Here is a 137,333-nt window from a genome sequence, read left to right as displayed (position 1 = left end):
TGGGTGGAGGGCACAGCCTCTGAGCCAGGCTGGGAAGAGGCTGGAGAGCCTCAGGCAGGACAGGGGTGACCTGGGAATGCTGGTGAAGGTGGGAGGATGGGAACCAGGGGGAAGGACAACAGCAACTGAGGACTGTAAGTGGGCAGCAGGGATAGTTTCCATCGTGCACTCCCTACTGGAATGCTGAAGGCACCAGCCATGGCTGGGAAGAGGCAGACAGTGGTCAGGCTCCATGATGCCAGGTGGGCTCCACCCTCACAAAGATGCTTTTTTTACCTGGCTGTGACTAAACCAAGGTCATGGGTTCAATCTCCCATGTAAGTCATTGACTTAAGAGTTGGACTCGATGGTCCTTGGGGGTCCCTTCCAGCTCAGGACAGTCTGTGACAGTCTGTGACAAAGCCCTCACACCTGCAGGAGCTGAAGCTGCACTGAGCTCTTCTGTGGTTATAACTCCTTGACAGGGACACCGACTCACTGCTGGGGTTTGTGTCATCAATACACATCCAGAACACCTTCCTGCAGAGCACAGACTGTCCTTGTGACTCACCAGCCCTGCTTTGGGATCACCCAGAACGGCACAGACCACCAGGCCCTGCAATCGCAGCAGAGCCAAACACGCAGCCAACGACCTGGGCTTCTTCTCCAGGAAATCTCTGGTGCTGTCTGAGGAGCTGCACACACTGCCCAAATGCAGGACTGCCATCTCCTGGGCATCAGGAGACTCGGTGTGCAACAGCCTTGGGAAAGCACCTCAGTAACTCAGAGGCAGTCAGGGCTTCTGTGGGCAACCGGGGCTATTGCAGAATAGCAATGAGATAATCACAGAATCACAGGCTGGGCTGGAAGGGACCCACAAGGATCAGCGAGTCCAGCTCTTAAGTCAATTCCCCATATAGGGGATTGAACCCATGACCTTGGCATTATTACAACCAAGTTTTAACCAACTCAGCTAATCTCAGGGTGTAATACAAGTGAATAGAATCATAGAATCATAGAATGGATTGGGTTGGAAAAGACCTCCAAGATCATCAAGTCCAACCCTTGATCCAACTCCAGTCCCTTTACCAGATCATGGCACTCGGTGCCACGGCCAAGCTCAGTTTAGAAACTCCAGGGATGGGGAATCCACCCCCTCTCTGGGCAGCCCATTCCAATGCCTGAGCACTCTCTCTGGAAAGAATTTTTTTCTCATCTCCAACTTCAATTTCCCCTGGCAGAGCTTGAGCCCATCGTGCCCCCTTGTCCTGTTGCTGAGTGCCTGGGAGAAGAGACCAACCCCCACCTGGCCAGAACTTCCCTTCAGGCAGTTCCAGACAGTGCTGAGGTCACCTCTGAGCCTCCTCTTCTCCAGGCTGAACACCCCCAGCTCCCTCAGCCTCTCCCCACAGCACTTGTGCTCCAGTCCCTTCTCCAGCCTCCTTGCTCTTCTCAGTTGGATTGGAAGAGACCTCTGAGACCATCAACCCTTGATCCAACCCCACTGTGATCACCAGCCCAGGGCACTGAGTGCCCTGGGCTGGTGATCGCAGCAGGGTTGGATCAAGACATGTTGGATTCTCTGTCCCTGGAGGTGTTTAAGAGGACACTCAGTGCCACATCCAGACCCTTCTCCAGCCTCGTTGCTCTTCTCTGGCCCCGCTCCAGCCCCTCAATCTCTTTCCTCAACTGAGGGGCCCAGAACTGAACACAACACTCAAGGTGTGGCCTCCCCAAGGCAGAGTCCAGGGGAAGGGTCAGTGCCCTGGGCCTGCTGGCCACGCTGGTTTTGATACACAACAGGATCCCATTGGCCACTCTCTCCTGCCTGTTAAACCCTTTACAAAGCTGTGGAAAACAGTGTGTTTGTCTTACCAGCAGCCACTGCTCTGTGCTCCTTTATGTATCTGGTGTGTTCCAGGGATCCTCACAGCACAAATCTCATCCCCAGATTACACACCAGCTCAGCAGAGTGTGTGCCGGGGAAGCTAAACGCTTTTATTACTCCACCAACAGAAACAATGGGATCCTCCCTCTCGTAAAGCAATTTGGTAAACACACGGTAACTATCTGGTAATTACACGATAAAAATCTGGTAATTACATCTACAATCTGGAGAATATTGTGCGAGACTCTCCTGTCTGCTAAGGAAACAGTGACACCGTTAGTTCTGTTACTCTCCTGTCTGTTAAGGAAACAGTGACACCGTTAGTTCTGTCGTGGCTCCAGAGCACAACTGGTCCCAGTTTGTCCGGCCCTTCCTGCCAAACCCCCCAGGACAAACAACCCCCGGTGCAAGGGGGGAACATGGTGAGCACGGTTAGATGGGATATTGGGAAAGAATTCCTGGCTGGGAGGGTGGGCAGGCCCTGGCACAGGTTGGGCAGAGAAGCTGTGGCTGCCCCATCCCTGGAAGTGTCCAAGGACAGGTTTTCCCAGGCCAGGTTGGAGAGGGCTTGGAGCACCCTGGGCTGGTGGGAGGTGTCCCTGCCCATGGCAGAGATGGATCGAGATGGTCTTATAGGGCCCTTCCAACCCAACCCATCCTGTGATTACAAGATCATGCAACTCTTGGAACCTGCACATCACTCCACCAAGTGCTCAGCCTGGAAAGACGTGGCTTTGGGGGGTCTTCCCTTCAAACCTGTCCTACAAGAGTCCTAAATACAAGTCCCCAGAGAAGCTGTGGCTGCCCCATCCCTGGGAGTGCCCCAGGCCAGGTTGGAGTGGGCTTGGAGCACCCTGGGCTGGTGGGAGGTGTCCCTGCCCATGGCAGGGGGTGGAAAGAGATTTTTTTTTTAAAGGTCCTTCCAACCCAAACAATTCTGGGGTTCTATGACTAAGATCTGCCAGGGCTGCTGCCTGTCACCCTGAAGCAGCCAGAGCAGGGCTGTGCCAAGCAGGTCCAGTCCTCAGTGCCTGCCCAGAGCCAGGATCACAGGGGGGCATTAAACACAAACCTGCTTTCCCAATGCCCGGGAAAGAGGTTTGGGCTCACAGATTCTGCTGGAGCTGCTGCCCCTCCAACCCCTGGTGAACTTCTCATGCCACCAAAACTCCACAGACACCGTTTCTTATGAAGAAAACAAAATAAAACAAAACAACCAAAAAGCACAAAAGCCGCTATTCTCGAATTTCTCTCTTCCCTCCTTTGGCAGAAGCAGCACCCACAGGGTGCCCGCACCTCCCGCCCCGCTGTCCTCAGAGCGCCCAGGCCGCCGCTCCCTCCTCTTCATCACCCGCCCCGCCGGAGCCGCCGCTCCGCCTGCCCCTCACAGCGGCGGGGCCCGGTACCCAGGGGGGACACGGAGGGGGCACGGAGAGGGGCATGGAGGGGACACGGAGGGGGGCACGGAGAGGGGCACGGAGAGGGGCACGGAGAGGACACGGAGAGGGGCACGGAGGGGACACGGAGAGGGGCACGGAGGGGACACGGAGAGGGGCATGGAGGGGGCACGGAGGGGGGCACGGAGGGGACACGGAGAGGGACATGGAGGGGACACGGAGAGGGGCACGGAGAGGGCACGGAGAGGGGCACGGAGGGGACACGGAGGGGACACGGAGAGGGGCACGGAGAGGGCGCGGAGGGGGCACGGAGAGGGCACGGAGAGGGACATGGAGGGGACACGGAGGGGACACGGAGAGGGCGCGGAGGGGGCACGGAGAGGGCGCGGAGGGGGCATGGAGAGGGGCACGGAGAGGGCGCGGAGGGGGGCACGGAGGGGACACGGAGGGGACACGGAAGGGACACGGAGAGGGGCACGGAGAGGGACACGGAGAGGGGCACGGAGAGGGACACGGAGAGGGGCACGGAGAGGGACACGGAGAGGGGCACGGAGAGGGGCACGGAGAGGGACACGGAGAGGGGCACGGAGGGGACACGGAGGGGGCACGGACGGGACACGGAGGGGGACACGGAGGGGGACACGGAGGGGGCACGGAGAGGGGCACGGAGAGGGGCACGGAGAGGGGCACGGAGAGGGGCACGGAGAGGGGCACGGAAGGGACACGGAAGGGACACGGAGAGGGGCACGGAGGGGGGCACGGAGGGGGCACGGAGGGGACACGGAGGGGGACACGGAGGGGGACACGGAGGGGACACGGAGGGGACACGGAGGGGGCACGGACGGGACACGGACGGGACACGGAGGGGACACGGACGGGACACGGACGGGACACGGAGGGGACACGGAGCGGACACGGAGCGGACACGGAGGGGGCACGGACGGGACACGGAGGGGGCACGGAGCGGACACGGAGGGGGCACGGACGGGACACGGAGGGGGCACGGAGGGGACACGGAGGGGCCGCCCCGGCCCGGGCCTCCCTGAGGGGGCGGGAACGGCCCCGCACAGGCCCCGCCGGTCCCACAATGCCCCGCGCCCACCGCGGAGGACAAAGCCCAGCGCGCGGCGCCGCCGCGGTACCCGGATGGGCGCGAGGGGGAGTGGGCGGGGCAGCCGGAGCGCGCTCCGATTGGTCACTGCGCGGCGGGGAAGTCCCAGAGCGCGCTTTGATTGGCCGCCACGCCGCGGAGGGAGTCCCGGAGCGCGCTCTGATTGGTCGCCGCGCGGCGGAGGGGGCGGGCGGATAACGGAGGGCGGGCCCAAAATGGAGGCGCGCGCGGCGCCGCCGCTTTACATAACGCGACCTCTCACCCGCGCCGCGCCGGCGGAGGCGGGGCCAGGCGGCCGGACTGACGGGCCGCTCGACCAATCCGCAGCCGGAGCGGGAGGCGGCCAGCCAATGGGCGCGCGGCGCAGCGGCTCGGGGGGCGGGCTTGGCGGGGCGGGGCGGCAGGGCCCGGGGCGCGCGCGCGCGGGGCCGGTCCCGCCGCCCGCCGTGAGGGGGAGCGGAATCTCCCGCCATTTTTCAACCGTCCCGCCCGGGGCCCCCGCCGGGCCCCCGCCATGGCGCCGCTGCTCGGCCGCAAGCCCTTCCCGCTGGCCAAGCCGCTGCCGCCGGGGGAGCCCGGCGAGCGGTTCGTCATCCCGCACACGCAGGAGGCCTTCCGCACCCGCGAGTATCCGCCCGCACCGGGGGCGCGCCGGGGAGGGCTGGGGGGGCCGGGGCGGGTCCCGGGGCCGAACAAAGAGGCGACGGGGCCGGGCGGGCTCGGGGAGGAGAGCGGCGGGGTCGCTGTTCCCGGAGGAGCCCCGGGCCGGTTCCCGGCGGGCGAAGCGGGCCGGCAGCTGGGCCGGGCTGGGGCACTTCGGGAGCGGAGCTAATGGGGCTGGGGCCCGTCGGAGCGGGCTGGGAGAGCGGCTCTCGCACTCCTGGAGGGGGCGTGGGTATCGGCGGGCCCGTGGGCGAGGGGGCCGCTGGCACCGGGGGCTTCCACGGGCTTCAGTTTGTAGAGAATTAAACAGCGGCGGGAGCTCTCTCTGTGCTCAGCCCAGGCGAGAGTTTTTCTCCCGGGCTGCCTTTGCATGAAAAGCGCGTGTTTATTTATTTGCTTATTTATTTATTATCTTGGTCCCTGCGTGTGACAGCCCCCGAGAAGCGGCCGCGGTCAGGCGGGGACTGTCACGGAGCTGTCCGCGCCCCGCACACCGCGCTCCAGGAACCTGCCTTGCTGTTTGCGCTAAAACAATCAGGATCCGAGGAGCTGAGCGCCAAAGCGAGAGGGGAATGCCTGAATATAGAAACGTAGTTTGGAGATCATGCAGTGTGGAAGACGAAAGGGCTCCAGAACTTCTCCTGTGTTGGAGAGTGTCTTGTTTCTGCAGTGAGCAGAACAGGCAGGGAAAGCCTCTAGGAAGGATTAGGTGGCTTTTGAAGAGGAAAGCGCAGCCCAGAGTGCAGATAGGCGTTGCTAAGTGCATTTAGCCCAATAAAATGAGGTTGAGTGGAGTGTTGGAGACTTGCTTTTCAACTTGTATTTCGAATTAAAGCAATCAGTCCGTGACAACAACCTGCTCTTGTGGTGTGTGCAAACTGAAAGTAGCTCAGTCATGCACCTGAGCAGGCAGTTCTTTCTCTTGCCCTTTGAGGAGTGAGAAGTGATCAGAAAGGCAAGAGTTTAAGCCTAATTGCCACTTAAGCAAAATATGTGGCTTTAAGGTTCATCTGCTTTGTAGGAACAGCACAGGGGAGTTCTGGGACACCCTCTGAGAACACCAATCTGTTGGGTGGCTCTTGTGGATCTGTGGGTAGGTGGAGGACAAGTTTCTGCAGACACTTGGGTGGTATTAAAATTAAGGAAAAAAGGGATGGTTTCTCATCCTGAGAGGGGAGGGTGTTAGCTGCAGGATCAGAGGGAAAGAGGAAACCCATGCAGGCTCTGAGGTCCTAGAGAGATGCTCTTCTCTTGGAGAAGGTACTTCGTGGGGTGCTGTGGGAGGCAGCATAGCACGTTCTAGAAAGTTCATCTTGTCAGGCAGACGTCATGAAGCTAAAAAGAGAAACCAAGCAATGTTGGGTTTCTGTCTTGCCTTGTTGACTGTGTATAATGTATGCTGGGCCAAAAGTGGAACAGAAAATTGCAAATGAGCCAGTAAGTTGGAGGGAGATGTTGCCTAAGGAAGGCTTGGAGGGTTTTTTTGGTCACTTCTGTTTATCCTGGATAGTGCAGAGGAGGAATGGCTCAGGAGGGTGGGAAGGGCCTACTGAGGCCATGCCAGGAGGTACCTGAGTCTTCACCTGGTGTCGTTTATGCCAAGGCCTGCCAGAATAGTCTCTCCTGGACTTTTTCCACCTGGAAGGCTATTGGTCAGCTCTTCCCCTAAAGGCTGTGCAGGTTCTTGTACTGCACAGCTACCAGTGAGGTGTTTGAAAGACATTTGAAGTTCGTTCTTAAGGCTTTTTTTGTGTGTTTAAGGATTTGCAGCTGTAGATTGGGTAACACAAAAAGCAGAGATTGGGGTGCAGGGCATGAGAAGAGGCATCTGCCCCGTGGGAAGATGTTCTGGAAGTGTCTGGCAGCAGTGGGAGGGGGATAAGCTGCTCAGCAGAGCTCAGGTGTTTATTTGGGTCTGGTTTTCCTTGGTAGCTTTATGTGGCTCCCTTTGACTGCCAAATCCCGTGCAAACCTTTTAAGAGAGGCCCTGCTGTGTCGAGCCCTTTGCATCCTGGCAAAGCCTCAGGCTTCTGGTGTGTGCCTGGGAGTGAACCCTGCTAATGGTGTGGGTGTGGGGATGGAGGGGGAGGATCTCTGGTCAGCCAGAGAGAGACTTGTCCTTGCAGGAGCTCAGTGGGATCTGCTCTGAGATACCTGAGGTGTCAGGAGAATGCTTTGCACGTGTCATGGTCCTGTCACCTTTGCAGCTGGTGCTGAGCATTTGCCATCTCCCCAATACCCAGTGTGTGCCCTGCTGAGCAGGTCAGCTCTGCTGTGGGCACGTGGGATCCTGGCCTGGATCAGGAATAGTGTGGCCAGCAGGCCCAGGGCAGTGACCCTTCCCCTGGACTCTGGTTGGTGAGGCCACACCTTGAGTGTTGTGTTCAGTTCTGGGCCCCTCAGTTGAGGAAAGAGATTGAGGGGCTGGAGAAGGGACTGGATGTGGCACTGAGTGTCCTCTTAAACACCTCCAGGGACAGAGAATCCAACATGTCTTGATCCAACCCTACTGTGATCACCAGCCCAGGGCACAGAGTGCCCTGGGCTGGTGATCACAGTGGGGTTGGATCAAGGGATGGACTTGATGATCTCAGAGGTCTCTTCCAACCCAACTGAGAAGAGCAACGAGGCTGGAGAAGTGACTGGAGCACAAGTGCTGTGGGGAGAGGCTGAGGGAGCTGGGGGTGTTTAGCCTGGAGAAGAGGAGGCTCAGAGGTGACCTCAGCACTGTCTGGAACTGCCTGAAGGGGTAAGATTTGGCCAGAGGGCTCAGATCTTGGTGGGGTGATGACTGCTCAGATTGCTGTTCATCTGCAGAAGAGCAGGAGACTCCACAAGCAGGGCAGGCTGGGGAAGCACTGAATTTCTCCTTGATTTTACAAGCTGCTCCAGGAGGAGGGAGCACTGTGACACTGGCTCTCTTCCTGGCTAATATTCTTGTGTATCACCAGTTTTGTTTCCTGTACATCAAAACCCACAGTGCAGCTGCTGTACCTTGTCCTTTACCTTGGGGCTGTGAGGAAACAGCCAAGAAAATTGGCTTTGTTGGAGTTCTAACTTGGCTGCCTAATCTTAAAAAAGAAAAAAAAATGGGTTGCTTGCACTAAAATGCTCTTGACAGACAACATGTCTGTGGGATACACCGAGTGCTTTGCTGTGGCTCTGCCTGAGCAGGAGTGTGGAGCAATCTGCCTGTTCCCACAAGACTTTGGGAATTGATGCTGGGGCAGCACTGGGAGAAGCTGTGGCTGTTCCCAGTGTGCCTTGTGCTCCCTGCTGGCTTTGCCCCTGGAGAGCATGTGCAGGGGGGGCAAGAGGAGCTTTTCTTGCCTCTCCTGGGATTTCTCCATCAACTTCCCATGGGTGAGCATATGGTAACTTGAGCATGGGGCTGATGATTATGCCTGGGCATCTTCTGTCCATGATAAGGATGAAGAAGGTTCTCTCTGTTTACCCTGAGTGTTAATTACTGCTCAGGTGGAGCAGGCAGAGCTCCCAGCAGAGTGGCTAATGCTGGGCATTCCTAATGCCAGTGACTCACCTGGGCACCCACTAATCCTGAGCCCAGAATAACCTTGAGCTGTGACACAGCAGGGTCAGTACCTGAGAGGAGCCAACACCAGAGATGGAGGCACTTTGTATGGAGTGACAGGACAAGGGGGGTTGGATTCAAACTAGAAAATAGTAGGTTTAAGTTGGGGATTAGGCAGAAATTCTTTACTGTGAGGGTGGTGAGGCCCTGGCACAGGTTGGGCAGAGAAGCTGTGGCTGCCCCATCCCTGGAGGTTTTGAAGGGCAGGTTGGACAGGGCTCTGAGCAACCTGGCCTACCAGCAGGTTCCAACCCATGGCAGGAGGGCTGGAATTAGATGATTTTAAAGGTCCCTTCCAGCCCAAACCATTCCATGATTCCATGAAGCAGATGGTGAGAGAGATCCTCATGTTGTGCAAACACAGGAAGTTGCTCTTTTTGGGAACTAAAGGAAAAATGGCCTTTCTGGGGATTTCAGCTTCAAAGCTTTTGGGCTGTTTTTTCCGCAAAAGATTGGGAGTGCTGGGTAGATTCCAATTTGCATCTGGTGTTGGTGATGCCACCCTAAGGCACTGGCAGTGCCACAGCAGTTACTGTCAGGCATTAGCAGTCCCTGCTGTGGCTCCTGTGTGTGCCTGTGATACTGTTTGTGCTGTTTTCCAAGGAATAAAGCTGAAAAGTAAGTTAGCAATACCCCAAAGTGTTGAGCCACGTGTGCTCCAGCTGAGCTCTCAGTGGCACCTCCAGCGTGCCAGGGCTGAGCAGGATTGCACAAAGCACCAGCACACCAGACATACCACAGCATCCTCATGGTAGGCACGGGGCCAGGCTGTGCCAAGGCTCTCCAGCAGCAGGGCTTTCACTGAGTTTGTCTGTTTGTGCTGCTGTGACTCTGCTCTCCACTGCATAAATCCTGTTTTCCTGAGCTGCCCCTCGTACAGAGAGTACGAGGCGCGTCTAGAGAGGTACAGCGAGCGGATCTGGACGTGCAAGAGCACGGGCAGCAGCCAACTGACACACAAGGAGGCCTGGGAGGAGGAGCAGGAGGTTGCTGAGCTGTAAGTACCAGTGGGGACGTGGGTTTGTGTCTGTGCTCAGGTTTTGGGGCAGAAGAGTGGGCTTGGGAATGCTCTGTGACTGCTGGTTCGTGAGAAGAATCCGGGGATTCCGGAACTGAAAGCAAATTTAAGTCCAAATTTGATGCCATCACTAATGCAGTTGAGTAATTTACTTACTTTGTGCTGTGTCTTGGTATTACTTGAACCAAAATAATTCAGCATATGGCACTTGGCATGTTTTAAAGGCCCTTGTGTGAGAACCCTGACCCTTGTGTGAGAACCCTGACCCTTGTGTGAGAACCCTGACCCTTGTGTGAGAACCCTGACCCTTGTGTGAGAACCCTGACCCTTGTGTGAGAACCCTGACCCTTGTGTGAGAACCCTGACCCTTGTGTGAGAACCCTGACCCTTGTGTGAGAACCCTGACCCTTGTGTGAGAACCCTGACCCTTGTGTGAGAACCCTGACCCTTGTGTGAGAACCCTGACCCTTGTGTGAGAACCCTGACCCTTGTGTGAGAACCCTGACCCTTGTGTGAGAACCCTGAGCCTTGTGTGAGAACCCTGAGCCTTGTGTGAGAACCCTGAGCCTTGTGTGAGAACCCTGAGCCTTGTGTGAGAACCCTGACCTTATATAATAGGAATATTTCAGGGGGAAGGAAACTAAATCTTGAAGGATGCAAAGTAAAAGTACAATAAAAAGAGTCTGTTTCACATCAATCAGGTCCACACCTGTAATTATTTTTTCTGGATCAGCCCTGGAGTTGTATAAATTAAAAAAAAAAAGTTGCAGTGAGATTTTTGGGAAATCTGGACTGCTTGAAACAGCAAAGAACAAAGGGCAAGCAGTAAGAGCCCTTGCTCTGTGCAGACCCCCAGTGTTCTCTGAGCTCCCCCTCCAGCCCACAGGGATCCTTGGATGAACCAACACAGACAACTTCCTATGTGATAACCAAACTGTAGGAATTCTGCCTAACCAGTGATGTGTTTCTCCATTCTGTGAACTGATGGCCTGGACTGCTGGGATTTTTTTAGACTGGGGAGAGTGTCACCATTACCACCTAAGGGGCAAAATTTTCTGCTGCTTCTCTTCACGATTGTGATTCATTGGCAAAGAGTTCACAGCCTTTGCCTGAGGAGAAATTCGCCATCATTTGTGGTTAATCACAGCTTTAAAGTCAACAAATAAGAAAACTATTTGCTAATAGTCCTAATTTCTGTGAAGGTTGACACATTCCTGCCTTCAGGCTTTGCTTCCTGATGCTTTTGTTTGAGAGGAGGGTGCAGAGCAGCTCCATAAATTTATAATCCTGAGTCAAACCCACTGGTCTAGTGCTGCTTCCTTTTGGTTATCCATGTTGAACTGATTGGTTGGCCACTTCTGAAAACATTAAGAAATGTCTGAAATATAACTGGAAGATTTCTTGGTAACAAAGTCAGCTCTAGTTTCTCTAATTTGGGGGGAAAAAAGGACTCTGAAATGAGGTTTTGGTCTTGTCTCTTTGAAATGGGATGAAAAGCTTCCCAGGCAGTGTGGCAGCTTTAATACCTGACATGAGACTGGATAAAAAAGACCATTTAGGCAGTTTGCTCAGGGGATAAATTTGTTCATGGCAGTTGTAGCACTGCAAATACAGCTGAGGGTTCTCAGCCATGGATCCCTGAGTCTGGGAAGCTGAAAGTGTTTTGGAAAAATGGAGTATTTTGTTCCTGCTTACAGTAACTTGAAACAGGCTTTACTTTTTAGCCACAAGGCTTTTATGCAACATATTTCTTAGTGCCCCTGCCAGCCAACTGACCTTGCCTTTCAGAAAGGAAATTGGTGAAGTAAATTTGTCACAGTCTTTGAATGAACAAGTTGAAAGATCATGACATGGTCAAACACACAAGATATTTTTCTCTGGAAAGATAATTTGATGATCTAAACCTTTTTAGTGTGTTGGCAGAGAAAAATTCTAAATCTTCATCAGCAGCATGGTATTGGAAGCAAACATTTTAAAGTAACAAGTCCCAGTATAATTACATGGTCTTGTTACATATTTAGTGTCTAATAGAGGGGCAGTAATAACCACCATGAAAGGGTTCCTGCTCCCTGCTGCTCTTCCTGAGTGTTTATGGCATTCCCTCAGGGAAGAACCTGGACAATTTGGGTTGTCATGCCAGCTAACACCTGGAGGGAGGGAAGGAGGGCAGCAAAAAGCCCTTGGGTGTTTGCATGCCAATGGAGCATCTGCCTCCAACATTGCCCTGGCTGTTGACATTCCTGGAATTGGGAAATGGGTGGCCACGGTTGCATTTGGGCTTTTATTACCTGAATAATGTAAACTTCCCGTGTGCTTGCTCAGCTTGAAGGAGGAGTTCCCCATCTGGTATGAGAAGCAGGTCCTGGAAATTGTCCACCACAACACAGTGTCTTTGGAAAAACTGGTGGATGCAGCTTGGCTGGAGATCATGACCAAATTCGCAGTGGGAGAGGAGTGTGACTTTGAGGTAAGGAGCTGTTGGCCCTTCTGTCCCATTCCTCTGACAGGGCTAATTGCAGGGAGCTGAAGGCAGGAGGTGGGAAGAGCATGTTGGCCACTCACACTATCAGAAGGATGGGGAGAGTGACTTTCCTATGGAATTCCAGTGACAGCACCTGCTTTTGGATGGAAAATGGTTCCTTAAACAGGAGCATGTGAATATCCCATATTTCTAGTGGAAACTGGATGATCTTTAAGGTGCCTCCAACCCAAACCATTCCAAGATCTTGGGATAGTGGCAGGAGTAAAATACTGTGTTTGTGCACAGATGTAACTGTGATACTGCTTAAATGTGTGATGGTCTGTGTATATACTGAGGTATAAATAAATAACTTAAAAGAAGTAAAAAATTATCATCTGCCATAATACTTTCACCTGATACATTCCCAGAAGGAACAGTAGTCTTTAAATGAATGTGGCTTGAAGTCAACAGCTTAAAAATCTCAAGAAAGGCTCTAATGATTAGAAAATTCCTTCCAAAACAGATTTATTTTTTTCCACTTAGTGCTGGAGCCCATCAGCTCACATGTCTCACTCAGGTCCAGTTCTCACCAGTATTTTTTCCATGCAGGTTGGAAAGGAGAAAATGTTGCCTGTGAAAGTTGTGAAGATACATCCCCTGGAGAAAGTTGATGAAGAGGCCTCAGAAAAGAAATCTGATGGAGCCTGTGATTCCCCATCCAGTGACAAGGAGAATTCCAGCCAGGCAGCCCAGGACAACCAGAAGGAAGCAATCCTGAAGGAGGATGACAGCAGGAGGGAAAGCATGAGTGAGTAGTGAGGCAGCATGGCAGTGGGTATTGGAGTGTCTGCACATCTCAGGCCTGTGCTGTGAGTGTTTAAATAGTGCTGAGTGATTAAATCCTGAAATTGGCCTTGTTAGGGGTGAATTTTGGGGGGTATTAGTTGGCTTTCAGCTGTTCTTGCCTATTTTAAAGCAGTAAAGGTGCTGTCCTTCTAAGGTTTAATTTGTTGCTGGTGCTTTTACATTCTGAGTTTTCATAGAACACAGGTTCATAGTAATTATTGAATTATCATATTATTAAAATTATTGAATGAAATTATTGAGTGTGTTAAAATAATTATGTTCTGGTTACACAGCAGACTGCAGAAGCAGGAAAGTGCTGTCAGTTGGTGGGTTCCAGTGCTGGACTACACCCAGTGAGGCAGGATATGGAGTCTGGGGTTTCCCAGCCACACTAACCTGGACTTTTTCCTCTCTAATCATGATCAAACTTGACCCCTGGTGATGTGAGTTGAGGTCACTACACCAGAGTGAGTGTTTGGGAGCAGTACCAGGCTCTGTAACTGTGATCTGAGAGCTGTGCCTGCCTGTTCACACGAGGGGGCAGAGTGAACCTTGGCTGTTCTTCCAATTCTTGTGTCAAACTGGCTGGTTTTCTTGGAGGAGAAAAGGGCCAAAGAGAGTTTCAGTCTTTTAGGGAGAGAACTCTGGAAAATCTGCAGAAGTGAGAGGGAAGGCCAGATTGTCCTGAAAATGGATGGTGAACTGCTGCTGAAGCTTCAGTGCTCTGTTTTGTGACACGGAAATATACTGACTGTGAACTGGTTGCCCAGAGAAGCTGTGGCTGCTCCATCCCTGGAAGTGTCCAAGGCCAGGCTGGATGGGGTTGGAGCAACCTGGGCTAGTGGAAGGTGTCTCCCCTTTGTGAATTTTATAGACATTTTCTCTCTTTGCATAGGTGGTTGCTAAGCTGTCTGCAGAGAGATGGGTTTAAACACAGATGATTCTTTAGGGCCTCCATTCTGAGAGTTCTTTAGGATATTCTAAAACCTCCTTTGGAATATCTTCCTGATGCTCTAGTTTAACCAAACACTGTACATACAGATAGTGAGGGGTAGGGTGCCTGGACCAGTGGTGGTCTGGATTCTTCAATCTTTTGGGGTTTAGCTCTGATGTTAACTCTGTCTCCCTTTGCTTTATCAGATGATCGAGCCCGTAGGTCCCCTCGGAAGCTTCCCACTTCTTTGAAGAAGGAGGAGAGGAAGTGGGTTCCACCTAAATTCCTGCCACACAAATACGATGTGAAACTGAAAAATGAAGATAAGGTGAGTTGTCTTCGTGAGTACTTTCTGTTATGTAACATGAATATGCAAATTATTTAATCCTTATCAGTGATTATACAGCACAATGCAGCACTTTCTACTGGAGCCATGGCACTGGAAGCAGGATAGTTGCCTGTAAGGCAGACCAGCTTGGCTGATTTTATCTATAACTGGGTTTTGTGCATGGAAACAACCTGGCACCACACACTGAGTCACAGGGCTGTAGAGTGTGGGTGCTGTTAAGTGGTTCCTCTCTGGTCAGGCAGTTGATGGAACCAGTTAAATCCTGAGTGGCAGTTGCTGCTCTTGTTCTGAGCTGCTCCAAGTCAGAGGTAGCAGTGCTTTGGGAAGCTCTGGGTAGCTGCAGCACCTCTCTGTGCTTTTTGTCAGCTCTCTGCTAATTTGACAAGAGAGGCAGTGCTGATGTCAGTTTAATGAGCACCATGTGGAGAGGTGTCCTTCTGGTCTCAGGAAAAAAATCAGAACAAAGTAAACAGAAATATGTAAAAGCTTTTAAGTCAGTAGCAGGCACAAGCTGAGGAAGGTCAGAGAGAAAGCAGGGCTTTGGTAAGAAATCTGCAGCATAAGCTCATGTTTCTTGCTGTTCTGGCTGACTGATTCTCCTGCCAATCTGTGCATCTGAGTTCTGCAGGTTCTGTTTGATTTGAGTCTTTCCAAGAGAGCTTTGAACGAGCAAAGAGTTCATGGACACGAAGCAGTGCAATGGTCCTGGCTCCATTGAGCTGTATGATCTGTGTTTATAATGTGATTAGAAGCTAATCATTAACAACCTGTGTTTATCTCCAAGATCATCAGCAACGTTCCAGCAGACAGCTTGGTCCGTACAGAGCGTCCTCCCAACAAGGAGATCCTGAGGTACTTCATCCGGCACAACGCGCTCCGCGCTGGCACCTGCGAGAACGCCCCGTGGGTCGTGGAGGATGAGCTGGTGAAGAAATACTCTCTGCCCAGTAAATTTAGTGACTTCTTGCTTGACCCACATAAGGTAAGGATTCCTAAAAGTGCCTCCATTTGTTTCATGCCCGTTCCACACCCTTTGTCTTGGCAGGAGGCTGTGCTGGATGGGTTTTACAATCCCAGAATCATTAGGATTGGAAAAGCCTCCTAAGATCATTGAGTCAAACCATTCCTCCTGCACTGCCAAAGTCACCATTAAACCATGTCCCCAAGTGCCACGTGTGCATGTCCTTTAAATGCTTCCAGAGAGAAACAGTGCAAGAAACCCCACTCTTTTGAAGGCTGACCCTGAGATGTGACACAGCTTGAATCCATCTTTGAGTGTAGAAAGCACTGTTTTGTTCATTTAGCAAACTCACTTCTTCGTGGACTCTGTCAAGTGTTGTTCTAAAACTAGAAGAGAAGTATTTGCTCAGGACAAGAGGGAATGGCTTCAAATTCACAAAGAGTAGGTTTCGATTGGATTTTGAGAAAAAAAATCTGTAGTGCAAGGATGGTGAGGCCCTGGCACAGGTTGGGCAGAGAAGCTGAGGCTGCCCCATCCCTGGAAGTGTCCGGCGCCAGGTTGGATGGCACTTGGAGCAACCTGGGCTGGGAAGGTGTCCCTGCCCGTGGCAGGGAGTGGAACAAGATGAGCATTAAGGTCCTTTCCAACTCAGGCCATTCTGTGGCTCTGTGATTCTGTAATTGCTGAAGCCTGTTACCCTTAATGCACTGAGCAATTACATTGGAAAATACATTAAAAATAGGGGCAAAAAACCAGACAGAAAGATCTAGATAATCTTTATTTACCTTTTGATATTAATATGAAATTATTCTGTTGTTTAATTTTAGTATATGACTCTCAACCCCTCAACTAAGAGGAAAAGCTCTCGATCACCTGACAGGAAGCTTTCTAAGAAATCCAAAACAGATGGATCATCCCTGGGGCAGCCACTGAGCCCAACCCTGTGGTGCCACGTGCATTTGGAGAAATCTATAATTGGCTCTCCACTGAAGGTGAAAAACTCCAAGAATTCAAAAAGTCCTAAAGAGGAGCTGGAAGAGGTGATGAAAATCGTATCCCCTGCTAAACTTGGCTCTAATTTTCACATTCCAAAGAGGAGTCGATTGGGAAAGGGCAACAACAAATCCTTGGACAAAAAGCAAAGAGGCAAAAGGGTTCTAAATGGGCAGAAGTCGTCAGGGAAAGCCAAGTCTCCCAGGAAAGGCTTGAAGACCCCCAAGATGAAAATGAAACAAATGACACTGCTTGACATGGCTAAAGGTACCACTAAGGTGTCCAGGACTCCCAGGAATTCTGGAGGTACCCCTGGATCTTCCAGGAAACCCCAGAAGCACCTGCCTCCTGCAGCTCTCCATCTCATTGCCTATTACAAAGAGAACAAAGACCGGGAAGACAAAAAAAGTGCTCTCTCCTGCATCATCTCCAAAACGGCTCGGCTGCTCTCCAGCGAGGACCGTGCCCGTCTCCCCGAGGACCTGCGGGGCTTGGTGCAGAAACGCTACGAGCTCCTGGAGCACAGGAAGAGATGGGCCACCATGACTGAGGAGCAGCGCAAGGAGTACATGAAGAAGAAGAGGGAGAAGCTGAAAGAGAAACTGAAGGAGAGGGCAAAGGAGCGAAAGGAGAAGGAGATGAAGGAAAAACTGGAAAAACAGAAGAGATTTGAGGACCAAGATCTGAAAGGCAAGGCATTGCCTACTTTCAAACTGGTTGATACTCCAGAAGGACTTCCTAACACGCTCTTTGGGGATGTAGCCATGGTGGTGGAGTTCCTGAGCTGTTACTCAGGGTTATTGATGCCGGATGCTCAGTACCCCATCACGGCTGTGTCCCTCATGGAAGCGCTTTGTGCAGAAAAGGGAGGCTTCCTGTACTTGAACCGAGTACTGGTCATTCTCTTGCAGACCCTGCTGCAGGATGAAATTGCAGAGGATTATGCTGAGCTGGGAATGAAGCTCTCTGAGATCCCACTCACTCTCCACTCTGCTTCCGAGCTGGTTCGCCTGTGCCTGCGCAAGTCAGATGTGCAAGAGGAGAGTGAGGTCTCGGATAACGTAGACGAGAGCAAGGATTCGGCAGCTTTTGATGATAATGAAGTACAGGATGAGTTTTTGGAGAAACTGGAGACGTCGGAGTTCTTTGAGTTGACTCCTGAGGAGAAGTTGCGGATCCTTGGAGCGCTGTGCCACCGGATCCTGATGACCTACTCGGTGCAGGACCACGTGGAGGCCAAGCAACAGGCGTCAGCCGAGCTGTGGAAGGAGCGCCTGGCTGTCCTCAAGGAGGAGAACGACAAGAAGAGAGCAGAGAAACAGAAGAGAAAAGAAATGGTAGCCAAGAACAAGGAGAATGGGAAGGATGAGCATATGATGGGAAGAAATGAGAAGAAAAAAGAGATGATGAAGATGGAGCACCGTGTGGAAATGGAAGCTGATATGGTCAGTGCTGTGAAGAGCAGGCGCCTTCTTGCCATCCAAGCCAAGAAAGAGAGGGAACAACAGGAAATACAGATGAGAGGTAAGAAAATTACCAAGAGAGTGTGTTGTGGAATAACTTGATGGCCTTTTTTCAGAAACATTGTCTGGTTTTACAGGATTTGCCCAGTTCAGCCCAGTTCTTCCTTGTGCCTTGACTTCTTAATTCTTGATTTTTTTTTTCTAGAATGATGGGTTGAAAGTAAGACAAAGAGTGGATGGTTGTGCTAAAAGGCTATTAACTGAAATCCTCAGTAAATTAATTTTTTTTTTTACCCCCATAGTGTAACAAAATGAAAGACAATATTGGTGTCTGGATACAATATAGGAAAGCTAACACTGTTGCTAATTCCAACAGTGAGGATGGAGAAGGAAGCAGAGGAAGAAAGAATCCGGAGACATAAAGCTGCAGCTGAGAAAACTTTCCAGGATGGAATTGCCAAGGCCAAGCTGGTGATGCGCAGGACCCCGGTGGGCACCGACCGGAACCATAACAGGTGGGAAAGGAAAGGACCCTGAGCTGGCAGTGCTGCCCTGGCTGAGGGGCTGTGTCAGAAGGGATGGATAGGGAGGGTGTGTGGAATTGTGGAGAAGAGAGAAGGGTTTGTGTGTATGGAGTGTAGTGGTTGGTTCCATGCCCAGCTTCCTGCGGCCTTCTCCTGGAGGTCAGGATCACTCTGCATCAGTGCTCCAGAACCTTGTTGCAGTCATCTTTTCTTTTTTTTCCCCTGTTTGTTGCACAGGAATGCTCTTACAATGGATTCTAATCCAAACTTTCCATGTTTCTCAGCTGTGCTATGATAGATGCATGTGCATTCTTGTTTTAGTGAGTGGAGCACACAGGGGCTCCTCCCCTCATTGTGAGTAAGTGTGTGTGTGAGCAGCCAGAAGAGGAGGCAGGTCCCTGTTAACACCCATGTTTCCTGCAGGTATTGGCTGTTTTCAGATGAGGTTCCTGGCTTGTTCATCGAGAAAGGCTGGGTACATGACAGTATAGACTACAGATTCAGCCTTCCCCACCAGAAAAAAGAAGATTCGAAGAAGGGCTACAGCCCTGGAGGTATGGTCACCATGCATCTCTGTAGGCAAAAACCCACGTGTGGGGAAGGAAACTTAACACTTGTGTGTGGAAATAGTTCTTGGGAGAGAAGAGCCTGCCATAATCTGACTCCAGCTGAGTTTCAGTCCTGGTTGTTTCTTGATTTTGGAACATCGCAGATGGGCATTGAGTCCATCTGCAGCAATTCTGCATGGGAGAGCTTAGGGAATTAGATCTGAGCCCTCACCTGATGGGATTGTCTTGGACAAGGGGAAGAGCAGGCATGAGTAGAGGAATGGAATAGGGCAAACCTACAGTGAGAACGTTCATCCAGGTGTAATGTAGCAGTGAGCAAATGCTTAAATGAGCAAAGGTTTAAATCCATGTCAGGCCATTGTCCGAGATGCTCAGAAATACAAACACATGCTCCTTATAACTCCTCCAGTTCTCAAAGTGCTTTGTCAGTGTACAGCTAAGAAGTGAAACTGGGGGGTTATATATTTGGAGTAGCAGGAATGCTCCTCAGAAATCCTCCTGAGCCTGTGCTGTTCTTTTGCAGAGAAGCGGAAGAGCTCAGGCAGCGACAGCCGAGGGAACAAACTGCCCCGCTCCGTGCCCACCACAGACCTGCCTGCTGAGACCACCACTCCCAAGCAGGGCCAGAACCTATGGTAACACACACTTTGGCAGCTTCAAAATACTCAGAAGTGCAGAGCTGAAGAAATCCAGGCAGATTTCTTTTGCTGGGCCCTGCCACAAAGCTGTTACTCTTTCAGTGCTGAGCAGTTGGGTTGGTTCAGCAGCTCCCCAGGCCTCTGTTGCTGATGTTATTACTGCCCTGCTAACAGGGCAGCCACTCTAAGAGCAAGTAAAACCTTTATTCAACCTAATCAATCAGCCTTGAGGCACTATAAATTAAGCTGGTAAGATGCTGCTTTGATATGTTGCTGTGTACTTACCAGTACTGGTAAGTGATACTTTAAAAAGAGCAGGGGAGCAGTGACCTGACTGTGTCAGGGGTTTTGTTTGTGGTTCATTTCAGCAGACCTGAGTTATGGCACATGGGGCACTTAAGCACAAGAAGTTTAAGTGTTCCTGGACATCTTTGGAGACAGGCCTATATCCTGCATGTACCTGTACTGTGTGAGACATGCAGAGCCATCCCCCAGCTCCTCATCACTATCTTCTTCACAGGCTTCCTAACACACTGGTGCTGTCCATTTGGTCTTCTATAGCACTATATCCTGGCCTTGATTTTTGTCCCTACTGATAGTAACAGCTTAGTAAAATTATTCTTCCATGTTGATAGCCTGTTATCCCTCTTGTGCTTCCCAATGCCAAGCAGTGTCTTCTAAGCAAATCCAGATCTCCTTTGAGCATGTTTGATTGTGACTTGATCCAGTAATTGGCCCTGCCAGTGGTCTTAAAGGAAATCTCCTGTGTTGAATGTCCTGTGTGGTAAGGAGTGCTCAGCAGTGTCCCCATGCCAGAAAACACTGGCTCAGCTTTACCTGTTAACTGCCTGTGGAGGACTCTGTGACAGTTACTTCTCAGGGTTATCTAAAAAATGCAAAGTACCTGTTCCTGCAGCTCCACTCTTAGCAGTGTCTGTTCCCCAGAGCTCTCCTCTGCTGACACACTGAGTGGGGTTACTTGATCTTTGATAAATAGAAGTTGAACTCAGCTCCAAAGAATAATTGCCAGTCAGAACCACTTTACCAAACATGTTCCTGCTCCCCCACTGGGAACTGTCAAAGAGGCTGAAATTTGTGTGTGTCTTAATTCATCTGAGCAATCAGCATTGGGTGCTGACTCTTGGTATTGTTCTAGCCCTGCTCTGTTATGGCAGCAGAGTTCTGTGCTTTCCTTCACTGCCACGTCCTGCCATCACCAATCCCCACCCTGCTCTCAGTCCAGGCCTTTGCACATCTTGTCACGTGGCCAGAATTCAGGCAGTTGGGCTTTCCTGCTGCACAGAGGGTTGTGGGGGACAGTGTGATCCACAGGGAAGTCCTCTGCTCTTCCTGACTGCCTCCAACATTGGATCTTCATTGAGCAGAGATGGCAAGGGGTGCTCTGGGAGAAGGACCAATTCTGTAAGGAAAACAGTACTTTACATTTAAAGTGCATATTGCTGACACTGAGGCAAATTGGATGGGTTAATTAACACAGAATTCCTCTAACTGGCAACTCCAGGCTGAACTTGAAAAAGCACAGTCAGGTTGGCAACTCCCAAGGATGTGCAGAGAGATATCAGAGTGGTAACAAAGGCAGGAATGGCACATGGAATAACCAGCCTCCCAGCCTGGAAGGAGCAGCTCTTGGAACCAGGTCCTGGACACACTCAGTGCTGAATTAGATTCTGTTACCACGAGCTGCTATCCACATAGTGGGTAGTGTTCTCCTTTTTATGAAAAAGAGAGCAACAGAAAGAATTAAGAAACTTCTTTAAAAGCTTAAAGGCAGCCAGAAGCCTAAAACACTCTGAAAGATCTGCCTTAGAGTTTCCATGCTGGATGATCAGAGCAAGTGCTGCCTCTTACCTTTGAGAAAAAGGTTTGAGGAACTTGGAAGCAAAACAGCAGCAAGAATAGTGAAACATTCTCAGTGTGGTTCACATCAGGGTAAGGAAGCTGTTAAAAGTAAGAAAGCCTTCTTAAAACCTGGATTGAGTCTAAGTGAAAGAAATGACAAGGATGCTGAACTGAAGTACAGACTAAGGGGTGAACAATTTTCATTTCCCTTGGGAAACAGCCTTGCTTCACCAGATCTGTTGTTACAGGGTTTGCCTTAGGAGAAGAGGGAAGATCTTCTCATCAGTGAATAATTGGCTAAGAAATATGAAATAAGTTGCAGAAATGCTCTAAATCTTTATGTTCAGCAGGGAGATGGAGAGTAATGCTAGAGGAGAATGTGGAGACCTCCTAAAGAAAGGATTTCTTTTGATACATTAAAAAGGGATCAGGAAATTAAACTAGCAAATGGCAGTTCTGAAATAGAGAGGAAATTGCTACAGCTGAGATGCACAACTCACTGCTTCCAGCTGCTGTGGACTGTGAATTGTACCTGTTCAAAGCACCAGCTGGACAAACTGCTGAGAGAGTTCACTCAGGAGTGGGAATCAGAAAGGTTCTTATCCAGGCACACAGGGAAGTCCTCAAACCAGCAGATGCTCCAGTCTGGAGGGGCAGGTACCTGCTCTGCCTTTTGGCCACTCAGATATCAGACACTGAGCTGGGTGGATTTTTTTTTTGGCCTTATTATTGTGCCACAGTGTCTTGAATTTCTGTCCTTTCTGGTCCCTGCTGGGAAGGACTCTGAGTGCTGACAGTCACCTGCTGGTGTTTTCTGAGAGTGCCTGTGTGCACTGTTGAGCCAGGCAGGGGCAGCTGAGAGGTGGAGGAGAGCACGTGAGCCAGGCCTGGGCCTTGAGCAGGGCCATGGGGGCAGCTTCTCAAAGGACACATAGCCCCTTCTAGTTCCCCCTCTGCTGTGCTGGCTGCCTTTCCCTGGCTGACAGGGCACCCAAAGGCCTGCCTGCAGCTAAACAATAACCTCCCTCAGCTGAAAGGCTTTTCCTTGAAGCTCTGGAACTGCAGAGAGCCTGTTTGCTAAGTACCTGTCTGACAGCTGCCACCACACAGGTAAGCTTTGACAAAGAGCCAAGTGACAGCCTGAGAGCTGTTGTTTCAGGGGGATAGCCAGGAACTAGGATTTCCCTCTGAGGAAATCCATACTCCTATTCCTGTATTTTTCTCTGGGGCTGTTGCTGTTGGTCTTTGCCATCTCAAGGACTCTCTTGAGCATAGATGGTTATGGAAGAGTCACCTCCTTGGCTGCCTTTTGCACTTTGTCCTTGAACACCCCACTGAAGTCCCTGGGTATTTACATGCCCTGTTTGGATACAAGGACTCTTCCAGCTCTAACTCATGATGTTGGCATGTGCATAGGAAGTTTCATTTCTTTGTGTTTTACTTGAAGTCCTTCTGTCTGTCTCTTCCTAGTGGTGTCTGATGTGGGATTGAGCAGCTCCACAGTGCACATAGAGCATCTTTAGCTTTACCCTTCTATGCTTTAGAGCAATGAGACTTTGGAATAAACACCAAATTTACTCTGAATATTGTATTTCACAGTCCTGCCCCTTTTCTCCTCGAGGATGGGAGTTGGTAGGACAGTGATAAAGGGAGAAATAGATTTCATACTTCTGCCAAGAGTTACTCAGTGTCTTGTGGAACTTTGTCCCCAAAAACAAGAGAGCCCAATATTCTGTCCTAAAAGTGCAGATGCCAAATCACTGTACAGAATCATAAACACCTGGTTACTTCTGTCTCCTCCAGACAGATGGACCAGTCCCATTCCTAACCTTGTGCATCACTGGCACATTTGCTGATGCCTATTAAAAAAATCTCCCTCTTTAAAGCCTCTGGGCACGTGGTCCCTGAAGAAATGTTTGTCCATACCCCCACAGAGCTCATGAGTTGTGTACATCCTGGTCTTCCCTGCAGGAGTCACAGGTCAGACTCAGCCTTTGCAGGCTGTTTTAGCATGCAGGAGACTTCTTGCTCATCCTGGTCAGAAAGCAGTTGAATTGTGGAACCAGTGGCATCTCTGCAGTGTAACTCCCCTTGTTCTTCATCTATTAGGAATTCAGCATGGTATGGCGGGTCCCCTCAGCAGACAATTTGAGTTAACCCTGAGTGGCTGCTGACAGACTCCATTCTCAAGCCTATACTCTGCAGATGGAGTTCCCCTGTTTCCACCAACCCTCCAGAGCAGGTACTGGTCCTGGACTCCTCTAGATGTTGTCCTCTCGATTTCTTCATTCCCTAGTCCAGGTTTTATACCTTTGTCCCTTGCAGCCTGAGAGCAGGGAGGAATATTCAGCCTGAGTGAATACTGGCAGCTCCTTTTGACTTGCTGCTTGTGCCATTTGTCCTGTCTGTTTTGTTTGCTGACCAGTCTGCTGGCTTTGCTGCCAGAAGGTCAGGACAGATCTAGGCTGTTCTTTAGGGATGTGGGAAGCCCTTAAACCAACTGGAGATCAGTTTGAAGACCTTCATCTGGTCTTGATTCACCCAAAGGCATCTCCCGTCCCTCTGGAATGTGTGATTAAACTCCATCAGGCCACATGAAGGGCACCAGCTGCCTTCCCTTCCCTCTTAGCAAGACTTCCTATTGCCTCTCTCATTTAAAATGCCTGCCCTGTCTTACCATGGCCGTGCTCCCAGCCTGGAGCTGGTTGAGCCCCAGCTGGAGGTGCAGGGAGTTCCTACAGGCAGTAAGGGAGTGCCTGGAGCTGGTTTGGGAACCAGGAGCTGTGGCTGCACAGAGCAGCAAAGTGCCACTAATCAGACTAACACAGATGCCTCTGATATGTTTATATTTGCACATTAGAGTTCAGGACATGGAGAGCAGTTCCTTCTCCCAGAAATACCACTTCTTATTCTCAGAGTGAATTGGGAAGACTCAAATACCTGTTGCAGATGTCCTTTCCCTGTCCATTTTCCTTTTCAGCAGGAAAAGGGCCAGGGCTTTCCTCTGGTATTCTTAAAAGGATGGGAGCTGCTTTCTGAGGCTGTCCAGCAGCCTGTGTTGTCTATTCCCAAAACACTGGAGAATCCAAGGGGCTTTTCCTTCCTACAGTGAGAAAACAGTGCAAGGAATCTCCTCCCTGATTTGCCACCATGAGGGAAAGCTGAGAAAACTCAGAAACGGTTGTCTTGGATATTTTTCCAGCTGGATCCTGTGGTGCATCACCAGCAATGTCTGATGTTGTTTCATCATGACCTTGGCAACATGCCTGGGAAATGCTGTGCTGGGTATCTTCAGGGCAGCTGGTTTGGGGCCTGGTTTGTGCCATTCCCAAGTGGTGACAGAGTCTAGTGAGTGGAGGAGATCTGGGGCTGCTCCATCCTGTTTCTCACAGGAGGGATGCAGGGGACAGTGGTGGTCAAAAGTTTTGATCTCAGGGTGCAGAGTGAGGATGCCCCACAGGGCTGGATGTCCTGAAGGAGGTGACTGGCAAGAAACCATTTTCCTTCCCTTTTTAAACAATCAATCCTGTGTTTTATTAGAGTAATTAATTACCTAACTGAATGCAAATTGTGAGGGCATTCCCCTAATATGAGCATACTAGGATTACAACATATTTTCTCTTCAATATGGTATTTAGTAAGTATTTCTGCCAGAAAAATAAGCATTATGGAGACTGATATTCCAAGAGGTGCCAGAATAGCATCTTTCTCTAGTTGTTGTTTAGCTCATCTGAGCTTGTGCCCAAGAAGAGAAATTAGGTCTGGAATCTTCTCTGTGGCTGGTAAGGATCACAGAGTGGTCCTTTGCAGTTGTTTCCATATGAGAGTGATTTTTCTGTTCCCTGACTTGCTTTTTCTAAGGAGCAGTCCTCTTCTAGAACATATGGAGTGAGTCTTATTTTCTGTTAAGGAGCTCTGAAGCTCAGGTTGAATCCCTGCCCCATCATGTGAGGAGACTCTATGGCATCCTAAAATAGAGCTGGGAAAAAAAAAACAGGGAAAGAGCAGAATTTTAGGCTGTCTTAAAACTGGTTTAAATCTACAACCCAGCAGGAAAACATGATTGTACTTTGGAACTGCAGAGGTTTAGGGAACTCTGCAGAAGGGTTCTCCTTTTAGATTGGGATAACTGCTGCTGGCTGTCCCTGTCCTGAAGGATTCCTGAGCAGCAGGAAGGTCTCAAGCTGATGAATATGGTTTTCACATTCTGCACTTGACCTTTGAAGTTCAGGTGAGATAAGAGAGGAGGATTTGTGCACTGGCAGAGTCTGCAGAGGGACACAGCTCCAGCAGCAGCAGTTGTGGGGTCAGCCAGGACATCTCCTTTTTAATCTGGGGACTTCTTGTTCGTCCTCTCTAGTGCATCTAATGTGACATTCAGATCACTTAAACCAACTGCAGTGTAGGGAATGGAGTCCCTGAGGTAGATGACTAAATTCAAATGCCAATGTTTTAATAAACTGAGTGGGGCAAATGCATCAATAAATCAGCTTTGTGTTTTATTTTGACTTTTTTTCCTTACCCTGGTATTGGCTACATTTGGGGACTGAAACAAGGCCAGTGTGAGTCAGAATTCTTCTGCCAGCATTCCTGGAAGTGTTTCACCTTGCTCTGTGGGGTTGGAATGTAGGCTACCTGTCATCCCTGCCTACTGGTCCTTGGGAACTATACAGAAGAAGAAATTCCCTTGCCACAGAGATACCTTAGCTGATGTTGGTGCATGTTCTGTCTTTCAGGTTTCTCTGTGACAATCAGAAGGATTTGGATGAGCTGCTGGAGTGCCTGCACCCCCAGGGAGTGAGGGAGAGCCAGCTCAAGGAGCGCCTGGAGAAAAAGTGAGCCTGCTCTTTGGTTTTTCCTGTGTGTGCTTTCCCAAGTCAGAGCATGTCCCAAGCACAGCAATCCCTGCCATTCCTGGGGCAGCATCCTGGGCTGGGCTTGGATCGTGCCTGGGCTGAAAAGAGGAGGACACTGAGGCTGAGAACTTGCTGGTTTTCCTGGGCAGTAACTGCAGGCTCTTGATAAGTGACGCTGTGATCAGTGAGGAGGTTCTCTCAGTCTTTAAATTGCTCTGTGAAACTGGGAACAAAGGCCATGCTGGTTCCCTCAGAGCCAGCACTGCCAAGTGCCTTCAGGTGTCTCTCAAAGAACATTCTGCACTGGTGGAGCTCGTGGCTCCCAGTGGAAATCACTGTCCTGGAGCCTGCCCAGCTCCCTGGGCTCTGCCTGTGCTCCAAGGCTGGGCTTGGTTTTGCAGGTATCAGGACATCACACATTCCATCCATTTGGCTCGGAAGCAGAACTTGGGCCTCAAGTCCTGTGATGGGAACCAGGAGCTGCTGAACTACCTGCGCAGTGACCTGGTCGAGGTGGCGACGCGGCTGCAGAAGGGGGGCCTGGGCTACGTTGATGTGACACCAGAGTACGAAGCCAAAGTGAGTGCACAAAGGACTGAGCAGGACAAGTGTGAGCTGATACTTCCTGTGGGGGTCTTGAGTTCTTTTTGTTTTCCTCAGACAAGAGGAGAGCAGGAAAACCAAGTTTTCTCATTTGTCCTTTCCTTCTAAACTATTATTTCAAGATTATACAGCTGCTGGCTTGAGGGTCCTGTTGGTGTAGGTGGGTCATAATGTTGGAGCTGGGTGTCCTGCACAGCTGTTAGTGTGTCCCACATCCTAATTCTGGTGGGAGACTTCTTTATGAAGCATTAGCAGAATTCTGTAGCTGATTTTTGTCTTCTTTATCAAACCAGTGTGTCTTGCTGAGACAGCAGCAACATGTTCATTCCACAACCAGCTTGTGGTGGATACCTAATGTAGTGTGGTTATCACATGTGTCCATTTGCACATCCAGCTGTTAGGGGATCATATGCTTTTCCTAACAGGTGTACTCACTGGAGAGCCTGAAGGATTTTGGAGAGTGTGTGATTGCACTCCAGGCTGGGGTTGTGAAGAAGTTTCTGCAAGGTTTCATGGCCCCCAAGCAGAAGAGAAGGAAACACCAAGGAGAGGACTACATAGCCAAGGCTGAGGAGGTAGATGAAGACAAGAAAATGGCAGAAGAAGCCAAGGTATTGTTCACCTCAGAGCTCTGTTTTGGTCTTACAGTAGAAATTTTTGAGCAGGGACAGTACATTTCATGAGGTGCTAAATCTTGATCAACTTTCCATCTCAGGTTTGGAGTGCAGTGTGTTTGGTGTTTATGGGGCCAGGTGTTCTCTGTTTATTTTGAGGAGTAAAGGTATAGGGAAAATTAAAATAATACTGAGGAGGGACTGTTAATTTTCTGTGAACAGGAAATAGGTCAAGTTCCTTCTGTACAGTTTCTCTTTAATAAAAGCACATTATGGAACATTTTCACTGAACTTTATAGTTGTATTCAGAGAAGACTGATGGTGCCTTTGATCCACAAAGGGGAGGAAAGACATGTTGAAGTTCCAGTGACTGCAAGGGAGTGAGGTTTAGGTAAATTCCAGTGTTAGACAAGAGGAGATAGAAGTTGTTGGAGTTGTGGAGGCACCTCATGGAGCTGTCTGGGCAAACAAGCTGTGTCCTTGCAAGAGAGAAAAGGGATTTTGTGGGTCTAAATGTATACCCCTCCAAATCAAAGGGGTGGAGGGGAACTGCAGAGGGCCCTGCAGGCAGTTGAGCTGTGCCAGTGTTTCACCCTACCAGGCGACTTGTGCTCAGGGGCAGTTTTTGTGCACTAAGTTGAATGGGACATTAATGCCCCATGACAGGGCTTTCCCCACTGCCCCCTTCAAAGTGCTCTACCCTGACTGAGCACTGACTTTTTTGTTGAGTTTTTGGACTTGTTTGTTGGTTTGGGTTTTTTTCTTTGCCTCAGTTTATCTGCAGTGAGCTTTGTTTTTGCCAAAGCAGAAAACCTTTATAGATGACCTTGAAAGAGCAGCCTGGTTTCTAGATAGTTATCTGATGAAAACCCTGACTGCCAGGCAGACTGTTCTAAAGGCAAATCTGCTGTGTAGGCCAAGAATTATGAAGCCTTTTGAGCCAGAACTGCACTGAGAGCACATAGCAGGTAAAATACAGCATAGCCACACTGGAAAAACACACTCAATGTACTTCCAGACTTCAGGAATGGAATTGCAGCCCTGTGGTATGGTTATGTCTCGTTTTCCCTGTGAGAAACAAGTTAAGGCTTAGCAGGCACCCGTTTGCTGACATAATTGTCTGCACTAAGGGTTCCTGCTGGCTCAGCTACATGGCTGGAGCTCACACTGCTGAGTGGCAAAGGCCTGCAGGGAGACCTGGCTTAGGGCTGCTCCTGAAAATGTCTGGTGCTTCTGTTGGTGCAAACATTCCCATTTCCAGTGGCAGGAGCACACTGGACTGTCCCAGAATAGGCTGGGGAATATGTGACCTCTTTGCCAGTGTGACAGTGCAGCACAACAGCCTGAGCAGAGAGAGGAGCATGTGTGGGTCAAGGGTGGGTTATCACCCCTGTGCCTGCTTTCAGCAGTGTTTGCAAGGGCAGGGTCACTCTTCACCTGCAGACAATCCCTTAGAGCAGCCTCACAGCCTGGCAGTTCCAGTTTCAGCTCTTCCAAGGGATGTCTGTCAGCTCAGGATGCCAGCTGAGAGCTTTTCTAGCTGGAGACTTGTCCATCTTTACCAAAGGAGTTTTTTTCCGTCACTCTGAGGTTGTTGACATGTAACCATGAGGGCTTCTCCTTTAGCATTTTGGGGTTTGTTTTTTGTTTTTTCTCTGCTAGATTGCTCCTCTCCAGTCAGGAGGGGATTTTAGTAACTTCTTCCAGTCTCCCATTTTGCCTAGTTGGCAGCCAGAACTCCCTTGATACCAGTACTGCTCAAATGCCACAGTCTCCTGATGCTTGGGAAGCAAGGCTAGAAATCTGTTAAATTCCACAGACTTGGGGAGAAATATCTGAGCAAAACTTGCCAACAGCTTTTGCAGATTTATCTTGGCCCAGCAGTTACCCAGTGTGTTAACAGCAAAGCCCATGGAACAGTTCCTTGGAAAATCAATTACACAGTATGTGAAGCACCTCAACAATGTTCTGCAAAGGAGTACCACAGGGGCTTTGTAACCTCCACAGTGGGCTGGGCAGTTTTTGTCTCTGATGACTTGGGCTTCAGGATCCACACCAGCAATGGCAGCAAGGATGCTGGCATTTCAGAACAGTTTGTGTGTTTTTCCAAGCATCTAATATATGCTGTGCTTCCTCAAATTCAGTCAGAGGAGAATGTGCAACTCTGCAAAACTCCCGGGTTTTGTTTGGCTCCCAAATTGCTGTCAGCTGCAGAGTTTGGATTTTCCCATCTGACACTTCACTCTTTGTTTTTTCATTCTCCTGGGGTAGAAGAACATTGACTTGAGTCCTATTATGTCCCTGTCATGTCTGGGCCATCACCTCATTGTTGCAGAGCACAGGATTACCACTGGAGTGGGACATGGCTCTGGATCACTTCTGTCCTGCTGCATTTCCGATGCACCACAAGGGTGTTTCCAAACCTCCCGAGCTGGTGAGAGGTTCCCATGGGCCTTGCTGTATGCAGACCCTACAGCTGCCCTGGTGCAAAGCTCAGCTTTGATGCTGTCATCCTCACTCCCAGCTCCTTCTGGGATTTTAAATGTACTGAAGTCATCCTGTCTCAGGGAAGTGGCTGGTTTCATATTTGGGGCTCCAAATGCCTGTCCAGTGTGATTGTAGCTGGTGGCACAGGGTCCCCTCAGCCACCTGAGCAGCTGAAGGAGCAGGAGGACCAAGCCTGTAGCTGATGGCACAGTGTCCCCTCTGCCACCTGAGCAGCTCAGGGACCAGGAGGACCAGGCGGTTGTTGCTGATGTCCAGGTGCCTCTCTGATACCCACTGGAGGGCAGCACAGGCCACTGCAACCCACCTCCCTCCAGTGGAGTTGCCAGCTGTTCCCTAACTTTGATCCCACATTTTACAGTGCTAGATTTCTGCCTTTTCTTTTCTTAGCTTGCTGATTGTTTGGGTTAGACCTTCAGAGCAGGAATTCAGTGGTGTTCTCGTAGCTTGTTTCAGCCTGGCTGTGAAATGCAAAAGGGTGCACTGTTAAGAACAAACTGTCTGATCCAGAGAGACTGGATATGGATAAACCACAACCAGGACTGCTGAAGTGTCAGAGAAGGAAAGAAATATCCCAACATCTTCAGTCTGTGTGTGAGCTGTTGGGTCTGTGTGCAGGTTGCCTCAGCCATGGAGAAGTGGAAGGCAGCGATCCGAGAGGCGCAGACCTTCTCCCGCATGCACGTCCTGCTGGGGATGCTCGACGCCTGCATCAAGTGGGACATGTCGGCAGAGAACGCCCGGTGCAAAGTGTGCCGCAAGAAAGGTAGTGCCTTCCTGCCCCTTGCAACTAATTCCTGCCTGCTGGCACCTCTCTGTGCCCTTGTAGCCTGTGGCTGTGTGTTGAGTTTTGAATGTCAGGGTTTGCAGTCAGCACTGATCTCCCAGAAGTATTTGACCCTGACTGCACTAAACCATTCTTATGAAACCAGCACAGACGGTCTTGCAGAACATTGCAGAGCTGCTGTCCCCTGGATATTTAGGATACTTGGACACAAGTCATCTGCAAATCCTTCTGGGAACACTTGTGCCACTGTCCATTCCCTGCTTTCATTTTTGGAATGGCCTTTGAGTCTCTGAGCCTTGTCAGTTAATCCCTTCTTTTAGAGAAAGACCAAGCAAGGAGAGGTTGGGAAGGTTCTTTTAGAGAAGGACCAAGCAAGGAGAGGTTGGAAAGGTTACTTTGGGAAAAGTGAGGTGGAATTGTGCTGCTCCAGGCCAGAATGGGAACAGAACTGCTTGATGAGCTGGGCTGGTCACCAAACAGGTGACAAGGGCCACTTTGTGTGTGTGCACTGTAAGATGAAGGGTTTTAGTCTTTTGGATGGAGAGGGAATTAGAAGAGGTATCAGCAGTGATGGGGTGCTGGTATTTGTTCTGCCATAACCTCTCCTTTTGGATGGGAGCCTGGAGGAAAAAGCCTGCTGGTACATTCTGCCTCACCATGTGCTTTTTGTCTCGCTTTCTATTTGCTAGAACTAATGAGAAATGAGGGCAGGCAGAGCTTGGGGGAGTGCTGGGCCACTTTTGTTTGCCAAAAGGTTTTGCCATCCACCTCTTCCAAGAAATAAGGGCTGAATTGGTGCGACATCCTCCCTCACTGTGTAATCTCAGGGATATTCCACAGCAGTGCCAAGACTGTCCTGCCTGCTGTCAAGAGGGGATTCTAGGCAGAAATAAGGGAGGGTCTCACCTGAGACTAATATGGTAGTTTCACAGAATTTAAGAACTGGGATGTTAGAGAAAGAGACATGCTGGCAAGCTCTCTGTACTTTCTATTTGTCCCTCTTCAGTAAATGAAAGCTGGTTTGGAACTGTGTCCCTGTTTTCCTGCATCAGTGGGGAGCACAGAGAGACTAGCCCTGCTGCATACTGATTTTGTGTGTAGGCTTGCTACTCTGAGTAGAAAGAAGATACTGTGGATGTTTACTAGACTGAGGTAGAACAAGAACAGCTGCATTTATGGCTTTGACAGCTCTGGGGCATCTTTGCAGAAAACTTCTCTTTCTCCGTGTTTGGCTGGGTGGAACCTCTTTGGCCTTTGCCCCCAATAAAGCCCTTGCAGGGCAAGGGACTTTGCACTGATTCTGTTTGTTTTTGAACACTGCTGCTTTCCACTGCAGTGGTGGGACAGAGAAGGAAGGGGCGTCCCCAAGAAAGGCCACCAGAGGAAGGCTCCCTGCCCTCATAGGAGACTCTGTACTTTCCCTTGCTTAGTTCAGCCCTTCAGCAGCTTCTGCCAGAGGCTGAGCAGACCTGTGGCCCTTGTTACAAGTGAGCTGCTCTCTCCTAGGTGAGGATGACAAGCTGATCCTGTGTGATGAGTGTAACAAGGCCTTCCACCTGTTCTGCCTGCGGCCGGCGCTCTACGAGATCCCGGACGGGGAGTGGCAGTGCCCGGCGTGCCAACCTTCGACCGCCCGGCGCAGCTCCCGGGGCAGGTGAGTGACCCTCCTGCCCTTTGCCACTGCATGGTCCCAGCCCTGCTTCCTCAAGGCCCTAAGCAGCCCAGAGCAGAGCCCCTTTGAAAGGGTTGAAATCACCCACTTAAAATGGCACTGGAATAATGGAAAAGCAATTTTTTCGGGCTGTGAGTTTAGCACACCTGTGTTGTACTGACTTATGACAGCTTCAGGAGTTTTAATAAATAACTTGTGTTTGGCAGTGAAAACATGCACAAAACTCCCACCAACCTCAGCTGCACTAAGGGCTGTTGTTTCCTTTGAGCAGCTGGTTGGGTTGGTTTTTCAAGGAGTTGGTAACACTGCAGCTCTGTGGGTCCCTGGGTTGAGTTACTGGGGTGTTCCTGTAAGTTCGAGCAGGCATTACTCCAGGCTGCAGCTCAGCCTGTTCTCTGCTGCTACAAATCAGGCTACAAAATGCCACTCTGATGGTTTTCTGGACCTGATAAACCTTAACAAGAGGGGAACACATTACAGGGCAACAGAGAACGTGATTTGAAGAGGAATCAAAGTTGTTCTGTGCAGCAGAAATTAACAGTTGCACACTGACAGCAAGGGATTGGATTGTTTTTTTGAATTGCAAGCTGAAAGTTAAGCATTTTACAGTGTCCTGTGCTGATGGTGACTGTGCTGCAGCTCCCTGTGTGTCAGGGAGGTGAGGCCATTGAGTGGTACCTGTTGTAGAAACAGCCAACAGATCCTCCCTGGCAGAGCAACAGCACAACAGAGGTGTGCCAGCCTGTACCCTGCAGGTGGTGTATGGCCTTAAAAGTACTACTTACTCCCTAGAGACCATTAAAGAGTTCTTCAGGCTTGTACAGAAATGGCAGGGCTTAAAGGCAGCTGTTCTGGCCTGAGATCATGTTTACTTTGATGTGGCAGAGTCACCTGCAAGCTGTTCAACTGCTGGACCAGAGCCATCAGGTGGAGGACACCTGTCCCCTTACCTGCTTTCTGCTCTTGTTCTCCAGACTGAGGCAGGAAAAGAATGTCAGCCTGGGAGATCTTTGACCCCCCCTGTGCTGTGGGAGTTTATTCCTTTTGTTGCTCAAGATCCACTTTCTCCAGGGGATTGAGACTCCCACAGCAGCTTTGCCTTGTTCTGGCTGAGCCTGGTGCTTTTTGTGCAGCACAAGCAGTACTGGGGGCCCAGGGCTGCTGATGTCCAGGTTCTAGTGCCACATTTACCTGCCTCATTCTAGGAACTATGCAGAGGATTCTGCTGAAGATGAAGGTGAAGAAGGTGAGGAAGCTTCTGATGAACCTGATGCTGAGGAGGAAGAGGAGGAGGAAGAAGATTATGAAGTTGCTGGACTGAAATGTAAGGCTTTGGCCAGGCAGGGAAATAACAGAAAATACTATGCTTCTGCCTTCAGTATCCAAAGATTCTGTTTGGGACTTGTACTTTTCCTCACACAGAGCAGGTGAAACAGTGGGGAATGTCCCAAGGGAAGGCTGTGGTTACCTGGGGAGCTGGAGTGAACCCTTGGCCCTCTGTGATGGGGTCAGCACTAGCAAAGATTGAAACTGCTGCAAGCTCTCACTTGCTGCCCAGTCACTCCCTGGGAACACTGATGACACTGTTCCAAGGGCTGGGAGGGGTCAGCAGAGGCTGCAGTGGGGGCAGCAGCACCAGCAGTTCCTGGGATTGGTAGTCTCTATGCTTACAGGGATTGTTGGTACACTGGAAGCTGTTACAAATGCTTACAGAGCTCTAACCACAGCCCCCTCTCCTTGCTTTTCTCCTGCCCACCAGCTCTTAGCCCCTTGAGTGCAAGACTTCTAGTGATGGGGCAGGGAGGCATTTTGAAACAGGACTGGCACTTCCTCTGCCCATTCCAGTGCTCCAGGTGTAGTGTGGCCTGGACCACCAGCACCCTTTGGCTGTGTCCAGAGGTCACTCAGGATGCATAACTGGAGCATTCCTGGGCAGCTGGGTGGAATAAAAGGGGGTTTTCTAGACTCGTCAATGGCTGCTTCTCCACTTAAATATCTTTAGTTTGTGTCTCCAGTTTGGTTTTAGGGGAAATAGATTCAGCCTCAATTGAGCAAGTTGCTGCAGTGAAAAGCTCGATCTGGGAAAGGCACACTGCCAGCATTTGCTTTCTGTCAAACTGCCCTTGACTGACATAACATTAACTGCAGGTTGTCTTAACCAGGAGCAGATGGAATCCAGAGACTGGGACCCAGAGGATTATCCCTTGTTCTTTTGAGGGTTTCCATCCAGGCCTAAGTCTTGATTCCCTTGCTTTATTCTGGTTTCAGGGAGGCTCACTGATACCCCGGCTATGCACACTGCTTGTTGTCCTGCGGCGTATCCATGTCCACACTTGGAGTGTGTTCAGCCTGTGTTGCATGGCCAAGGCAGGAGCTGAGCCAAGGTTTCCAAACAATAGCAAAAGAGGGCTACAGTCACTAAAAATAAAGTGCTAAATGCAACCCCTGGCTTTAAAGAGCATTAGCATGGAAAGGTCACCGTGGAAAACTTTTGTTTTAATAGAGAAGTCACATTAATCCTCGTGGCGTTTATCCTGGGAGCTCTAGCCCAGCATGTTGGACTGTCAGACATGTAGCACGTGCCGCACACTTGACACACAGCGCAGTGACAGCGGGCAGACGTCCCGCGGCCCCGGCACACGCCTCGCACGGGGGCCCGGCCCGTGATTTATGGGACGGGGCTGCAGCACAGCCTGCAGCTGAGGGATCCAGCATGCTGCTTACAGCTTGCTCAAGGACTTCAGGACCAGGTGGAAGGGGTTTGACTTGGGAAGACCAGCACATTCTCCTTGTACAGAGGGGTCATGGGAGAAACTTAAGACAAGGGAGTGCGTCAGCACCGCCGGTGTGGAGCTCTGACAGGCAGACTCGCACAGGCAAATGCCTTTCTGTGGGATATAATGCAGCAGCTCCGGTCTTGGGGAATAAAATCCCATTGTTTCCCACTTGCAGCACGTGGAGCAGCTCCCGGCTGTGGTAACTCGACACTCCCCCTGCACACAGTTCCCTTTTCAGGGGGGCTTAGCAGCTGGCTTATCCCACTGTGTGGGCTGCCTGGAAAAGCACCCCTCCCCAAAACCTGGGGAAACTACGGGTTTCTACTCCTGATGCTTTCAGAGGGGATGTTGTAGTTCTGTTTGAGACAACTGTCTGTGCTTGCATTGCTTCCCTGAGCCTCTCTCAAGCCTTGATGTATCAGGGTCTCAGCACTTGGCCCTGCAGGCGGAAGGTTTGCCGTGACCTGTGGTGGATGATCCAGGAAGGAGCTCCCAGGTCTCCCTTGGAGCTTGAGGACCTGCTGTGTGTGAGCACCCTTTAGCAGCAGGCTGTTAGCTAGCTGTGGCCTCTTTGGGCAGGAGGTGATTCCTCATAGATCCCCTTTGGAGAGGGTGTAAAAGCACAGCAGACACAAGTCGGGGTGGTCACAGCAGTTCTTGGGCTCACCGTGGTTGAGGCTTAGCCTGGTGGTGGGGGCAAAGGGCTGGTGGTCTCTGCCCCCAGATGCTCCCACTCCTCTAAGCCTGCTGCTTCTCTATTCCAGTGAGGCCCAGGAAGGCAGCCCGGGGCAAGCAGGGCTCCCTGTACTCCTCGAGGCAGGGGAGGCACCAGAGGAAGAAGCAGGCGCTGCACCCAGCGCGGGCACCGCGGCAGCGCACGGCACCTGTCAACGGCGCAGACATCGACGAGCTGGTAAGAGCCAAATTGCTCCCCGGGGGCTGCTCACTTCATGAGTTACAAACCAAACAGGTGGCACACTTCCTCCCTCCCCTTCCCAGAGAAATACCCCGAATCCTAGTGGAAGCCCGGGCTGGGCTGGGGCCGGTTAACAAAGGAGGCATATCCTTAAGGGCCCGGTGCAAAGGGAGTGCAGATATGTCAGGCATCCCTCCCCAGCCGCTTTCACACATTGTCCCCTTGAGTAGCAGGCAGCCTGCAGCTTGTTAAAGGGTTTTAAATAGTATCCATATGTCTCTGCAGAGAGGTGGGGGGACTGAGGGGGTCCTGGATGGCCAGGGAATGCCAGCAATGCTGGACCCTTGCTCCCCAGCCTTGGCCGTTTTCTGACAGTTGTTGTCCGTATGGTCACTCCCCAACCTCCAGGACATAATTTGGCTGGTTTAGGTTTCACTTGACATTTAAAGAATAAAACCATACGCTCCTGCACAGAGCAGTCTGTGTGTGCTGGGTGGAGGGAGCTGCAGTGTCTGTCCCTGGGGAGGGACACACCACAGGGGATACGTGAGGATACTCCAGCCCCACAGCCACGTCACAACTCCCCTGCAGATCTACCATCTGTCCCCTGGCCAGCACTAGTGCTGGTGTGTCCTGTCACTCTCCTTCCTTATGGTCTGTGGGTTCACTGCTGCTCATGCTGGGTGTAAGGGACTGGCTCATGGGCTGTGTCATAGAACGGAGGGCAACCAAGACAGCAAAGGCAGCATGGGCTGCCACAGCCAGTGCAGAGGGATGTTCCAGTGGGGAAAACCTTTCTGGAACAGCTCTGACAGAATACTGGCTTGGGGAAGAGCATGCTGCTAGAACTTATCATTTGTCCTGGGAGGGGTGCCCTGTGTTGTAGAGCCTTCCTGTCATCTGATGTCCCCTCAGTGGTGACGTTCCATGAGCTGTGCCCTTAGAGCTGAGGGGATGTCCCTGTGCGGGGGGTGATCTGTGGCAGGTCCCTGGGCTGACCTTGTGCTGAGCCTGTGTGGGGACAGCAGCGCTCAGGGCACCAGCTGCTCCCTGGGATTTGAAATGGCACAGTCAGCTCTGCCTTGGCAGAACAGCAGCACAAGTGCTTCTCCCTCTGCCTTAGGTGCTGCCTACCACAGCCTCAAAGAAAGCAGGGAAATGGAATTCACACTCTCCATTTGTTGGCATTTATTTTTTGGCTGCTTGTTGAGACCACGTTGTCTTTGAACTTACCTTGAAACAGCCTCCTGTCCCCGGAGCAAAGCCAGGCTGCTTGTGAGCTGTTTGTACTGAGCTCATGGATGGGACAGACTCCTGTCCTGGAACTCAAACTGCCACTGGATGCCATAACCAGAGAATGGCATGGGTTGGAAGGGACCTTAAAGATCATCTTGTTCCACCCCCTTGCCATGGGCAGGAACACCTTGCACTGTCCTAGGCTGCTCCAAGCCCCATTCAGCCTGGCCTTGGACCCTTCCAGTCATGGGGCAGCTTCTCTGGGCAACCTATGCCAGGACTTCTGCACCCTCACAGGGAAGAAATGTCCTGCCTGTGCTAAGAACCAGGTCCTTTGGCCTCAGAGCTGTTTGCTGAACCCCAAAGCCTGTAATGGTTCCCTCCTTTTACCAGCACCCTTTGTGTGGGCAGGTCCTTCAGACGAAGAGGACGGCGCGTCGCCAGAACCTCGAGCTGCAGAAGTGCGAGGAGATCCTGGGCAAGCTGATCAAGTACCGCTTCAGCTGGCCCTTCAGGTGAGGGCAGGTGGCCTCCTCTTCCTCCTCCACAGGCAGGACTGGCCACAGGTGGTGTGGTGGCGTGGGCTGGCCATGCCACAGTCCTGCCAGATCCACTTGGGAGGCTCGGGATTCCAAAAGCAAGTTACAGCTTGAAGAAGCTGCCCCAAAAGAAACCACGGTGTTCTCAGTCCTGTGCTTGACTGAAGATGTGGGGCCCTTCTGAGGTGGTGGGGTGGGCAGAGGGTGGTGGGTAGGGGGCTGAAGTTGGGAGTGGTGCTCTCTGCAGCCCCCAGGATTTTCGGAGCACTGAGGCACTGTGGCTGAGGGCAGCTCCCTGGGCTCCTGGCCTTCCATGGCTGTGCCATGGGGCTCATGTGTCTGTAGAGCTCATGAGGTGCTGCTTGGGTTTCTTGCAGCCCTGTGGGGGTGCAGGGGAAGGGGTGGGGAGGCCCCACTCCTGTGCAGCCCAGCACTGTGTAGCCAGGGCTGGCCTTTGCCTCCTATCCCCGTGGCCCTTCCTTTGGCAGGGAGCCAGTGACCACGGAGGAAGCTGAAGACTACTTTGAGGTCATCAGCAACCCCATGGACTTCCAGACTATGCAGAGCAAGTGCTCCTGTGGCAACTACCGCTCCGTGCAGGAGTTCCTCTCCGACATGAAGCAGGTGTTCTCCAACGCCGAGCGCTACAACCAGAACGGGAGTCATGTACTGTCCTGCCTGGAGAAGACAGAGCAGTGTTTGATTGACATGGTGCACAAACACCTGCCAGGCCACACGTATGCACGCAGGAAACACAAGAGGCTCTCTCCCAGGGGCCAGGGACTGGAGGAGCAGGAAGGGGACAGTGAGTCAGAGCCCCTTGAACATTCCCGGGGGCGGAAAAGGAAGAAATGAGGGATGGGGAGACTAAAGGGGAGAGCCAGAGCTGGAATAGGCCTTCTGGTGCTGCCAGGGCAGCAGGATGGGTTGTCTGGAGGGAGCTGGGAAGCAGCAGGCACTTCTCTATTAATCCAGCCTTCCCTTTGGCCCATCCTAGTTTAAATTTTTCTGCAATTTCCTCAAGTATTTGGTCATCCCTTGAGTGGGGATGACTTACTGCTTCCTGCAAAATCCACAAAGCTCTTCATGAGTCTGTCCTGCCAGGAGGGGAAGGTGGGAGGGCCTGGCCAAGCCTGGCTGGCAGGGGAGCACCAAGCCTACTCCAGCTCGGGTGCCGGCGGCTTCCTGGGAATGAGCCGCTTCCTCCCCTGCGTGAGCAGCCAGAGCGCGGTGGGACCGTCTGCTGCCGGTGATGTGAGCCCAGCAGGGAGGGATCATGTTGCTCCATGGAAGGACTGGGTGCCATCAGGCCAATGGGCTGCTCAGGCTTGTATGTATATATTTATATGGTGTTAATTCTGAGCCCCGGTGCCGGGGCTTCGTAGGGCGAGCGAGCACTTACGTGTACAGCCCTCTGGCTTTCACCAGCATCCCAACACCACTGCTCCGAGGTGCTCCTGCTTTCCCCTTTCCTTGGGGAGGGATCCCCGGAGGCCTCACTCTGAGGAGGCTCTGAGCTGAGCTCCTCACCTGTGTATACCAGCAGGAGCCTCCCTGCTCACCTGGAGCTGCCTGTGGTCACACAGCCCTTTGGATGCCCCGAGTGCCAGCAGCAAACTGGAGAGTGTGGGTGTCTGCACAGCCTGGAGGGAGCTCCAGGGCCAGGGGAGCAGCAGAAACATGTGCTGTGTAACTTTTTAAATTAATTTTTTAGTTGGAAGTGGCTTGTTTCTAGCTGTGATCTTGTACAAAGAACACCTGTAAGATACCCTTGTCTTGCTTTGGCACATGTACAGTTTATATAAAATTGTGTTTGCTTTATATTTTCCCCCTCTTTAAAACTTGTTTTCCTACCAGTAGCAGGAGTTACACCAGGGGACTTGTTGGGGAGGGGGAGTTCCCAGTCCCTCTCAGCCACGCTCTCACCATGTTTTGAAGCAACACCCTCCCTTGTGCTCCCCCAGTCAGCCCAATCCTGTGCCATGGCCCAGCACTGGCTCCTGCTGCCCCAGATACTGACTTTTCTCATCCCATCTCCATCCTGACAGGTTTGGATCATACAATCAGGGCTTGAACTTTTGATCCCAGAAGTGTTCAATTTGGAGCAAATGGGCCGTGGGGCTGCTCAACTCTGGTTTTGTCACAGAAAAGCAAAAGCAGCTGTTGCAGCTCCAGGGATTTCAGAAGAAAAAGAATCATCTATTACAAATTGCAGCCTAGTTTGGTGAATCTTTTAGGGTTGTTTTTGGTTCTTGGTTTTTTTACAGGTATTTGTTTCAGTTCTGGACTGTCAATGGCTGCAGACAAGGCAGGTTTCCAGCCCCTTCCCTCTCCCCAACCTCACTCCCTGCCCCACAGAATAGCACTGACGTTTGTATCTCGCACGTCCCTTCAGAGGCTGTTTTGTCCTGTTTCCTAGAGAACATTTCCTGCAGGTCCTACATGGTGGAACCTTTGGAACTGTACGTTTTTTAAAAATCAGTGTCATTTGGGGGGAGGGGGTTTCTGCCAAGGGCTGTACTTGTAATAAATTGGAAACTCAAGAATAAACATTATGTACTTGTGTTTGTAAACCTGGCTTGTGCAAGTCTTTTGCAGGTCCTGGTCTTGGTGTTGGGTTGTTCTGGCATGTGTTGCCTCTGCTTTCCCAGAGCCTCCTGGAGGGAAAATGGAGCTGTGGAGCAACAGAAGAGCAAGCTGGGATCAGATCAGCTTCTGACACCATGCTGGTGGGGCCCTATGTGTTGTGCCCCTCCCCAGGGGCAAGGGACAGGGCTGGGCTCTACCTGCCCCCGGATGGGGGAACAGTCCTTGTGGCGGCCACTCCTGTGCATCACTTGTCCCCTGCAGGCTGCCAGTGGGACACTTGTCCTCCTGCTCCATGCAGGGTGGCACCAGCTACACCTGCAGGGGAGTGATGAGGAACTGAGGTGTCTGCTCTTTCACCCCAGCACAGCCTGGCTGCCCCCAAGGCATCTTCCCTCATGTTGGGGTGTTCTGCAACCACAGCCATGCTGGCAGCAAGGACCATTCCTGCTGTGTCCCAGGCCCCATCCTGATCTCCTGCAGCCAAGCAGGGACATGCAGAGCTCCAAGGGAAGAATGACTGAGGTGCTGATGCCCCAGGGCTGGTGACAGCCCAAAGCTGTGACACAAAGGGTTTGGCCAAAACTTTCCCTGTCTGCCACTGCTAGGAGAGGGCTGGATTCATGGGTGACTTTAGGATCCAAGCTGGGAGTGCTGCTGGGCAGGGAAGTCCTGATGGGTTTGAGGTCTTGAAGGCTTGTGGCAATGGACAGGTGCTGTTTGCCCTAGAGAAGCCTCATCCCCTGTCCACAGGAGCTGATCTGGCCTGCTGGCTGTGCAACAGGACCTGGGTGAATGCGAGTGTGATTCCAGCTGGGACATTTCCAGGCCTCAGCCCAGTGATCTCTCACCAGCATCTGCTCTGAGACCTTTTCAGAGACTTGCTTTTTATAGCAGCCCCTCCGTGGCATCAGTGTCCTGTGTGAGGCTATAAATAGCTGTCCCCACACCTGGCAGGGCAGCACGGGGGCTGGGGACACTCCAGGGCTCCTGTCATTGCTGGAGTTCCCACATGGCCTCGGGAAGAGGCCTGAGCTTGGCCCACTGGGCTTCCTCATGGCTTAATTCTTACCATCTGATTAAGTCTGGGTAGTGGGGGGGTTTAGCATATTACCAGAGCACAGCAGTTTTCCTGCTGTTGCTCAGACCAGGGCGGGTCCATGAATGGATGGTGGGTAAACCTCAGGGTGGGCTGGAGGCACAAGGCTCCACTTCATGCTGAGCTGGGCGAGGACCTCGGGGTGTCCTAAGCCTGTTCCCACCTGGTGGCAGCCCCAGCTCAGCCTCTGTAGCCATCCCATCCCACCCTCCACAGCCATCCTGTCCCAGCCTTTGCAGCCATCCCACTGCAGCTTCTGCACCAATCCATCCCATCCCACCCCAGCAGCTGTGCCCAAGTCGGGGGCTGCCCTGCAGGGCCGGGGCAGTGCTGAGCCCCTCCTGCCCCGTGCAGAGGGGCTTCACTCAAGCCGGGGGTTTGGTGCCCCTGGGGTTGCCCTGAGGAGATACAGGGATGAGCTCAGGGTGGGGCAGAGCGAGGGAGGGTGAGCACTCCCCAGCATGGGATTGAAAGTGGCTGTGACAAGGAGCCAGCAGTGTCCCCGGGACAGAGCCCTTCCCTGGGGCAGCCCGGCTTTGGGGCAGGCTCCGTGAGCTGTGTTATCCCGGCCGTGCCCAGCTTTCGGGACTGGCAGCCTCCGGTGGAGCCGGCGGGACGGCCGGGGCCGATAGCGGGGGGCGCCAGCGGCCCCGCTCGTGCCCGATACCAGGGGCCCGTCGGGCAGGGTTATCTGGGCAAAGGCTGCAGAGCAGCCGCTCCTTGGCAAGCGCCGGGACCTCAAGGGCAGCCCGTCCCCAGGGGTGCCGCCAGCCGGGCACCAGCGCCGGGCCGTGTGCCTGGCGTGCGAGCCAAAGGTGCACCGAGTTGGCTCCGGCCTCGGCACCCTTTGGGGACACCCTTGGGGACACCAACCCAGGGGCTGTGCCCCCGACACGGGGCCGTGGCCCTGCGCCCCCTCCCCGGGCAGCCCCCGCCCAGCACCGTGCCCGGCTCCCGGCTGGACTTTGGAGCCTGTCCCGCGGCCAATATTGACTCTCCTGCCCCAGGTCATGGCCCTTTTTTCTGCCCAAACAAACCCTCCGGTGGCAGCTGGGGGAGCTCCAGAGGCTGCAGCCCCCACCAGTGCTGGGGCCAGGCGGGGTCCCTGCCCTGGCACCATCAGCACCACTAGCCCGGGGAAGGGGCTGGGTGCCCACCAGCACAGCCAGGGGTGCCCAAACTACATGTGAGCCCCTCGGTGTCGCTCCCACCGACAGAAGGGTACTGGGGACTCCTCCACACCTCAGCCTCTGGGGAGACAACAGCTTTGCCCAGCACAGCCCAACTTCTCCCGCCATCCTGGCACCCTGTGGGTGATGTGGGGCAGATTAAAGGCACTTTGGCACATCAATCCCGGCATCGTGGCAGCACAAGGCCCTGGGTGAGGGGCCCCAAATGCAGCCCATGCACCTACTCCGGCTCCAGGTTGGTTCATGCCCCTCTCCTCCAGCGCAGCCTGATGGTCTGAGCCCTGAGGGGTTCCCTGGGGCAGGGGACACCACTTTGAGCACTGAAAGGAGGGTCGCTCGTTGGGTTGTTGCTCACTGGGCAGGGAACGGGGGTCGCACAGACCCTCCTAGGGGCCCAGCGCTGCCCAGTCTCCAGGCTGGCTGATTAACAGCTAATTAGATGATGGACAAGTCTGAGCATCACCAGAGCCGCCTGTGTACCCGCTACAGCCCCTGCCTACCACAGGTGTCCCACTGCTCGTGCCCCTGCCCACCGCCCCCTGCCCACCACGGGGCAGAGCCCACCTCTTCCTGCCCCCCCAGCACTGGGAACCCCCAGTACTTCCCTGGGACACCCAGGCAAAACAGCCCCACCAAACCCAGGCAGAGACGAGCTGCCCCCACACTGGGGGGCACCCTGGGGTGTCTTGGGGCAAGGTGGGTAGTTCCCCACCCCGAAGCCCCCCCAGGGCCACCCTGCTGCCCGCCCCGTGCCCCGCCAGCCCCGGCTCCCCCCCGCCAGCCCCGGCAGCACCAGCTGAGGCTTGAATTTCCCTCCGGACAATGGGGAAGGCGAGCTGGGATTGTAACCAGAGCGGAGGATAAATAAAGCTGCCCAGAAGTTTCCATTACCCGCACCTCGGGCTTCTGTGGGGGACATCAAAGCCGAGCCCTCTCTGCCCCAAGGTCCCGTGCCCCCAGCCCATCACCCTGGCCCCCAGCCTGCCCCCTCGCAGCTCCTCAGCCTGGCAGAGAGGCCCCGGCAGCCGATGGCAACGACACAAATCACCTTCAGAGCGCAGAGTGGAAAAGATGATTCCTAAGTGTGACAGCACAGGAAAACCCTCCTCCTCCTCCTCACCGGGAGGCAGAACTGGCCCCAGGGAAGCCACCGGGGGAGCTGGATGGAGGGACCCCCAGGTACAACAATCCTGCCAGAGCCAGTGGCACCCCAGCATGGCCTGGCATGACTTGGCCTGGCACGAGAGCCCCACCGAGCTGGGGGTGTCCCGTGGGGCAGCTCTTGACCCTCTCAAATCCCTGCAAACAGCACCAGGCTCGGTTCAAATAACACATCCAGGGTTTATTGTTTTTTCCATTCCTCGCAGCTAATGATTAAAAAAAAATCTAAAATAAATTACAGAATTAAATAAACACGGATGGATTATTCCTCTCCCTGCCCCGTCCCCGCCGCCCCCCAAAGAAAGCGTTAGAAGAGTCACTGGATTTGGCAACAGCAACAACAACAAAACAACCTCTAGGAAAAAGCAGCTACTTGTCAGTGAGTGGTGCCAGAGGGTCCCGTGGTCTCGCCCCCCCCAACCCGGCGTGTGCCCCCCTGCCCTCGCCCCTTACCCGTGAGGCTGCTTCCCCCGGCGTGGGGAGGGGGGTAGGGCAGCCCCCCCTCTCTAGACGTGCGTCGGGTTGTCCAGGTACGGGTCCGTCTTGGTCATGTGCAGCATGACCGTGGGGGCTTTGTAGTGGCAGTGCCCCCCGCCGCAGCTGACCCCGCTGCAGGGCTTGCCCCGCGTCCTCACGCCCAGCCGCCTGTTGCACAGGCTCTGCCAGGTCTGCAGCGTTTTGGAGCTCCACACCCACACCCCGCTGGTGATGCCCACCACCAGCGACATGAAAATCTTTAGCATGAACACGGCCACGGTGGGCACCGAGGCCTCGAGGGAGCAGTTGGCGGCGCGGCGGCCGGGCAGGCGGAGGCAGCCGCGCTCCAGCGCCCGCAGCGTCCAGTAATCCATGTTCAGCCGCTCGTAGAAGTAGCAGACGATGACGCAGGTGGCAGGGACGGTGTAGAGGATGGAGAAGACCCCGATCTTCACCATCAGCTTCTCCAGTTTCTCCGTGTTGGTGCCGCCCGTCTTCATGATCTTCCGGATGTGGAAGAGGGCGACGAAGCCGGTGAGGATGAAGGAGGTGCCGATGACCAGGTAGCAGGAGAGAGGGATGAGGACGAAGCCGGTCAGGGCACTGACGTCCATGCTCCCCACGTAGCACAGCCCCGTGAGCTCGTCCCCCGCCACCTTCCGCATGGTGAGGATGACGATGGTCTTCATGGCCGGGATGCCCCAGGCAGCCATGTGGAAGTAGCTGCTGTGGGCCTCAATGGCCTCGTGTCCCCACTTCTTGCCAGCAGCCAGGAACCAGGTGAGGGTGAGGATGACCCACCAGAGCGAGCTGGCCATGCCAAAGTAGTAGAGGATGAGGAAGACGATGGTGCAGCCCGTGCTCTCCAGCCCCTCCTGGATGATGTAGAGCTCACCGTTCTCCCGGTCACAGGCGATGTTCTCAGCCCCTGCCAGGGAGCGGATGATGAAGGCCACGGAGTAGACATTGTAGCACATGGAGAGGAAGATGATGGGCCTCTCGGGGTACTGGAAGCGATGGGGGTCGAGCAGGAAGGTGAAGACGGTGAAGGCAGTGGAGACAAAGCAGAGCGTGGACCAGACAGCCATCCAGATGAAGGCAAAGTCCTTGTCCTCCCGAGACCAGTACACGTCCACCCCGGGGGAGCACCTGGGCGCGCACGAGAGGCTCTTCTCCACGTACTGGAACTTCTCGGGGTTGTCGCAGGCGCCCAGCCCGTTGGGTCCCCGTCCCTCAGCGGCGGTGCCCGGCGGCCACGGCCGGGGCGCCACGGGCAGCATGCCCTGCCCCTTGTGAGGCTCGGCGGCCGAGGCGTTCTCGGGGGCCTCCATGCAGAGCGCATTGGGGTCGTTCTTGGTGGGCAGCCTGCTGCAGTCGAGCGACTCGGGCCAGCCGAAATTGAACTGCTCCATGATGGGCACGCACTTGTGGCGGGCCTGCTCGCACATGGGGCGGCAGGCGGGGATGCTGGCGCTCACCTGGTCGGTGCACATGGGCGCGTACAGGGAGCAGAGGAAGAAGCGCAGGTGGACGTGGCAGCCGTACTCCACCAGCGGCGCGAACTCGTGCAGCTTCAGGGCGGCCTCGCGCTGGCTCTCGTGCCCCAGCAGGTTGGGCATGCGGGTCAGGTTGTACCCGATCCCGCGGCACATCGGGATGTCCACGGGCTGGCACCGCGCCGCGCGCCCCCGCGGGCCCTCCAGCCCCGCCAGCTCCAAGCCGCGACCCCCCACCCCGAAATGCCACAGCACCCACAGGGCCACCCGCAGCCGCGCCGCCGCCATCGCCCGCCCGCCCGCACCGGCCCCGCGGCTGCTACAGCTCCGCCATCGCCCGGCCACGCCGTCCCCGCCACCTCGGGGCCGATCGCTGCGGTGCTGGAGGCGCCGCGCCGGGGCAGCCCCCGGCCCCGGCCCCGGCCCCGGCCCCGGCCCGCGCCATGCGGCGGCGGCCCCGCCGAGCGCCCCGCGCCGCCCCGCGCCCGCCGACACCGGCAGCGCCCGCCGAGCGCTCCCGCCCCGCCCCGCCCCGCCGGGCGGGTCCGGGGGCCGGGCGGGACGGGGAGGGACCCGCGGGGGGCGGGACCGGCACCGCGGGCACCCCCGGCAGTGCGGGGCGAGCGGGGGCGCGCACACGCGTGTGCACATGTACACACACACACACACACACACACACACACACACACACACATATACATGAACTTATGTACACACACATACATGTGCTTATGTACACACACGTACACACATGTACACGTACTCCTGTACACACACATACGTGTATTCACGTACACACACATACATGTACTCTTGTACACACACGCGTACACATGTACACACATACACATACATGTACATGTACACATATATATGTACTCATGTACACACGTATATATGTACACATATATATCTACACACATGAATATACATGCACAAACACATACATGTAGGTGTGTACCCACATATACACATGTACACAAGTATATACATGTACACGTGTACACACATGGATGTAGTAACACACACATGCACAAACACATACCTAGATGCACTTCCATATTGCACACACGAACACACACATACCATACAGTGAATGTGCATATGCACACACAGGTACACACATGTGTACATACATGTACACACATGTACATACACATGTGCACACGTGTTTACATACATGTACACACATGCACATACACATGTGCACACATGTGTACATACATGTACACACATGTGCACATACATGTACACACATGTGCACACATGTGTACATACATGTACACACATGCACATACACATATGCGCACATGTGTACATACATGTACACACATGTACATACACATGTACACACATGTGTACATACATGTACACACATGTGCACACGCATGTGCACACATGTGTACATACATGTACACGCATGTACATACACATGTGTACACATGTGTACATACATGTACACGCATGTACATACACATGTGTACATACATGTACACACATGTACATTCACATGTGCACACACGTGTACATACACATGTGCACGCATGTGCACACATATGTACACACATGCACACTCACATGTACACACATGTACACTCACATGCACACATATGTATACACACGTGTATACACACGTGTATACTCACATGTACACACACGTACATACACACCAACACACGCATGCACACACTGATGTGCACATGCCCATGTGCACACAGACACTCACACACACACACACACACACACACACACGCATGCACAGGGCAGTGAACAGCAATGTCACTGCAAGGCCAGGGCAGTGCCACAGGTCAGCGTGGCCGAGCTGGGGCTGTCAGCTCAAAAAACCTGCTGTTCCACCCACACGGTGACACATCCCATGCCAAGGCACGGGGAGGTGGAGGTGTTAGAAACACTCTGGGGGTAGCAGCATCCCTGAGGACAGGCTGTGCTGCCCAGGCCACCAGCACAAGGAGCCACCAGCAGCTCCTCACTCCAGGGAGTTGCCAATCCCAGTCTGGCCCTGCTTGCTCTGTGCCATTCCCAGCACCAGTTTGGGAGCAGCTCGTCTGTCCCAGGGCCAATTCCAGCAGGGTCCCCAGGGTGTCCTGAGGAACACGCAGCACCCGGTGCCTGGCTGGCGCCTGGGGGGCCGGGCATCCCGCCATTCCCAGGCATTCCCACAGCCCTGAGATTTCTTTAGTAACAACATAACAACCTGTCAGCGCGGCCCCTAATCACTGACACCCGTACAGGATCCAAACATCCCGGTCTGCAGCCATAGGGAAATTCCTTGGGAGCTGCTTATCGGCAATGTAACAGGGAGGGAGATAAGGAGTCGCCCTGGAATTTCCCTCTAGCCTGGGGTGTCTGTACACCCAGCTCTGGGAACCTCGGAAAAGGGGCTGGGGGGATATTTGGGGTTATTTGGGGTGCTGGGAGGGCTTTGTCATCTTGGCCACCACCTCTGGGGGATCCCAAAAATCACTGTCCCCTGTGTCTGGTGACATAGAGCAGCTTCAGGGGCTTGGGTTAAGGCCATGTGCACTAAGAAATGGCTGGTTTGGGGTATTTTGGGTTGTGGTGCAGGCTTGGGATTGGCACCCATGGCTGAGCTGGCAGCAAAGCGATGAGGATGGAGATGGCACCTGCAGTGTGCTGAGATCTTTCCCTGGGACCCTCATCCCACCCACTTCCAGCCCCACAGCTGTTTGATAAGGAAAGCTGGGAAGCGTCCCTTGGAAAACCTAAAATGTCTCTGACCCAGTCCTGCCTGCCCAGCAAGGGTCCCAGTCAGGGCCAAGGTCCCAGCCCCACCTTCCCAGCTTACCCCCATGAGTGCCCTCCTACCTCCCAGTTTGGACTGTGAAGGGTTAATGAAGGGGGGGCGTGCACAAATAAATGCCTTTTAATTTAATTTTGCTTTAATATGTAAAACTGTTGCTCTTGGCTCCTGTTCCTGCAGCCTGGCCAAGAGCAACACAGGGATTTTCGGAGTCAAGGGGCTCCTTGTGGAGGAGCGGCCGCCCCTCACCTCCGCCCTGCACCTTGGGGTGCTCCTCCCTCACCCCACACCCTCCTCAGGTGCTCCATTGGGTGTCCAAGCCCGGCAGAGACCTGCAGTGGGGACAGCAAAGGATCCTTCACAGAGCTTTACCCCACCCCAGCAGTGGGACGGGGGATACCGGTGGGTACCACCTGCACCCCAAGCCTTGCCCTTCCATTGCCTGTGCCTGATGGGGGGTGCCCTGTCCCCCCTGCCCGCACCGCTGCGGTGTGCGGGGGTAGCAGGGAGGGCACAGAGCGGGGCTGGGGACATCCCAGCCACGCACAGAAGCCGAGATCTCCAGCAGGTCTGGGAGCCTCGCAGTGAAAACAAGAACCCCAGGTAGAGCAACAGAGAGATTTACGGCTTTGGAAGTGGCCCTGGGCTGTGGCTCCAAGATCAATAGCGGGAAGAAAGGGCTCTCAGAGCTGCACAGGAATCCTGCCCGGGAAGCGGCCAGCCCGGAGAGCGGGACGGATCACCGGAGCCCGGGAGCCTGTGGTTCCTGGCACAGCTTTGCCCCATTTCCTTTCTTCCCGTCAACAGCGCCTGAAACCTGTGCGAGAGCCTCGGCGAGGGGAGGGGAAGGGGGAGAAGAATCCCCCGCTGCCCCCCGGCGTATGGAGGGGCTGCAGCAGTGCCCCTCTGCCCAGCCATGGGGGGTCCTCCCGGGGAAAAGGGTCTGGGGGATCCCCTTAGGCATCAGTGATGGGGACAGCCCTGGTAGGAGCCAGGGAGGGGATAGTGGAGCTGGGGAGGGGTGATGGAGGTGGGGACAGGGTGATGGAGGTAGGGAGGGTGATGGAGTGGGAAGGGGTGATGGAGTGGGGAGGGTGATGGAGGTAGGGAGGGTGATGGAGTGGGGAGGGTGATGGAGCTGGGGAGGGGTGATGGAGTGGGGAGGGTGATGGAGTGGGGAAGGATGATGGAGGTGGGAAGAGGCTGATATGGGGGGGATGTTGCAGGGGAGGAGGTATTTGGAGGTGGGGAGCTGGTGATGAAGCAGAGGAGGGAATGATGGAGCAGGAGAGGGGGAAATAGGAATGGGGAGAGGGTGATGGAGCAGAGGGAGCAATGATGGAACAAAGAAGGGAGTGATGGAGGTAGGGAGGAGTAGCGGAGTAGAGGAGGAGGTTATGGAGGTGGGGAGGGAGTGATAAAGCTGGGCAAGGGGTGATGGACCCAGGGAGGAGGTGATGGAGGTGGGGAGAGGGCAGTGGAGGTGGGGAGAGGGCAACAGACCAGGGGAGGAGGCAACAGGGGAGGGGCTGAGGGAGCAATAGGGCAGAGAACACAGAGATGGAGTTGGGGAGGGAGATGTGGATTTGGGGAGTGGGTGATGGAGCTGTGGCAAGACTGTGGGTGCTGTTCTACCCAGCCTTGGCTGGGGCAGCAGGACTTACTGCAGGGTGGCGAGAGGCTCCATGCCAGCACTGCCCAAGTCCCTGCCCTGCCAAGCTCCCTGTCCCTCAGGGGTCCCAGTTCCTCCCAGGACCTGGCTCAGAGGCAAGGACTGGCACAGAGAGGGAAAAACCACCTCACAAGGACAGGCTCTTGGCTATGCCCTGGAAGAGCAAGGGATCTGGGCACCCCATGCCCTCCCTGCCAGCTCGGAGGCGGGTGATGGCACAGCCCTGCAGGGATCCGGGGGAGATAATTTTCCCTTCCTGAAGAATTTCACAGGAATAGCTGCACAAAAGGCCAGCAGCTTTGATTTCAAAGGGATGCCAGTGCTGGAGCCGGATGGGCTGGCAAGCAGGTGGAGGGGTCCACCCTGAAAGAACCCCACACTGGGCACCCCATGGGGCTGTGGGCTGGCACCCACCCGGCCAGAGGGGCAGCTGAGCCCTGCCCTGGCCACCCTCTCCTTGGGGGCACCGGGAGCACCACCAGGAGTCATCCTCAAGCCCGAACCCCTCCCACCCCTAGGCACAGTCCTGTGTGATGCCAATGCACAGACAGTGCCCACCATGATCTCTGTGCCCCCCAGCCAGGCTCCTTGCCAAGGGCACAGCGGGAGGGGAACGTGGGGATTTTGGGGGACAATCCCCAAACAAGCTGGTGGAGCACCAGCCATGTCCCCTGGCCATGCCATGTGCTGAGCCCACTGGTCACCTCCTGACCTTGGGTTCCTGCAGGTGTTCATAGTGACAACCCAGCCCATGATGCAAGGACAGTGTGGCCACGGCTCAGGGACAGGGGGTGACATCAGTGACACCCCCAGGGATGCTCACTGCAGCCTGGTCACCCCACCACCCCATCACCCCACCCTGCTGCTGGCCACGGGGTTCCTGGGCTGTGACAGCCCCATCCACGCAGAGGTGACACAGAACAGGAGCAGACACATGGCACAGGGCATGTCCCCACCCCCAGGAGCCCTGGGAGCCCGAGGGACCAGCCGTGGGACTCAGGGGGTGGGGCAGGAGGGCAGCGAGGTGCCCAGGTGGAGCCCCAGCTGGGAGAATGGGGAATGAGAGGGGGCAGTGCCCATCGCCCCACCTAACCCAGACTATTTCAGGCTGATGAGGGTGGTGGCAGCACAAGGAGCTGCTTTCAGCCTCTGACGGCACTGATACCCATGTCCCCAGCGGTGGGGAGCCCCTCCCACCAAAGGGGAACCTGGGCTGAGCCCTGTCCTGCCCTCGGCCACCTCGCCCACCCCTACAGACCCTTCCGGGGGACAGCAGGACCCAGGTGAGCTCAGAACAGACTTTCACTTTGAACCCTACTGATGGCAGCAGCTGCAGGTCGGAGCGGCTGCCCGATGGAGGCAGGAGAAGGGCTGGAACTCCCTCCCAGCTGGCTCAGCCCTGGGAAGAGCCGCTCACACAGCCCCACGCCGGGCCATGGGGCAGCAATCTGCCCATCTTCAGTGCCCACCGCCCTCCCTGGCACCCAAGGATGGGCAGAGGAGGCTCCTCGTGCTGGGAGCGGGCTCCGTGGTGCTCCCAGACAACATCCCAAGCAATCACTGGAGCCCTTTCACTGCCAGGTGAAGCTCCTTCCCGGGGCTGCCCCATCCCGGGGCGGGTCCCGGCTCCGCGTCCCGGGGCACCGACACACTCGGCCCTTTCTCCGGGCTCGGTGCTGGCAGGAGGCTCCAGAGCCGCACAAAGCGCCTCCTTGTTCGCCCGGCCCCGGGCTGGCTTGTGGGGAATGGCAGCGAATCGCCTCCGTTTCCTGCTGGAGTTTTATTACATTCACCGTATAAATAAATAAATACGATCCCGAGGAGAAGGGGAGAAGCACGGGGCAGGCTGGAGCCAGGCAGGACGTGGGCTGGGGCTGAGCCCCGGGGCTGGGGGCACCCCGGGAGGGGGCAGGGGATGCCCCACAGCCACTGTGTGCCTGGGCTGTGTGTGCTCTCTGTCCCTCATGCCTTTCCGAGGAGCGGCTGAAAGCCCAGCAAAATCCAGGAGGCAGCTCTGCAGCCCCGGGGGCTGCCCTAAGTGCCCAGCCAGGGACTTGTGGCCACCAGTCCTGCTACTTGGCTGGTGGAGGAACCTTCTTCTAGGCAATTTGGGAAGCATGGGAACCCCCTCAAGCCCTGCCATTCCCTTACATATTGCTCTGCCACCTCTGAAGGTTGCCATGGGCCAAGCACACCAGGCTGGTGTGGACTCACAGGATGGGCAGGGCCAAGGCACCCTCTGGGAAGCAGGAGCACCCCTGCAGAGCTGAGCCCCAGGAGCTGGGACAGCTCTTGGAATCTGCTGGAAATGGTTTTACCACCCCAGTGACTGGGCCAAGCTGCCCACCTGGCTGCCAAGTCCAACCACAGGTCTCTGGTCCATCCTCAAGGCACTGATGGAGCACACCAGGAGACCATTTGGCCGGAGAAGCAGCTCCAGGAAGAAGCTCTTCAGCTGGGTCTGTGGCTCACTCACCAGAGAGCTGCCACAGGGTAACAATTCCATCCCCACCTTCCCTGGCCCCTCTCTGGAGAGGACCTGCTGCAGGTGAGCTGTGGCAATAAGGACACGAGTTACCCAGAGCCTTATTTCTCCAGGACAGATCCTGACATCCCAGCAGGGCCAGCTCAGGGGACATGGAATTTGGACAGGGCAAAGGATTTTCTGCTCTGCTGGAGATGGACTCAGAGCCCTCCTGCTCCTCCCACTGCCCACAGTGTTTGGGTTCACATCCAAACAGGGGGTTTCTGATGGGTCACTCTGCTCCTCCCCCTGCCTGGCACCCACAAACATCCACTGGGAAGCCTGGACACAATCCTGACCTCCCTGGAGGAGATGGGATTTGGGCACAGGGAATCCAAACCAGCAAAGAATGACCCAGGTGTGTTCCAGGCAAATACAGGTGACCTCCCTGCAGCCCTGCCTGGCTCAGCAGGGACCACCCTGACCCCATGGGCACCATCCCTTGGGGCAGCACGGGTGGGTGCAGGCAGGAAGCTGGGGGGGTGTATCCCACCAGGGAAGGGCTTTGCACTGGAGTAGCACCAGCGTGACCTATTTCTTAGCCTAAAAACACCCTAATGTGCCAACATCTCTGAGAAGACTCAAGAAAACAAAGTTTAACAAACAAAAAAAAGAAAAAAATGAAAAAAAAGAAAAGCAGGACCATGGTGGGGAAGCCAACTGTTCCCTTTCTATTCCAAAATTATTTTCACTAGATGGGGCAGTGCCATGTCAGGTCCTTCATCATCATCATCATCATCACGGCACCAGGAGCCCAAGACGGCAGCTTGGAGTGGAAACCCTCAGGTATGTCAAACAAAAACATCATTCCCTGTTCACTGGCTAATCCTGTTCTCCTCAGGGGGAAAAAAACACAAAGCTCCCAGATTTATTCAGCCCAACTCAGCACTTTTGGGTTTTGCTGATGGTGCCTAAATATAGTTCATGAGAAACAAATAATCTTCCAGGGATTTCTGCTCCCTCTGTGTCTCCAACCACCTTGTTTAAAGGTCAGTGGCTGCGCTGAGGGATCTCACCCCGCTGGCATCACTGCCCTTGGGCAGGAGCCTGGAGGTGAGGAAAGGAGCTTTTTGATGTGCCATCTGGGTTGGGAGGTGGGTCACAGCAGTGCTGGGGTGGGCTCTGGGGTGGCTCTGCTCTGTCCTCGTCCCCAGCTCCAGCCTGTCCCTCTCCTGCTGCTGCAAACAGCACCAACCCCTCAGGCATGTGCCAGTCACTGGGGGAGATGGGAACAGCAAAGGCTGTTACTGGGGAGGTCACCAGCTGGAGGTGGCATTCCTGAAAGTGTTCAAGGCCAGGTTGGATGGGACTCTGAGTGATCTGGTCTCATGGAAGGGGTCCCTGCCCATGACAGAGGGGTTGGCTGGATCACCTTTAAGGTCCCTTCTGACCCAAACCATTCCATGATTTCGTGATCTCATCCCAGAGTGGCACCAGACCAGAGGTCCCAGCTCCCCTGGTAGCTGAGCCTCTTCCCCTGATGTTCAGCTGCATGTTCCTGCCTTTGTCTGTTCTTGGGGTACCCTCCATTTTCTTTTCCCCCCTCTCCATCCCTAATCCTGTCCTGTCCAATGGGCAGGGAGGTGGTGATGGCCAGCAGAGCCAGGAGGTCCCACCAGCCCTTCCAGACTCCCAGAAAGCAGGGCTGGAAAACAAATGTGCCTCCAGGTCCTCAGCAGAGCCTGGTCTGAGGGAATGCCACATCCCATGGCCCACCATGGCTGTCTGAGGGTCAAGCTGGCACCACTCAGGGCAGAGCCCAACTGCCCTCGTGGCTGGGTCAAATCCTCTCTGCACCCAACTCATGGCTCCCTCTCATCCAGGTTTGCTGCAAACGCCCCAGGAGCAGCAGTGAGGTGTCTGGGTGGGATCTGGAATGTCTGTGTGCCAGGACAGATGGCCTTGGGTGGCAAAAGGGCTGTTGTCCTGGCTGGCCTTCACTGAGATGCCCAGCAGGGAGCTGCAGCACAGCAGCAAACCCGAGCTCAGCCCTGTGCTCCATGTTCTGGTGGGTGCCCTGGCACTCCCCAAGCATTCCCAGCCCATCCCATGGGAGCTGAAGGCCAGGCAGCTGCCTGTGGTGCTGCCCTGATTCCCAGCAGTCCCCTGTCCCCAGCCCATCCTGGGAGGGGACAGTCCCCAGCTCTGTTGGGGTTTGGTGTGTGCCATGTCCATGTCCCCTCCTCGGGCTCTGCCCTGGCAGGCAGGTCACGTCCCAAACCCCCCTCTGGCCCCACTCCCCTCCCCTCCCACCACATTTTCCACCCTCATTGCAAACTTCCAGCACAGGAAAATGTGAGGCCATGGAAAACCAAGCTGGCCCCTGTCAGCTGGGCCACCTTCCTCCCCCTCCTCCTCCTCAGCCCCTTGATCTCTCAGCCCACAGGTTGCCCAGCTCCAGGATCTCCACTGTCCCACCCCACCCGGTTCTCTGCTCCCTCTGTGCAGGATTCAGAGCCCCCTGAGCTGTAGGGAGCCTGTTTTGGGTGCACTGAGTGTTCCATGGAGCAGCCAGAGCTCCAAGGGTGAGAGTGTTCATGGCTGCTGGTGAAGCCCCTGTGGTTCCCCATCCACCTTTCCCTGTGTTACTCCAAGCCCAGGCCCTACATCAGCTCCAGACTTTGTGACCCTGGTCAGGATGGCACATCCCTGGGGCACCCAGGGGCAGGGGCACACCACTGTCCCTCCCCTCCAGCCTCACCACAGGGAGCAGAGCTGGGAATTGCCCTGTCCCTGTCTCCACGATGCTGGAATGACCATGACCTTTCTCCCAGCCCTTGTCATTCCCCACCCGGGTCAGGATTCCACCCTCAGCTTTCAAACCTGTCTGTAAAATCGGGAGTCTCTCTTTGCCCGTGTCACTCCACAGCCTTCTCTACCTTTTCTGGAGCTCTCCCAGCCTGCCAGGCACGATTCCTGCCTGGCTTTACACAAGAGAAAGCTCCACACTGCAGCACACTCCACTCGGGAGCCACTGGGATACACTGGGAAGGGGGAAACAGACCAGCAAGACCCTGGAAAAACAGCTTAAATCTGATTTATTTTTTCCCCAAACCTGCAAAAAGAAGCCCAGAAACACCAGAGAGCTCCCACTTCCCTGAGCAGCTGAGGAATTGGGGATGCACATGCCGGATCCATTCCAAGAGCATCCTTAACTGAGAGCTGTGACCTCCCTCGGGAGCTCCCTGGGCTGCGGTCCCTGCTCCGATGGGGATGCTCGAGTCGACCCCGGGGCCCCAGCGAACAGATACACCCTGGAACAACCGCTAATTGTTCCCAGTTAGGGACAGACCTGGGATACTCATCAGCGCGTGGCACCAGCCCTGATGCGATTCGCAGGATGGCCGGGAATGGTGGCAGCGGGGCCGGGGGAGGGTCCCACCGCCGAGGGGGGGTTTGTATTTACGCTGCATTCAGGGAAAGGGAAAACGTGCTCCGAGCTCCCATGGGGATGGAACAGGGAGTGCCAGCCCAGGGGTCTGCCCCGGGCAGCGTCCCCAGCGCTGCGAGCGGCTGCCTTGGGGCATCCCCAAAGCTCCTGCAGCCAGGGCTGGCATGGCACGAGCCCACGAGCCAGCAGAGCCCGAGCCAGCCCCGGGATGTGCCAACATCCACCCAACACACAACGAGCTCCCAAAACCTGGCAGAGGCTGGAAACACCTCCGGCACTGAGCGGAGTTCCCTGCGGCCGGGCCCCGACTCCGCTGGAGGGATTTACATCTGGAAACGGGTGCTGGGAGCCCCTGGGAGCATCTGCTCTGCTCGGGGGGAATCCCTTGGGTGACCACAGTGCGGGGAAGGCGCGGTGCCCCCGAACAGCCCGTAAGCAGCAGCCGCCTCTCCCTCCCAGCCAGCTCCGGCTGGGGAAGAAAAGCATTTCTGTGTAAATCCCCTTTTACCGTCGGGTTTCTCACATCCCCTCCGGCAGACAATCCCGGCCCTCAGCGCAGCGCCGCATGAAGGGGCTGTTTAATGTATTTTTGGAAGTAGAGGGGGCAAAAAAAAAGCCTCTCTGAAAAGAGCCTCTTTCAGCTAATAATGAAGTGAATATTATATTAAGAGTGAAAACATATTCAGGGGAACTTACAGAGGGGAGACAGAAAACCTTTTCATAACACCCTGGCCACAAACACAACTGCCAATTAAACCGGCTTCGCTCGCCGGCGGTGCCAACACAAACGAGGGGCCGGGAGCGGAGCACGGGGCGTTCCGTGCCCGGCGGGCTCGGCCGGGGCCGGCGGCACTGGGGGCTGCTGCTCCCACCGCTGCCAGAGCCAGGGATAAAACGGTGTGAGTGCCCCTGTCCCGAGCAGGGGGAATGGACTGCCCGGGGACCCGAGGGGCTTGAGAACCACGGGGGTCCTTGTCCCGACCCAGGGGCTCCAGTGCCATGGGTGTCCTTTGTCCCTGTTCCAACCCAGGGGCTCCAGTGTCATCACTCCTCAGTCCTTGTCCCATTGTGGGGGCTCCAGTGCCATGGGGGTTCCCTGGTCCCTGTCCCAACCCAGGGGCTCCAGTGCCATCAGTCCTTGGTTCCTGTCCCAACCCAGGGGCTCCAGTGCCATGGGTGTCCTTTGTCCCTGTCCCAACCCAGGGGCTCCAGTGCCATCAGTCCTTGGTTCCTGTCCCAACCCAGGGGCTCCAGTGCCATGGGTGTCCTTTGTCCCTGTCCCAACCCAGGGGCTCCAGTGCCATGGGAGTCCTTGGTACCTGTTCTGACCAGGGGGAACAAGGTGACCAATGGCTCAAGGGGTGCCACAAGAGTCCTTGTTCCCTGTGCCTACCCAGAGGGATGGGGTGCCCTGTAACTTGAGGGGCTCCAGCACCACGGGGGTCCTTGTTTCCTGTGCCAGCCCAGGGTTATGTGGTGCCTGGTGACTTGAGGGGCTCCAGCACTGGGGGGATCCTCAGTCCCTGCTTGCAGCCCCCAGTTCTGCCTCCCCTCTGCCCTGGCAGCAGCACAGGGGTGGTGGAGGGTGCCCAAGCCTCCAGGTGCCCGGGATCAGCAGGATTGCTCCTGGCCTGGTGGAGGGTGCTGAGCACCCACCTGTGCACAGCTGATGGGACCAACATCCCCACACATGGCAGGAAGGTTTGGAGGGGTGGAAGCTGCATCTTCCACCACAGCACCCCCAGCCTGGGGGAGGAGACCTGGGACCAGACAGGAGGTACCACAACCTGGAGCACCTTCAGCATCCCCATTCCATGTACCCTGGATGTGTCAGCACAGCTTTAGCTCTGCCATCCCACGTATTTTGGCCACCAGTTGGTGGTCTCAACCCACCCTTGTCCTTCAGCAGGGCCCAGCCCACACTGGGAGGGATATGAGCACCCACCAGTGCTCTCCAGGGTTTCTGTGCCAGCTGCCAATGGAGGGGATGGACACAGAGTGGGGTCTCACTGCCCTCACCGTGTCCTTGGAGGCTCAAAGGTGTGGGGGTGACAAACAGGCTGGAGGACACAGAGGTGACACACAGGAACACCCCCAGGTGACTCACACCTCACAGCAGCCCCAGGAGCTGGTTGATGGGTTGAGGGTACCTGACACCTCAGGCCTGGGTAAACACCCACACCAGGAAAACATCACCTGAGATCAGATAATCCTGGCATTGAGCAAACTCTGCACAGCTCAGGAGCTGCAGGTTGGCATTTGATAAACCCAAACTGGAAATACAAGCCCACTGCTGAGCTGGGACCAGCCTTTGGAACAGCTTCTCCAGGGAACACACTGAGATGTTTGTCAAGAAGGATTTAATGGAGGGGAAAAGGGAAGGCAGTTTGGCCAAAATCAAAAATTCCAGTGGGAAACTCCTCCAAGCCTGTTTTTTGTCTTCCAACCAGAAACTGTGGTTCTCTGGAGAGATTTTTGTCTCTTTTGCTCATGGACTTGTATTTCTGTTTTAATGCCAAGTCAGGATCCAAACACACCTTTGATTTTGCCCAGGGGTTGAAAGATTGTATTTCTTCCTTTAATAACAACAACAAAAAAAACCAACAAAAATTTTTTTTGTAATTTTTGGCCATAATTTGGTAAAGAAAAGTGGAAAAATGCACCTCAGCAAGGTCTAGTCCACCATGGAAGTCTCAAACAGCAGCAAACTGCCCCTTAATCCAGAGAGGGACCCTGAGTGAGTTACAAGTCACTGCCATGGACCAGGTGACAGGAGAGTGGCTGCTGTTCCTGCCGGTGGCAGCAGGACTGGAGAAGACCTTGCAGAGCCTGGGGAAGCTCCTTGCTGTGCCCCAGCAGCCACACCACCCACACATGCTCCTACCTCTCACATTTAGCTGAGGAAACACCTTCCATGCTGGGTTTTGTCTCCCCAGTTTGGGAGCAGGAGGTCCTGCCCTTCCAAGGTCATGGGTGGACAGGGATGTGCCAAGTTTCCACTCATGGATCCAGCTGCCTGCACTTGATCATCCCAAGGGCTGGCAGGGAAGTGCCAGCACTGCCACTGTCAGGGAGCTCCATGGCAGACACTGTCTCCTGGTGGAAAATTATGTATTATCCCAAGAAACGCAAAGTTTATCCTTTTTTTAGGGAAGGGCATCCCAAGCAAAGTTATGGGGAGAACTGGTGCAGAAAAAGACCAATATCCAGCTTTAAAGCCCATCGGAAAGGAATCCCGACCAGTGGCCTTTGGAGCATTGGGAAGGAGGCATTGCCACCTAGTGTCGGGCCGGGAAAGGGCTCGGGAACACACTCCCTCCAGCAGGAGCTGCACTGGGTGATCCCTCCGAGTCCCTTCTCCAGCTCCGGAGACCTTGCCATGCTCCTTTTAGCACCAGCCCAGCTGGGACTGACAGGGGAGAGAGTCTGAAACCCTCCCGGAAAGGAGCAAGGAAGAGTGGACAGACAAGAGCACCTGGGACAGATGAACTGCTGGGAAATCCCAGATGTGGAATGCACAGAATTATGGAATGGTTGGGGCTGGAAGGGAACTTAAAGCTCATCTTGTTCCACCCCCTGCCATGGGCAGGGACACCTTCCATAGACCAGGTTGCTCCAAGCCCTGTCCAACCTGGCCTTGGGCACTCCCAGGGATGGGGCAGCCACAGCTTCCACCCTCACAGACAAGAATTTCTCCCAATATTCCATCTATCCCTGCCCTCTGGCAGTGGGAAGCCATTCCCCTTGTCCTGTTCCTCCATGCCTTGTCCCCAGTCCCTCTCCAGCTCTTCTGGAGCCCTTTTAGGCACTGGAAGGGGCTCTCAGCTCTCCCTGGAGCCTCCTCTTCTCCAGGTGAGCCCCCCCTGTCTGTCCCAGCCTGGTTCCAGAGCAGTCTCTGCATTTCTTCAATCCCAGCTCACCCCCACACTCAGAGCTCTCTGGAATTTGCTCCCAAGGAACCAGACTCCAAGGAAGCTGCAGGAGTCAGCAGCATGTGCAGGGGACAAAGCTGCTATTCTTCAGTGATTTTAAATTTAGCCTCAACACCCCCAGGAACATCCAGCCAAAACAAAGAGCAGAGCCTGCTGATGCCCACGAAGGGAGGCAGCTCTCCAGCAACAAACCAGACCCCATTCCCAAATTCCAGCTCCTTTCAGGCATTAATCACTCTTGCACAATAAACTGGCACGAGGCCTGCCAGCCTTAATGCTCAGGTTGGTTTATTTTCTCAGAACAAAAATATCAAACAGAAGTTTTTAAAGAACAACCTGTGTAAATAGAAAACTTCATGGCATCCTCCTCCCACTTAGAGATTCCCTAAAAGCAGCCTGGAACCTGCAGGAGGTGGGATGTCAGGGAAGAGTTTTCTTCAAACAGTTTGCACAGGAGAAGAGAAGGAACACCTTCCTCTCTCTGACAGCAGGACTTCATTCTTCTGGAAACTGCCCCAAAACGTGGCAAACAAAGTTAACTTCAAGAAAACCAATCTGTGTAAACACAGAGCCTTCACTTTGGTCTCTCAAGGCAAGGGAGCTCCTGCCCCTTCCCAAAATGTGGGATGCCAAATCTCCACGTGTCCACAGGTGGGTCTCCCTCCTGTCCAAGAGCATGGAAGGACCTGGGATGACAAAATTCCACAGTCAGTGTCCCTCAGGCATCACCTGGACATTTTATTCCACTTCAGCATAAAATGGTCATTTTATTCCACTTGCAGCTCCAGTGGCCCTGAAAGAAACACCTGGAATTCTCTGGATTAACACAGTGAAATCCCCACAAAATCCATTCCATTTCCTCAAGGAGGACTTGGATAAAACTGAGTATTAAGTGCCAAGAGCTCAAAACTGACCATTCCTTCTCAGAGAACTCCCAGAACACCCTTCAGGCCACCTCCCTTCCTGCACAGGCTCATCCATTCTTCCCACCACTTGTGCTTTTCCACTTCTCCCGTGGGAAATCAAAGCCTGGATAATCACTCTTTGTCTCTGCAGAGAGTCCTGTGTCTCCCAGAAGATTCACTGAGCTCCTCACTCCCTTTTGCTGTTGTTTCTCCCCATATTTCCCTTCCAGCTGCTTCCTGGAGCAGGACAGGAGCATTGGGAGGCCTGGCCAGCCCAGGGATGGCTCACAGAGCACTCTCAGCACTTTGGGTGTTGTTACCTGCCCTCAACCCCCTGTTCCCTCTTGCAGGTGGCTCCTCACCAGTGCAGGAGCCCTGGCACAGCTGGAGAAACAGCAGATCCCACACCAGCAAAGGCCCTTCCTCTCCACTCAGCCCCCAGCCCATCCCTCCCCCCTTTTCCAAAGGAAATCAGCACCCTGGTGCAGCATCAGCTTTCTCTGGAAAAGAACCAGGACTGTTTCCAAGCTGTGGTTCCTCCTCCCCAGCCCTGAATTTCAAAGGGGAACCTCTTGGGTCACTGAGCAGGACTTGGCTCACCTGCCTCACCTTCTGGTGGTTCCCCTGCCCCTTCAGAGCCTCTCCCAGCCACACCTTCCCTCTGCTCCTGCAGAGCCAGGACCTGACTCTCCCTGCTCCTCAAACCCAGCACCTTCTCCTGGGCCTGGGACCACATCCTGCTGCTTGTGATGTTGCTGCAAGTGGCATCTCTGAGATATCAATGAAGAAATACTGATAGAGGGGGTATTTCCCTGATTTTATCAGTGAAAAAGGTACCAAAACACTGCTGGAAAATCTGCCTTGTCCCTCTGCCATCCATAGGACAAAAATTGAAGGAAAAATTGAATAAATTAAAAAAAAAACAAAAAAGAAAATCCTTGGAAATCTTTCCCAAGGATAACCCATTCTGTGGAGCTCTGAGGATCAAAGGATCCCACCCAAAAGGTGCCCAACTCAGCTCAGGAATACCAGGAATATTTCCACACTCTTTCAGCATCCTGGCCCAGCCAGCTCAGCTGCACTGGCCATCCCTGCACATGTAAATCAAATTACTGGTAGCAAAATAGGGAAGCCTGTTCCTTAGAGGATATCAGCTTACAGGCTGCTAACCAGGAGGCCAAAAAAGCAGGAATTGTGCAGGGAAACAGCTGCTTTACAGGCTGAGAGATGAGAAGATGAAGCATCACATGATGCTCAAACCCCACACCTCATTCATTGCACATCCTTGAAAGGCACCACAGGATCCCAAATAACTGGGGCTGTGAGGAACATCAGGAGGCTCCAGCCCAGCCTCCTGCTCCCCCCAGGGACTCCCCTCCCTCTCCTGACCCTGGAGCAGTTGGGATTGTTGGATTGTCAGTCCCTGTGATGGGAGCCACACAGAACCTGTGACTCAAGGGCCACCCTGCCAGAAAACAGAGTCTGAATCAGCACAATGTGCCTCTCTCAAGGGCTGTCCCCAATTTAAAGCTGGGGATAATAAAAGCACAAAGGAGTTGAGGAACTTTCAAGGCTGCCAGAAACACAGGAGTGAAGATTTCCAGCCTAACACAAACTGGGACTCAGGGCAGAGTCACTGTCCTGGTCCAGCCACACTCCCCAAATCCCGTGTTCCAGCCTCATTCCACAGGCTCCTTTGACTGCCAAACCTTCCAAAACTGGGGGCACAGGAGCTTCCTGACCCACAGGAGATGCAGAGGCAGGTCAGGCTGGCAGCACCTTCCAGGAGAAGGGGGAGAGGAAGTTCCTAAAGAAGGCAAAGGACTGCAGGACACTTCAGCTGATCTCTTCTCTTTGAAAATGAATCAGAGGGAGAAATGCTTAAATCACTTCTCCAGTTCACTGCATAAAGTTCTATCAGTCAGGACAAGGAAAGAAAAGCTTGAAGTGGGGAAAAAAAAATCCTTATCCTTGAAGTGCTACAGTGTTGTGTGTGTTGTCAGACTAAAGCATCCTTGCTCCTGCTAAAATGCTGCTGACTCCCACTCTGCTCCCTGTCAGGCTGATCCCAGCCCCACACAGCACTTCCTTCACATGTTCCCAGTGGGAATACTTCAAAGCTGATCACTGCATGTTCCCACTGGCTGTGGTTTGGGGTGTCTAACTGGGTACAAACCTACAGCTACTGATGCTTCTTGTGCTCCAAGAAAATAAAGGATCAAACCAAGAGGCTTCTGGTTTTGTGGCTGCTGTTTGAAGTAATAAAGTCTTTACACGCAGCTAATTAAAAAAATATTCCAAGTGAAACCCTAAAGCCATTTCAGGGAGTGTTTGATCAGTTCATCTCTTTCATTTCCACCCAATGGCTCCACAATGAGAGGAGAAGTGGAGGGGAACCACAGGGCTCTGCAGGCACAGGAGCTGGATGGGGTTCAAAGCCTGTGCTGGGGAGCACAGCCCATGCAAGAGGACCCTGCTCCAGGATCTGCTTCCTTCCCTTCACAGCAGGTTGGCACTGACTCAGCCAGGCACAGGCTGCCTTTGAAGCTCACCCCAAGCCTGTTGGGCCCAGCTATTCTAATTCCTCCTTTGGAATGACAAGAAAACATCAATTCCCAGTGAGTGACACGCCAGGGCACAGGTCATTTATATCCACAGCCACCTGTACTCTGCATTAAAGCCATAATTAACAGTTAATGTTTAACTAAGCCTTTACAACTTGTAGAAGCTGCTTTTTTTGCATAGAGAACTGTTGGTGCATCTTTCTCAGCTCCCATCTCTGGCAGGGCTGCAGGGAAGAACCAAACACAGCAGGTGAAGTGTTTGCCAAAGTGCCAGGAAACTGGAAAGTTGGAATCATGACTTCAGTGTTGCTCCTGCCAGTCCTGCCCCCACTACACCCATTCCTGCACTGCACTGGGATCACCCTCAGTGAGAAAAGTGTCCCTCAAGGGAAGTATCCAAGAAATCAGGTTGGTGGGAGCAGCCTGGAAGGCTTTTACATCCCAGGAAAGTGACCTCAAAAGTAAGAGAAATGCAGCCTCCTGATGTGTCAGGGGAGACAGAGCACCTTCTCCTCAGTGCTTCTGTTGGATGGAGATGGCACTGAGCATGGAGAAGAAAGGAAGGGAAGCTTTGGCTCAGCAGCCAAAGGATACAGCACATCCAACCCCACAGCTCCACAGGGGCCTGCTGGGAAAGCAGATGTTCCAAACACACAGCAGCAAAGCAGCCCCAATTGGAACAGCAACTGCTCCTCACCCAGACCCCTGAGCAGCCCCACAGGCACTGCAATGACAGCCTGGAGAAAAAGCACCACAGCCAGGAGGGAAACAAACCTCCTGGAGCCCCTGAGAGGCTCCTGACAGGCTGCAGAGTGAGAGAAGAAAGCCCAGCAGCACCAGGGTGCTCTCAGCAGCTGATAACACCATGTCTGGCCAATCCACCCTGACACGAGGACAGGAACAGCTCTGTCCAACTCCAGCCTGTCCGGCTTTATCTGCACAAGAGGCACCACCATTCCTGGGAGCTTTCTCTGAGCATGCCTGGAGAAAATTCCCTAATTGGGGACCACTTCTGTGCTCTCTGTGGAAGTGACTCCTCACTCAGCCATGCCCTCCCCTCTCTCCAAGTGCTCTTTGGGGATGTCCAGCTGTGAGTGCTTCAAGTGGCCACTTCAGTGCTGAGGTGGCCGTGGCTGCATCTCCAGACACTCATCCAGACATCCAAAGGCTGGGACAGGCTCCAGCTGCCCCATCTCAGGTGCCCCAGTTCACAGGGGAAGGTGGAAGGAGCAGAGGTGCTGCTCCTCATTTCCAAGCTCCAGGAACCCCCACTGCCATCTCACATCCTTTTTTCCTCAGGATTTTTTTTTCCAAGTCAATTTGTCACGATCCTCATCTCTGCAAAGGATCCACAGCGAGTTCCAAGCACTGCCTGTGTGTCAGACAGACAGCTCAGTGGCAGGAGGAATTCTCCAGAGATCTCTAACAAGTCCCAACTCCAAAGGCCCTGAGTGCTGATGACAGGCACTACCATCCTGAACCTGAGCTGATGGAAGGAGGAGCTGTCAAGTCTGCTCAGATCTGGGATAGCACAAAGATTCCTAATGCAAAAAGGAAGATTACAGAGCTCCTTCCTAAGCACTTCTTAAAAACAAAACAAAAAAAAATAAAACAAACCCTTAAAACAGTACTCAGACAAAGCAGCAAAACTACTTGTTCAGAGAGCAAGAGGTCTCACAAGAGGGATAATTATGGGAAGGTGAAAGAAGGGATGAACTCTTCAACACACACTTCTGACTCAGAAAGGACTTCATGCAGCAAGTCAGGGCTGACACCATCCTGAGAGCAGCTCCCAGTCCTTGAAGGGCTCAGATAACTCCATGGCAATAATGCCCAGCATTCCATGGCACCAACAGCCCCCGATAAAGCTGGGGCAGCACAGGAGGCACGTGAAGGGCACGTCTGTCCTTCCTGGAAATAACTCTCCAGTTCTGCAAACCGACTCTCAGCAGTGCCAAGACACTCCCTGCACCTGAGGCAAAGTCCTTCCAAAAACACATTCCCCAGATCCAAAGCCCTCACTGGAATCTCCCAGTGCCCACAGTCAAACATGGTCTGTTTGCCAAGTGCTGCTGCCACCCTGCCACACACAGCCCTCAGTGCCAGGGGCTGCTCCAGCAGGGATGCAGCTCCCAATCCCAGCAGCTGCTGATGGAAAGGGCACTCCAACATGGAGCAGCTGAGGGAGCTGGGAGGGCTCAGCCTGGAGAAAAGGAGGCTCTGGGGGGACCTTCTCACTCTCTGCAACCCCCTGACAGGACGGGGGAGCTGGGGGGGTGTTGGGCTCTGCTCCAGGGAACAGGGACAGGATGAGGGGAAAGGGCCTCAAGTTGTACCAGGGTTGGATTTTGGGGAAAATTTCTTCATGGAAAGGGCTGCCCAGCACTGGCACAGCTGCCCAGGGCAGTGGGGGAGTTCTCTGGTCCTGTCACTTGTTCCCTGACAAAAGATCCCAACATCCACCCGGCTCCAACCCTTCAGAAGTGCAGCCAGGAATCTGCTCCTGCCTCCCCTGGGAGCTGTGTTGGAGCACAGAGGGGGAATCCCAGGCTTTGGGCACTTCCCAAGTCAGAGAGGACAACCCAGAGCTGGTGGCCAAGCAGCCCTTGGGTGAGGCTGGAGAACCACCACTCCATGGGTGCCTCAGGGCATGGTGAGACACTGGGATGCTGCACAGACCTCCCTCCTTTCCACTTCCCACCATCTCTTGGCTCCCAAGCCCCAGCCACCCTCCCAGTCTGGGCAAAGCCACCCCCAATGCAGCCAGTCCCATGCCCAGCACACCCACTGGGGAAGCACATCAGGGCATCCCTAAACCAAGTCCTGCAGTCCTTTCTCCAGAGTTTCCAGAAGAGACCAGAGCCAGGATCCTCCCAGAGAGGTATTACAGGTACTGCTGCAGGAAGGGACTGCAGAACTCTGAAAAAAACCCCAACCAAGATGCTAAAAGACAAGAGAGCTGGAGGGAAAACAAAAAACCCCAACCCAACCACCTCATTAAAGCTTTTCTCCTTCCTCTGCTTAACAAGGAGAATGCTTAATTAAGTCCTCCTTCAAGCCTTCCCCCTCACCCAGCCAGGCTCAGCAGAAAGCAGAGATGTAACAATTTCCTTTGCAGCACAGGACACCTCAGTGGGATGGGAATTTGCATATTCTAAAGGAGCAGTGAATTGCTGGTTCCCCGTTGCTCAGCCTGAGCAGTGGGGAGGGACAGGATCAGCAGGAGGCACATTTCACATCCCAGGAATAAGCAGAGCAGGAAAGGAAGGAGCAAGTTGCTGTTTACTCCAAGTCTGGAGCTTTCCCAAGGCAGGGGTTTGATTGTTTCATGCACAGACTCCTCAGTTTATTTGAAAGTCTTTTCCAGCTTATTAGGTCAGTTTAACTGGCAACTGCTGCTGATTTTAAACCTAATTATAGTCACTTCTACCTGGTGCCACAGCCCCAGTTCTGCAGCCAATTCTCAGCCCTTAATGCCTTCAGAATGGGTAGAACTTGCTGTTCGTGGCAATCACAAGTCTGACCTGAGTTACTGTTTCCTGCCATAATTTCAGCCCTGTTTGTTTTCCCTGGAACATTTCCCTGTGTGCTCCCAACTGCTGGGACCACTCTCCTGTGTGCTGAGCTGAGACACACATTACAGACAAGCTTTCAACTCTGGCCCACCTGCAGTAAAGAAAAAAAAAAGCTCAGAATCCTCTTTCTGGGACAAAACTATCACCAAGGACTCTCTGCTAGAACTCAGCCATTCCTAAGGAATTTTCCCCACTCCTCATGATTTAGTTCCCTTATAATGAAGGGCCACAGTGGCAGGTAAAGAACCCAGCCAGCCCAGAGAGGGGCCAGCAGGACACCCAGGGCAATTCCAAGGAACTGCAGCAGGGGGGGATTTAAGGAAGTGTTTGTGCCTCTGTTTTTGTCTTGAGTCTTCCTGAATTCCCCCAGGAAGCACCACAGGCAGCCTTGAATTTCAGCAAAGGAAAGATCTATTTGGACCACAAACTCCATTAAAAAGGTGAGAGCTGAGGCAATTTGAGGAACTGGGCTCATCAGAGAGAGGGATACAGAAATTATGGAACAGTTTGGGCTGGAAAGGATCTTAAAGACCATCCTGCTCCAACCTCTTCCATGGGCAGGGACACCTTCCACTAGCCCAGGTTGCTCCAAGCCCTGTCCAGCCTGGCCTTGGGCACTCCCAGGGATGGGTCAGCCACAGTTTCTCTGCCCAACCTGTGCCAGGGCCTGCCCACCCTCACAGGGAACGATTTCTTCCTAATATTCAATCTAAATCCTCCCTCTCTGAGCTTCAAGTCATTCCCTGTGTCCTTTCAGTGCTTGCCCTTGCAAAGACCCCAGGCAGGAGGAAGGTGTTCAGGTGTGCCCAGGTTTGTGCACACAACACAGCCCTGGATTGCTCAGTGCTTTGCCCCTCAACAGAGCAGGACCCTCCAAAGGCACAGCAGCCCCAGGTGGGAAGGAGCTCTGGGGCAGGGGTGGATGCAGCAGCATTCCAGGAGGGAGGAGATGCCACAGCTACAGCTCCAAGTTATTTGGGAGCTGGAGCACAGCTCAGCTCAGTGCTCCATAAGCTGCTATACAGGAAAGTTTTCCAGAACTGTTGTGATTCCCCTGGATCATCAGCCATGGGCAGCACTCCCAGCCACCCCCTCACTCAGTGCCCAATACAGAAGGGAAGGAACAGACCTGCCAGGCTGCCCCAGTACAGCTTGTGCTCTAAACTGGTACAAAGCTGTCAGAAAACACTAAAGAATGTTCTGCCTCAAGCCTGAGTAATTCCCAGTGCCTCTGACAGGGAGCAGGAGCTCCTGCTGGCACTGCTCTACTCCCCTCTGAATGTGGAATGAGGTTTGAAAGCAGCAGCCCAATCTCCAGCTCAAAGGCCCTGCAGGAACCTCCTTCAAAAAGGGACTTCTCTGGCCATGCATGAACAGCAGAATCTTGTTTAGGCCTCAGTGATTTGTCTGGGAGACTCAGTCTATTTGCAATGCTGCAACTCAAATCAACTTCCAGCCCGTGGAAGGTGGGAGAACTCCACACATGGCAGTGAGAGGGTAAACTGCCTGGTGAGTTCAGCCCAATCCTCAGGCTTTCCACCAGAGCTTTCTCCTTTTCCCTTTCCCTTTGCACTCCTCTGTCTCCCCTGAACAAACCCACTGGTCTAATTCCACCAGCTGTGTGCAAACCAGCACCTCCACAAGGCAATTTTTGGGAAACAAGAGGCCACACAGCCTGTGTGGTGTCCCAGCTCACCACAGTCCCACCACAAAGCAGGGCCAGCTGATGCCCAAAGCCACACAAGAAGCTTCCCAGGTCAGGCACCATCAGGAATGAGATCTGAGGTCCTACAGGTTTCCAAACTGAAACTCAGCAGGTGGAGAATCAGAGCCTCTTGCCAAGCCCAGACCCACAGACTTTCTGCACCAGACTCAAATCCCCTTTCAGAGCTCCCTTCCTGGGGCAGGTACCTGCTGTGGCCAGTGCCATCCCAAAGCCAGGGCAGAAGGATCTGTGCCCTGAGGCCACACAGCCAGCCTGGAGCAGGGCACAGGGGCAGCAGGAGGGGTAAAGGCTCCACAAGGAGGCACATCCAGCCAGGAGAGGTTTGGGTGCTTTAGGATCACTCAGACACTGCCTGAACTTCCTCACAAGCCCAGACAAAAGAGGCAGCCTTAAAAACAACACTGCCCTGATGGAAAGGCTGCCAATACTCATTTTGTGCAAGCAAAGAGGTGCTGCCTGTGTTGCAGAAGAGAAAACAGCAGCAAAGTGACGGCCCCAAGCTGGGGATGCTTCCTGACAGAAGGCTGCTGTCATTCTCCACAACTCCTTCCCTTGGGTTTCCCCCAAAGCAAGACACCAGCAAAGATTCCCACTCCCCCTTGCACCCCCTCCAAAGGTTTAGACAAAAAAAAAGAATGATCAAAGAGCCTTTGTGCATTTATAAACCCGTCAGTTTTGCTGGAAGATTTAAGGCTTTAAAGAGTCCCAAACATCTATTTGAAATTTTCTCTCCAAACAGGTTTTTTAATATTTAAAAAAAAAAAGCCCCAGAAATAAAATATTTAGATTTTTCTGAAGTGAGGCATTCCAACAGCTCCAGACAGGAGAGCTGGAGGGGAGGAGGAAATCCAATTCTTAAGGTTGACAGGAACAATTTTTTTGTTTCTTTTAATTGGCAGAGAAACAAGACTACAGAGTTATTTCTCCCCTTGGCTCTGACCAGGAATAGCTGAGATGAGCAGCACAGGAAACAACAAACCAAACTTACTCAACTCCTGGCAGCTCCAGGTCCCTGTCCCAGGAAAAATTCCTCCAGCTGATGATGCAGCAACATTCCACCATCCTGCCCTTCCCCTCCCCACACTCCCAGCACCTTCCCCCTTGCCTCCAAAACCCTCCCATGCAGAAGAGAAGCAGATTCCCCACCTGAGAACACCCAACAAAGGTCTGGGGAGAGCTCAGCCTTTTTTCCAGCCTGGTTACCTTGATTTCTGCTCAGCCACAGGAGTTGAGAGGGCCAAACATTCTGCAGCACATTTCCTTCTGCTTTTCCATGTAGTCCCTGTAGTATCTGCAGAGTAGAGCACAGGATGGCACCAGGGGCTGGGCACTGCCTGGCAACCCCAAACCAGACAGGAGTTTTCATAGGATATGATTTTTCTATGTAAATAAGTCAGCCTAATGTCAGAGTGAGTTTGTAGCACAGACACAGTTCCTCCATGTCCTTCTTTCTGCCATGTCAGGGAGGGAGAGCTGGAAATCTTGTGCCTCATCCTCCTTCCTTGGCTCTCTGTTGTGCTGGTGACCAGCAGCTGATTAGAACATTTATTTGCCAGATGTTTTGTACACCAGTTTTGGATGCCCAGGACAGCAGAGAGGAACCCCTGGGTGCTGAGGGATAGTTTTGTGTCCCCTTGTGGAAGCTCCTCCAGCCCCCAGGAGACACTGCCCGAGTGCCCCACACCAGGATATCCACCATGGGCACAGGAGCTGGGCACAGGATGGGCAGGGGACAGCAGGGGTGACAAAGCAGAGGTTCCCTCCTGTGTTCTCACCTCCCTGCCAGTGTCAAAAAGCCAAAACTTCCCCAGGCTGCTCCCTGTGAGTCACTGCCTGCCCAGGCACAGCATCCCCTGAGCTCCACCTCACTGGGGAGGAATCCCTGGGCCACCACAGGCTGACTCAGGCTGGGAGCTGGCCCAGGAGCAGTGGCTGCCCATGAGGTCCTTGTTCCTGCATCTGCTGCCATATAAGGCCAAAATTCAAGGTTTTTGTGGAACACACACCAGAACCAGCCCCAGGGTGAGCTTGGCTCAAGGTCCCTCAGCACCTCTGGGTCCAGAGCCCTCACAGGGATTGGTTAAATGGAATCCCACCACAGCAAATCTCTCCTGGTAGGTCTGAGACAGATGGTGCTGAGCAGATCAGGGATGCCCACCTGTGGATGGCACATTCCCACACCTACCACAGCAGGAAGTCCAAGAGCCTCTTGACTGGAGGGACAGATTCATGCCAGACATTGGAACAACCCCATTTCAACCTCACCTGCTGTGTCTGAAAACTGTTTCAAGCAGTTTTCCCCACCTGCCTTTTCCCAAGTTCCCCCACTAACAAAAAACAGGTTTTGAACTTTTTAAATGTTTTGGAATGAGTGTTCCAGCCTGTCTGAGCATTCCAGGGATGGAAAGGAGGGCTCTCACCTCGCCAGCTTCTTCAGCTCGTTGTTGATGTCGCGGTTGAAGGGCTGGATGTGCAGAGCTCTGGTCAGGAAATCCTGGGATTTGCTGTATTCCTTCATGCACAGACAAGCCTACCATGGAGAACATGGATGTCAGCACAGGGTAAACACAGCCCCACTGCCCTGCAACCAACATTCCTGAGACTGGTAGGTAGCTCAGGAATCCCATGGGAAAAGCTCCAGGTGGCAGATTCCCAAATTTTCCAAAAGGTGCAGCCAAACCACCTGGACAGCTCCAAAATTCAGTGTTCCCCTCTGTCCATCCCAGGCAAGGGTGTTTCATGATGATAAAACCAGAAGGATTTTTGCCCACCTGGCCACACCTGAACAGGGCTTTGGCATTTCCCTGGTCCATCTCCAAGGCCTCCTGCCCGTATTTCAGAGCTCGCTCAGGACATTCCAGCTTCAGGTAAGTGAGGGAGAGATTGAGGAGCAGCAGCACCTTGGAAGTGTTGATCTGGCTCTGCTCGGCCTCGCTGGAAGAGCTGCGGCCCAGGATGGAGAGGGCCTGAGCAGACAGGGGGAAAAGCAACCAGAGCACCACAAATCCCTCATGGAAAGTGAGGAATCCACCTCACCCCACAGCTACACCCGTGGTGCTGTTCATCTGGGCCAGTGAAAAGTGATAACCACCAGAACTCTAAATACAGGGCATGGCATTCTCAGCTCAGCCACAGGTTTAGGAACTTCTCATGGAACTTGAAGGCAGCAGAGTAAAAAGAATTACACCCAGAACACAGACTTTGAGGACAAAGATGGAAGAGAAAACTTATATGGAGAAAAGCAAGTTAAATTAATTTGGTTTCAAAAGAAAAGGCAACCCTGAATCATCACTGCCTCTGAAACTATGGCAGATGTGTTCCAGTTTGGGAATAACTGAGCATTTCCCTGCCTGGAGTGGGAGCTGGGGGAGCTCAGCCTGGAGAAAAGGAGGCTCAGGGGGGACCTTCCTGCTCTCTGCAGTTCCCTGACAGGAGGGAGGAGCTGGGGGTGGATCGGGCTCCACTCCAGGGAATGAGGGACAAGAGGAGAGGAAACAGCCTCAAGTTGCATCAGGGGATGTTCAGGTTGGATACTGGGGAAAATTTCTTCATGGAAAGGGCTGTTCAGCCCTGGCACAGCTGCCCAGGGACGTGGTGGAGTCCCCATCCCTGGAGGGGTTTAACAGCCATGTAGATGTGGCACTTGGGGACATGGTCAGTGGTGGCCTTGGCAGTGCTGGGGAATGTCTGGACTTGATGACTTCAGAGGGAATTCCCACCCCTAAGGATTCTGTGACTCTGTTCCTTCATCTCCCACCACTGCCCACACAAAACCAGGTGTCCAAGGCCTGTTCTTCAATAACCAACTATGGCAGGAAAATACACTGAAGTTATTTGATCTCTAACCTACACTTGCTGTGGGGTGAGCCAACAATAATCCCTGTTTCAGAGCTTTCCCCAAAGTACACCCCACGTTTTCCTGGTTCCATACCCTTTTGTATCTGTGCTTGGCAAGCCTGAAGTTCTGCTTATGGAAGAAGTAGTTGCCAAATTCTCTCTCGGTGGCTGCCACTTTCAACACCTTTTCTAGAGGAAACGTATCCTGCTGCTCCTGGGGAAAGAAACACCTGAATCTGAGCTCAGACTAAAGGAAACAGCAGAGCTGAGACAGGACAGCCCTGCACAGCCCCCTCTTATTCACAGCAGCAGCCAAGGCCAGGCCACCACCATGGGGCATCTCCCCAGCCAGGCTGAGACATGCCAGTGTTTTTTGTGCTGGTAATTCCTGGTGAAGAGACCACGAAGCTCCTCAGGCCCAAAGTGGGGCTGAAAAGAGCAGGAATGTGTCCTTGAATCCTGCCCAACCATCTCAGCACACAGCTGAGTTAACACAAGTGCTGTCACTGGCACAAAGCTGCTTGAAAGGCTCTGCTGCTCTAATTGCTCTCAGGGTAGTTCTGGGACAGCCCAAGACCCTCAAAAGACACCAACCAGAAAACAAAAAGCTCCCCAAATCATAAAAAAGATAAAAATGGAGGCACAGGTTTTGTTCTGGGTCTGCAAGTTGGAACCAGCACACAGAGAGAGATCAGTGAGCCAGAAAGGGTGGGCAAGGAGGGAGTGCTACAAGTGTGGGGGAAAAAAAAACCTCAACCTGTACTGGGAGCAGGAGGGAGGGCCCAGTCACTGACCCACAACCACAGCCCAAAGGCCTTGGCATGAAAAGGGGCATTAACAACAACACCGTAACTCACCAGGGAGGAAACAACAGGGAAGGAGCCCTTGGCAGAGCAGCCAAGGGGCCAGGACAAAGGGACACTGGCACACTGCAGACCCAACAGGACTGCTCCAGAGAGCTCCTTAGAGCAATTCCTGGGAGCTGCTGCCCTCTAGTTGCAACCTGGAGGTTTCTGGGCAAGCTAAAACTCAACAGGAGCCGTTCCACTGGTTCCAGGCAGCTCAGAGGAGCAAACCAAGGCAGCACCCGCTGCTCCCTCTGCCCAGGAGGGGCACCAAGGGCAGCAGGGAGGGTCACCCGGGCACACCCAACCCCCTGCCCACCCTGAGGTCTCTCAAACCTCCCGAAGGCACAACTCACGTGGCTGAGCTGGAAGAAGGCGTCGCACTCGTCGGAGTCGATGAAGTCGAGCAGCTCCACCTCGAAGAGGGCCGTGGTGTCCGGGGGGATGCAGGGGGGGCAGCCCCGGCGCCCGTAGGCATATTGGGGGGCAAAGGCAAAGCGTGCCACCTCACCCCTGGCCATGGAGAGCAGCCCCAGCTCCAGCCCCCACAGCGTGATGTCTGTCACAACCAGGGGAGGGTCACAGGTAGCAAACCCCCCCGACAGAGCAAACAAGGATTTCTCCTAAAGCCTGAGAGGAAGGAACACCCTGGGAGGTTCAAACAATTAGCTCAGTTGGTTAAAAACTTGGTTGTAATAATGCCAAGGTCATGGGTTCAATCCCCTGTGTGGGCCATTGACTTAAGAGTTGGACTGGATGATCCTTGTGGGTCCCTTCCAGCTCAGAATAGTCTGGGATTCTGTGAGGTTCTGTCTCAGCAGCTACAACAGTCAGTGGATCCATTATGGTCCCTCAGCCTGATATGACAGATCCAGAGTGGCCTGGGTGGGATGGGACCTTAGAGATCACCCAGCCCACCTCCTGCCATGGGCAGGGACACCTCCCACTAGACCAGGGTGCTCCAAGCCCCACCCAGCCTGGAAAGCAAGAGCATCTCCTCACATGTGATTTAAACCACTCCCCTGCCCCTCCCAGGCAGAGGGGGAGCAGGTCCACATTCCACCTCCCACCTGAACCTGGGGGATCTGGGGCTTGAACTGTTTCAAACAATCTAAAGACATGAAACAGCACATAAATTGGAATGTCTCAGTACAACCCCAAGCCCCAGGACAAACTCTGTGGCTCAGACTTACCTCTCCCAAGTTTCATCAGCTTTGGATACTTGTTGTGTCCATATGAACAGAAGGGGTTATTCCAGTTTCCCAGGTACCCTGAGTACTTCACTGTGCAAAGTGAGGAGTGGGGAGAAAAGCAAGAGTTTGATTTCACAACCAGTAACAGCAACATGGGTTTTAACACCATCCCCTGACAAAGCAGCTGCTTCACAAGCCTGAGGTAAAGAGATGTAATTTTGTGCTTTTAGGAATTGGGAACTTTAGCTGAGCAAATTAAAATACCCCAGTTATCTGCAGAAATACTCAACAAAGCACTCCCTAAGCAAAGCTGGAGACCTGGAGAGAGGAACAAAGGGGAAAATGGACCCTCCAGGCTCTGAATCTGTAACTCCAGTTCTCCCCAGAAACACACTGTAAAGATGTTCCCTGACACAGCACCCCCAGCCCCTGCACTTCAGGAACCACTTCAAGCTTCTCTGTGAGCACAGGTGGACTCTGGAAATGCTGCTTTCCTCAAGGTCAAGATGTCCTTTCCTTTAATCTGTCAGCCACAAGAAGTTAAACAGAGTATCCCAAGTGCTAAAATACTGATAAGGAGAGCAGATACCCTGAAACAGGGAGACACAACACTGTGTAACATCAGCTCTTTGAAGTCCTTCTTCTGGTCTTTGCCAACCACCAGCACCTCAGCCTTGGGGCTTGGGGGCTCTTTCACAGCAGGCTCTGCCCTCTCTGTGCCCCCAGCACGGGCCTCATGCCCAGCCACACCGCCCACACCTGGCACAGGTGACACGGATGAGCATCACCCCCTCCCTCCAGCTCGCACTTCCAAGGACTTCGGTTTTTCTTAATCCTGCTGAACGCAGAATGAATCAGTAATTGCCATTTTAAAAAGCCTCAGGTAACCGTGAATTAGGGCACCGAGGGGCTGCTGAGCAGCCCAAACCCTGCTCAGGGCGGCCAGGCCGAGCTCACAGAACCGAGACGGGGCCGGAGGGCTCGGGGGCGCCCCGAGGGCCACAGAGTGGCTCGGGCTGGACGGGCCTTCAGGGCCCACCCAGTGCCCCCTGCTGCAAGCAGAGACACCTCCAGCATGGCCTCGGGCACTGCCAGGGATGGGGCAGCCACAGCCTCCCTGACCCAAGCCCGGGACAGCTCAGGGGCCGCCGGGCCCGGCCGTACCTGCCACGGAGGCGGCGGGGGGCACGCACTGCCCGGTGCCGGGGCGTAGCTGCTCCTTGCGCACCCCTCCATCGCCGGTCAGGTCCTGCATGCGCTGTGGGGCCGCCGGTGACAGTGTCAGTGTCGGTACCGCGGGCTCGGCAGGGTCAGGGTCCCGGTCCCGGTCCCGCTCCGGCCGCATCTTCTCTCCGTGCGCGCCCCACGCCTTGCCCGCCATCATGGCCACGCCCCGCCGCGCCTGCTCCGCCAATCAGCGCTCGCAAAGAGAGGCGCAATGGACCAATCACGCTCCGAGCAGCGGCCCCGCTTTAGCGCCACGAGGGGGAGGGACACGCCCCTCAGAGAGGCCGGGCCAATGGGAAAGGGGAACGTCACAGAGCGCCGCGGTGCATGCTGGGGGATGTAGTTCTTGCGCAGCCAGTCCCGCCATTCTCGACAAGAACTCCACCAAACCCCCAAGCAAACAAACAAAGCAACCAAATAATTCCCCCCAAAAGGCACAAAACCCCAAAGCAATAATAAGGGCAATTACGGTAATAAGGGTAAATACGGTGAGTAGGGTAATTACGGTAAAAAGAGTAAGTAAGGTAAAAGGGTAATTACGGTTAAAAGGGTAATTACGGTAATACGGGTAATTACGGTAATAAAGGGTAATTACGGTAATGATAGCCATTATGGTAACAGTGGTAATTACGGTACTAACGATAATTATGGTAATGAGGAATTATGGCCATAGGGGTTATAAGAAGTAACAGTTTCAGCTACAGTAATAGGCCTATGTACAGTAATAAAGGTAATTACGAAGATTCCTCCCGGGGAAAAGGTGCCAGGACACAAAGCAATTGCTGCTTTTAGAGTGTTAATGGCACCACAGCATTGGCACATGAGAGCCCAAGGCTGCCCCTTTTATCTCGGCGCGAAGCTCAAGCGTTCTTGGCACGTGCGGGTCCGGGAAATTGCCATTTTCCAGCCCAGAATTGAAGACGGGCTGTCCCCCGAGCGTGACTCGAGTCACCAAACAGCCCTGGCAATGCGTGACTGCAGCCCGGTTGGGACAGCCTGCCCTCTCCCTGGGGAGCAACTCCTTAAGTTTATTTTCTCTGAGTTCAGATTTACGTTCTTTATGTTCAGATTTATTTTCTTTGAGTCCAGACTGATGTTCTTTGAGTCCAGACTGATGTTCTTTGAGTCCAGACTGATGTTCTTTGAGTTCAGACTGATGTTCTTTGAGTTCAGATTGATGCTCTTTGAGTTCAGAATGATGTTCTTTGAGTCCAGACTGATGCTGAGTTCAGATTGATGTTCTTTGAGTCCAGACTGATGCTGAGTTCAGACTGATGTTCTTTGAGTCCAGACTGATGCTCTTTGAGTCCAGACTGATGTTCTTTGAGTCCAGACTGATGCTCTTTGAGTCCAGACTGATGTTCGTTGAGTTCAGACTGATGTTCTTTGAGTCCAGACTGATGTTCTTTGAGTTCAGATTGATGCTCTTTGAGTCCAGCCTGATGTTCTCTGAGCCCACGGCCGCTGCCCCCGTGCCCCCCGTCCAGCCCTGCCCACCCGCCTTCTGCCCCGCCGGACGCCGCTCCCGACCCCGGAGGTGGACCCGGATGCCGAAGGCGGATCCCGGAGCCGGAACCGAAGCCGGGCCCGGATGCCGAGGGGGCCGCGCTCGCCCCCTCCCGTCGCGGCGGACCCGACGGGCGCACATGGCGCTGTACAGCGCGGCCGCCGCGGTGCTGGCGGGGCTGGAGAGCGGCCAGGGCGGCCTCAAGAGCCTCGTGTACAACAGCGGCTTCCCGGTGGGGACGGGGGAGCGCGGGGGACGGGAGGGTGGGAGCCGGGGAAGGGGCTGAGGCCCGGGGGGCACTCCCGGTGCCGCTCCCGGTGCCGCTGACCCGCGGCCGCCCCGCAGCATGTCCGGCAGCTGTACGCGCTCGTGTCCGAGACCCTCCGCTACGCGCCGGTGCTGCAGAAACTCCTGGATGGCGCCGCGTTGCTGCAGGCCGAGAAGAAGCTGCAGCCGCAGCTGGCCAAGGTACGCAAGGGGCGAGGGGTCCCTGGGGCCGGGATGTCCTTGAGGCCGGGATGTCCCAGGAGTCGGGATGTCCCCGGACCGGGATGTCCCAGGAGTCGCGATGTCCCAGGAGTCGGGATGTCCCCGTAACCAGCATGTCCCCGGGGCTGGGATGTCCCGAAGCCGCGGGGTCCCTGGGGCCAGAATGTCCCTGGAGCCGCCGTGTCCCAGGATGATGTCCCCGGGGCCGGGATGTCCCAGGAGTCGGGATGCTCCTGGGGCCATCATGTCTCCGGGCAGGGATGTGCCAGGATTCGCGATGTCCCCGGGCCGGGATGTGCCAGGAGTCGCGATGTCCCCGGGCCGGGATGTCCCGGGGGCTCACGCCGTGCCCTCCCCGCAGGTGCTGGTGTACGACCTGCTCTTCGGCAAAGGGCTCAAGTGCGGGGGCCGCTGGAAGGCGCTGGCCCGGCGGCACCGGGCGCGGCTGGAGGCCGAGCTGGCCCGGCTGAAGGTGCGGCACAAGGTGAGCCGCAACGAGGACCTGCTGGCCCCGGAGCAGGCGGCGAGTGCCGCGGGTGAGTGGGCTCGGGGCTGGGTGGGCACCACGTGCTGGGAGGAGCCCTGCAGGGGCTGTGTCTGACCCGCCTGGCCCCCCACAGCCTCCCAGTTGCCGCGCTACGTCCGGGTCAACACCCTGAAGACTTGTGTGGATGATGTGATCGACTTCTTCAAGCGCCAGGGATACTCTTACCTGGGCAAGGCAGCCAGGTGAGGGGTTCGTTCTGCTCTCCTGCCTTACCTGGGGTGTCTGCAAGTGGCAAGGGCTTGGGATGAGGGCCAGTGGATTGAAGGGTTGTTGGTACTGGTGCTGAGAGTGGCTGGGTTGGGATTTCCATCACCCCACACTCTTAGTTTCTGCCTCTCCAGGTGCTGGCTGGAGCTGGGGAGGAGCTGTGGGATGAGGGCTCTGCTGTGGGCATGGTGAGCCAGGACTGTGTGTATTTATCTCCCTGTGTCTCATGGGCAGCGTGGAGGAGCTGAGGGCCCTCTCTGGAAAGAAGTTCTTGCTGGATCTTCATCTCCCGGAGCTGCTGGTTTTCCCTCCACAGACAGACCTCCATGACAACCTGCTGTACACTTCAGGACACATAATTCTGCAGGACAAGGTGGGGCAACTGGGGAACAGGAGGCTGCAGGGGTGGGAAAAGCATTGATGGGGTGGAGGGTCAGCTCCATTCACTAAGTCTGGGAATTGCTGCAGCGCTTCAGTCTGAGCAGAAACTGAGTGCAGCCTTCCCTGGGGCTTTGCTTCCATAGCCTGTAGGTTTGGGGTGAATTCCTGGGGACCAGCAACTGGGAGGAGCACGGGGCTGTGGTCTGGGCAAGGCTTTCAGTGTAGGGTGGTGGCGGCCTTGGCCCTGTGTCACTGTGGTCCCTGTGACCCTGCAGTGTCAGCCGTGCCCTGAGGAGGAGCTGTGATGTTGCTGCCCACCCTTCTCATGGGTTTTGCCCTCTTGCAGGCCAGCTGCCTCCCTGCCTTCCTGCTCAGCCCTGCTGCTGGCTCCCACGTCATCGATGCCTGTGCTGCCCCTGGGAACAAGACCAGCCACCTGGCTGCCATCCTGAAGAACAAGGGGTGAGGGTGTGTGGGGGTGGAGGGAGGGGGAAAGGTGGCCCTGATCCCTCTGAGCCCACAGAGAGCATGAGGAGGGCAGGAAGAGCTGCAGCTTAGCATCCTGCTGCAAAACCTCAGGTGAGCTAGTGGCTCTGACAGTGCTGGGCTGCTGGAAGCACCTGAGGGGATGTGAAGTCACGCAGGGATTCACTCCCAGCTCCTGACCACGGCTGTGCTCTGTACTCCTGTTGGGGGGTGGGGATCAGCTCCCAGACTGTGCCCCCTGGTGCCTGTGGGTTCACAGGGCTGGGTGACATGTTCATGCCTCCTTTGGGCACCGGGCTCTGCCTTTCAGCCAGATCTTTGCCTTTGATGTGGACCCCAAGCGCGTGGCCACCATGAACACGCTGCTGGCACGGGCAGGGGTCACCGGCTGCCAGCTGGCCCAGCAGGACTTCCTGACGGTGGACCCTGGAGACCCCAAGTACAGCAGGGTGACCCATATCCTCCTCGACCCATCCTGCAGTGGCTCAGGTAACACCTGGGACTGCAGCTGCTCCCCTGGGGCTGGGCGGGGGGTGTGCAGCCCCCGGGTGACAGTTCCTGCCCCGCAGGGATGGTGACCCGGGCGCCAGGGGAGGAGGCGGCCCCGAGTGCCGAGCGGCTGCAGGCGCTGGCCGGGTTCCAGCGCCGGGTCCTGAGCCATGCCCTGAACTTCCCGGCCCTGCAGCGCCTGGTCTACTCCACCTGCTCCGTGCACCGGGAGGAGAACGAGGATGTGGTGCAGGCTGTGCTGCAGGAGCGGGGCTCAGCCTTCAGGTGGGTCTGCTTGGGGAGCTCCAGGGGGTTTTGGGCAGGGTTTGGTGCTGACCCCTGTCCCACTCCGCAGGCTGGTGACCACATTCCCATCCTGGCCCTGCCGAGGACTCGGTGCCTTCCCTGGAGCAGAGAGCTGCCTCCGTGCTTCCCCTGCTGAGACCCTCACCCACGGCTTCTTCGTGGCTGTGCTGGAGCGGTGTGAGGAAGGGGCTGATGCCCCCAGGTGAGAGGAGGGTACTGAGGGGCACCCAGGCCAGGGTGTGAGGGGAGCTGGAGGGGTCTGTCCATGGAGGGTGCAGCACAGTGAGCAGCTGTGGCACTGTGGGTGAGTGGCTCAGGTTGTTTGCTCTTTGTCTGCAGCTCCCTGCCTGTGGCAGATGAGGAGAATCCACAGCCCAGAGAGCAAACAGAGCCAGGAGCAGCTCCCAAGAAGAGGAAAAGGAAAAAGCAGCGAGTGAAAGAGTGAAACAATTTTCTGGACTGCCCCCTGCCCAGCTGGGGCCACAGGGAACACTCCTAGTGCCTGGACACAAGTCAAGCTTTGTGCCAGCTGCAGCTGCAGTGGGAAATTTGTAACCCCTGGAACTGAGTGCCAGCCCTGGAGTCTCCCCAGTGCCAGGGAGGGAGAACTGGTCACCCAGGACTGCCCCTTGCAGCCAACCCCTCTCAGGTGTGCCCCAAAGGCAACCCCTCCTCTGCACCCTGCAGGGCTGGGGTGCTCCAGCTGGATTAAGGGTGTGGTTTTATCATGTTACCCCCCTCCCCAAAAATCCTGACCCCAGCTGATGTGGAGCTTTGAAAAAGCCTTTGTAGAAATGAAGCAGAATAAAGTTTCTCTTTTCTCCACTGTCTTTTCCAGCTTGTTTGTGCAGTCCTGCCCCAAAACTGCCACTGCTCATAGCAGAGGCAAAATGAGTGGAAAAGAGGTGAAATTAATAATAATCCTTTCCCTGCACCTGTCTTTGAACAGCAGAAGCAAGAACACATGAGCCAGAGTGTGCTGGAAAGTAGAAGTTGAACCCCACTTGCATCACCTTTGCCCTGTTCAGCCCCTGGAATGGCACACAGGCACAGCCATGTGAACACAGTCGTTTTATTTTAAACCAGGGACATAAGAAGCAAGGAAACAAAAACTGCACATTCACACTAAAATCCTCATCAGCCACACCAGGAATGATCCAAGTCTTTCAGTCAGTTAAAACCCAGCCTCCCCCCAGGCACAAGGGGCTCTCCCAGCAGGGGCTGTGTGGCAAGGAAGGGACAGCCTGGCTCCTCACAGGGCTGGGGGTGTGGGACTACAGGGTGCCCTCACCTTATCCTTGCTCATACCTATCTCCCTCTGGCACACAGGCCTTGCTGGAGCTGACCTGGCCAAACCCTGGCACCCTGGAGGACATCATCCTGCCCAGGGCAGAGGGAGGGACCCCCAGGGTCAGTCTTGGTGAGCGTTAACCCTGTCCCAGCTGCTTTCTCAAACCCCAAGGACACATTTTGCCAGCCTGGCTGTTCTCATCCAGAACTGGCCCCTGCCAGCACCTGCAGGTCCTTTGTGTCCCCTCTGTGCCACACAGAGCTTGTCACTGGCCCCTCCTGCCAGGAGAGACACCCTGTCCCTGGCACTCAGCACCGTAACATGAGAGCTCCTGCTCATCATCCTTAGAGAAATAATTAAAAAAAAAGAAAAAAGTTTAGTCACATTCACATACATCACATTTAAAAGGAAGGGGAGCATGGCAGAGCCCACAGGATGCAGCTGCCTTTCCCAGCACAGCCTGTTCCCGTGGGCACAGCCGGGATGGCAACAGCTAAACACTAACAGCTGGCAACCTCACTGAACCAAGCTTGAAGGAATTTGAAGGCAATTTAGCTTAAATATAAAAATAAATTTTTATTTTGTTAAAAAACGTTTAAATATTTGTAATTTTTTTTGTCTTTTTTTTCTTGCTTTTTTTTTTTAATTTAGACCTCAGCAGACACACACACTCACACGGCTCGGAGAGTAAAAACCTGGCAGCAGAGCACTCCTGGGAATGGGGTGCCCGTCCCTCACCTGCAGCAGGGCAGGAGGTGGCACTTGGGTGACCCCCCAGCTCTGGCAGTCTCTTCCCACAAAGCTCTCAGGCAGGGAAGGGTGGGATCCCGGGACAGGGGAGGCAGCACCGCAGCTCCTCAGAGCTGGAGAAACCCAAAGGGAGGGGGACAAGCTAAAAAGAAACAGTTTGGATTTGGAATTAGGTGGGGAGAACCCATCCCCTCTGGACTCCTGTGAGCAGCTCCAGAGCCCCCAAGGTGGGGAAGGGGCACCAGAAGAGAGGGGAAGGAAGGGGAGAGACTGCCAGGGTTGGAACCCCCTGGCCCAGCTGCCTTTCAGTCACGACATGGAAGGGACAACTCCCCAGCACGAGCAGCCACGCAGTGATGCTACTGTCAACACCCAATTAGCTGGGGCACGTCCCCCCCCAGGGACTGGTGCCCCCCAAAAAAGAAACTCCAAACAGCAAATCCGGCATAACCAACATGCCGCCACACACACGGTTCAGCTCTTCCTCCAAACTCGATTCAGTGAGCGCAGAACGGGAGCACGGATAAAGCAGGACAGGGGGAGCAGGGGGGGACAGCCCACAGCCCCACGGAGCAGCGGGATGGGACAGGGCTGGGGGGATCCCCATCCTCACCCCGTGCCTCCAGCACTTGTCCCGGGATATGGCGTGTCCTCGGCTGGGGGTGACAGGTCACAGCGAGGGGTGTCACTCAGCTGCAGCCATGCTTGTCACCCACGGCAGTGGGACAGCACCAGGCTGGCACCAAGCCCGGCTGCAGGGATGGGAGCGCGTTCACCAGGCCACAGGATGAACAAGGGGAAAGGTTTTGGGACCTGGTGAAGACGGTGCCCCTTGGCAGCCTGGAACTGCAGCACATGCCCAGCCAGGCTCCAAGCAGGACACAGCCACAGGGCTGGCAGAGGGCTGGGGAGGGGCACAGAACAGCTAGAAGAAGCAAATGGGGGGAAAATTTACACGTTATTAAACATGGCAAAATAAAGTGAGGGAGGGAACATTGTGGATATGTACAGAGGTTTGTCCAGCCTTGGCTCTGAACTGTTCAAGTAACGAGAGTTTGGTTTGTCCTGTCCCAGCCCAGGCGCTGCCAACCTGGCACCGTCTCTGGTGGGCGTTGGGGACGGGGCCTGGTCCCACCATGGGGCCAGCTCCAGCCTGGAGCCCCCCACACGTGGGCCAGAGGGGCCCAGCAGCAGCAGGGTTACTTTTTGCGGGTGTGCTGCCTCCGTGCCTGCAGCCGCTGGCGAGCGCCCATCTTGGATCCTGCCCCGATGGAGAAGGTGGGGGTGGAGGAACCTGGAAGCAAGAAGGTTGCTCAGGTGTCTGCAGCCTCATGGGCAGCATGATCCCAACCCCAGGAACAGTGTGATCCCCACAGCAGGTTTGGGGTCTCCCAGAGCCCAGAAGGTACCACCCAAGCCAGCTCTCAGGACAGAGCTGGTCCTGCCGCTGTCCCCAGCCTGAGGGGACACTGTGATCCATGAGCCCCCATGGCTGGAGCACCACCTCACTCCTTACCAAAGGACGAGCTGACTCCTCCAAAGCCTGAGGCAGGAGTGCTGGGTGTCCTGAAGGAAAGGGTGCTGCTTCCACTGCCCACAGCTCCTGGGACGGGCGTGCTCTGCCCAAAGGTGGGTGCAGGAGTTCCTGCAAAGCAACAGGTCACTGTGAGTCATGGCTGGCAAACAAAGAAGAGCCTCTGGGAGCCAGTGGTACCCAGGAGGCACAGGACTGAAGCATCACAGTGCGACTCCCAGGACCAACCTCTGCTCCTGAAAAGCCCTTTTAATACCAAAGTTACACTCTCTCAGTAGTCCTGGGCTCTCCTGGCAATCCCTGGGCTGTCATGCCAGCGAGGCTGCACAGAAGGATTTGCCAAGGAGGAATAAAGGCCTCTGTCTTTCTACATCAAGCAGCTGCTCAGCATGAGTTTCAGTTCTGTGGGAGCTGGGATGGCCCAGCCTGGGTGTGAAATGTTAGGGAGACCCTGAGAGTGAGGACAAAGAGATGGCAGTGACTGGCTGGCAGCTTTCCTGCTTGCCAAGGAGCTCCAGGTGGCTGTTAGGGACCAGCACAACCCTGGCTCCTGTAGGACACTTGGCTGGGGATAGAGCTGGGGAGCAGGTGCCTTCAGAAGGGCCAAGGAGCAGAATTTAAGGATTCCCCTCCACCACTGAGGGCTGGGGTCCTTGGACAAGGAGTGATGGAAGTACCAACCCTTTGCACAGCAAGGCTTTGCACAGCAGGAGCACCAGACTCTCCAGGGCTGTGAAGCCTGGCAAGGTCCATCAGGAATGTTGCTGACCCCAAGACTGCCTATTTGTGGACATGACAAGGAATGCCCTCTAGTGACACGACAAGGAGTAACAGGTTCAAACTGAATGGGAACATTCAGGTTATGTATATGGAAGAGACTCAGCTGAGAAGGCGGTGAGGCCCCACCACAGGTTGGGCAGAGAAGCTGTGGCTGCCCAATCCCTGGAAGTGTCCAAGGCCAGGCTGGACAGGGCTTGGATTAACGTGGTCTAGAGGAAGGTGTTCCTGCCCATGGCAGGGGATTGGAACAATATGACCTCTAAGGTGCCTTCCAACCCAAACCATTCCATGATGACTCACCTCCGAATGCAGGCTTGCTGTTGGGGGTGCTGTTCATGGTGAAGGCGAAGGGGGTGCTCTGGCCCGGCGCCCCCAGCGTGCTCTGCTGCAGGGAGGAGCCGAAGGGCGTTGCCGCCGGGGCCGCCCCGCTCTGCCCAGCCCCAAAGCTGAAGCCCACGGCTGGGGAGCCGCTGCTGAGGCCTGACGTGCCCATCCCGAAGGCACCGGCAGAGGGGCCTGGCTGGGTGGTGGCCCCGAAGGTGAAGGGAGATGGGTTGGTGCCAAACACGGTGGCGCCGGTGCTGCTGCTCGTGGTCTGGGTGGTGGCACCGAAGCTGGATGTGGTGGAGGTGGCTGTTCCAAAAGAGAACACCGAGGTGGTGGTGCCGAACGCTGCCTGGGCGCTGGTTGTGCCGAAGGCTGGCTGGGCACTGCTGCCAAATGCTGCTGGAGCTGCCGATTGTGCCTGGGGAGCTCCAAAACTGAACTGGGGAGCGAAGCTGACAGGGCCAGCAGCGGGTTTGCTGGCGGGCACCTGGCACTCGGCAGCCCCGGTGCTGAAGGTGGGCAGGCTCCCAGTGCTCGGGTACGGCGGCGGCGGCTTCGTGCCAGCGCTGAAGGGGCTGCCAAAGGCTGAAACAGACGAGCCAAACGTCAGCGGTGCTTGAGCTGTGGTGGCTGGGGCAGAGGTGGTGCTGCCAAATATGCTAAAGCCTGTGGTGGAAGCAGCAGCTGTGGAGTTTGAAGGTGCCTGACCAAAGGCAGAGCCTCCCGGGACAGTAGCAGTGGTGGTGGCAGTGGCTGTGGCTGGAGGTGGCTTCCCGAACTGGAAGATGGGCCCTGGGGTGGCAAAGCTGGTTTCTGTGCTGGGAGCAGAGCTGGCCGGGACCCCAAACAGGAAGGGCTGCGCTGCACTGGTGGAGGTGGCTGCGGTGACGGTGACGGTCAGGCTGGAGGCGGAGCTGGTGGAGGCAGGTGGGGTCAGTCCAAAGCTGAAGACAGGTTTAATGGTGGCATTTGTGGAGGAGCTCTGGGTGGTGGCAGTTGTAGCTGCAGTGGTGAAGATGATGTTGGGAAGACCCGCGAATACCGGCGCAGGCGAGGAGGCTCCTGGCCGCTCCGGGGCTGCCTGTGCCGTTGGTTTGAAGGCAAAAGGAGAGACTTTTGCTGGAGACGAAGCTGTGGTGACACTGCCGAAGATGGGCTTGAACATGGTGGTGGTGGAGGATGCTGAGGAAGGGCCTGAGCTCGCAGACACGGTGGCCGTGGTGGAGGTGACAGCCGTGCAGGCTGCTGTGCTCTTGCTCTTTGGCACAGCACCAAAGATGGGTTTGAAGATGGGGCTGGGCATGGCAGTGGTCGTGGTGGGCGCAGCAGTGGCCGTGGTGGGCACAGCAGTGGCCGTGGTGGGCACAGCAGTGGCCGTGGTGGGCACAGCAGTGGCCACAGTTGCTGCTGGCTCGCTGGCAGGAGGGGTGTTCAGCATTCCAAACAGGATGCTTGGTTTTGGGAAAGACGGAGGCTTGCTGGGGGTCTGACCCAGCTCAGTGAACGCAGTAGGTGCAAGGCTGCTGGGGGACTGCACTCCCAGGGCAGAGGGGACAGTGGGGGCAGGTGTGCTCAACACGGGCACAGGCTTGGTGTCAGCAGAGGTGGCAGGCAGAGAGCTCGACTCCAGTGACACTGCAGGAGCCAGTGGCTGTGCAGCTGATGGAAGTGGTTGGGGTGCTGCTGCAGCTCCAGTGGAGTCTGGAAAAGGGGAGAGAGCTTATTTAGGGATAGAGGGGCATCTACAGACAGTCTACCCTTCTGCCAGGAACCCACCTGCTGGTGCAAAGGCTCCCAGAGCAGCACCCACCACACCCAGCCTTCCATACTTACCAGAGCCCTCTAGCAGGACCAGGGGCTTGGTGTCCCCAAATGTGCCCCCTCAAGAAGACCTGCTTGCCAGCTCCACTTCCAGAGGAGCATTTGAGCAGGGAGTTTTGTCACCTGCCTCACAGAGGCAACGTGGAGCTCCTGCTGTGACTGCCTGGCTCTGCTGGAATCCCACTCTGCTGACCCTCCTCCTCACCTGGTGCTGCTGTGGGTACAGCCTGGCTGCTCTGCATCTTCTTCAGGCTGTCCAGGAGCGAGTTGCTGGCTGGGGCAGGAGCTGTGGAGGCAGGTGCAGGCCCTGGGGAGGTCACGGCGAACGCCAGCGGCTTGGACACCGGAGTTGTCTCTGCAGTGGTGCTGGGGACTGCATCTATGGGAAAGGAGCAAGGAATCAGAATCCATGACTGGCTCTGGGCAACAAACCCTTAGCAGAGCTTCTCCAGTGGGCAGGGAAACCACACCAACACCCCACAGCCCTGGGGAACTTCACCCAGCACCCCAGGGACACTGGGGCATGAGAACTCCTCACTGAAGGCACCAAGAGCATCCCCAGACACGAGGCAGGACAGACCCAGGAGCTTCCCCAGCCTGTGCTACGGACACCCCACTGCCCTGCCAGCACTGTGTTTGCTCAGCCCACCCTCTGTGTTCCCAGCCTGCCCTTACCAGCCTTATCCTCCAAGACACTGTTGAACCACTGCAGCATTGCCTTCTTCTCCGCATCCAGGTCCTCCGAGGTGATGGAGTAGCCCAGCTGAGGCGGCGGGGGCTGCCAAGAGAGAGCAGCAGCAGCTTAGCTCCTTCCCAGGGAAGCGGGCAGAGCCTCTGAAGGTGTGCTGGCGACTGGCTGTGGCGAGCCCCGTGAAGCAGCTGGTCCTGCCGCAGCTACCGCGGAGCTCTGGTCCCCAACTCCGGTGGGCCCCCGGCGTGGCACTGAGGGCACGGCAGGCCTTCCCCAGGCCATTACCTGGTCCGGCAGCAGGCGGCACAACCACGCACAGCCCACCAGACACTGGGGCTGGGGAGAGCGTCACTTCCCACTCGGCCAAGGACGGGGCCTCCTTCCTGAGGGCAGGCAGGTCAGTGTCCCCCCAGCCCTGCAGAAATTGCAGTGAGCACATTCTATTGCCAGAGCGGGGCCAAAGGGGCTGTGAGACAGCGACGTACCAGCACCAGCTGGTCCCCGCGGAGAGACGACAGCAACGGGATCTTCCGCTTGCGCTTCCCACTGCTCCCCGGCGCCGACGGCGGGCTCAGGGAATTCTGCTTCTTCCACACAGGCGACTCCGCCACTACAGGAGGAGACAAGTCAGGCCCAGCTCTGGGCAGAGGTGTCTGGTTGTACTGATGGGGCTGTCCTGACTGCTCTCTGGATGGCCCATCTCAGAGGGCAGAGCCAAGGGCAAGGTTTGAAGCCAAAGACAAGGCTGTGATGCCCTGGAAGAGCAGCTGGCATCACACATCCAGGGGGCCTGTGACAAGAGCCTGTTGGGCTCCAGGGGCCAGTTATTCCATCCCAATTCCATGGATGGTCCCTGCACCACAACATGGGACCCATCTGCCATGGGCACAGAGGATTTCCCCTCCATTTTAGCTGATGAAGCATTGGAATAAGCTCAGCATGAAATATGATCAGGGCACTGCTCATACCATAGCAGGTCTTAGCCCAAGGTTGACACCTGAACCTGTGTTGGGTTAGGAGCTGGAGTTCGCCCTTGCAAGCCAGCTCCCAGGCATCTGTTAGCACCCCGACACTTTCAGCACCCCCTGATCACCTGGAAATCCCACTAGGACAGTCACAGAGGCCAGAAATGCCACTGCCTTGGGAGCATCACATATCAAGCTTCCAGGTGACCTCTCAAGCCAATTCCATTGCAGACCTCAGTTACCTCCTGTCCTGCTCTTGCTTGCACTGATGGCCCATCCAAGCCAGGTGTGGAGCCAGGGCCCAACTACACTCACCTTTCTCTGTCTGCAGCTCCTTGTCTGACTTCACTGGGGTGGAAGTGTTGGAACGATGTGGCTCCTCTTCCCTGCCCAAGCAGGAGAAAGCCAGTTAGGATCAACCCTGGGCTCAGCCCCATCCCAGGGACAAGGACGAGACTGAACACACTGAGGACTCCCACCAGCATCCCTGGTGTGTTTCTCTGCAAGACCTCAGAACAACAGCTTTGCCAGCTCCAGGCAGAGGAGCTGCTTCCTGCTCCAGACCCAGCTTGGCTTGGCCTGCACACCCTCCTCAGCATGGGTCAGCCCTGGGGATCCTGGTTGGGAGCCACTGCCCCTTGCAGGTTGGACCCACCCTGTCACCAGGTGATTGTGTCAATCAGGTGGCTGTGTCAGTTTTAGTTTTAAGCTCAGGGCCCTCTGAGCTGGGAGAGAGAAGAAAATGGGCTGTGCTCCAAAGCAGGTGCTAAAATACAACCCTGGAATTTGCTTTTGAGGAGATGGGAAAAATCGGGGCCTGTCTCTTCTCAGTGTTCCAGCAAACAGCAACCCAGGCCATGCCAATGCCATAAGGCACCATCACCTCTGCAGCAACTTGAGCCCTTAAATCTCTGACCTGGCCTGGGAGCAGGGCAGGGGTGGCACTGCAGTGTCACAAGGCAACAGGCAGGCCAATTGACACAACAAGTCTCCACACCGGTGGGTGACCCACCATCACATCTTGGAGAGGGGCCTGGACTGTCCCAGTTCCAGTGGAAAGCAGGACTTGGGCACTGGGATGGCTGGGAAGGTGACTGCTCCCTTCCCAGCTGGCATTGTGAGTGGCTGGTTACCTGGCTCTCTTGATTGGCCACTCTGGGGTTTGGGGACGAGAGGACGCTGGGCTGGACAGTGGGGACACACTCACACCACTTCTCTTCCACAGCTGGAACAGAGAGAGACACCAGCAGTAACTCAGTGTGGGGCTGGCAGGGAGCACAACACCCCCTCCCTCCTGCTGATCCCAACTCAACCCCATCACCCAGGGCTGTGCTAATGAGACCAAGGAGCCTCTCCTGCTTTCCCCCACCACTTAACTCCCCTTCCCATTTTAGGGAGCTCAATGTCTGGCCACCCCAAGCTGAATCCATGTGGGGAACAAGCAGCCTCCAGGGCCAGTCACTTCCCTGCCAGGACTTCAGAGCAGAGAGATCCCAGTGCAAGGACCAGACTCTCCCCAGTCCCAGCAAACCTCTCCCTACCACTACCTGGAACAAATCTTTCCCCACACAAACAGAGTGCCAGTGGCCATGGCTACGTGTCCCTGGCCCATCTGCAAGTCCAAGCAGGACACAAGCAGAGCTCTATCACAGTCAGCAGCAGGAACCTGGGTCAGAGCAGGAACACTCAGCTCCCACACTGCTGACTCCAGCTCAAAAGGTGTCAGTGCAGCAAAGTCTTTTTTTTCCCTTTCACCTGGATATATCCAGCTTAGTAGACTGGCCAAGGATGAGGAGGGGAGCAAAAACAGCCTCATCCTTGGTTTGGTGCAAAAGCAGCAGGACAGCTCAGCCAGGGACTCCCCAAAAAACACACAATATGTCTGCTGGGCCCACAGCCCACTGACCTCTGGGGAGGTGAGCTGAGCCACACCAGACCCAGGCCCCCAGGCACACCACTCTCCTCAGGAGCCCAGAACTAGGATTACACTGGTGATCCCAGGAACGTGTGCCTACCTGTGTGAGGCCCCTGCTGGAGCTGTAGGAGCTGGCGATGGCATTGCGGATGGAGCTGGGGATGCCACCAGCGTACGTGTTGCTGAGAGAGCTCAGGGAGGAGGTGCGGGACCTCTTGTTGGAGCAGTCGTCGGGGCAGTGTGACACGAGGCCCCTCTTCAAAGAGCCTGGCCTGCAGGGTGGGCATGAAGGCTTGGTGAGCTCCCCACTGCTCTGCCTACATGTCCTCTCCATGGAGGGCATGTGGAGGAAGGCAGTCCCACTCCTTACAGGCTTGGGAATAACCCTCAGCAGCAGCACAGCCCTGCTGTCACAGGGTGACAGACCAAAGGCACAGCCTTCTCCTGCTGTCCCCCAAAGCCAGGCTCTGTAAGCAAAACCCAAGCCCCTTTTCCAGAGCCCACAGATTTTTGCTCCTCCCATCTCCAGAGCTGATTTTGGCTTGGTGGGCACTTACTTGGGTATGAGAGAGGCGGGGGCACCGTTGGCTACCAGCGGCTCAAAGGCTGACTGCCCACTTCCACTGCTGTCGTGGCGCCTGCATGAGAAAGGGTGGAAGCCCATGGCAGAGTGGCCTCTCCCAGGCTGGGAGAGGTCCCTTTCCAGGCAGGCTCAGCACTGGGAGAGCTCAAAGCCTGTTTTTTTTCTGGCACTCAACACCCAAGGCAGTTTTTCCCCTGCTGTGGATTTTCTCTCCCCCCAAGTTTATCCTCACTGATGCTCTCCCCAAACACCAGTTGCCTGCTGGGCATAAGAAAATAAAAATCTTTGCTCAAAGCCATTATTCTAAGCCAAAATACCTCCAGAAATGAGATGCAGAGTCTCTCTGAACAGACCTGAGGTCTGAAACTCTCATCTCCAACATCTTCCTAACCAGTGCTCCCCTTTCCCACAATGATTCTGTGAGGATCTGAAGTGTGAAAGTCCCAAAGCAAACCCTGCTGTGAAGCAGAGCTGGAGGTGCTCAGGGCTGGAAGTCACTGACCTTGACTAACAAAAGCAGCAGACGGTGTCTCTTGTTTACCCTTGTGTATCACCTCCCTTTGCTAGCTCAGCTCACAGGGGAAACTGCAGAGCTTTCCAAAAGGGATGCTTCCACCTGAAGCCCTGGAGATTCCCAGTCTGCTGGAAGGCCAGGGCTGACTTAAGGACAGCCCTGCAGCAGACACCAGCACTTCCCAGCCAGGCTTCCCTAAACCACATCCCAGCCCCTCCTAAGCTCAGCCAGGCAGAGGAACACACTGGACTCACACCTAAACCACATCCCTTTGATCTCAAGGACAACAGGAGCCTCAGAGGCCTGTCTGACACAGCCCCAAGGGCTGGGTGATGGATGGGGTGTGCTTCCTCTCTGCAGTTCACTTCCCACACCACTCTTCCACCCCAGACTCCTGGTCACACCAGGCCTAGCACTCTCTGGGACACATCCCATTTGTCACCACTGGAGCGAGAGCCCCACCTGTGACCTTCCCATCACACCAGCAGTGGCTCGACCTGCTGCCTCGTTACCTTCTCTTGCTCTCCTGATCGTTCCCAAAAGTCTGGTCCTCCTCCTCCTCTTCCACAGCCCTTTTCCTGCTCTCCCTGATGGCATTCAGCACAGTCTCCTTGGCACACGGGTCGGGGCTGCTGGTGGCTGGGAAAGCCAAGGGTGAGACCAGCTGCTCCAGGCTGCGGGGCAGAGCAGAACACAGTGTTAGATTGGGATGCCTGGTCAGATTCCCATCATGGAAAGCAGAATCCATGATCTTCCGAGGTTTGGATCACACCCTCCTCCTGCCAACGGATGGGATCGGGAGTAGGAGTAGGATGCTGCTCCGGGAGCTCAGCACAGACGGCTGAGGGCTGAGAGCCGGGCTTCCCCCGGTGCGTTCCGGTATCCCCCTACGGTGATAACGGGGCTTCCCCCGTGTGTCCGTGTATCTCACTGTGCTGATTCCTCCCGGTGTATCCCAGTCCCCTCTCCACGGCTGATAACCAGGCTGCCCCGGTGTGCCCCGCTCCCCACCACGTTTGATAGCCGGTCCCCCCGGGTCCCCCCCCGGTACTCACGCCGGGGAGCGGGCGATGCCAGCGGCCGGCGGCGCGATCCTCACGGTGACGGGGCTGCGGAGCGGGCCGGCACGGCGGGCCCAGGGCGCGCCGCGGGGCGAGCCGCCCTCCCAGCGGGCGACGGGCAGGCACAGCGGCACGGCCGGGCGGGGCTGAGGCAGCGGGTACCGGCGGCGCGGGGCCTGCGGCGGGCAGCGCGGGGCCCTGCGGGGACAGAGCGCGGTCAGCGCCGCCGGGGAGGCGCGAGGGTCCCCCCGCCCGCTCCCCACATCCTCCCCACGCGCCCCCGCCCCGCTCACCCGGGCTGTGCTCGGCGCGGCGCGGCCCTGGCGGCCGGGCCGCCGTTGGCGGCGGCTTTGGCAGGCGGGCGCGGCGCGGGCGGGCCGGGCCGCATGGCGCACCAGGCGCCCGCCGCGCCCAGCGCCGCCGCGCCCAGCAGTGCGCCTCGCAGCAGCAGGCAGGCCAGGGCGAGCGCCACCGCGGCGGCCACGGCCAGCGCGGCCCTCACGGTCCCGTCCCGCCGCCCGCCCGGCCCCAGGCCCGCCATCGCCGCGCGCCCGCCGCTCCCGGCGTGCTCTGCGGGCCGGGCCGCGGGGGCGGGGCTTTTAAAGGGTGGGCGGGGCTTCACAGGGGCTTGGGCGGGGCTTGTGTGGTGGGCGGGGCTTATTACTGAGTGTAGCGCGGGTTGTGGGGGGCCTCCAAATGAGAGGGAGTGGTGGGTGTGGCTTGAGGGGTGGGCGGAGCTTTCCCGTGTGGGTGTGGCCTCTCTGGCTCCGCCCCCGTGCCCCCACCGCGGCCCCGTGACCCCCAGACCGCCCTGTCCCCTCTGTCCCCTCCCCGGCCGACCTGGGAACGCCACCTGCGGACATGGCTGTGCCATGGGCCGTCCGGCCGAGCTGGGACGGGGCAGGGACCGCGGCAGGGGCAGTGGCAGGAAGGGACAGTAACAGGGACAATGGCAGATACCGTGGCAGGGAAGAATCATGGCAGGGAGGGACAATAACAGGGACAATACAGGGACAATGGCAGGGGCAGTGGTGGAGACTGCACGAAGGGATGGAGACTGTGCACGAAGGGACAATGGCAGGGCCCATGGCAGGGACAATGGCAGGGCCCATGGCAGGGAAGGACCATGGCAAGGACAGTGGCAGGAAGGAACAGGAATGGGAATCACAGCAGGGGCAGAGCAGAGCTGTAGGGACAGACATGGCTTTCATGGGGCTTTCTGCAGGCGAGGGGTCCAGGTGGCCCTAGCAGGGCTGAGGGCCACTGGGTGCTGCCCAGGATGGGCTAACCACGCTTGGGGTGGCATATTCCCCCAAGACCCCTGTCCATGTCCCCAAGGGCCACCCAGTAGCAGGACCCTCTTGCCATGGCCCTGCCAGGGTGACCCCACAGCACAGGGTGGACTGCACGACCCCCCCACGGCATAATCTCGCCCCCAGGAAGGGAGCAGGGTGGTGGGGAGGCCAAAGCCATCCCTGCTCCTCAGGGCTGGGCAGGGACCACCTGCTGGTCCCCTCCCAAGGAACAGAGGTGACACACGGGGTGGCCCTGGGGACACACCGGTGACCGTAGGGGCTGGGACAGCAAGGACAGAGGCTGAAAGTCATCACCCAGGTCCTGGAGTTATTTTGGAGGGCACGGAGCACACCCAGGAGGGCAGGCCCAGCACCCCCTGGTGACACTGGTCCCCTGTCCCCACCCCCGAGGCGCAGGGCTGGGCTGAAGGCTTTATTGAAAAATCCAAAACACACGAGGCGGTCAATTATTATCATACAATGAGAAACCGAATCAACACCCCCGCACCGGGGCGGGGACACCCCCCTGTCCCCGTCACCAGCACCGGGGACACTGCGGTGACCCCCCGCCTGCACCCGGCCGGGAGACAAAAGGGACAAGGGATTCAGCCGAGGGCAATGCCACTGTCCCCAAGCGCCCACTGCCACCGTGCCCCCCGCGCCGCTCCCCGGCCCCCAGGCCTGAGGTAGTTGGGGGTGCAGGCGAGACCCCCCCAAAAAAGCGGGGAGGGTTCTGGGGTTCCCCCGTGTCCTGCAGGAACGGGATGGTTGGTATTGCACCCAAGGGGAGCCAGCGCAGGGTGGGATGGGGAGGTGGTCCCCGTGGGGAGCCCCAAGGTCCCCTCAGCAGGCTGGGGGTGGCAGCAGGGCCGGCTGGGGACATGGGGACACTGGACGGCTGAGCTGTGGGGTGGCAGCTCTGAGACCATGGTGGTGGCATGTCCCGCTGCTCTGGGTGCCAGCGGTGAGGGGGCTCACGGATGTCACTTGGAAAGCACGCGGTGACAGCACAGTTGCTTCCCAAAGGGAGAAAGGCCAAATCCTGCCCCCAGCAGGGGAGGGACACTCAGGAGCACCAGCAGGACCGCAGGGGACGGGGACATCGCTGTGCAGTGTGTCACTGTCCCCGCTGCAGCAAGATTAGCTGGGGGGCCTGGAGATGGCAGATGCCCCCCTGCCCTCCGAGCCCCCTGCTCAAGGCACAAAGGTTCCCTGGCTGGTGACAGCCCCATGGCCATCCCTGCCCACGGCCATGCTGGCACCAGTGCCCCCTGCACCCAAGAGGGTGGTGATGACACTGGGGTGGCACCAAAGCGAGCGGGGAAAGGGAGCTGCTTGCTCTGGCTTTGGGGCACCCTGGCTGCCCCTCAAACCCTCTGTGCTGCCCTAGAGCCACCCTCCATCCCCAGGAGCTGGTGGCTTGTGCGGTGGCACCGTGGTGGCCCAAACCCGCGCCCAGCACCTTGCGGAGGGTTTATTGCTGGCATGAACACAGTGATCTGTCGGGGCAGGGCAGCCCAGCTCAGGGGAGGACCGTGGAGGGCGTTTTGGGAACCTGGGATGCAGGGAAGGAGCTCAGGAGCTCATGGCAGCGTCCCTCCTGCTGCCTGCCCCTCTCCCGGCTGCTCCCGGCACTCCGGTGTCACCAGCCAGGGTATCCCATGGGAACGCCACCCCCACCCTGCAGTGGCCAAAGGCACTCGGTGCCCCCACCGAGGGGGAGCACACCTAGCACCAAGCCCAGCAGCACCCCAAAAGCTGTCCCCCACCCGCTGGCACCCCCGGGGCCCTCAGCAGGCTCATTCCCGGGGCGGGGGGGACGTTTGCGCCGAGCCACGGGCTGGGTTAAGGCTGGAAAAGCAGCGAGAGGCGAAAAAAGCCCGAGCACTCTCGCTCAGCCAGAGCCGGCTCTAAGAGTTCCCAGAATCTGTGCAAAAACAAAACTAAAGGGTTAAAGATCCCCCCCGGAGACCCTCCCACCCCCCAGCAGCTCTAGTAAATACACGTGCGGTTTGCAGGCCCGGGGTCTGGCCAGGAGGCTCCTGGCGCTCCGGCCCTGCAGGCGGTTCCCCGGGGGCGGGAATATCCTTGGGGATCTTCCCAAAAGGCTGCATTGAGTGGGGTCCCAGGAATGTCCTCTGTGAGATCCCAGGTGCCCCCCATGGGCTGCTTCTGCTGCTGGTGCTAGTCTGCAGCTGGAAAGGGAAGAGAAGGTTAGGGACAGATGTCCAGCATCCCTCTGTCCCATCCCTCTGGGACCACAGGGCTGCTCCAGCAGCACCCAAGTCCCAAGCCCAGGGGCGATGTGGATCCCACGGGTCAGGGTCTCCATGGGTTTGCCTGAGTGTGCCAACTACCCCCAGGCTTGTGCCAGCTGGAGGGAAAACCATACCCATCCACTGCCAGGATGGCAGGCAGGGCCTCTCCATCCTGACCTGCTCCTTCCCGGAGCAGTTTCCCAGCTGGAGCAGGGCTGGCAGCACTCACCGTCCTCCTCCCAGCCCTCGGCCACTCCCGCCAGCTCGTAGTGCTTCTTGCGCAGCTCCCCCAGCTTCTGCCGCTCCTTCTGCAGCTGGTTCTCCAGCTCCAGCACCCGCACCTGGGGGACACCACCCAGGACATGCCCACCCAGCACCCTGGCATGGAGCTGGGCTGAGCACCCCACTTTCACACCTGTTATCCCCCCACTACTGAAGCCAAAGACCTCCAAGGTACATCCCATGAGTGCCCTGATGACAAGCAGACTTGGGGAGGGGATGGGGTTCAGGTGGGTGCTGCCTGTGGAGGCAGGTTAAGGCAGAATGACCCACCAGGGTGCCCTGAGAAGGGGAATTCCCCAGGGTTGCCCCATGCCAGGCAGAGGTAAGTGCTGTGGGTGGCACATGTGGTGCATTGGGGACGCATGGAGGACCAACTGCAGGTGGCTCCTGGGTAAACCCATCTGTTGCCTTCACACTTTCAGCTTCCCCCATGCTGGTGCTGCCTGGAGGCAGCTGGGCAGGGTGATCTCCCCCAGTTTTGACTTCTCTCCCACTCTGGGCAGCCCAAGCGAGACAGTAGTGGGTGTGTTTTCCAAACTGTGGGAACCCCCTACCTGTGAGTCCATCTCCTGACGCTTGATCTGGGTGAGTGTCATGCTGGAGAAGTCCATGCTGTCTGCAGAGAAAGACACCACCAGCACCCCTCAAAGCTTTGCTCCTCTGCTTCGACCCCTCAGGAGCTCCCATGCCCCTGGCAGGGTCTGGCACCATGGGATACACAGGCAGGGAGTGGGCAGAGACCACCAGGGCACAGTCAGCTGAGGGCGCTGAGTGCTAAGAGCAGAAGTTTTGGGGCAGGTCTGTTCTCCAAGCATTAGGATCAGAGGAAATGGCCTCAAGCTGTGCCAGGGGAGGTTTAGGTCAAATATTAGCGAAAATTTCTTCATGGAAAGGGTTGTCAGCCCTGGCACAGGCTGCCCAGGACAGTGGTGGAGTCACCATCCCTGGAGGGACTGAAAAGCTGTGTAACTACCACATGGTTAGTGATGGCCGTGGCAGTGCTGAGGCAACAGCTGGACTCAGCGGTCCTAGAGTGTTTTTCCAGCCTAAGTGATTCCATGACTACAATCCCTGCAGCCCACACTCACCTTTTTCTTCCACCTGAGACTTCCCAGCCTTGGTGGAGGCCACCACACCAGCAGTGGCCTGGTTGACCCCACGGGAGGCTTGCTGGAGCTTGCACAGGTTGGCGCTGTCCTTGTCTGCCTTCACCTGCCAGGACAGCCAGGAGGGGTCACACCCCACTGGGCGGGCACAAGACCAGCCCCATGATGTGGGGTGACCCCAAGGTCCCCCCAAGCCACAGGCAGGGGAGCAGCCTTGCTCCTACCTTGGAGGCTGCCACCAGCTGAGCGGTGCTGGCCGCGATCTCCCGAGAGCAGACCATCAGCTCCTCGAATGTGCCCTTGCCTTGCACCACCAGGTCAGCAGCGTCACTGCGGGAGGGCAGAGAGGGGCTGGAGCATTGTCCTGCCACCCCTGTGTGCCCTCCCTGTGGGGAGAGCAAGACTCTGCCATTCTCTCCACGCTCAGGTGACAGGGACACTTACACCAGGACGGTGGCACCCCAGCCCACTGCCTTGGAGGCAGAGATGAGACCCTCAGTCCAGCGGGAATTCTTGGCGTAGAACTCCTTGGGGGATGCTGCGCCCTGTGGTTGGGAAAGGCACAGCTGGGGACACATGACCCCCCAGATCTCCACTCTTGGGGGAATGCAGGAGGCTGGGGTGTCATTGAGGATGTGTGTGGGAGCTGGTGAGACATTGAACGTGGGGGGTTGCAGGAAAGGAAGATCAAGGATCTCTGTGACACCCCAGGGACCAGAGGCAGAGGGAGACCTGGGGCTGGGGCAGGAGCTCTGGCAGCTGATGGGGAAGCTCCAGTGGGCCAAGGGTTGGAGCAGTATGTTTCAGCAAGTGCATGGTGACCTCTGACTGGCCAAGCACCTCGGTCTGACACCCCTGTCCCAGCTCACCCGTCCGCTCTCCACAATCTCTCTCTGGAGGTCCTTGGAGGCCAGGACCAGGACATGGATGGCTTGCATGAGGCCTGTGCAGGAGCCCAGGATCCTGTGAGACAAACCCCTCTGAGCGCTCTGTGGGGTGCCTGTGGCACCATTCCCATCCTACCTGGCCAGCTCCCTCCAATGCCCCAACCAACACTCACCTCTCATTCACTTCCAGTTTGACCCCAGTGTCCCCAGCCCGTGCCTTGCTCAGCATCTCCTGGTAGAGGGGAGAGAAGCTGTGCTGAGCCCTGTGCCTGGGGGCAGGCATGGCACAGTGCCCACCTCACAGCACACAGAGCCCTCACCTCGATGCGGGCAGACGCTGTTTCGATGGCTGCGGCTGTCGCCGCCATCTCCTTGTCCACCAGGTCACCCAACTCCTCCTGCTTGACATCCAGCCCTCTGGGACGCAGCTCCTGGTGTGGGAGGGGATGGAAGGGAATGTGTAGTGGTGGTGCCCACCACAGCCTGACCCTGTCCCACCAGCCCTCCTAGGGCACCCACCTCCCCGATGGCGCTGATCCGGCCCAGGCAGGCTGTCACCAGGCTGCAGTCAGCACCTGCCACCATCCCTGGGTCTTGCAGGGCACTGAGGTAGCTCAAGGCCTCGCTGCCACACTGCTTGCAAAGTTCCAGCAGCCCTGCATAGACAGCACAGGGGCTGAGGGGGCCACATGGGGTGATGGAGGTGTCTGCTTCCTGCCCATCATGGTCCTCACCCACTCCAGGGTCTTACTTGTCCCAGCATCCTGGACACATGGTCCCTTGGCTCTTTCCCACCCCAGCATCCAGCCCACCCAGCCCTCTGCATATCATGACCCCTGCCCACCCTGGTCCTGGCCCACCTCAACCCACTTTGGCCCCTGTCTGCACCAGTCCCTGGCCACCCCAGCACGTACCTGCCCTAGAATTCTACCCAGCCCCTGCTCATCCCAGCATTCTGCACATGAAATCCTCTTCCCACTCTGATCCCCTTGCCACCTTGGCCCCTGGCCAACCCCAGCATCTGCCCATGTAGTCCCCTGCCCATCCTCATCCCCTGCCCACCCCACGCCGTGCCCGTGGGGCAGCACTCACGGTCAGCAGGCTCCACGGGGGCCACATGGGAGGTCGCACTGCCCTGCAGGAGGGTGTCGCTGACCAGGTGGGCGAAGAGGGCCAGGCAGGGCAGCAGGGAGCCCACGGCTGTGGTGGGACAGCGGGCACACACCTCAGCCTCTGCTGCGCTGCCCACTCAGCAGCCTCACATGCCAGGGCTGCCCCTGTGCCCTCCCTGCCCGGGGCTGCCCATCCTCACCTGCGCTATCCGAGAGGTACTTGCTGTGCGCGTCCCGCAGCCGCTCCACACACTCGGAGGCTGCCAGCGTCCGGGACAGCAGGCAATCTGCAGGCACACAGCAGGCAGGGCTCAGCCAGGGCAGCAGGGAGAGGGCAGGCTGGCAGAATGCCAGCTTTGGGAGCAGCAGGGGCCTCACCTGCCGAGCCGGTGCAGCTGATGTGGGCGGGATCCTCCATGCGTGCCAGGGCGTCCCGCACCATGCGCTCGGCCTCGTGTGCGGTGCCCTGCAGCAGGGCTCGCTGCTCCTCGGCCAGACGCTGCTGCAGCGCCCGCTCGGCGCCCTCCTGCCCACCCCACGCAGGTGTCAGGGGCCCTGCTGTGCCACTGGGCATCCCACACACCCTGCCCTGCCGAGCCCCCGCTGCCCAGTGGGATAGGGGTGCCGCAGTGCCCGGGGTACCTTGTCTCTCAGCTGGGTCTGCAGGGTTTCCAGCTGCGTCCTGCTGCTCTCCTGCTCCCGGCTGAGCGTGTCCCGCAGCTGCTGCAGCTCAGCCCGCAGCGCTGCCATGTCCTCCCCGTGCCGCTCTGCCGCCTGGCTCAGCCTGTCCCGCTCCTGCTCCAGGCTGGCAATCCGGGAGTTCTGCTCTGCTCCCACCTGGGTGGGCATGAAATGGTGGTCAGGGTTGTGCCGATGGTGAATCCTTCAGTTTGGGGACTGGTTCCTGGTCCAGGCCTGGGACAGCCCCTGTGCCCTACGGGTGCAGCCTCGCATTACCACCTGGCAGTGATGATCTCACCTGGCTCTTGGGGAGCCCTTTCACTTTTATTCAGTGAAAATTCACTTTTATCATGACTGTCACTGTCCTGGTGGAGGAATGGATGCAGAGTGTGGCTGTGGCCCTGTGCCTGCTCTGCTGCAGCATGTGCCCACTCCAGAAATGAGTAACTGCATTTTCCTGCCAGCTTCTGCCTCCCCCAGTGAGCCCAGACACCTCTGCTATGCTCCACAGCTCCACTGGTATGGGACAGCCCATGGCATGTCTTGCAGTGTGATGGCACACTACTGCCCAGGTTTACAGTGGGCACAGCTGCTGCCTGACCCTGTTCTTCCAGGGTTTTTATTCCATGATCCCTGCTGCTGGAGCTCACAGCTCCCCATGCTCCTGTACCCAGCAGCATGAAACCCTCTGGTGTTACCATTAAACCCACCCAGATGTGGAGAGGAAGACAGGGAGTTGGTTCTTAGGCCAGTGGTGGGTATATCATGTCTTGCATGGGTAAGGCCTGACTGCCCACCCCCACCAGGGCTGTGTGAGGGGTTGCAGGGACTCTCCATGTGCTCTCACCTGTGTGCTGGACTCCAGTGTGCCCTGGAGCACCTGCAGCTCCTGTCTGCTGGCTGCCAGCTCCCGCTTCAGCGTCTCCAGCACCTCTGCCTGCTCCAGTGACTGTGGCAAGGGGAGAGGTTGGCAGTGCTGGTACCCCACGGAGGAGCCCCTGCTCATCCCTTGTGTGTCCCCTGGTCCCTACTCACCTTCCTCTGCGCCTGCTCGCTCACCCGCTGGAAGGAGTCCTCCAGCTCCTTCTTCTCCCGCTCCACATCCCCCTGGGCCTGCCTGGCCACTGTCACCTGCTTGGTCACCTCTGCATTCTGGTGGTGGCAGAGAGTGAGCTCAGCATCACCTGGTGCCGGGGAGGCACAACTGGGCAAGGGGGTGCCAGGAGGGTTTTTGGGGAGCCCACCTTCCGCAGCAGGTCAGCGTGGTTCTGCACCAGCTCGCTGTACTTCTCCTTCAGTTTGCTGTAGCGCTGCTCGTTGGCCTGCGCCCGTCCTGCCGTGGAGGGACACTGAGGTGAGCACTGGGACCCCCCAGGGCTTGGCTCAGCCCACCCCAGGGTGCTGCCAGCTGGCCCCGCTCACTCTCGATCTCCGTCAGGCTCCGCTGAGCCTTCTCTGTGTCCTCCCGCTGCTTCTTGAGCTCCTCCAGCTCCGTGCGCAGGAACTCGCTCTCGTCCTGCGCCTGCTGCTTCAGGTGCTGCTGCTCGGCCAGCTCTGCCTCCAGCTCACTGGCACGGCCACGCAGCTGCACCGTGCCCCGCGCGCTCTGCGGGCACAGCCGTGGGCTCACGGTGCCATTCGGTGCCCGCCAGGACTGTTTGATGCCCACTGTGACCACCCAATACCCACCAGTACCATCCAATGCCCACCAGTACTGCCCCATACACACCAGTAACATTCAATATCCACCAGCACCATCCAAAACCCCACTAGGGCCACCCAATACCCACCACTACCATCTAACACCCACCAGCACTGTTCCACACCCACCAGCACTGTCCAGTGCCCACCAGTACCACCCAATGCCCACTGGTACTGCCCAATACCCACCAGTACCATACAGCAGCCCCTGCCATGGGTACCACCCCACACACCCCAAAATGCATCCAGGTGAAGCACTGAGGGTGCTGAGCCCAACCCCCTGCAGGGATGTACCCACGCCCCTGGCACACCTGGAGACACCCAGCATGGGCAGGGATGCAGAAGCCATCAGGGAGAGGGCAGGGCAGGGATGGGGTCAACATCTTGTCCATCTAGGGACAGAGCCACCACCCCATCCCACATTCCCATTGTGGACCTCCAGGTCTCATCCTGCCCACCTTGGCTGTCACCCACCTCGGCCTTGAAGTTCTCCAGCTCCTCCTTCAGGGCTGCAATCTCGCCATAAAGCTGCTCAATTAACCGGTCCCTGGGAAGGGGAGGCACAGGGTCATACTCTCAGTGCCACGGGGACACATCCTGTGCCACCACCCATGCTGTGGTGCCATTCCATAGGGGGAGTTCCCAGTATGATTCCAGCTGCTCCTGGAACTGCTCACTTGTCATCCTTGTTCATCCCATTTTGGCTGTTGAAGTTGAAAGGGTCGCAGCTGAAGGAGCTGCCAAAGATGTCGTCAAACTTGTTGTCAAACAGGCTCTGTGGGGAGAGCAGGACAGACCTGGAGAGACCCCGCCACCACCTGGGAACCCTCATCCCTTCTATGTCACCATTGTCACCACTGAGCCACCCCCTGAACAACTGCCTGGGCACTGGGGCTGGATCCTGCACTGCACCCAGGGCACTGCATGTGTCCAGCTTGAGGAACATGGGGCATCTCTGGTCCATCCCCAGCTCTCAGGGGGAGAAGATCCCCACATGTCACCACATGCCTCTTCCTCTCCTCCCTCGGCACCTGGGAACAACCCTTGGTGAAGAGGACAACGAAGACCTGAAGGTCTCCATGTTGATGCTTGAAGCCAAACCTCTCCTGGCCCATCACTGGAGGGCACCACACCACTGAGCAGCACTGGGAGATGAATCCAGGCTGGCTCAGCCCTGGCAACACCCAGATGGCACATCCAGCACCCAAATGGCACATCCAGCACCCAAATGGCACATCCAGCATGCAGTGATGCTTCTCAGTTCCCAAGGCCATCCCTGCTGTCTCATCCATCACCACAGCATGGATTTGAAGAAATAACTCCAGGCTTGGAGCTGCAGGGCCCCTGCCATCCTCACCTGTGAGGCCGTGTCCATCTCCACCAGGTCTGTGATGGGCTCGTTGTCAGGCGAGGATGCCTCGGCAGGAATCACCACCACAGGGCTGATGTGCTCCGACAGTGCTGAGGCACGAAGGAAATTGGGAGGGTTCTGGGGAGGGACACAGCAGGGTGAGGGCAAGGACTGAGGGCATGGCTGGGTGAAATCCTGTCCCGGAGCTGAGCTGGCCATGCCTTGACCCATGGAAAAAGGATAGAGAGCCAGGACATGGATGGAGCCAGGACCCATAGGGATGGAACCAGTATCCAGAGGGACGGAGCCAGGACCCACAGGGATGGAGTCAGGACCACAAGGATGAAGCCAGAACCACAGGGATGAAACCAGAACCACAGGGATGAAACCAGGACCCACAGGGATGAAGCCAGAACTACAGGGATGAAACCAGGACCCACAGGGATGAAATCAGGACCCACAGGGATGAAGCCAAGACCCTTGCAAAGGGCTGTGGGTTGGTGAGAGACGGGATCCCAACCCCTGGCCAGAGGGCAGCTCCATCCCGCCAGATGCCACCCACAGAGGGAAGCAAGGATGATCCTCAGGTCCCATGAGCTCCATGTTGCCACCAGCCCCAGGAGCTGGGTAAGGTGATAGGTGGCTTTTTTAGGGCCTCCCCCAGTGCCACCTACCCCAGAGCTGCCCCTGACCATGGGGACAGGGAGCGTGGGGGCTGGGGACCATGGGGTCTCACCTCTGGCAGCTGTGGGATCTGAATCAGCCGCTTGAAGTACTGCAGGTTGCTGGAGCGGTAAAAGAGGTCCTTGAGCCTGCAAGTGGCAGGGAATGGTGAGGGATGGCTCTTGTCCAGCCTGGACAATGTGAGCAGCCTCAACCCCTTGCCTGAATCCAGGAGGTGTCACCTGGCTGGAGGGGATGGTAGTGTGTGCTGCCACCAAACCCAGAGCAGGTCCCAACCACCTCAGCATCTCAGCTGGGATCTCAGTGCTATTGATACTTGTCCCAAGGTTAGTCCCTGCGTGGTGAGACCCATGGCCAGCCCTGCTATCTGCTGTCTGCAGTCTGTGACCTTGAATTGATCTGTCCCTCGACACCATGACATCCTCCCCTGGCAACATGACAATCCCCCCGTTCTCTGCAGCCAGTTTTTGTTTTGTCTGCCCTAAATAACCATGTACCAGAGGCCACAGCCTCAGATTTTTTAATCTCAATGCCCTGGGAGCACCCCTGGAGGACCAGCCCTCCAGGTCTGGGCACCTACTTTCGGAACTGCTCCAGGAATCGATCCCGGTGGCCCTGCAGCGTGTCCGCCGGCAGACCTGGAAGAAGCAGCAAGTAGAAACATCACTGGGTGTCTTTGTGGATTAGGGGACAACCCATCAGCACAGCCACATGACAGTGGGTCTTTCCCAGAGATGGCCAATCTCCTTTGGGGGTCTGAATGCTCCAGGCTCAGTGTCCTGCTGCAGGATGGGACCACAGGCCCTTCCCACACTCTCCCAGGGCTGGGAAAGGTGGTGGGCTGAAGGTCAAGCAACTGCCACCACAATTCCAGCTCCTGAGGGATGTGTGTTTTGCACCTCCTTGCCCTGGTGTCTCCCTTCTTTCCCCCCAGAAAGGCTGTGAAGGAGATGGGGGTGGACAGCCCAGCCTGAGCAGGGTGGTGACCCCCAGTGTCTCCCTGTGTGTCCCTCCCCATCCAAGGGGACACTCACAGGAGTGCAGCTTGAAGAGCAGCTTGACGGTGTAGTCGTAGAGGTGGCTGCAGTCCAGGATGACCTGGATGAGCGGGGCCAGCCGGCACTGCCCCGCCGCCGTCACCGACACCGAGCGCGACATGTCCAGGGAGCTGAACACTGCGGGAGGGAGCACAGGATTGGGATTGGGATTGGGATTGGGAAACACTGGCAGCACCAGTGGGGGCCACGCTGTGTCTGCCAAAGCCACAAATGTCACCTCAAGAAAGAGAGGGAAATTCCCAGCCAGGAGCAGGTGGAGACCATCTCATTCCAACTCCCTTGCCACAGGCAGGGACACCCTCCACTAGCCCAGGTTGCTCCGAGCCCTGTCCAAACTGGCCTTGGACACTTCCAGGGATGGAGCAGCCAGAGTTTCTTTGCCCAATCTGTGCCAAGGCCTGCCCACCCTCACAGCCAAGAATTCCTTCCCAATATCCCATCTAACCCTGCCCTCTGGTAGTGGGAAGCCATTCCCCTTGTGTTGTCACTCCAGGTCCCCGTCCCCAGAGAGCCCCTCTCTTAGGGTAGCACAGGTGCTTACCTGTCTGGAAGAGGTTCAGCTCACACTCCAGGTAGTCAAACATCTCCACGGTCAGCTGAAAACTGGGAAACAGGGATGAGAATGGTTGGGGACTGCTGAGCCCATGGGGCTCAAACTGTGCCAGGCGCCACCCTGGCAGGATGAGGGGTGATCCAGTGTGGATGCACCAGCCTTTCCTGGGGCTCTGCCCACTCCCAAGGCCTGTAGTGGGGCAGGGGACAGGTGAAAGGTCCCATCCCCGCTTGGTGCCACCCGTGGGGCTGGGCAGATCGTGCCCCCCTGGTTGCACCCACCCCTCCCTCACTCCTGCCCCGTGCTCACAAGTTATTGACGTCGTTCTCGCCGGCCTCATCGAGCTGCCGGTCGGACATCTGCAGATTGCCAGGGAAACGGGGATTCTGGGGGGGAAACAGGACTTGGGAAAGGGTTCCAGAGGATCTCCTGCTCTAGACACAGCTCTGGCAGCACCAGGGTTGTGATCCTGGGGGCTCCGTTCAAAGTCAGTTCTTGGCATCCCCAAAGTGTTGGTCCTTGGGCCAATTTTGATCCAGTTTCGATTGTCACTGGCAGCTTGGGGAATGTTTCATGGAGGCAGCAAGATGGCCAGAGGGGAGGACCCGAGGGGGTGACAGCACCAGGAGGGCTCTGCCAGGCTCTGTCCTCTCCCTGTCACCCCTTGCTGCAGCCCTGGGGATGGGGACAGGGGGCTCACCTTGGTGTGAAACTCCATCTTGGTTCTCAGCAGTTTGAGGTAGATGCTGCAGAGCTGCCCGTAGCCCTCGCTCAGGTGGCCCTGGGGACCACAAAAAGCTTTTGAGATCCACTGCAGGCTGCAGAGAAGCCTTTTCCCTCTGCAGAACGAGTGACCCCATCCTGATCTCCCCAAAACCACCAGCCAAACCCTCCTCACTGGCACCCATCAGGTTGGCTTTATTGAAGGGATTTGAGTCAGGACCTTCTCATCACCTTCTCTTCAGGTTTCAGTGTGGCTTTTGACCATTAGGGCCGAGTTTTACCAGGCTTTGCCATAACATGGGAAGGAGGCATTTGATTTTGGTGAAAGGGGCATGAATGTGACCAGCAAACCCAGCCCAGGGAGGTGATGGCAGCCCCAGCTCTGCCATGGCTGTGCTCAGCCCTCAGAGCCTGGATCCTCCTGGGAGAGAGAACCCCCCCAAGACTACACCCACCCCAGCCTGGCTGAGGGACCCCCAGGGTGTCCCCACTGTGGTGGCTGCTGGGGATGGCCACTCACCCACATCCTGCTCATGTCACTCAGCTCATTCTTGTATCTCACGGAGTCTTTCAGGACCTGGAGGAAGGATGGGGACAATCAGCAGGGAGAGCACCAGGAAACAACATTCAACACTTGGAGCTGGCACTGGGGTGAGGAATGGGAGGTCTTCCCAACCCTTTGTCCTGCTGGTAGTGTCACCACTGCCTCAGTTTCTCCATCCACACAAGGAGCAGGAACATCCTTGCTGATGGCGCCTGCACTGAGCAGTTTCCTCTGGCACCAGCACTGCCACCGGCACCAGGGTTTGGAGTACAGGGGTTTGTGGATAGGGCAGCACTGGGAAGGCTCTGGCACCAGTTCCCATTCAGGACTGATCCCCAGGGAGGCATTGACCCTCCAGGAGAACTCTGGCACTGGTCTCCTCCCAGGACCGATCCCCAGGAGGGCTCTGGCACCAATCTTCATCCAGGACTGACCCCCAGGAGGGCACTGACACACCAGCATCTCCCACTGCAGCTCCATGAGGAAAGGAATTGGCCCTGGGGCAGCAGCTGAGCTGACTTGGGGCACTCACATTGGAATGTCCATCCCGGAGGAGCTTGTGGAAGACGTGGCAGAACTTCCAGCAGAGCACGGCATTGCCGGAGAGTGGCAGCCGGTTCACCACCGACCAGAAGGTCTGTGCCCCCTTCTCGTGGTGTGTGCCCAGGATACACGGTGCTGGATGGTCAAGGAAACACTTTCTGATTTCCCATTTTTTCCCATCTGGTGCTGGAGAGTGGCCACCCAAAGTCAGCTGCACCTGCAGAGCCCATGGGGGCCAGGCCATCACGGGGAGCTGATGCTGCCCAGCCCAGGCACACTCTGTCCCCAAGGGTGGCACATGCTGTCCCCTCTCCCCCAGCCATCCACCACTGCTCCAGGAGCACCATGACACATGTGAGGCTGAGGCTCTGCCTCCACCAAACCTTCCCAGCTGCCTGGACCCCCTTTTAGTGGCAGTGTGCTCAACATCCTCATTCCAGAACCCCAACCTCCTGTGGGCACCTTCCCCTCCTGCCCTCCCATGGGGTGGGAGTGCCAGGAGCACAAGCCTGGGCACCTTTGACATTGGAGGCTGTGGAAGCAGGAGCAGTGATCCTGTGCCATGCTGGAAACACCCTCAACATCATTAATAGCCCCCCAGAACCCCGTGCACCTCTCCCTGCACCCCCTCTTGCTGCTGCCCCTTTTCCAAGCAGCCCCAGCCCCGCTCCCACGCTCCCTGTCCCACAGCCAGCTTTGGGAAGGATATTCCTGGCGTGTTTCTCCTTGACAGCCACTTCCTGCGCATTAATGGCCTTATTGATGCTGACGGTCTGCAAGAGAGAAGTGATGGGGGGGTGAGATGGGAAGGGCTTGGGCTCCCCCCTGGGCTCCCCCTCACCCACTGAGACCCCCCAGCTCTGCCGGCACCTGCCAGTGCCTGGGTGCCATCCAGGTCCCTGGCCCCTGCTCGTGCCAGCTGGATGCTGACCTTTCCCGGATGCCTTTCTGGGATGTGGTTGGCATCCGCCAGGTTCAGCTGCTGCCAGGACTCATTTACTCAGGATAATAATGATGCAATTAAAGCAGCACCCACAAAGAACCCTCTGCTGCCCTGGGAGCGCTGGGACAGGCAGAGGAAGGAGAATCCCTCCCCTGCCCTTGGATCATGGGCAGCAGCTGGTGGCTCCTACCCAGCTTTCAGTGGGGCTGAGCAGCAAGGACAATTTGGAGGGCACCAAGAATTGGGCAGCAGGATGGCAGGACCACCCCCCGGGCTGCCTGGCAAGATCCCAGCTGCTCCCTGGACTAGAGAGACAGGAGCTGGACCCACAGGCAGGACTTCTGTGCAGGTGCTGGGGACCTCAGGGTGCCCACACTGAGGAGCCTGGGCAGAGCCAGCCACCACTTATCCTCTGGTGGAAGCATTTTCCAGGCAGGACTTTTAAGCCTACCCCATTTCTGATCCTACCAGGGGGCACAGTGATGGTGGCTTGGGGTCACCCTGTTCCCAAGCTCCAGCATCACCAAGCACTTTCCTGGCACCTGCTCCATGAGGATCCCACTGCCAAGGGAAGGAACCATCTGGCTCAGCACTGCCAGAAGTAGCTCATTAGTGATATAAACTAATTAAAGCGGTGGGATTAATCCCGACACCTTTCTCACTGCAATCCTCCCCACGACTCTGCCCCCTGGCCCTCTCTGAGGTGGCCCCCCGTGGCTTCATCCCTACAGCCCCTGGTGACTCTGTGCTGAGCAGGGCTGGGGGGGCCCTCAGGACTTCAAATATGGTGGAGTAAAGCCCAAACCTCCCAGGAAGTCCCTGTGCCACCAAAGAATGGAGCAGGAACAATGATGGGCTGAAACAGAAGTGACCTCATCCATAGGGACAGCTGGAACAGTGAGGAGCCCCAGAACTGGCATTTAAATACGTTCCACCTCAGAGCAGGACTCCTGAATCACAAGGAACAAGCCAAGTGCAAAGCCAGAGCTGGTGAGTGGAAGCTCAGGGGTGGAATCTGGAGGGAAACAGTGCCAGGGGCCACTGCATTCCTGGGAAAGCTGGAAATGGAGTTCCCAGTTTAACTGCTCCTTCCTGCTGGCTTTTCCTGGTAAAGGAAGGTCACTGTTCTCCAGTGACCCCTCAGCCTGGGAGGGTGATGGGGCTGGCAGGTCCTTCCTCCAAGTGGTGTCCTCCAGGGTCCTCCATCCCCACGCCCCCCACTCCATTTGGAGAACACACGATGCCTGGGTGGATGGCAGGAAGATTTTCCGAGGTAAAGCCGGACCCCTTGTTCCTGTCCTTGGGGGTGCTGTGGACACTTCATGTCCCCACTGCATTTCTGGAGGGCAGAACTGGGATCCCATCCTGGGAGCTGCTTGGGAGATGCCAAAACTGCCTCTCCAGCAGCTCTGGCAGTGCCCACTAGAGGAAACTAGAGGAACATGGAGCAGCAGCAAGGGACCAAAGCTGGAAGAGACACCTCCAAAGGATCAGCCAGGTCATGGAGGCCAATTTGGCTGCAAAACAGGGTCAGGAAGGAGGGAAAATTGGGACAGCAAGCCCAGACTCCTTTCCCATGGAAGGTCTTTCACCCTGACTCCCAGGCACTGCTTCCCAACATATCCCACTTCTGCAGCTGGTGGAATTTAAATTTTAATTTAATTATGAACTTCAAACCCAAGAGTGTGGCTTCTGATCTGCCAGACCACGTCCTGGGCAGCACCACTCCAGCTCTGGATTCATGCCAGTGGAGGGGTGCCAGCCCCCATCCCTGTTGCCCACAGATGCCCAAAGGGAGGGTGACCCTCCAGCTGCTGGGAACAGGGCGGTCCCACATCCCACCCCGCTGCAGGGACAGGAAACCCCAGGGTTTCCTCTTGTGCAACAGGCCAGGAGGGAAGTGGGAGGAGAGGCCGGAGGGGCCCATTGCACAAGGAGAGGGGTGAGGGGGGACTCTGCAATCCAGGCACCCCAGCAGGGCTGGGATGGGGGGCACAGCTCAGTGGGGCAGCACCTGGCACAGGGCTGGGCACAGGCCTCTGCCAGGCTGCAGAGTGGCTCCATGGGAGCTGTGAGGACCGGGAATGCTACAGGTGATGGGAACACTGCAAGGGCTGGGAATGCTGCAAGGGCTGGGAATGCTACAGGTGATGGGAACACTGCAAGGGCTGGGAATGCTACAAGCACTGTTAGCTTTCCGAGTGCCACTTGAGCAGGACAAGGAAATCCCACTGGCCTGAGCATGGAAAGAAAGGCCATGGAGAGGAGCAGTTTGGGACTCTGACCCAAAGCAGTGGAACCTGCCCAGCTGCCTTTTCCTCCCTCTGCAACAGTCAGATGGTTCCAAGAAACCCACAGAAGGTCTCACCCATGGCTTGATAGGCCACCACAGCCCTGTCCCATGGGAACTCAGCACCAAATCCTACTGGAAACGAGCACTGCCAACCCTTGGGGTGATCTGGACTCATCCCATGGGAACCCTCTATCCCAGATTCAGCCCAGCCTCTCTCACAAGGAGAGGCCATAGCAGGGCAGAGATAACTGGGATGACCCCCATCCATGGCTCACATCACATGTCCAAATGTGTGGTCACAGGCTCTGGACAGGGATACACGACCCCAAAACAGCATGGAAGGACCAGGACAGGGTGACTGAGGCCTTGGAGCCCCAGGACTCACTTCCCTTTGTCACACACTCCCTTACCCCCCACAAGGTCTCCCCAGATTACGCTCTCAGCCTCTGATTCCAGCAACTCCCGTTCGGAGGCGAAGAGCCAAGCTTGGCTCAGGAGCAGCACGAGGCCTTCCCACTTCTTTCATTTCCAAAAGGAAATGAGTGTTGATTAAAGAATCCAGAGCTACTGCAAATTATTTGGAGAAACTGAGTAAGTCGCAGTGCAAATCCTCTTAGCAATGCTCCCTCATTTCTCCTTAATTCCTTTCTATAAATGGAGAGCTGGGACACAGCATACCTCTGGAAAACGGCTCTCCAGCCCTGCAGACACAGGGGCTCCAGGGAAGGGAGTGAGCAGGGAGACCTGACTACAACAAGCCTGGAAGGAAAATCCATGAGCTTAATTAAAATGCAAATCCCAGTGGAGCAAAGCTTGGCTCGGCCCTGGAGGTGTGCAGGACACAGAGTGTAGGGAGCTCTTCCGAGGGCATGTCTCTCTTTAAACATCACCCACCACCAGCAGCTCAGTGGCAAATCCCAGCCTTGTTGAGGCTCAGGGCAGGGTTTTCTCTGGCAAAATCCTGGAGTAAAACAAGCTGCATAACACCAGGGGTGCTCAGTGTCATGCTGGGGACTGGTGAGAGCTCCTGGGGATGGTTGGCTGTGGTCCCCCCATGCTGGGTGCCCGTGGCCTGGCAGCAGTGGAAGGAGCCAGGAACAAGCCTGGCTTTGTGCCCACCAGCAGCTGGAGGGAAGGGGAGGCAGGAAGGCTGGAAAGCAGTGCCAGCAGGGCTGGCTGGATGTAAAACCCAGGGATATATTTCTACATATCAGATAAGAGGATGCTCAGCACAACCCAATCTTCCCACTCACTCCTGAATGCTTCCTGTGAGCAGGGAGTGAGGGGACATGGAAAGTACCTTCCCACCACTTAATCTGGGCTATTTGGATCCAGCACCTGCTGCTGGATCCAGGAGTCTGAAAAGCAAGTGCTCCTCTCCCATCCAGTGCTGCTCTCCCAGCCAGGTACAGGGCAGAGCTGCTCCAGGGAAGAAGCTCCTTGTCCAGGCTCTGGGAGCACCTGAAGGTGCTGCTGCTCTTCTCACTTTCTGCTCCCTCCAAATGAGAAATAACTCCCTAAATTACACAAGTCTCAGATTTCCAATTGCTTGGGACATAAAAATAACCATTTCCCCCAAACCAATGAGGTATTCCAGGGACACAGACTTCAAAACCTCACTGCACCCACCAGAGTCACTCCCAGTGGTGGTGGCTCAAGATGTCCCTCTCCAGGAGGAGATGCCGATGCCACCAGCCCCAGGTGCCAGCAGGAGGAGCAAGGTGTCCAGAGACAGCCCTGAATCCCAAGGGTCACCAGCGTGGGGGCACTGGGTGGGTGTTTGGGCACACCCTGCACATGGAACACCCAAGAGGCACTGGGCTGACAGCCACAGGCTCTGTGAGCCACACTGGAATCCGATGGCATCACCATGATGCTCCTCTTGGCAGAGACCTGCCCTGGCATCACCTCCTTTGGATCTGCTCTCCTAAGGCTGGGAGGATGATGACTTCAGATTGATGTCATTCCTGGTGCACCCACTGCCGGCCCCTCCAGCGCTCAGCGATGCCAACAGAGACGTGTTACAGAGGAGCTCATCCAACACAGGTGGGACTTCCAGGGGCAAAAACACCTGGGCCAGGAATTGGAGGGGTGGTGTGAGGTTCCAAGTTCTCCAACCACAAGACACATGAGGCTGGAAGCTGCTGTCTGTCTCCCACCATGGCTTTGCCTGGAGAGCTGTCATGCCATTATCACGGTAGGAAAACCGAAGTAAGTTGTAGGATGCTCATTTGGAATGTGCCAGCATGACCCACCCCACCAGCTCCCAGCTCCTCCCAAGGGCAGCAGGGGTTGGGATCCACAGGCTGATGTGCCCAGGAGCTGTGTGAGCAAGGACTTGACCCACTGTTGGCTCTTCCAGAGCCCCCACTGAAATCCTGAGTTCCACACTATCAGGAGAGCTGGGGCAGGATGAGAGCACGATCCCATTGCTCATCCACCTTTGAGGGAAATAAGGAAGACAACAACCAAGCTGATCCATGGTGGGTCCTGAGGGCTCTAATGAGACACCTGATGCCAGGAGGGAAAGCTGGGCTGATCCCAAGAAGGGTTTGGCTTCACTGACCTCGGAGATGGGAGCTCACCATGGTGAGCATATCACTGCCCACCATGGGGGACTGGCACCTGGAGTGCTGGGCCACTGGACTTCTTCAGTGCCAGGAATAATTTATGCAGATTAGTTACCTGGATACGCAGTTCTTAAATCCAGTTTAAGGAATGTGGACTTTTCCAACACACAGATAAACTTTGGAGGAAAAAAGGGGTGGTGAGGAAAGTGATTTTGGGGAGAACAGCCAGAAAAAAGTGAGGCTACAGAGTCCACACCTCACAATAACCTTTTGGGAAGCTGATACCACACAACTGGGATCTCCAGCTCCTGCTGCCAGGTGCTCCCAACCCCACACCACAACCAGAGCCCATCATGGGGGGCTGGATCCAAGGAGAGACAGAATTCCAGGAGGATCCCCATCCCTCCATGACTGCCCCCACAAACAACATGCACATCCATTCATTACTCTTCCCACTTAATTACTGCCCACTCTGACCCCACGTGCACAGCCAGCTCAGCCACTGCCAGAGCCTTTCCCGTGAGCTGCCCCAATATCCAGGCTTTTAATTTTGAATGGGGATTTTGTGCAAGGATAATCTCTTCCAGCAGCAGTGACTTCTGTCTGGGGAGGGAGGGTGGCTGTGTCTGCCAAGGTCAGCAGTCCAGGAAGGTCTTCCAACACCTTCAGATATTCCCAAAACATTCCCAGTGGTTCTGATCAGAGTCTTCTGCTTCCCAGCAGATGCAAATATTTGGGTATTTTTTGGAACAGGAGGAAATAAAGCAGCAGGGGATGGAGGATTTGGGGAGCAAATGCAAGGAACCTGTATCCAAATGTGCATTTCCATGATCAGCAGCCACCCAGGACCCACCTTCCTTCCAGGAACACGGGGGTGCCCATCACCCTAGCGGGATGCTCCCAAATTAAGGTGGGATGTGGAGCAGGGCGGTGCCAAGGTAGTGCTGGTGGAAATCCTTCCTTGCAATGCTTCTGGGTGAGCAGCAACTCCCGGGAGCAGGATGGGGAATCCCTCCCCTGTTACCCCTCCAGGATATTTGGATCCTGCATCCCTCCCCCGCTATTCCTCTGGGATGGATGTCTGGATCGTGCAACGGCGCCAAGAACAGCCAGGGCTGTGTGGGCTCCACGCTGCACCTGAGAGACCTGATGGTGCACCGGGAAAAGCCAAAACCCTCTTCCTTGGTGAGAAGCACGGCGGTGACCACGCTCCCTGTAGGAACGGACCCTAAACCCCCACTTCTCACCCCGCACTTGTTTCCATCCCTGGGTGAGAAGCTGGTGCAGCACCGGGCGTGGGGACACAGGTGCTCGCGGGGACACGGCTGCAGGAGGACACGGCTGCGTGGGGACACGGGTGCTCGTGGAAGCATGGATGCATGGAGACATGGATGCACGGGGACACGGGTGCTCGTGGGGACACCGGGAGCTCGTGGGGACACCGGGAGCTCGCGGCACCGCCTGAACCCCGCCAAGCCGAGGACGGGGGAAGGAGCGAAATCCCTCCGACCGCAGCCGCACGGGGGGCTCCGCACCACGGCGGGAACGAGCCTCCTGTACCCACCGGAGGGTCGTGCGGTCCGTCCGCCCCGCGAACCCACCCCCGCTCCCCGCGCCGCTCCACCGGGACCCGCCGCTACCCGGAGGGCACGAACTTCCCTGCGAAGCAGCTTTCCCTGGACGCGAATCTGGATGCGGGTCCGGGGGGCGAGAGGGGTGCGATGTTCCGCAGGGTATCCCGGGGTGGGCTATCCCGGGGGTTCCCGTGGGGGAGCACTTACCACCTTGCCCAGCTCCATGGCGGGGGCTGCGGGCGCGGGGTGCGGGCTCAGCGCGGCGCGGCGCCCATGGCGGCGGCCCCGCGGGGCGGCGGCGCTGGAAGGTTCTGCCGGGCAGAGGCAGCGGAGCGGGGCGGGAGGGAGGGAGAGGCGGGGAGGGGGTGCGGGAGGGATGCGGGAGGGGGGCGGGAGGGGCGGCACGGCCGGTGCGGGAAGGGGAGGGGGGGGGGCGCGGCCGCGGCGCTCGGCCGGAATAACAAAGGAGCCCTCGGGGGGCGGGCGCGGGGGGGCGGCACACGCGGGGGGCGTCCCGCAGAACCGCCCGCCCACCCCGAGCGCTCCTGCCAGCCCCAGCGCGGGCATCGGAGCTGCGGGGAGGGTGGCCGGGGGGGGTCCGCATCGCTCCAGGGCAGCCAGGAGGACCCTGCCCAAGCCCTGCCGTCCTGCTGCATCTCCTGCCCCGCTGCCTCACCCCTGATTCACCCCCTGCCCCATCGCTGTCCTGCTCCATCCTGTCTCATCCCGTGCTCCATCTCCTGCCCCACTGCCTGTCCCATCTTCACCCTCCTGCTCCACCACCTGCCCCATCACCTTGTCCCCTGTCTGACCTCCTGCCCCACTGCCAGACCCCTGTTTCACCCTGTCTGCCCCTCCGCCTGGCCCCCTACCCCTGTCTGTCCCTGCTCCATCCCCTGTCCTATCCCCTGCCCCACTGCCAGATCTCTTCCCCAGCCCCTGCCTGACCCTGTACCCGTGTCTGCCCCCCCCAGCTCCATCCCCTGCCCCACCTCCTGGTCCATCTCTGTGCCTTGGGCTGAAGCTACACCAGCAGGTCTGACCAGGACCTGCTCAGGGTTCCCTTGTCCTGGAGCCTACTTGGCTGCTGGAATCTAGAGTTCCAACAACAAAGGCAATTAAATCAGCATGTTAATGAGCCCACCACTAACGGGCATGGCTTGCTGACCACCACAGCCACCCCACCATGGGACAGGCAAGCACCCAGTCAGGGGGATTTTGGTTTTTCCCAGCTCCTCCGTGTGCTCAAGGAACATTTTCCACCGGGAGGCACAAAAGAAACCCAAACAATTCTTCCATCACTCAGTGAATCCCCTAAAAGCAAGCCCAAAGCACCCCCCGGCCCCTCGGCTGCCAGGGGAGGAGACGCCTCAGAGCCCGGAGAACAAAGTGCGGCCAACACGTTAATCCCTCGGGATTACTGCAGTCTAGTCACGGCTCAGCCACTTACTCCGGGATGGTGACTTGGCCTCTCTTAATGAGATAACAGGATCCCACATCCCCGAGGGGACAAAGAGCTGCCACCCCTGCGCTCTGCCAGCACCCAGCTCCACACCCACCCAGTTCATCCCAGCCTTGGGGCAGCTTTTAGGGCCAAGGCCAGGTCATGTTTTCCTCAGGTGGCTGGTAAAGTCCCTGCTGAGGTTCCTGGGATGGAGGGATGGACAGAGCAGAGCACTGCTTGTTTCAGAGCTCCTGGGCTTTTTGCTGGACCAGATGGTTTCAAGAAGCAGCCAAATTCCTGTGGGAGCAGAGTCTGGATGCTGCTCTGGAGTCTGGGAACGAGCACAGGGCAGTGCTCTGAGCAAAGGTGCATTCTGCACTGGCAGGCGCTTGCCCCTGCTGGGGGTACCTGCCCTGCCCCTGTTGGGGGGACCTGCCCTGTCCCTGTTGGGGGGACCTGCCCTGCCCCTGTTGGGGGTACCTGCCCCTATTGGGGGTACCTGCCCTTATAGGGGGGACCTGTCCTGTCCCTATTGGGGGGACCTGCCCCTGCTGGGGGGACCTGCCCCTATTGGGGGTACCTGACCTGCCCCTGTTGGAGGGACCTGCCTCTGTCACAGGGACCTGCCCCATCAAGGGAGGGGTTTATGCCCTCCCTCCACTGAAGCCCCTTGGTGAGCGATTCCCAGCTGTATTTTCGACATGGAAAGGGAGAGCTTGGATCCTCCCTGTTCAGCCCAACCCCCAGCCTAGTGTTCCCCCTGGCTTAAAGAGATCCTGGAATTAATTAATTCCCCCTTAGCTGGGTTTAGCATAACTCTGAACCCAATGCTGTGACTGCTGCAGCTGCTGCTGCCTCGGGGTGTCCTGCAGGTGCAGCCCAAGATTCCCATCTCCAGAGGCTCCAAGAAGCCAAGCCACAGCTTCCAGAGGCCACAGCCCTGCAATCAGCACTTGCCCATAAGGTATTAATGGCTCATTTGCATGAAGAGACCTTCGGGTAGGTATGCAGATAGCACAGACAAAACCAAAAAGCATTCTCTGGATCAAACCCCATCCCTCCCACACGCACAGGAAGGATGGGACTTTCCCTATGATGCCACCTGCATGGAAAATAGCCTGTAAAATAATATCCAGGATCCATCCTTTATTCATCGTTGCTGTAATGCCAGCAGAGCTGTGTGCAGCCATGCCAGGCTGCCCACCTCCTACCCACAGACTTTCTGCTCCCAGCATCCCTCCTTAATCCCCCAAATTAAGTCAGCTCATCATCATTAACCTTATTTTTCCAAATCAACCTTTCAGAGCAGCTCCCCCCTGAACAGAACACCGAGCTCAGGAGGAAGGTGGTTATTGCTGCCATTGAGGGTCTCCTGCAGACCCTGCAGAGCTGGGACATCTGAGTGTCTGAGGCCATGGACACTGCGTGGTTCCTCAGCAAAACCCAGAGACTGGAGAGCCCCAGGACACACCTGGGGCAAAGGCAGGGAGCTCCAAAACCCACCTGCCTTCACAGCATTGGGGGCTTCAGCCAGGGGGCAAAAATAGAGCCAAGGCAGCTCTAGGAGAAAACTGGAAATTAACTTAAAGGCAATTTTGGGAGAGGCCCCAGAGCAAAGGGAAAACTCAGTTCCACACTGGCCAGCACCAAGCAGGGGTAGCAGCACCTGACCACTCCAGGGCTTAGGAGGGGCCTGTGAAGACAAATCCCATCCCAACAGGGATGCACTAGGGAAGGAATTTCCTTCTTGCTCTGCTGTGCTTCACTGCATTGCTGTGAGGACTTGCTGGTGAAGAGCTGCTCCGGGCCCCATGGTGCTCCTGGGTTATTCCCAGGGGCTCCCATGAATTGTGGGGATACACAGAGCACCCCAGGCAGGTGTGCAAACCCACACGCTTCATCCTGGGCTCCAGCAACCCTCTCCAGGGCTGCATCCCATTCCAGGATTTGGGATCAGCTTGAAGAGGCCCAGCCAAGCAAGCCTCCAGGTGGGATGGAGGGAATTAGGGAGGATGTGCTGAACAACCCCAGGGCATCACAGGCACTGCCTCCATCGGGGTAGGAAAGGACCTTTCCCACAGGGAACAGGGAAGGCAGAGCAAGTGCTACTTCCCTGGAGAATCAAGGTGGGAAGCAGCTCCTCCCTTCCCCCTGTCCCCCGAGTGCCTTCACCCCGCTCCAGGCTGACCCGGAGACGTGGAGAGATGGACAGCTCCCTCCTCTCCCTGTGGCTTTCCTCAGTCTCCTCTGGAGTTTCACTCCAAGCCCCCTTCCTACACCCTCATCCTCCTGCAGCTCCGTGACTCTCCTGCCAGATGCTGGGATGGTACATGTGGTCCAGACCACGACGGATGGAGAAGGAAGAGACATTCATCATCCTTCCCAATCTGCCGGAGGCACCGAAGCAGCTTTTAAACTCTTCTTTCAGCAACCGCCTCCCATTAGAATGACGGGAATTAGGGTGAAACATCTCGGCAAATGTGGCCTTTTGTCATCACAGCCCGGTGAGGCTCCTCAGAAATGCTCTCCAAGGCTTTGGCTTTTATTGCTTTTACATCCCTGGCTTCTCTTGGAGCAAATCTCTGCCTGAGCTGAGCTCAGGGCAGGATGGAGTGGAAAGCCCAGGCCATGCTGCTCCAGGGAGCATTTATGTGCCTCTCAAAGGTCTCCTTCCCTATTTTCCCCCTCCTTCTGTTCATTTTATCAGGTCTAAAAATACTCTGAAGTCTTTAAAACCCTCTTCCCCTGCAGCCGCCTCCCTCCTGCATGACTAATAATATCTGTTGCTCCCTCCTGATTTCTCTGTATTTCCCAAGTCTTCCCCAAGGGAGGGAACCAAACTGGAGCTGTGCTCTCAACCCACCCCTCACATTCACAGACTCCTAAATTTGTTTTCCTCACAGAATGGCATTTTTTCCCCAGTTTCTCCAGTGTAGGAGCAGCTTGCACCCACCTCCCCAGCTCACAATAAACTAATTCTTTCCTGGTGCTACTGGAGCATCTTTCTGATATGGGAGCTCCAGGATCCCAGGATTTTCAGATCTCTGGGTATAAAGCAGAATAGCAAGTTTACTGGAAAAACCACCAAGCACTTTGAAAACTATTTACGGTCTATTTTGCAGGTTTCAGCTGTTTCCAGCAGCTCTCCAGCCCTGGAGCACTCCCTGGGGGATGTGTGTGGAGGTTGGATTAGCCTGGGTTTGATGTTTGGTCCTGGAGTTGGATGAGCAGCACTGGCTGTGAAAGCAGCTGGGATTTTTGGGGAAGGGGATGAATTCTGGGATAAACTGGGGGTGTTTGGGATAGTGGAATTTGGAGGAAAACCCCACCTTGCTCTCACTGTTGGGGGCAATGTTTTGTTTTCCCCACTGAACTGGGGTGATGGAGTACTGTAATAGGGATCAGCTTTTCTGACTGATTCCCTTCACTGCTCCAAGTCTTTCCCAAACAGAGCCAAGATCTGTGCCAGGCACCCTCCCCACTGGCAGCACCACACCATGGATTAGTCAGGATCCAGGGATGGAGCAGCACTGGCACAAGCTGGAGGTGTGATGAGTTTCCCGGGACTCAGACACTGCAGTACAGCCAAACCCCTCAGGGCTGATCCCACCCCACTGCAATTTTCCAAAGGGATCCAGCAACAACCAACCTTTGGAAATCCCTCACACTAACCCTGGGGAGGTAAAAAAAGTCCTGCAAACCAGCTGCTTTCAGCCCCAACCCTGCTCTGCACAGAGGCAGATTTAAAGGGCGTTTGGGTGCTCTGACACTTCTGGCAATGCTCCTGCCCAGCTAATGCCCAAATACCTTTGCAAATCTTGATTTAGGAAAAATATCCGCTCGGGAGCAGTGCTTAAAAAGCTCAAGGCCACTTTCAAATCCTTGTAATGCTGCAGTTTCCTGGGCATGTGAAAGTGAGAGGAAAAAGCAGATCAGGCTGAAGCGGGCACGGGGCCAGGGCTGGCGGCACTGCCGAGGGCTGGGCTGGCACGGAGAGGGCACGAGCAGGCAGGAGGAAGCAGGAGCAGGAGGAGTGGGCAAGAGCAGGCAGGAACAGGCAGGAGCAGGCAGGAGGAGGCAGGAGTGGGTAGGAGGAGGCAGGATCAGGTAGGAGGAGGAAGGAGTGGGCATAAGGAAGCAGGAACAGGCAGGAACAGGCAAGAGCAGGCAGAAGTGGGCAAGAGGAACAGGAAGAGGCAGGAGGAGGCAGGATTGGCAGGAAGAGGCAAGAGAAGGCAGGAAGAGGCAGGAGGAGGCAGGACTGGCAGGAGAAGGCAGGAGCAGGCAGGAATAAGCAGCCTAAGGGGTTATTTTAGTGCTGAGCTCCCCCAGCTCCTCATCACATCTGGACCAGCACAGGGAGCTGGAGAGGGGCAGCCCCTCCACATGGCCCAGAGCAGGGGCTCCAGGAAGGGCTTCCAGGCTGCACCACACGGTCCCTGTGGCACAGAAGGGTGCGGGTGAAACTGGCACTGCTGCCAGCCTGGGGTGTGGGCAGGGAGCCCAGCTCCATTATCCCTCCTGCCTTTACAGGAAGCATTTTGGTTGTGTTGTCAATATAGAGATTTTCCTTTAAAAAAATAGAAAAGCAAAGGCTGGGTCCATGGTGCTGTTATTGATTGTTTGGTATTTTTAGCTCTTGGTCCAATCCATCCCTGCTGGTGTCACAGCAACCACATGGACTGGGGCTCAGTGGGGCTGCTCCAAGGTGAGCTCAGGGAGCAGCAATGCAATGCCAATGGGATTAAAAATGCAAGAGGGAAAGAGAGAGGAAGGACAACGGCACCATGGACCGGCCTTTGCTTGTCTGTATGGAGGGACTTTGGACAAGGGCCTGGAGGGACAAGTGGAAATGGTTTCCCATTGACAGAGGTCAGGGTTAGATGGGATATTGGGAAGGAATTCTTGGCTGTGACAGTAGGGAGGCCCTGGCACAGGTTGGGCAGAGAAGCTGAGGCTGCCTCATCCCTGGAAGTGTCCAAGGCCAGCTTGGATGGGGCTTGGAGCAACCTGGAATAGCAAAAGGTGTCCCTGCCCATGGCAGGGTTGAACTTCGTGATCTCTGAGGTTCCTTCTGACCCAAACCATTCCACGATATGTGAGTTCAAGCTTTCCTTGTGCTCTTTTAAGAGTCCCAGTGTGCCACATTCCCATGTCCAACACCTCTCCAGCGCCTGTGGCTGATCCTGCTCCAGGTGATGCTGCTGGAAACACTCCCTGCCTTTCCCGGGACCAGAGCCCGGGGCACTCCGCCCGCCTGGGGCACTCCGCCCGCCTGGGGCACTCCGCCTGCCCGCGGCACTCCGCCTGCCCGCAGGGTGTGGGAGGCACCCAGGGAGATGGTGGGGATGGAGCAGGGATGGAGGAGGGATGGAGCAGGGATGGAGGAGGGATGGAGCAAGGATGGAGGAGGAATGGAGCAGGGAAGGAGCAGGGATGGAGGAGGGATGGAGCAGGGATGGAGGAGGGATGGAGCAGGGATGGAGCAGGGATGGAGCAGGGATGGAGGAGGGATGGAGCAGGAATGGAGGAGGGATGGAGCAGGGATGGAGCACGGATGGAGGAGGGATGGAGGAGGGATGGAGCAGGGATGGAGGAGGAATGGAGCAGGGAAGGAGCAGGGATGGAGGAGGGATCTCCACCGGGAGCAGGGTGGAGCCCGAGGTGGAAAAAACCCGGGCACACAAAGGAAACTGTGTTTCGTGTGTTGTTTTCTGCCTGTCTGAGCGGAGCAGGGAGGGAACGAATCGCAGGCACGATTCCGTGTAAGCAGCTGCGAAATCCCTTCCCAAGATCTAAATATTTGTTTTTTCCTCCTTTTTCCTTGTGTGGAAATAAACGCCACTGGTTGGAGCGTTGCCAGCACGTCCTCAGGCTCAGCCAGCCCACGGAGAAGGGCTGCCCTGTCCTGCTCCTGCTCCTAAAAACCCTGTGGAAAACATTCCTGTGCCTCCTGGAAGGATGGGGAAAGTGGATGAGGAGCACTTGGAGCAGGCACAAGAGGCAGCTCCATCAGGAGCCTGTCTGGGGCAGGAGATGCCCAAGCACTGGGAGCCACTGGTTGCCCATGGAATGGGGGGCATCCCCCGCCTGTGATTCCACAGGGATTACAGGTGGGCATGGGCACTCAGGGGGCTGCATGTGCCACCCTCTTCTCTGCCTCCTCCAGCCCTGAGAGCAGGATGAGGAATCCTCCCCAGCGGGATGGAGGTGGGAGGCAGGGCAGCTCCACACCCCGGGCATGGCCCAGAGGAGAGGGAAGGGCAGCCCCGGGATTTCCATGTTTTTTTGAGGAAATCAGGGGGTTTAGTGCAAGAGGGAAATCTCTGCCCTCCATAACAAATCACAGCCTGTGGAGCACCACCCAATGTGGGGGGTGTGTCGCTGTCAGAGGGGCACTTGGGACACCAAAAGATGAAGAATCAGCTCCAAGAGACACTAAACACACCCAATTTCTTTCTCCTCCAGCAATTCAGCCGCTGTCAGACACTGCCAGGCCAGCCCAGCACAGGGGACCCAGGTCCTCCTGGTCCTCACTGTCCCCAGGACATCCTCCTGCCCTGTGCTGGGAGGGGACAGGGCTGGCTGCAGTGACACAGGGACAAGGCTCCTGAGAGAGCTGGAGGGTGAGCACCAGTCTCTGGGACACAAACCCCATGGCAATCAGTGTCCTGGGTGAAGGTGATGGCTGGCAGAGCCAGGCACCAACCCAAGGACTGTGGGAGCTGCACCCAGTGCTTCTGTTGAGGAAAATCTCCACGTTCCAACGGCATTCAGGGAATCAGGACTATTTGTTTTAATAATTTTTGGATAAAAAGCAAAAACTGGGCTAGAAATCTGCTGTTTGGTATTATCACAAACAAATCAAGAGAGCCCTGAGCACAGTCCCTGTACCAAACCCCAGGGCTCACTGGTGAGGCACAGAGAAACAAATCCACGTGGGGAGAATCCCTGGGAATTTGCAGGACCAGGAATAAAGGCAGAGGAGAAGCAAACATCCAGGTTCAGGAGCACCTGGGGATTGCTGGGTGGTGCTGCAGAAGGAGCTGAGCATCTCCTTACCCTCCAGGGCTGGGAAAGATGGGAATACCCAGGGGAAGAAGCAGCAGCAGCTCTCACCATGGCTACACACATTCCTCATGGGATGCTGGTTATTTCCCCAGGCAGAAGGAAAGAAACAATCCCTTGGGGGTGCTGGGATTGGGTACCCAAAATTTGCTTGTTGTCAGAAGAAAGGAGCTGACAGAGTCCACTCCACCCCACAGGAATTATACTTAGAATTCCCACAATGTGAAAAATCTCTCTCTCCTGCTGATGGAAAAATAAGCTGGATTGCAGCTGCTCCCAGACTTAGTGAATACAGCAGAAAGGGAGAAAAAAGGGTTAAACACATAAAAGATATAACAGGGACACTCTGGGTAATTGTTATTTCCTTGTGATGACTGATTAGAAGAATGAATTAGTTCAGGTTTGATCCCAGATTAATTTTTCCCAGGTATGTCCCACTCCCAGCTCACACAGGCACAGGATGCTGGTGCTCACATGGAACCATGAAAGGCCAACAGACAAGTGGCAGCTGGGACCCAAAAACTATAAAAACTCTCAGAGGGGGAGACTCCAGCCAGAGCATGTCCCAAAATGGTATCCAAGTATTAAGGGATAAATGGAAAAGTCTTGAGGTGACACAGTTAATTATACCCTGATCCCAAGGGAGCTGACCCCAGGATGCTGTGGATGCTGTGCCACCCTCTGGGCTGTGCAGGGCAGCTCTGCCCACACGCCCCTGGCCTGGCTTGGCACTGCAGCCAAAATCCCAGATAATTTTAAGGAGCTGGAAACCACAGATTTTGTCCAACAACTTCTCCCCTTCTCTTTGCTCTGGTTTACTCATGTCCATGTGGCCACCAAGGCTTCTCTTCCCTCCCCAGAGGCAGAATGTAATGACTGTTTAGTCTGAGCTCTTTGCCCACCACTCAGAAGCTTTGGCAGGTACCTGGTTGCTCCTCCACCCCTCAGACATTAATAATTCCTGCCCCTTTAGCCAATGCTGCCAGCACTCAGGGAGCTCTCCTGCCAAACCAAGGGGAGAAATCCAAGGGCTGCACAAAACACAGGCAGGGCTGACAGACCCCATTCCCTGGGAAAACCATCCCAAGGAGGCTCAGCAGTTGGTGTGAGGGCACTGGGAACAAGGCAAAGGAGGAAGAAGACCCAATCCGGGTGGAAAAAATGCAGGAGCCGGTTTCCAGCTCAGTGCCTGTGGCAATGGGACTCTTCAGATTTGGACATCTCAGCTAAAAAAACAATCCCTGTGGAATGCAGGGGGGGAGAGCAGCCCTATTTCTGGCTGCAGCTCCTCCCTGTGTGCTTGGCCTCCCAGACGGCTCCGAAACTCAAGGCACTTCTTCCTGAGCTATAAAAAGCTGGAGTGGGACTGCAAGAGCTGGGAAGACAAACAAGGGAGTAGCGTGTCCTCCTGCTGAGGGCAGGAGATGGGGGAAACCAGGAGAGGGCCTTGCTCAACCCACCTCTGGAGGTGCTCCCGGCACGGCAGGAATTCCAGGCTGGATCCCACCCACTGAAAGGTTGGCTGTGCCGTGTCCCAAGTCATCCTGTCACCTCCCACCCCTCCTGTGTGAGGAGAAGGGCCAGCATCCACCCCACCCATCACCCCGACACAAAGCTGGGCTCCCTGTGCTTGGGGGGGGGTCACAGCTACCACGGTGAGCAAGGACAGGGCATGGGGGGTCCCCTGGGATCAGGGGGAGGAGGAGCCTCACCAAAATGCAGCTCCCCATTCCCAGGCTAGGGAAAGAGTTAACAGCCTCACCCAACACCTTCTCCACACATCCCAGCAGGACAGGATGGACTGGGTGAGTTCCAGGGGACCAAAATGTCCAGCAAGCTCAGGAATACCCACCTTTGCCCTCTCCAGGCAAGTATTTACCTCGGGGGAAGCAGCCAAACCTTGCTGACTGTCAGAACATTTTGTTCCCATTTGTGAAGTGCACAAAACATTCCTGGCTGGAAAAACACCACCAGGTCCCAGACTGGGAATGGCTCCACCAGGAGAGATGAGTTATTCAATGGTTTCATTGACTTAGTGCAGAGGAAGCATCTCTCCTGGTGGAGCCATTCCCAGCCTATACTGACTTCTTCAACACCCAAGAAATCAAAGTCTTCCTCTGCCTCCACTTCAGCAAGACCTTAAAACCTTGGCAAATCTCCACACACCAGGAACTGTGGGATCTTTGAAGGTCCTTCAGGCTAAACCCACAGTCTCTCAGCACGTGGAGATGCCTTTTGTAACAATGGTGAGACATTTCTCCAGCTTGCCAAGCCTCACACTGATGGAGAGCATGTCCTGAGGGTTGGTTGTGGTCATGGTTGGTGTTGTGCCATGAGGATGGACTCAGCTTTGTGGCTGCTGCAGGGTCTGGGACTGGCCATGGCTTCCAACAACATCTTCAGGCCAGCACAGAGGATGCTCCTGCAGGATCCCAGTCCCCACCATGGGCTGCTCTGAGTCTGTCCCTCAGCTGTGTTCTGGAGCCTGTGCCCTCCAAGGGGCTCAGCACTCACTCACTGACCCCTCCTTGCCCCTTGGCTGTGCTGGTTTGGTGCTCCCACCAGCAGGTGCCTTTGTATTCTCTATTCCCACCAACACATCAGTCTGGTGCCTGCAAAGGTTGTGGACTGAGAAATCCTGCAACTCCAGAGATTCTCCAGCTTTATTCATCTCCTAGGGAGGTTTCTAGGCTGGTTTGATGACTTGGTCATGAAACTCAGATTGTGAGGGGGACTGAGGTTGATCAGATATGCCACAGTTGAGTCTTGGGGTAGAGAAGACCCTTCGTACTTGGCCAAAGAGCAAAGTAACAAACCCTGCTGAGCTGTGGATATTTTACTCCAGGACTCCCATAATTTAGATGTTATTTTTCCCTAGTCTGACTGGTGGCCAGCTTGATGTGATGACAATAAAACCCAATTTAACACCATCATCCTGTGCCCTTCCCAGGTGGTTGTTTGGTCCTGCTGCCCCAAAGGCTGCCCCAAAGGCTGGTGGCAGCTGGGTTTCTGTTCCCAGAGGGCTTCCAGTGGTTCAGCATTCCCTGCCTGGATTTCTACAACCTTCACCTCTTTGCCAAGTGACCTGAGTCCTGCTGGGGCACTGCAGCTCCTCAGCCATCACTGCTGTGCCAGGGGAGGACACAACAAATGCTCTCTGTGCAGGAAGGAGGGAAATTCCACCAGAGAAAGGGACACTTTGGGAGAAACAGCTTCTCTTGGCAGGGCCAGGCTGGAGACTTGCAGCTTATTGTTACCATTTGTCTCTTTTATTGGAATAAAAGACAGATGAGAGCAGATCAATGCTCTCCAGACAGCACATGGCATTGTGTTTTATTTTAACTAGCAGATGCTGGCTGGAAAATTGTGTTTTCCAGTCATTGTGTTCCCATGGAAGTGAACAGGAAACAGGGTTTTATAACAGTGTTGCAAGGTGCTTGTGCCAGAACAGCAGAGACACCCAGGAATTGTCCCTCCTCCTCCTGAGAGCCCGGAAAATGGGATGTCATGAGTGTGGAGACCTCAGCAATTGTGGCCTGCTGGGACTCTTAAAAGAGCACAAGGAAAGTTTGAACTCACACAGCACAGAATCCCAGAAAAGATCACAGAATCCTAGAAATCATAGAGTGGTTTGGGTTAGAAGGGATCTTAAAGCTCAGCCAGTTCCAACCACCCTGCCCTGGGCAGGGACACCTTCCACTATCCCAGGTTGCTCCAAGCCCCTTCCAACCTGGCATTGGGCACTTCCAGGGATGGGGCAGCCACAGCTTCTCTGGGTAAACTGTGCCAGGGCCTGCCCACCCTCACAGGGAAGGATTTTTCCCAGTATCCCAGCTAGCCCTGCCCTCTGTCCTGTCTCTTCGTCCCTTGTCCCCAGTCCCTCTCCAGCTCTCCTGGAGCCCCTTTAGGCACTGGAAGGGGCTCTCGGGTGTCCCTGGAGCCTCCTCTTCTCCAGGTGACCCCCCCCCCCCAGCTCTCCCAGCTGGCTCCAGAGCAGAGGGGCTGCAATCCTGGAGTACCTTTGTGGTCTTCCATCCCTGGAAGTGTCCAAGGCCAGGTTGGATGGAACTTGGAGCAACTTGGAATAGTGGAAGGTGACCCTGCCCATGGCAAGGGGTGGAATGAGACGACCTTTAAAAGTCCCTTCCAACTGACCCCACTCTGTGAGTCCATAATAAAGTATGAAATGCCTTTGAGAAAACAACTGAGGAATAATTCCCCTCCTGCCTGCAGAGCCAGGATCGTTATCCCCGCCCTGCAATTAGCCCGGAACTGCACACAGAGTATAATTAGTCTGGCCGTGGGCTGGGACTGGCACATCCGGGCTACAACCCCGGCTGTGCCCCTGCTCCTGCTGCCACCCAGGGAACAGCCTGTCCCCAGGAATGTCCTCATGTGGGGACTGTGCAAAGGGGACCAGCCAAGCTGTGCAGGGATCAGGGTTGGGATCCAGCCCTTCCTCCAGCCCTGGGGCTGCTCTGGCACTCAGGAACAGAGGGTGGTGGCATGAGGATGGGCACAGATTTGGGTGCTGGGGCTTATGCTGCAGTGCCACGTGCCAGATGGTGCCACAACAGGTGGTGGGATGAGAGTGGGCACAGAATTTGGGTGCCATGGGCTGGATGGTGGTGGAGTGGCCGATGCTCAGCCTGGCCTGTGTCACACCCATGGGATGATACACCAAAAGCTGCAATGGGCACCTTCTCCCCATCCTTGGTTTCTCAGTCTTCAGCCAAAATTGTCCCTCCTGCAGCTCCAGCCCCTGTCCAGAGGTTTTTTCCCCTGGGAGAGCAAAGCTGGGATGTGCCACCCCCTTCTTGTGCCAGGTGCCCACATCCTACTGTCCCTTCCTCACTGTTTTCCCTGGATTCCAGTGCTGGTGGAGGGCATCTCACTCAGTCCAGAGTCCTCTGCTGGGGAATTTGGCAACTCCCCTGCCTTCCTGGCTGTTTCTCCCCAGCTCTGCAGGAGGATGGAGTTAAACAGAATGAATTTCAGGGGGCAAGGGCCCCCTCTGCCCCCTCAGCACAGCACACCCTGGGTGGGCACGTGGGGCAAAGGGGGTTTGGGGCAGCAGCATCCCCATCATCCCTGTCTTCCCACTCAGCCTCTGGTGTGATTCAGGGCAAGGACCCCCCTTGTCACTTGGTGGTCCAGAATTACCACCAGCCCCTGGACTTGGTGGCAGCACTTTCAGCCCCAAATCTATTCATCCTCCTGAGGCTCAGCTGCTTCTGGAGACCATCCCCACATTAAAAATCCCAGTTATTTCTGCAGAGATCTAAAAAAACCCCAACCCCTCCATCCCAGCTTGCACTAACGAGAAAAGCAGCCCCTAATCTGGTACAAGACAAACTATTTTCTTTCCCTGGGGACGAAAATAAATTCCTAAGAGGGACTTGCTGAAGAGAGAGGAGATGACTCATTTCTTCACTGCTGAGGCTGTGATCAATCCCCAGCACCTCGAATTCCCATGAAAAACCAGGAGACCCAAAGCACAGGGAAGGAGTTCACACAGCACAAAGCCCAGGAGTTCCCTTTCCTGGAGATGAAAGAGCCAGGAATCAACCCCCTGTATCACCTACTCCCCCAGGATGGGCTCAGCTGCCTTCAGCCCTCGCTCCCCACAGCCAGCAGCTATTTTTTCCTGTTCTAGCTAGTGTCAATATGTTTCTTTAAATATCTTTTTGGAGAGGCTGTATATATATAGCCCCACTCTGGTGCTTTGAAAGGAGCCTCATTTCCTGTGTAAGAACTGAAGTTCTTGGCAAAGCTGCCGTCGGTTGCAGCATCCGAGCCACAAAAATTGGGCTTTTTCAGGAGGAAAATGGTATTTCCTCCACAACTGAGAGTTGGACTGGGCTGGGTCAGGTCTGAGACCAACGGGGCTGCTGTGGATGGGACATACAAGGCCATATTCCCCATGATATAAATTACAGGAGAAAGAGATTAATTGCATTAATTTCCAGGCTCTAATGGTGCCTGGAAATGGCACAGCCCATGGCAGGGACAGGATGGGCACAAAGCTGCTTTCAACCTGCTGTAAGTTTGGTTCCCACATCAAAAGGATTTATTAACCAATACCAGGGGTGGAAAGAAAAATCCATTTCATTTGTACCTGCTGTTTTTTCTCCTTTTTTTCTCCTCTCTGTGCCTGGTTTTTGAGAGGGCTGCTCCAGCAGCAAGGAAGGAAGGATGGCAAACAGCTTTGCCACCCCTGAGGGATTGCTCATGGATACCCAGGACTTGAAAACCCTTCAGGAGGAGATTGGCACCCGCTGTGCCCTGCCAGGAACGTGTCACACCTTCCCACCAGGAAGCCCCGAGCTGGAGGATCTGACACCTCCAGCACCACCCTGGGGACTCTGATGGCAGCAGTGGGGATGCAGCCAGATCAACAATCACCTTCTGCTGCAAACAGGCCTTTCCAGGGACATTTCTGAGTCATAAATCCCTTTCAGTGCTGCACACAGTGCTGAGGATCCAGCGTGGAAATGTGCCAGAGCTGGTGGTGGCTGTGGCAGCCCAAGTGGTCCCTGTTTCCCTGTGCTACTCCATGACTTTCCCAGGAGCAGCCAAAGAAGCTAAAATGCTTTTTTAGATTGTAAAAGGTTTTTTTTTAGATTTTCTGTAGGAATTTTAGAGAAGTGCCTTGTTCCAACACTCACACTATCAGGATGGATCATCCTTGGGATCATCCCCGTGGCACAGGGACCCTGCTGGGCACGCAGCCACATCTGCTGGCACAAAGCCCCAGCAGCCACGAGCTCTGGGGGACAGGCATGGAATTTCTGTCCCCCTCCACAACCCCAGGCACTGTCTCCACTTCATGTCCTCATCCTGTGGTCACTCAGTGCTGACTCTGGACAGGGCAGCCTGTGCTAGTGTGGGACAGGATGGATCAGGATGGAGCACAGCTTGGGACAGGGAGAGTTGTGTTGATGATGCTGCAGCCCAGATGACAACACAGCACCAGCATGTGCTGCTCCCACCCAGGAGACAGCAAGGACAGCATGACAGGGACACCATGGTGGGGCATGTTCTCAGGTTTCTCACATCTGCATTCCCAGGAAAACTGAGACACTTGACCAACCCTGGGAGAAGAAAAGAGGCCACCAGGAAATTTATTCCCCCAAACCAACAGATGGAAGATGTCAGGGCAGAGCTGTTGTGAAATGTGAAGGCCACCATGGAAGCTTCCCACCATCATAAGAGCATCCTACCACTATGGAAGTGTCCCACAGCCAGAGCTTCCCAGCACCACAGAAACAGCCCAGCACCACAGAAGCATCCCACCACCAGAAGAGCATTCCACCATCATGGAAGCATTCCAAAACCAGAGCTTCCAACCACCATGGAAGCTTCCCACCACAATGTCCCACCTTCATAAGAGCATCTCACTACCACAACTTCCCACCATCATGGAAACATCTCTCCCCAGCACAGCATCTCACCAGCAGAGGACCCCAACATCTTGGATGCATCCCATCACCTTAGAAGCATCCCACCACCTTGGAAGCATCTCACCACCCTGGAAGTATTCCATCACACTGGAAGCATCTCACCACCTTGGAAGCATCCCATCACATTGGAAGCATCCCACCACCTTGGAAGTATTCCATCACATTGGAAGCATCCCACCACCTTGGAAGTATTCCATCACATTGGAAGCATCCCATCACCTTGGAAGCATCCCATCACCTTAGAAGCATTCCACCACCCTGGAAGCATCTCACCACCTTGGAAGCATCCCACCACCTTGGAAGCATCCCATCAACTTGGAAGTATCCCATCATCTTGGAAAATTCCCACCACAACGTCTCACCATCATAAGAGCATCCCACCACCAGAGCTTCCCACCACCATGGAATCATTTCACCACCCAAATGTCCCAACACCACGAGAGGTTCCCACCACCACACAAGTGTCCCACTATCAGAACATCCCACCACCACAAGAGCATCCAACCACCACTGAGATCAGCTCAGTTGGTTAAAACTTGGTTGTAATAATGCCAAGGTCAGGGGTTCAATCCCCTGTATGGGCCATTGACTTAAGAGTTGGACTTGATGATCCTTGTGGGTCCCTTCCAACTCAGAATAGTCTGTGAAATAAAATATGAAAGTCCCACCACCATGAGAGCTGTGTAGGGTGCTCAGACCACATCAATCAGATGCTGCCAACCCAAGCAGTTGTTCCTCAGCCTACCCAAACTTGGACAGTTTCATCCTGTTTGGGCTCTTTTAGCCCAAAACAGGCTTTGTGGTTTGGAGGGGAGGAGTCTGTACACACAGAAACATGAGTAAAATTAATTGTAAAGCCACTTAACAGCTGAAACTTTTCTAAAGAAAAGTCACTTTCGAAACGAAAAAACCCAAGCCCACAAAGTTTCTCTGAAATAAACGTCAGAAAGAAGAAGTTGGACAAAAACTGGATGACCAAAGACCTAAGGGGTGCCTGGCAAGTTCCCTAAACTGGAGAGAAAGAGAGAATTACCCCCAAAAAAGGAGGGGTGAATCAAAGAAAGGAGTGAGAAAGGAATTGTATGAGGTGGAAGCACAGAAGAAGGAAAATCCAGGCAGAGACAGGTTGATCAGTCTGGGAGTCAGATGGAGAAGTTGAAATCCAGCTCGTAGGGATGTGGGAGAAGTGGAGGGAAGCCAAGCCCACCGTCCTCTTGGCTCAGCCCTTCCTGGGGAGCAGCAGCTCTCAGGGAGCCCATGGAAGCTCCAGGCACGCCATGGGGCTGTTGCTGATCCGAGGAGCAGGAAGGCTCCATGTGCAAACCAGTCCCAGTCCCACTTGAGCACCAGGACTAAATAATTGATGGTTGAGGTTACCTGAGCAGATCCCACATCCAACCTCCCTCCCTGGTGGTTTTTCTTCCTGCAAAGCCCCCTCAGAGCTGATCTTTCATCTCTATTTTCATGCCTCCCATGCTGTTCCCACTCTGGGCTCATCCAGGTCTGATCCCACTGCTCCTGCCTCAGTTTCCCTTCCTCTCCTTGTCAGGACTTTCCATCCCTGACACGGAGCAGGCTGAGCCACTCCCAGCTCCTGCTGCCACCACTCCCTCTTCACTCTCCCCATGCCTTGTCCAGGCATCTCCCCAGCTGCTTCCAAGCACATCCTTTCCCCAAATCACCACTTTTCCCCCCCAAACCACCACTGCTGCCCCCCGGCTCTGCTGCCACCTTCCCCTCCCTGTGGGACATCAATCTATCACCTAAAACCCGGGTGAGGGGTGGGAAGGCCCCGTTCGGACACTCTGGATGCTGCTGAGGAACAAACTCCATCTGCTTTTCAACACGTTGGTGCCTCTTCCAGGGAGCCACACACACGGACAGCCCCTGCCCCTGTCCCCGAGTGGCACTGCGGCTCTGCGGGAGGCAGGACCCAGAGGGATGTGGCAAACCCTGCTGGCCACAGAGCCACTCCATGTGCCCTTCAGCCAGCGGAGACAGAGGCTGTGTGTCCCCAGGGTGGCTCCAAGGACAGGGTGGCACCGGCCTGGGCACAATGCCCAGCTGTGGCTGGGCTTGGAGTGCCAACTCCAGCTGCCCAGGCCCGCGGGTGTGTCCCCCTGCCCCGGGGGTGGGAGGTGCAGGCTGAGCAGCCACTGCTGGGCTGGGGCTCCCCAGGTGCCACTGCACTTCAGTGTCTCCCGGTGCCACCATACTGATGTCCCCAGGTGCCACCACACTCCGATGTCCCCAGGTGCCACCTCACTTCAGAGTCCTCAGGTGCCACCTCACTTCAGTGTCCCCAGGTGCCACTGCACTTTGATGTCCCCAGATGCCACCACACTCCGATGTCCCCAGGCTGCCCGGGGGCTCCTTGGGGAAGGGCTCAGCCACAGCCGGAGGGTGCCCACCCCTGTCCCCCCATAGCGCCCCACTGCCCTCCCGGGTGGGCGGGGCCACCCCAGCCAACTCCCACCTACCTGCAGCGGCCCCGCCCACCGGAGCCCACCCAGCTCACCTGGGAGGGCCCCGCCCACCCCAGCCAAGCCCCGCCCACTTGTGCCAACACCAACCTGGCGGGAAACCTGTGCTGGCCCCGCCCACTGCACAAGCCACGCCCCATTCTAACAACCCCAGGTACCTGTCGGGCCACGCCCCCTGCACAGGCCACGCCCCCGCACAGGCCACGCCCCACGCGCAGCACCTTCTCCCCCCCCGCTCTCCCCACCCGCATCCCGCGCCCCGCCCGCACCTGGGCGCGCTCGAAGCTCTCCCGCTCGGCCTCCAGGCCGCCGGCGCCGCCCGCCCGCCGGCTCAGCACCTTGGGCAGCGGGTTGGCCACCTGCTTCATGGTGCTGCTCACTCGCTCCATGGCCGCGCCGGCCCCGCCGCCGCCCCGGCCCCGCTCGGCGCCGCCGCTGCCGCGCGGGCCCCGCGCCATTGGCCCGCCCACCTGTCACTCATCGCGACACACGCCTATCAGACCCCGCCCACACCACGCGGCTCCGCCCGCCGGCCCGCCCTCCCGCTCTCATTGGTTGCCTGCGCTGCCACTCAGCTGGAGCAGCCGGGAGGGCCATCGACTGTTCCACGCTCATTGGTCCGTCTGGACGCCACTCAACGCCCGTCCGGGACCGTCCCGCCCCCCGCCCCGCCTCTGGGGCCCGCACCTTTAGCACCGCCCACCGCGGCGCTGTGGCCACGCCCCCGAGTTGTCCGCTGCTGTGATTGGTCCTTGCGCCTGCCGCTCACAGCGCGATGCCCCGCCCCTCGCCCCGCCGTGCGTGGCGCCCCCTGGCGACTCTGGGCGGGGGCTGGGGCCGGGCGCGGGTCGGGCCGCCCTGAGGGGCCGCTCGGGCCGGGCCGGGTCGGGCAGGGCTGGGCAATGCTGTGCCCGGGGCTCCCAGCCGCGCCCCAGGGGCTCGGGGCATCGCTGCCGAAGGGCTCTGAGCCGCGGCTGAGCCACCCGGGTCCGCAAGCCGGGAGTGGTCCCACAGGCCGTGCGTGCGGCCTGCGCGGCTGGGCCCGGCCAGGCCAGGCCCTCTGTACACCCATAACCGGGCCCGGGATGTGACACGGGGCCACCGCCCCCTCCCTGCCCCCTGCCCCGGGCCCAGGCGCACTCAGGGCTCCCAGCCCTGCCTGGGGAGGGCCCAGTCTGCGGGGGGATCATGTGGGGCTTTGGGCGCTCTGGGGAGGGGTTGCTGCAGGCACAGCTGGCAGAGCAGGGCCAGGAGTGAGGGGCAGTGGCAGAGGGGTAAAAAGGGGTTATGATGGAGAGAGGTGGGAGAAGGATTTGGCTTCTCCTGAGGAGCTCAGCTGTGGTTTAGCGTGACCCGATCTGAGCCGGTGTCTCTGGTCCTGTCACCTGTAGGTTGGATGGGATATTGGGAAGGCATTCTTGGCTGGGAGGGTGGGCAGGCCCTGGCACAGGTGCCCAGAGAAGCTGTTGCTGCCCCATCCCTGCAAGTGTCCAAGGCCAGGTTGGAAGGGGTGTGGAACAACCTATGGAAGGTGTCCCTGCCCATGGCAGGGGGTGGAATGAGATGGGCATTAAGGTCCCTTCCAAATGCAACCATTCCATGATTCTCTCAACCTGGTGAATTGCTGGACTGTGGCTCACTCCTGGTTTTGACCAGGAATCCCATCCCACTCCAGAGGTGAATTTCCCCTTGGAACATTTCTGCAAAATTTGGACAAATGAGTGTTTCTGTGAAGAGACTGAAAGCTCTGAGTCTGCTGCCCAGTGAATCTGCAGAGATGGTGAAGGGGCTGTGCTGGGCTTGTCCCAGCTGCATTCCTGCATTCTTAAAAAGTGTCTGTGCTCCAGGTGGAGAGGAGCCGTGGAAAACCCTCCAGTCTGCCCTGTCGGGGTGATGGGGCAATCTGGGAACAGCAGTTTAGGATGTGGGCTGTCAGGAGCTCTTGTGCAAGCAATTCTCCCAACATAACTCTATTCTTTGTGGCTTATTTTGGAGCTGAAATCATTCCCACAGCAGGACCCTCCTGGAGCTGCCCAGCAGGGTGTGGGACAGGCTGTTTGCACCACAGACCTTCCCGCTCCCTGTGCCTTTGGATATCAGATCCCAGCTGATGGGAAATGGGCTGCATGGAGCAGCAGGGCCATTCCTCCCACCGCAGCTTGTCTCGACTCCCTGTCTGCCTCTCCATAATGCACTTTCTGGAAAGCTGCCTCCTTCCTTGGGGCTGCTCCCAGGGAAGGTTTGATGGGCTTAATTCAGCCACTGTGGCAGTGAGGTGATTAATAATTGAAGAAATGAAGTCATTGCTGAGTAGAGGTGGAAGAAAGGAAGAGCAGAGGAGGGCACTGAACCAAGGACAGCCTGGTCCTGGTGATCTGGATCTCCCACTCTCTGGGGGCTGTGACAGGATGGAGCTGGGATCCAGCCCATGGGCTGCTGCTCAGACCACCCTGGGGTGGCCCAGGCCATGCAGTGTCTCTGCTGGAAGGTGCTGTGGGGCTCTGCAGGGGTCTGGAGGGCTTTGTGTTCAGGGATTGAGAAAGGGGAAGGCACAGAGCTGTTCTTGTGTGGAGCCTGTTGCTCTGCCTCAGCTTCCACTAGGAGATACCAGGGAAGTTTTGGGAGTGAGCAGGAGGGAGTTGGGTCAGGTTGGGCACTGCTCTTTTCCCCCAGCAGGTGTTTTTTGGAAGCCATGGCTGGGGTTCACCTGCTCTGGTTCTCTGTCCTCACTCCTGCCCGAGCAACTGGACTGAAGGGTGATGGCAGAGCCCATCACGGGAGTGTCTGACCTGTGTGGGGACAGACAGTGACTTCCCCAGAGCCACCCACTGTCATATTCCTGGGGCAGGAGGCCCTGGGCTTGGGCTTGGGCTTGTGGTCACCTTCCTGGCTTTCAGTATCTCCCTGGATTGTCTCACTTGAGTATCCTGTGCAGGATGGAGGCCACGGGACTGGACATGGAGAGGAGACCTTGTGCAGCCCAGTGCTCAGCAGAATGTGACCCCATCAAGTGCTGGTTGAGGCTGGGCAGGGGGGACTGGAGCTCATCCTTCATGCCCTGAGGCTCCTGCTCCACCAGGACAGCCTCAGCCCAAAGGACCTGCAGCCAGAGGGGAAGGAGAAGGGGCCAGAAGAGCCTGCAGGGGCTGTGGGATCTGCCTGGGGTTCAGGGATGCTCTTTTCCCAAGAACTGGGAGCAAGAGGCTGCCTTTCCAACCCCTCCCCAGGCAGAGCTGGGAGAGTCCCAGGGTGCTGCTGGGCCTGGCCCAGGCTCAGGGAGAGCACAGATCCCCCTTGTTCCAGCAAGAAAACAGAGGCACAGAGTGTTCCACAGTCCTTCCTCTGTTATCCCACTGGCTGTGCCAGAGCGGGTGGGCACAGCGCTCTGAGCTCAGATCCTGCTCTTCTCCCCCTCCAGAGGTGGGAAAAGCAGATTCCCTTCAAATAGGGATCCCAAAGAGATCCCCTGCAGTTGCCCCTTTGGACACCCCAAGGCACAATGTCCTGATCCCACCTGAGCCGATGAGCTGTCCCTGGGGGGCACTTCTGGTTCAAGTTGGATATTGGGGAAAATTTCTTCACTGAAAGAGTGGTCAAGCCCTGGCACAGCTGCCCAGGGCAGTGGTGGAGTCCCCATACCTGGAGGGGTTCAAAAGAAACATAGATGTGACACTTAGGGACATGGTTAGTGGTGGCTATGGCAGTGCTGGACTCGATGATGTTGGAGGTCTCTTCCATCCTTAATGATTCCATGATTCTATAATTTCCATGATCCCACATCCACCAGTACTCTCAGGGAATATTGTTTTCTAGATTCCTGCAACCCCAGGGCCTGGCTTGCAGACATCCCTTGTGTCTCCAGCTGGCGACAACAGGAGGCAGAGTGTGCAAGGGCAACGCTGGTTCTTGGCAGCCTCAGGTCCTGCCTTCTCAAACCCAACACCAAATAGCTTTTATCTTCATTCCTCTGAACCTCACTGGCCATAACTAAACCAGTCATTCGGTGCTGTAGCTGCTGGGCAAGCCCTGCTCAGCTCCAGGCTGGTGGGTGCTTGGTGCTGAGGGTGGGTTTGGGGGGAAATGAAGGTATAATGCAGCAAAGGCATCATTTGGCTGTAATTTGGCACAGGCAGCCTGTGT

At 56.0% G+C, this 137,333-nt stretch overlaps 6 protein-coding genes across 7 annotated transcripts; 2 read left to right on the top strand and 4 right to left on the bottom strand.

The window, feature by feature from the left end:
- Positions 1–4,783: 4,783 nt before the first annotated feature.
- On the top strand, positions 4,784–40,324 carry BAZ1B (bromodomain adjacent to zinc finger domain 1B). Its single transcript, XM_071574877.1, has 19 exons — positions 4,784–5,002; positions 9,511–9,627; positions 11,971–12,115; positions 12,719–12,917; positions 14,096–14,217; positions 15,023–15,220; positions 16,027–17,716; positions 18,032–18,170; positions 18,603–18,733; positions 19,272–19,383; positions 25,983–26,081; positions 26,504–26,681; positions 27,131–27,316; positions 30,443–30,590; positions 32,118–32,265; positions 33,489–33,607; positions 35,825–35,973; positions 37,624–37,727; positions 38,240–40,324. The coding sequence occupies exons 1-19, from the start codon at positions 4,890–4,892 to the stop codon at positions 38,604–38,606; spliced, it is 4,464 nt and encodes a 1,487-aa protein (XP_071430978.1). The 5' UTR covers positions 4,784–4,889; the 3' UTR covers positions 38,607–40,324.
- A 3,623-nt stretch (positions 40,325–43,947) lies between these two features.
- On the bottom strand, positions 43,948–46,272 carry FZD9 (frizzled class receptor 9). The gene has a single exon (XM_071574818.1). The coding sequence runs from the start codon at positions 46,046–46,048 to the stop codon at positions 44,294–44,296; it is 1,755 nt and encodes a 584-aa protein (XP_071430919.1). The 5' UTR covers positions 46,049–46,272; the 3' UTR covers positions 43,948–44,293.
- Positions 46,273–60,658: 14,386 nt separating this feature from the next.
- On the bottom strand, positions 60,659–76,721 carry FKBP6 (FKBP prolyl isomerase family member 6 (inactive)). The gene is made up of 9 exons (XM_071575010.1): positions 76,672–76,721; positions 75,871–75,964; positions 74,707–74,796; positions 73,870–74,072; positions 72,763–72,882; positions 71,603–71,797; positions 71,252–71,361; positions 70,035–70,122; positions 60,659–60,747 (listed from the first exon to the last, which is right to left on the bottom strand). The coding sequence occupies exons 2-8, from the start codon at positions 75,959–75,961 to the stop codon at positions 70,047–70,049; spliced, it is 885 nt and encodes a 294-aa protein (XP_071431111.1). The 5' UTR covers positions 75,962–75,964; positions 76,672–76,721; the 3' UTR covers positions 60,659–60,747; positions 70,035–70,046.
- A 794-nt stretch (positions 76,722–77,515) lies between these two features.
- On the top strand, positions 77,516–81,170 carry NSUN5 (NOP2/Sun RNA methyltransferase 5). The gene is made up of 10 exons (XM_071575273.1): positions 77,516–77,672; positions 77,786–77,908; positions 78,291–78,465; positions 78,550–78,658; positions 78,918–79,056; positions 79,411–79,526; positions 79,861–80,039; positions 80,120–80,324; positions 80,395–80,547; positions 80,685–81,170. Exons 1-10 carry the CDS (start codon positions 77,580–77,582, stop codon positions 80,788–80,790), a joined length of 1,398 nt encoding a protein of 465 aa, XP_071431374.1. The 5' UTR covers positions 77,516–77,579; the 3' UTR covers positions 80,791–81,170.
- Positions 81,171–81,417: 247 nt separating this feature from the next.
- On the bottom strand, positions 81,418–93,127 carry LOC139681688 (nuclear envelope pore membrane protein POM 121-like). Its single transcript, XM_071575270.1, has 13 exons — positions 92,871–93,127; positions 92,572–92,775; positions 92,029–92,190; positions 90,977–91,057; positions 90,520–90,691; positions 89,638–89,729; positions 88,820–88,890; positions 88,025–88,149; positions 87,524–87,626; positions 87,054–87,227; positions 85,001–86,728; positions 83,903–84,031; positions 81,418–83,680 (listed from the first exon to the last, which is right to left on the bottom strand). The coding sequence occupies exons 1-13, from the start codon at positions 93,116–93,118 to the stop codon at positions 83,586–83,588; spliced, it is 3,384 nt and encodes a 1,127-aa protein (XP_071431371.1). The 5' UTR covers positions 93,119–93,127; the 3' UTR covers positions 81,418–83,585.
- Positions 93,128–95,926: 2,799 nt separating this feature from the next.
- HIP1 (huntingtin interacting protein 1) lies at positions 95,927–133,638 on the bottom strand. Of its 2 annotated transcripts, none has more exons than XM_071575271.1 (31): positions 133,463–133,638; positions 108,065–108,128; positions 107,345–107,487; positions 106,789–106,845; positions 106,246–106,326; positions 105,855–105,931; positions 105,534–105,595; positions 104,969–105,109; positions 104,515–104,572; positions 103,987–104,062; positions 103,257–103,388; positions 102,577–102,674; positions 102,374–102,446; positions 101,621–101,804; positions 101,443–101,531; positions 101,234–101,350; positions 101,046–101,147; positions 100,160–100,354; positions 99,896–100,043; positions 99,718–99,804; positions 99,498–99,605; positions 98,925–99,061; positions 98,726–98,836; positions 98,579–98,637; positions 98,388–98,481; positions 97,963–98,063; positions 97,743–97,848; positions 97,501–97,624; positions 96,967–97,028; positions 96,360–96,471; positions 95,927–96,067 (listed from the first exon to the last, which is right to left on the bottom strand). In XM_071575271.1, exons 1-31 carry the CDS (start codon positions 133,580–133,582, stop codon positions 96,057–96,059), a joined length of 3,129 nt encoding a protein of 1,042 aa, XP_071431372.1. In that variant the 5' UTR covers positions 133,583–133,638; the 3' UTR covers positions 95,927–96,056. The 2 variants fall into 2 exon arrangements, with proteins under 2 accessions (XP_071431372.1, XP_071431373.1); XM_071575272.1 differs by lacking the exon at positions 133,463–133,638 and adding an exon at positions 114,943–115,056.
- Positions 133,639–137,333: the final 3,695 nt, after the last annotated feature.

Source organism: Pithys albifrons, chromosome 21, assembly GCF_047495875.1.
Source record: "Pithys albifrons albifrons isolate INPA30051 chromosome 21, PitAlb_v1, whole genome shotgun sequence".
NCBI lineage: Eukaryota > Metazoa > Chordata > Aves > Passeriformes > Thamnophilidae > Pithys > Pithys albifrons.
This window is presented reverse-complemented; position numbering and strand designations above follow the sequence as displayed.

Excerpts from the sequence above, each read along its gene's own strand:
- BAZ1B (XM_071574877.1), top strand. The coding sequence starts at position 4,890 with ATGGCGCCGCTGCTCGGCCGCAAGCCCTTCCCGCTGGCCAAGCCGCTG. Across the intron at positions 14,218-15,022 it reads AACTGAAAAATGAAGATAAG|ATCATCAGCAACGTTCCAGC; the intron begins GTGAGTTGTCTT and ends TTTATCTCCAAG. Across the intron at positions 19,384-25,982 it reads AAGCAGGGCCAGAACCTATG|GTTTCTCTGTGACAATCAGA; the intron begins GTAACACACACT and ends TCTGTCTTTCAG.
- FZD9 (XM_071574818.1), bottom strand. The coding sequence starts at position 46,048 with ATGGCGGCGGCGCGGCTGCGGGTGGCCCTGTGGGTGCTGTGGCATTTC.
- FKBP6 (XM_071575010.1), bottom strand. The coding sequence starts at position 75,961 with ATGCAGGACCTGACCGGCGATGGAGGGGTGCGCAAGGAGCAGCTACGC. Across the intron at positions 74,797-75,870 it reads CCCCGCCGCCTCCGTGGCAG|TGAAGTACTCAGGGTACCTG; the intron begins GTACGGCCGGGC and ends CACTTTGCACAG. Across the intron at positions 71,798-72,762 it reads CCAAGCACAGATACAAAAGG|GCCCTCTCCATCCTGGGCCG; the intron begins GTATGGAACCAG and ends CTGTCTGCTCAG.
- NSUN5 (XM_071575273.1), top strand. The coding sequence starts at position 77,580 with ATGGCGCTGTACAGCGCGGCCGCCGCGGTGCTGGCGGGGCTGGAGAGC. Across the intron at positions 78,659-78,917 it reads TACCTGGGCAAGGCAGCCAG|CGTGGAGGAGCTGAGGGCCC; the intron begins GTGAGGGGTTCG and ends TCTCATGGGCAG. Across the intron at positions 79,057-79,410 it reads ACATAATTCTGCAGGACAAG|GCCAGCTGCCTCCCTGCCTT; the intron begins GTGGGGCAACTG and ends GCCCTCTTGCAG.
- LOC139681688 (XM_071575270.1), bottom strand. The coding sequence starts at position 93,118 with ATGGCGGGCCTGGGGCCGGGCGGGCGGCGGGACGGGACCGTGAGGGCC. Across the intron at positions 92,191-92,571 it reads GGCATCGCCCGCTCCCCGGC|CCTGGAGCAGCTGGTCTCAC; the intron begins GTGAGTACCGGG and ends TCTGCCCCGCAG. Across the intron at positions 87,627-88,024 it reads GCGGGGACCAGCTGGTGCTG|CCCCCGCCGCCTCAGCTGGG; the intron begins GTACGTCGCTGT and ends CTCTCTTGGCAG.
- HIP1 (XM_071575271.1), bottom strand. The coding sequence starts at position 133,582 with ATGGAGCGAGTGAGCAGCACCATGAAGCAGGTGGCCAACCCGCTGCCC. Across the intron at positions 104,063-104,514 it reads TTCCTGGAGCAGTTCCGAAA|GCTCAAGGACCTCTTTTACC; the intron begins GTAGGTGCCCAG and ends TGCCACTTGCAG. Across the intron at positions 98,064-98,387 it reads AGATTGTGGAGAGCGGACGG|GGCGCAGCATCCCCCAAGGA; the intron begins GTGAGCTGGGAC and ends TCCCAACCACAG.